We start from the raw sequence: 141,829 nt of genomic DNA on the forward strand, positions 1-141,829 counted from the left end.
AAGAATGTTGTCTAAGTGGAGCTTGTATGATCCAGTCAAAAGGCAACCATGTCAAACTCAGCACCCAAATAATGAGGCCTCTCTCCACTACAGACTGGATCCTTACCTTGGGGCATCTCTCCCTCAAGCCAAAGGACCTTTGAGAATTTACACTAGCTGAGGATCTGACTCATAACACTTGATCAAAGGTCAAATGATCAGTGTCACCATCTGCTTTAAACAGGATTTATGGACATCACCATGCCACAGACTGCCGAGCACGGGACATCTCTGCTGAACATAACCCAAAATGAGGGCTTACCCACTCTGCTTGAAATTTCTGTCTTTTCAGAGCACACCTGTCCTGTGTGCTCTGCCTTTTGTTGCTGTCCTCTTTTCCTCTTTCTGTTTCTTTGTAGTCTCTTCAGGTAAACCGAAAGCAGGCAGACGTGGGTGGGGTAGTATAATTTGGGAGCTCCTCCCAGTTACTGGAAATGCAACTTCAGTTCTAGCAAGGAACATTTCCAAATCAATTTTCATCTCAGTTGAAAAACAAATGAGGATACCTGATCTCTTTTTTTTTTAATTTTTTTTTCCCTTCAGCTGATCATTTCAAGAAGAGTGTAACTTTGGTCTAATTATTGCAGTGTCATGATGGGATGAAAAGTCCCCATTGCAAAGCCATACAATGTTCACTCTCTCTCTCCTGTTTCTTAAAAACCTTAAGGTATAGGGTCTGACAGAAAATAGAGATGTACCTTGCATGTAATATACACATTTCATACCTTATGCTCACTCTTAGCTTTGGTTTTTTATGAAGTTGTCAAACACACAGGTGATAATTAGGAAACCAGAATCCAGTCCCTACACAGAGATTTAGCAATTAAGCAGTGTCTCTGCAGTGTGTCTGCAAGCTGTAATTAAAAGCTTCATTAGAAGGAGAGCAAAAGTAAAGAGGCAGAGGCCTGGTTTTGGTATCGTTTTCCTATAAAATACACTGTTTGCTACAAGTGACCCATTCAGCACTCTCCAGCTGTATTTGGTTAAAATAAACACAACAGACCAAATCTCAGCATTGAGACTAGCAAAGCAGAGAAAACACAAGGTTCAGGAATTCTTAGAACCTGAAGTGTTACCCTCTACAGTGTTACCTGAGTGTCTAATTAATCAATTCATTTCAAACTATTGCTGCCCAATTTCAAATTGCTATTAAGAACACTAACAAGGCTGGGTGTGCTGATGATACGGCCAAACAAAGAGGAACCTTGGTTTTTCAGGTTCCTCACATATGTATGTGCAGAGCAGTGCATGTTCCTCCCCTGAAAGAACTCAAAGTTTAAATATCCCTGCATAGGATGGAGACAAAGGTGTTAAGCACAATGTGAGGGTAAAACTGGGTTTAGAGTGACCTTAAAATCTTGATTATCTCTAAGTATTTGCACTAGTAACAACTGTGGGCTGTAAGAATAAAAAAATCCAGCTACCAGCCCCAGACTTGCTCAGAGATTGAAATCCAGGCATTCCCTGTGAGACAATAAGAATATTAAACAATAGCTATTGCATTCATACAATGTATAAGTAATATTTCTATTTCTCCCCCACCTGCTCCCATCCCAGTATCAGGTATCTTAATTCCCTGTCTCTCCCCATTGTGTCAACGGCACAGAAACTGAAGCAACTGGCTATTGACATTTGGCAGGAAACTGCTCTTGCAAATATCAGCTCAGATTCATTACAGTTAATTACATTTTTGTCAAACAGTATGATATGTCAAACAGTATCATATTGTCTGAACTAAAAAAGTGTTCCCTCATGTTATACAGTCTCTTAGTTATTGTCCTAAGAACACACACAGGTTTCCTTTCATCCCTTATCCTCCATTGAAAAATAATATGAAAGCATGCAACACATTTAATTGCAAATACATGATGTGGAATTTACCCTTCGGGATACCATTAAAATGTAAAAGAAAATATATCCAGATGATCCAGTTCCATATATTTATGATAGTACATGACTGACTTCCTTGCAGACAAAACCCCCCACTCTTAAAGGACATGTTTTCAAATTTTGGAAGTGACCTCAGTGGACAAAATTCACCTGTGTTAATATCTCTGCACACTTAGAATACTCTAAAAGGAACACAAGCATCTGTTTCATACTTTTAGTGAGGTATTCCATCCTTTCTCTTACCTGTGTCTAGGAGCATTTTTAGAAGTGAAGAACACTGAATTCTTACCAGAACAGCTCTTGACCCACCCTTGCTAATCTGGGCCCCTGGTGAACAATTGGTTTTGTGTTCTTCACTCCCACAAGCATCCTTCAGGTGCAGATTAGAAGACAGGGACCAGCAAGTACCTTACTGTGATCCTGGTCTTGACAAACCCTTAAAAAACACTGGAAAGCATTGATGTCACCATTAAAATGGAACACACAGGAGGAAACAACGAGGGTGAATGAACGAACAAGCGAATGAATTGCAGTGTTATGACAGTAACACGTCTGATGGTTCCAGACAGACTGAAAAATCTGTGTTCCATGTCAAATCAAGGAATAGCAGATCACAGCCTGGTCTCCCACACTGCATCCTGCAGGCCACAAAACCCCGCCCGCTATCTCCATCACATGTGGATATCAGGATGAAATACAAAAAGGATGGGTGGTCTCACCTCCTAAATTATGTCAAGATAGCAGAAAGTTTTAAATGCTAGACTTGATCCTTTGACTGATTTGATAAGGTAAAATAACCAGTTTGCCTGAGTGTCACCACTGAAATAGTCAGAGTACTTACTTATCCCACAAGGATACTGTCAGGTTTAATTAATTATGTCTGTGAAATCCTTTCTAAATGAAAAGTGGCAAGCATGATTTATTAACTAAGTCCAAAGCACCACTGCAGAATCAGAGAGTGTTCATTGTTTTACCAAGAGAATAACACTTCTCATAAAATACATTTCAAATGGGAAATTATAATAACAGCCCTTTTGACTTATTTAGACTTTTCTGTGAGGAGCAAGGCAATAGACTTTTGATGAGTTCTAGGAATAGAAGCATAATGAAGAACAAGAGACACAGGAACACTCGCCCACTGACATGAACCAGCTAAATGGTGTTGCATAAATCCTGAGAGCAGGGTCTGCTGTAGGACTGAGCTGAGAGAAAACCACTCCTCTGCTTATTAAATGCTGCTTGCTTGTAGTCTGACTATGTGCAGGGATCTGGGCAAGTCTCACAGACACAATCACCCAACCACAAACCCCAGCACTGGACAGAGAATGGCATTAGTAGCCCAAAACAACCTGTAAGGTGGTGATGTAGGACCTGCAAAGGGCCTGATCTGTGTCAGCAGCACTGCACTGCTGTCAGCTCTCCTGCTCTCAGGGTATCACAGCTCTAACCTGCAGCCAGAATCCGCGTGTCACAGTTAGGAATGACAGGTTGCTGTCATGGATGGACACCTCTCAGGATGGGGTCTCAGGACCTTCTTTTTAGGTCCACTTTTCACTGAGACGATACAAAATCCCAGAGATAAAAGAGCAGACTGAAACAATCAGAGAAGACACAGCTCAAACAACCTGTGGATTACACTGATTCAGAACATCCACAGGGCAGTTCTGTGGCCCAACTCTTTCCTGGACAACTCCACCTATTTGGCCTGTACTGGCAAGTTCCACGCCCTCCATGCCAAGAACAGGAGTTTCAGAGGAGGAAATGATTCATGCCCTCAGAATGCAAGTGAAATCCCACAGATCAGAAGAAAATACTTATTCATCTGCATAAGTATATATGCATACCTCACATTCATCAATTACATTTCAATCAGATACTGCAAATTAATAAAAACACCCCAAATCTGGTGGGATTTAACATCAGGTGGCATGCCACAGATATGGCATGAAACAAGCACTACCACATGACTTAAAATACAATGGCAACTGAATTTGGGCCTGATCCAGCAAAAAATAACCATAGCTTTTGCAGGCTACAGACACATAGGGTTTGAATGGCTCCACTGTGTCAACATAATTCAGAAATATCAACCTGTTGTAGCAAATAAAGACAGTAAGGGATTGTCTGGACTGGGTCAGAATCCTTTACCAAAATATTTTAGCTACAATTATAGTGTAAGAAATGGTGGGTGATGTTTGATTTGTGAGTTGGCCAAGACAAACCCATCGGGAGAGTCCCCTTAATTAAGTTATTACTCATTTGTTTACATTTTGAAGTCTCCACTTCAAGTCATCCCTCTGCCTCTTTGTTTCCCTGCTTCCTCCTTCTTGATCACATCAGTTTAAGACAGCCAGGCATGAGAACCCCTAATCCATGCTGGCACGGGCCTGGCCAGGCAGCAGGGCTCTTCAGCAGGCTGAAAGGGTGGGACAGCCACATCACCAAACTTTTGGGAACAGCCAAGCAGCTCAGACACAAGCCCCATCTTTCTAAACCAGCACCGTGCTTAAGAGCTGAATTCCCCTGCAGGCTCCAGCACTGGAGCCTATCTCTCTTGCTAACAGGGATTTTCAGGGTTCCAGGTGCCACCCTGCCAGGGAAGCTCCCACCTGGGCTGGGGACACACCTGAAGTGGGCAGATGACACCGTGAGCCATAGTGCTTGCCCATGCTGCTATTAAACAAAAAGGCACTGCAGGAACCATTGTTATTTGGAGATGAAGTGACAGGTGTATCACACTGCAGGTCTCAGGGCAGTCCAACCACATCTTTGCTAGTGTTTGAAACAATTCCCACCAGAGACATCCGGGAGCAACCTGCCTCCAAACATCCTCTATGTGGATGGTTATATTGAAGATGAAGACATGGAGGAGATCTGAAACCATCAACGAGTACAATGGTTGCACTGCCTGGATCATACCTCTGTACACATCCTTTCCTGAACAGGTAGAGGTGAGATTTTTTTTTTCCTAACTAATTCTTCAGTCTCCTGCTTACAGGTAGTTCCTGAGCAGCTGATTGTGGACTCCTCCTCCAGATCAACTTTCACTCTGATTTAAATACATCACATGTGACTACATAATTGAATCATGGAATCACAGAATGGCCTAAGTTGGAAGGGATCTTAAAGATCATCCTGTTCCAAGCCCCTGCCACGGGCAGGGATGCCACCCACCAGACCAGGTTACTCAAAGCCCCATCCAACCAGGCCTCGAATACTTCCAGGGATGGGGCAGCCACAGCTTCTCTGGGCAACCTGTGCCACCACCCTCAGTGCAAAGAACTCCTTCCTAACATCTAATCTAAATCTCTGCTCTGTTAGTTTAAACCCACTCCCCGTTGCCCTATCACTATCTGTCCCTGCCTCTTTTCTATAAGCTTCTTTTAAGTACTGGAAGGCTGCAACAAGGCCCCCCCAGAGCCTGCTCTTCTGCAGGCTGAACTACCCCAGCCTGTCCTCATAGCTGAGGTGTTCCAGCTCCACTGAGCCCTCCTCTGGATCTGCTCCAACAGGCTGCCTTTCTTGTGCCGAGGGTGAGCCAGCCACAGCCCTCCAGGTGGGGTGTCATGAGGGGAAAGGGGGTGAAACACCTCCCTTGAGCTGCCAGCTGTGCTTCTTCAGATGCAGCTCCGGATGTGTTTGGCTTTCTGGACTGGAAGTACACACTGCTGGCTCCTCTCCAGATTTTCACCCACAAGAATCCCTGATCCTTCTCTGCAGGGCAGTTCCCAATGAATTTATCTCCCAGTCTGTCCTCATGTCTGGGATCACCCCGACCCAGGCGCATCGCCCCCATATATCAGAGTTCTGGGCCTGTTCCCATCCCTATGAAAAACTGTGTGTGGGAGTAAACAAGGCGAAGAATCCACAGGGACGCGCTGCAAATCCTCGCGTGAAATTCGTACCATGTTTGGCCATGTGAAAAACGCCAATCACTTGTTTTTAAAATTTTAAAAGTTTAATCGTAATAAAATGGTTATAAAAATAGTAATGTAACTAAAGTAATGAAAATTTGAACAATTGAGATTAAGACAATACGAGACAACAAAAAGAGTTATGGACAGTCCGGGTACCTCCTTCTGGGCAAAAGAAGCCCGAAAAAGAACACAGGTTAACAGAGGATTAACTCATAAAAACAATACCTTGTTGCATATTCATACACCTCATACATGATGCATAAATTCCATTCAAACACAGGATTCTGTCTGATCAGTGTCAGCTTCTTCCTCTGAATCCTGACGGCATCCTCAGGGCTGAGCAAGGTGGGAAGAAATTCGTTTCTTCTGACAATGGAGCAATAAATTCTTTTTCTCTGAAAGATTCAGGTGTCCTGTGGCCGCTATCTGGTGCGAGCACCTCATTCCTTTCTTTAAAAAAATATCCCACGTACATAGTTTCTATTTTAACATTATGTTATAACCTAAAACTATGTTGAACACACTACTTAAAAAAATTAATCGATTAAGAAAATAGAAAGCCTAACTTTCTAACATAACACACATAATATTCATTTAAATATTTGCAAAAAACCAATCATAAACCCCGCGTTTTTCGCAGCCGGGCCATGCAGGGCTGCCCATCCCCGCTGCATTCCCTGCACCGGCGGTGCCACCGCGGCGGCCCCGGCCCTGAGGGGGCACGAGCGCCCCCCCCCACCCCGCTCCTCCGCTGCCGCCGCCAGCGGGAGCCACGGCGCGGCTCCGCCCGTGACGGGCTCCGGAAAGGCTGCACAACGCGGCGAGCTGCTCGAATTGCTCGAATTAGAACGGCGGGGCTCCTTGGACTCGCCTTGAACCCTTTACATAAGGAACGGCGAGCGACCAGACGCGATAAAAACGGGCCGCGGGGCGCCGGGCGGGGCTGAGGGGCGCTGGGGCCGAGGCCCCGCCCGGCTCCGCGTCACGTGGCCGCAGCGATGGCGGCGCCGGGGCCGGACGCGCTGTGGGTGCGGGACCCGCTGGGGCCGCGGGCGCGGCCGCTGCCGCTGCCCCCCGGGGGCGGCTCCGTGCTCTGCCTCCGCCGCCACCGCGCCCGGGAGCTGGTGAGTGCCGGGGCAGCGGGCGTTGGGCCCTCCGGCCTGGCGGGGCGCTGCGCTTCCGGTGTCGGCGGCGCTGCGCAGGCCGCCCGCGGCCGGGGCGGCCGCGATCCGCACCTGTGCGCACCTTGCTTTCGTCGCTGTCGCTTAGCTGAGCAGCAGGGGTTGCTGTAAGAGAGCCCTGTAGCCTTTTCTCTGCGTTATATATATATATATATATATATGTACATATATATATATATGTATATACATATATATATACACATATATATACACCTATATATATGTATATACATATATATACACCTATATATATGTATATACATACATATATATACATATATATATATATATATATATATGTGTGTGTGTGTGTGTGTGTTTGTGTTTATATATATACACAGGTGGGTTGACTCCAGGCGCTCTCTCCTCCTGCTTCTCAGCTGGGCAGGGGGAGAGAAAATGCTACAAAATGTAACAAAAAGGGGTCCAAGGTGGAGATAAGGACAGGTAGATCTCTCAGCAGTCACCATCACGGGCAAAACAGACTTGGGGAAATGAACTTCATATGTTACCAGTCAAAATCAGGGTAGGATTATGAGAGGTAAAAGAAATCCTAAAAACACCTTCCCTCCTCCCCTCACTCTTTCTTTCTCTCCCCTTATTGCCTTCCCGCTAGTGGCACTGGAGGACAGGGAATGAAGGTTATGGTCAGAGCAGCACAGGTTGTTTCTGAATTTTTCCCATAGTGTAGTTTTTCCCTGTTCATGTTTGCAAGCTGATTTAGACTTTATTACGTCCTTTGGTAACCAGGAATTAAAGCAAGCACCATTAGCAAATGTTCATGCTTTTCTAATTGTCTGATTTTTTTTTGCTCATCTCTGGAAGGAAGAAAACATGACTGCTTAAAGATTTTCTTTGTCAGAATGTTTCGTTTTTTCTGGCTCACATGATCTGACTCAATTTTGCTGCGTTTTTAGAACATCCCAGAAGAAAGCTTGTATGTGAAGTGTAATGGGCGACTGGTCAGCGATGAAGATGAGTTGCAGAGTGGAGTCGTTTATAGCCTGGAGCCGAGGCTTTGTGCTGGAAAAGGAGGTTTGTTGTTTATTCTGCTTCTTAGTGATTAGATTCTTAGGTTAAAAAACTGCTGTTGTGCCACAGTCTATGCTGACTGCAGGAGTCTTCAGATACTGGCAGGTTGCTTGTTGTCTGTATGACTGATACAGAGTCTCTGAGCTAAAACTGAAGTGTTTGTGCAAAGCTGAGGATTGACCAGGGAAGCTGAAGTCCAGATCTTCCTCACATCCCTTTTCAGCTTATCTCTGTTAGTAGAAGTCTGTAGCATGCACCAAAGTGACTTCAGAGTTGAAATTGTGTTGAAAAGGACCTGTCATCTTAGGCTGCAGAGTTTCATTCAGTGGTCACTTATGACAAATAATTCAGGTACAAGTAGTCTGTGATTTGAGTGTGTTATGTGACCTAATTGACTTTATCTTCTATTATTAAAAAAAATAAATATATAAATACCAAGATCTCGGTAACCAAAGAGCTAAAGAATTCAACCAAAATTCAACCTAAGCCGTACTCCTTATATTGACAAGATGCTTGTGTTTAGCTAATTCCTGTTTGCTTTTTTCCTCTGGAAGGGTTTGGGTCGATGCTGCGAGCCCTGGGTGCTCAGATTGAGAAGACAACAAACAGAGAGGCGTGTCGCGATCTCAGCGGAAGGAGACTGCGCGACGTCAATCACGAGAAAGCGTAAGGCATTTTCTCCGAGGCTGAAATGGTGAAATCACCTGATCCTGTAGCTCACTGCTAGCAAAAGAGGTCAAGTGACTGCCTGTTGTAGCAATGACATGCCTGTTGTAGCAATGACATGGTGTTTTGAGTACTAAAAAGAACAAAATCTTAAGTGCAGATGGACTGGAAGCCGACTGGACTTTCCTGACTTTCAAGTGACTGCCTGTTGTAGCAATGACATGGTGTTTTGAGTGCTAAAAAGAGTAAAAGTGAAATCTTAAGTGCAGATGGACTGGAAGCCAACAGGGCTTTCCTGTATTACTGCAAAAATAGATGTGATTTTACTGCAGCCTGGGTCTGAGAGACTGTTCTGCACCTCTTGGTGCAAAATTCACAATTCCTTGTGTGGAATTCTCACAAGTTCTCTCTGAAGCTGCAAGACCACAGTCCTGGGGATGTGTGAGCTCAACTGCTGTTTCTGGCTTTCCCAATAAACCCCACTCTCCTCTCTGTAGCCGCGTCCCCGTCTGTTTCCTCAGTCATTCCGCTGGGTGCTGTTGCCTTTTCCCATCGCCTGCCAGCCTGGCAGGGGTGGGAGCGTAGTGCAGAGCGGGGAGCTGCTGTCACAGCCGTGAGCGCTGATGTGGGGCGGTGTCGCTGCAGGATGGCCGAGTGGGTGAAGAAGCAGGCGGAGCGGGAGGCGGAGAAGGAGCAGCGGCGGCTGGAGAGGCTGCAGCGGAAGCTGGCGGAGCCACGGCACACGTTCACCGACCCCGAGTACGAGCGGCAGTACCGCGAGATGGCCGAGCGCCAGGAGGAGTCGCTGCGCATCGGTACGGCAGCCTGGCCTCCCCTCCTCGGAGCAGTTGGAAAATCTAAAAAAGAATTGATTCTTTTCGGTTAAATGAAATCTTGAATTTTTGTCTGCGGTGCCTGTTAAATTCCACTGAACTGCGTGACACCATACAAGTGATGCTTCACCTTGCTTAGCTAGGTCACCTCGTAATAATTCTGTGAAGGTGATGTTGCTAGTTGAGCTGTGAGAATTACCCAGTGAAACTATAAAGGGGTTGTACATAAAAACTAGCTACTGGATCCAGCTGCAGAATACCTTGTTTCACTTCCTGGTCTTTGTAGTTACTTTGTTTATCCCTATATTGTTCTCTTGCTGTCAGCTAGGTAGTGAAACTTGAGGCTGAATGGGATGAAGAACCTGATAGTTCAGTTCAGGAATCCAATTTTAATTGACTCCGTGCCTTAGTAAATCCACGTAGGAAAGCTTTTGCTGCTACTCAGTTTATGTTCAAGCTTTGAGTCTATATCACCAATAGTGATTCTTTCCACTAGTGTTTTAAATTGCATCTGAAGTGAAAAGAGAAGTAGAATTTACACCAGACGTTAAGTGTGTCCTGATGAAGTTCACTTTCAAATTTGTTTTGAAGGCTTGCAGGTTATTGCCAGCAAAGCAGTGTCGTCAGAAAGTGGCAAGAGTCGGAAGCGTCCAGGTGAGCCTGGGAAGAGCGAAACAAAATCTGAAAAAAGAAAATGTCCTTGGTAAGAGTTATACCTTGTTTCTATACTCCAGGCTTAAGCCTTAAAAAGGATGTAAAGTTAGATACATACAAGTAAGCAGAGTCTAGTCGGAGATGTAGACTGAAATAGAAATAAGAAAACTGGACTGATTAAATCAAAGAACTGAAAGTAAACATTTCTTCATTCCTCTAATTCTGTCCCAGATGGAGGGGACAAACTTCATTTGCAAAAATAGATACTTTTTTCCCCCCCTACCCCTTCTAAATTATTATGTTCTACTCCTTCTTATTATCCTTTTCTTCATAAATTAATTATAATTTACAGTGAACTTAAAAAGATTGGTTTTCTCCCCTGGTATCTTTCATCTAATGTAACATGGAAGAGAAGTCGAAGATTCCTGTCATTTCTGTTTTGGGAATGCTGTAATACCTGTTTTGGGCATTTGTAGGTTGTTTTCAATATCAACAGTTCTTGCACTAACTAAACTAACATAAATACCTGTTAGAGTAGCTCCTTATATCTCTCTGAAGAGGGTTTTGGAAAGAAACGTGGCAATTAAAAAAATTATTTAAAAGAAAAAAAGTGAAGATAGATGCATGCTAATTTGTAACATATTCCCTGTGCCAGGCCAGGATTGGATGAGGCCACAGGCTCAGGCTGTGAGGATGACAACAAGGATGCCTCCCCTTGTGCATCTGACAGAAGTTGTCCATCAGGCAGCAGTGCTAATGGAAGCGTTGGGAATTCAGATGAGTGTTCAAGCAGCTCTGTGGCTTCAGCAGAGGACAGTCCATCTACCAGTGCAAGTGAGAAACCACTGGAGCAGCCAGAAGGTCCTGGAAGAGATCTGCAAGGAGAGGTGGGCACAGGTGGGCAGGCTGAAATTCTGTCTGAAGAAAACAGCAAAATGACAGAGGCCCCAAAGGAAGACACCCAAGGGAAGAATGGAGTGACACAAGCTCAGAAAGAAGAGCAAGAAAACGTTCCTGCCAAGGCAGAGGAAACAAACCAGTCACAGAGCACGGTAAGTATGAAGCAGGACAAAATGTGGCGTGTCTTCAGCTGCTTTTAGGGCTGAAAAAGCAAACAAGCTCCAGCAATGTAGCTTTTTCCATTGGATTGATGAAAGTCCAACTGATACTTGGCAGCAAAAGGTGCCAATACTTCTGATTTGTGGGTCCTTGCAGAATATTACTGTCAAAGATTGTGGGGATAGTGAATCTAGGCTTACTCTAGCAATAATAAAAAGTGTAGCCCTTTTTTTCAGGCTAGGGAGTTACTGGCATTTTCTGCCTTTTTTCACCTTGGGTGTAAAGTCTGCCACTGGCAACAACTGAAGTCTGATGTGTGAAAGTTCATTGCAGTTCCGTGGGGAAAAGACCAAGGATGTAATCTGATCAATTAGAACTTTGTCATCTACTGTACTATTAGAGCTGGCAAGTTTTAAACAGGATGTTTACTATTCTTCACTGTTTACCTTTTGCTCAGTATTTGTGAGACTTTCTATTCCTAGAACAGGAAACTCCACCAATGCTGTGGCAGATTGCTATTGCAGGTGGAAATCTTTTTATAGTAGTCCTTGATGAATTTTTTTTTTTTTAAGAAGCAGGGTGAGAATAATGAGGTAACCATTTGGGTTTTTATATGCTTAGCAGGACAAAGGTTCTGATTTTGCTGGCAAGGATTGTTTTTGCCAAGTGCATGAGGGGAGTTCTGTCATTCCCACTGCTGTTATTCCTTGCTCTGAAGTCTCTTAGGTACAGACTGTAAGAGCAGTATTTGCATTTAAATATTGAAAAAAGTGGGTAGATTTGGATGTCCTTTGTAGTGTGTTAGTAAATTCCAGCATTTGAATTATCCCATCTATTCCATGTTTTTTTGTAGACAAGGCCCTGGTTTGGACTAGACTATCTGTAGGGGTCCTTTTTACCTTCAGTCAATTTGCAAATACACCACTTTCCTTTGAGGATGAATTTTAATCCACATTTTCTTTTAGTGGCAGGATGAGATGTGAACTTCACAACTTGTTTTTTGGGGGTTAATCTTACTGAAAAGAGATGCTTCTTAATAAATTTCTTTAATTACAGCATAACTGCATTAGAAATCACTTCTATCCTCTTTCCTGCTCCTGCTGGAGGTACATTGGTTGTATTCTGCATCGGGCTAAAAAGGGGCTGTCAGCTTTGCTGTGCCTCTGGAAGCCAAGGTGAAGCTGCTGAACTGCTGGGCAGGATGGCAAACTGATGTTTGTCATTCAGTTTTCTTGGGAGTATTGAACTTTCCTGGGATAATCACAGAATCTTCTGAGGCCTAAGGGACCCACGAGTCAAAAGTCCAGCTCCTGGCCCTGCACAGGACAGCCCCAAGAATCACACCATGTGCCTGAGAGCATTGTCCAAATGCTTCTTGAACTCCTGTTTTTCTCAAATGTTTTTCTCCAACGTTTTTCTCTTTTCAGGAGGTAGAACCAATAGACCTGCTGGCCTTCAACTCTGCTGCTGAGCTGGAAGCCCTGGGTTTAGAGAAGCTGAAGATGGGATTGATGTCTTTGGGACTGAAATGTGGAGGCACTTTGAAGGAAAGAGCAGCAAGGCTTTTTTCAGTGAGAGGTCTGTCTAGAGACCAGATCAAGCCATCCCTATTTGCAAAGCCCCCTAAAGGGAAAACCTCTGGTTAGATTTGGGAATATTTACCTTTTTTTGCATGTGTATTTGATGTCATTAAATAAAAGCTCTTGGTATCCTTTCAACTGAGTATCCCCAGCTTCTGAACTCAGATTCACAAGTTTGATTAGCATCCTAAGGGGTTATGGAAAGGATGGACAGGTGGGGAGGATATCATTATAGACACGGTGCTTGGGGATCTGTTCCACAGTGTGTTGGAGGGAGAGGAGAAACCCTGAGGCTCTGCAAATCACATCTCATGGAGGTTGTGACAGGACAAGGGGACTCTGTGTGGGAAGGAAATGGGTGTGTTTACTGACTTTCATTAGGAAGCTGGGATGCAGGGTGCTTGGGAGATCACCTTAGCACGTTGAAGTTTTGCTGGTGCAAATCCAGTGGGTGGGGATGTTAAATCTGGCAGTCCCTGCCCGGGTGACAAACCTTTGATGTCACCAGCTCTCTAAAAGGCAGAGACAGTGTGTGGGACACTGCATCTTCAGTAGTGCCAGAATGAAAAGAAATGCCCTACATCTATTTCAGAGGGCAACAGCTGTACCTTGAAACAGCTCCACACTTTGGCAAGTTTATTTGGGAATTGTTTAGCTCCTGCTGAGTTAAAAAAGGAACAAGCACTTGCTCTAAGGTCTTCCCACACTGAGGATTAGCCTAGAGCATGATTGTGTCTGGAGAGCCAGAGGGGTGCCCACTGGCAGTTCAGGACTTTCACATGCTCAAAGGGTATCCTTTTGAAAACAGCTGGGTAACAACAGGACTTGGACTGATCCTTCTACAGAAGAGAAACAAGTAGGTGAAGTGCTTGAAGCTTTTTAAGAATTTGGACAAGAACAGAAAAGTCAGCAGTCGGGGAAAAAAAAAGTATAAATGGAACCAGTTCCAGTGTTATATGGGCTATTTCTGTAGGAGAGAATGGCATCAGAGCAGAGGGGATCTTTCTAGTCCAGGGCAAGAGGATAATGCAGTTTGCAGCCTGTGTCTGTCTTATTCCTAAGTATTTATGTAGCTTTAGATTTCAAAGATGTTTCTGGTTGTAAATGCACCAAAACTGTGAATATCTTCCCAGAGAAAAGGTTCATTCTCCTACGGAATCGCTTCCCCAAAAAGCAAGTGGTGCGACTTACAGAAGTCACACTTCAGAAGTGTCATTTTAAATGCGTTTATTTCAAGCACCTAAGCACTGCCTCGTGTTTCACCAGCATTTCAGAGTTACTGACTGAAAAAAAGTAAGGAGTGAAAACACTGGCACAAGCCTGAGAGAGGGCTTTTCCTCACTTCACACGGATCCATCTCTTCCCTGGAAATAAAGATGAGTACATCTAATACATAAAGCAGGGAACAGGACAGATCATGGAGGGAAGGAACTGCTGGAAGTTTAGAAATATTACCAGCAGCAGACACAACACCAGCTGCCAAAAGGCTGCATTCCATTGTCCTCACCTGCACGGTGCTAAGGAACAAGTTCCTCCAAGGCCACTCAGTGATGTGAACACGCCTTTGGCTGGAGCGTGCTGGAATTGCTTCCATCGGGTTCCCGGCTGCTGCAGCTTCTGCTCTGGCTGCTGTAGGTGGCACTGGACTGACGCGGAGGATGGGTCTGCTCCCAGCAGCGCTGGCAAAGCCTCGTCCCTCCGCACAGGACGCCTGACCCGAGTCCCGCGGGTGCTGCTGAGGAGCGGGGGGACATGGGGACAACTTTACACCGTCCTGCCTGCTCCTGAAACAGCCGCAGTCAATCCCTCTGATCCCCCCGCAACTCGCTCTTAGCCAACATTTTGCTTTCTGGACAATGTTGGTGTGAGAAACGCCAATCACTTGTTTTTAAAATTGTAAAAATTTAATCGTAATAAAATGGTTATAAAATAGTAATATAATTAGAGTAATGAAAATTTGGACAATTAGGATTTAGGACAATACGAGACAATGAAAACAAAGAGTTATGGACAGTCCAGGTACCTTTTTTGGGCAAAATAAGCCCGAAAAAGGACACAGGTTAACAGAGGATTAACCCTTAAAAGCAACAGCCTGTTGCATGTTCATACACCTCATACATGATGCATAAATTCCATTCAAACACAGGGTTCTGTCTGGTCACTGTCAACTTCTTCCTCTGAATCTTGACTGCATCTTCAGAGCTGAGCGAGGCAGGAAGAAGTTTGTTTCTTCTGATGAATGAGCAATAAATTCTCTTTCTCTGAAAGATTCAGGTGTCCTGTGGCCGCTATCTAGTGTGAGTTCCTCACTCCTTTCTTTAAAAAAATACCCCACGTACATAGTTTCTATTTTAACATTATGTTATAACCTAAAACTATATTGAACACACTACTTAAGAAAATAACACAGCATAACTTTCTAACATAACACATATAATATTCATTTAAATATTTGCGAAAAGCCAATCATAAAGTACACATTTTTCAGAGTTGGCTTTTGAAAGCTTGGTTCGTAGCGATGCCTATTCTCGGGAAGTTGCTGTTTTAAATCCTAAAGCTTTCTCCAAGACATCTCTCTGGAGATGGTAATGCCTGCACCCCTGTTAGCACTGCCACCTCAGCTGGCTTGGCTTTGGTGATAGCGGTGCACTTGGGGTGGCTTTGCAGATCAACATGCCTAATAACACCTGAAGGAAGGGAGGTGACAGCTCTGAGCTCACCCAGCCGTGGAGGAGGGGCTGGCCAGGCACCACTGCTTTCCAGCTCTGCTAGAGGCTGGGCTGAGCCTGGGGAGTTAGTCTGGGTTTAGAGCCAGCAGGAGCTGAATGCAGGAGCTGCCCGGCCTGCTTCTCTAACCTGGCACAAGGAATCAGGCATTTGCACAAAACTTCCAGGGCAGAAAGGAGCAAGGAGCTCTTGAAAGACCTGTCTGGGCTCTATGGAGACGAGAGGAGTGTTTATAAGGAGCCAGCCAGCTTGTGAAACATCTGCTGGGAGCATTACACACCTCAGTGGAAACACAAACAGGCTGCCCAGGGAGGTGAGTGAATCACCATCCCTGGAGGTACCTGTGGGCCGTGGTTTAGTGGTGGGCTTGGCAGTGCTGGGTTAATGGCTGGATTCGATGATCCTGGAGGTTTTTTCCAACCTAAACAATTCTCTGAGGTCTGGTGGGTATAGATGGCACCTTATGGCCAGTGTGATGCTGTACCCAGCATCCAGCAACTACCTGGCACCTCCCAAGGGTGACAGGGCTACTGACCCCTGGGCTGGAAGTTGGCAGTCACCTGGGAAGTAATGATCATGAACTGATTGCATTTATTTTCAGCAAACAGAAAACACACCTTCAAAAGGAATACAGGCATCCCGGGCTTCCAATGAGGCAGACTTTTTCATAACTAAAATCAGAAGGAAAACTGTAAACAGAAAACCCATAAATAAACTTTAGGATCAGCTTTAAGACAAAATTAATAAATAGCTTAGAAAAAGACCCCAAACAAAACAAACAAACAAACAAACAAAATTATTCAACTTGATTCAACAATTATCAAAAATAGAATACTGAGAGCTGTGGATTGTTACCATGACTTTCCAGTGCCCAACATCCCCAGATAACCTATTATCTCCTGCCATGGTTAAAACCTCTTTCTTGGCCATTCTGCACCTGCTGCTTTTACCACGGGAAACCGAGGCACCCCAGCAGTTCTGGAGTGCCCGAGCATGTCCAGAGCACAGGCCAGAGGCAGCAGTCACGATGAGCTCTTTATTCTGTTTCATTCTGAGTTGTGCTGATGTTGTTCATGCTGTTCTCCTACACCTGCTCCATGAGTGGACTGAGGAGCCCAAGTCCTCTAAAAACATCAAAGTCCTGCAGGATCTCTGTCATATTCCCTGCCACTCTCATCACCTCCCCACCCCTGTTTGCCCTCGGTTCCCCTTTCCCAGACTCCAGCTGTTGCCAGCCAAAGCCAGAGGAGCTCCCTGATTATCACCTTTGCTGGGATGTGGATTGGGCATCCTACACAGGCAATTAGAAGGCTGCCCTGAAAGGCAAAGTGTCAGACACCCTTGGTAGGAGTCTGTGAAGTGCAAAAGGGAAAAAAAAAACAAGAGAGGGAGAGGAAATAAGGCCTCACCAGCTGGGAAAAGCTGCAACTTCTCACAGATTTTGAAAGAAAATGGGAAAGCAGCTTTGATTTAAATGAAACCATGGAAAGATCACACAGGGCAACGTAATCCAGCTAGCAGTTTAACGTGGCTTGAAACTTTTGTTCTCTCTCCTAGAATAAATAAAGGGTAGAGATAATGGAGAGGGAAAGTGCTGCTGGCATGGCCAAGCCTCTCTCCTAAGGAAAGCTTTCCTGAGACCGATAGGACCAGCTCCAGCCCCCATGTCCAGCTCCGTTAACCACTGCAGGCCCTTAAAGGTCACCCTGTGAGCACTGCCATGAGGGCCAGCCAGAGCTGGCACTCACGATAAGCTCGTGCTTCTGATAAGGTTTAGCTGCCACGCGAGCACTCACACAAGAACCGAACCTGGAGTGGGGGACTAACAGGGCTCTTGAAGTCCTCCAGGTGAAGAACACACACCTCCTGCTCCTTGAGCAGCACCTGGGTGCTCTGTGCTTTCAGCAGTGCAGGAGTGTGAAAAATGCATGTTTTATGATTGGCTTTTCGCAAATATTTAAATGAATATTATATGTGTTATGTTAGAAAGTTATGCTGTGTGAATTTTCTTAAGTCGTGTGTTCAATATAGTTTTAGGCTATAACATAATGTTAGGATAGAAGCTATGCTATGTAAGATATTTTTTTAAAGAGAGAAATGAGGTACTCCCACTGAGATAGCAACCACAGGACAGCTGAATCTTTCAGAGAAAGAGGATTTATTGTTCCATTATCAGAAGAAACGAACTTCTTCCTGCTTCACTCAGCCCTGAAGATGCTGTCAAGATTCAGAGGAAGAAGCTGACACTGACCAGAATCCTGTGTTTGAATGGAATTTATGCATCATGTATGAGGTGTATGAATATGCAACAGGCTGTTGCTTTTAAGGGTTAATCCTCTGTTAACCTGTGTCCTTTTTCGGGCTTATTTTGCCCAGAAAGAGGTACCCAGACTGTCCGTAACTCTTTGTTTTCATTGTCTGGTATTGTCCTAAATCCTAATTGTCCAAATTTATATTACTCTAATTATATAACTATTTTTATAACCATTTTATTACAATTAAACTTTTAAAATTCTAAAAACAAGTGATTGGTGTTTTTCACAAGGAGGATGCCTGATGGTTTAACACTGGCTTGCCTTAAAAAACCTTTCCATTTTTTAAATAATTTCTGGCTATATGGGGGTTCATTATGCCCCTGCACTGCTCTTCCTTTTTATTGTGTTACAGCACAGCGTCAATGACAATGCTGAAGCACGCTGCTCCCGGGTATGCGAGACGTTCTTCCTTTCCTCAGAGACTGTGGTGCTGCTCAGATGGAAAGGAGAACACGACAGCTTGGCAGCCTTCGTGTGCTTTACAAGTTGTACCCATGCAAGTAGCACGCAGAAGGTGTCACAGCAAATGCAGCCTGGATTGAAGATGACAGGCTGGGAGACAATTACCTGCAGCACGGGCTGATGTCTGAAAAAGTCCCAGGTGTGGCAGGATTTCATCCACAGCCTTCTACCCAGGAGTTTGCAGTGCAGAAGTCTCTGGAGCCCTCTCCACATCAGCCCAGCCTCCAATATTTTCATTGCAAAGCCATCTGGAGTTTAGAGGAGTAGCGTCCTGTCTCCCCAAAAGTGGGGAGCTTCAATCCCAGTGTAAGTCCTGAACCAGCCCCAGCAGAGATGCTGTGACATCTGTGCAGCTGCCCTAGTGATAAATCCAAGTGTCCACGCAGGCACAGGGCAGGCAGGGCTTTATCTCTCACAGAGATGCTATACCCTGCAATACCCACAGTTCTCCCTGCTAAAAACGAGAGCAGGCTCTTGGTGCTGAAGTGATTTCAGCATTTATTATAATAAAAAGGAAGGCCTAAAGCATGGGGGCTTGCGGGCCGAGCAGGAGCATTCCTCTCGAGGATGCTGCAACGCCGGCGCTGGGTCTGCTTCAGGAGCAATGTCCCCAATGTCCCAGATGGAGCGGCACTGATTCAGTGGTTCAGAAACCACTTTTCATCCTGTTTTTTGTCCCTTTGGATGGTTTTCTTTTTGGATCTTTCATTTGCATGAAGGTTTAAGGCGCTTGATTGGCCCATTACAGTTCTGTCCAGGCAGGCTCGTTTTGCCTGGGAGGTGGTGCACTTTACTGAGGTGTGTTATGGTACCTTGAGTACCATATTTCTTATAGCTACCCTTTAACCCCTTTTACAATATAATCACCAAACTAACAGTGCACGCTTAACCATCTAGCAACCATTTTACAACAGTTTCTAACCAATTTTTAACACTCCCCACAGTAATACCAGCTCTCCATGGCCACCGCCTCCCCTTCCCCACCCTCCGGGTGGCACAGACGTACTCACAGACCCACTGCTCCCTTCTGTGTCCCTCCTGTCTGCAGGACACCCAGCAAAGGCAGCCAGACTCAAGGCAAGGGGCGCCGGACACAGCGCAGGGTCCAGGAGGAGGGAGGAACCTCATCCACGCCGCTGCTCCTGGGATGCTCTGCTCCCCATTTCCCTCAAAATGCACTGCACGGAATTCCCCTGGGATGGAGGATGAACGATGGCAGAAGTCCAAGTGCTGGAGGTTGGAGGGAAGCCAGGGTTGATGCTCTTCACTCTCAGGCAGCAGCCAGCTCAAACGCTTTCTTGCCCAGCTCAAACACTCTCTTGCCCAGGCTCGGTGCGTGGCTGGACCATCGGCTGTGCTCCTGGTGGTGATAGCTGAGCTCCTGGCCTTCAGGCTAGGCCCTGCCCCAGCTGCATGGAGAGGACCTGGGGCTGAATGCCAATGCCATTAGGTAGATACATAGTCATGAGGAGGGAATGCCAGATTCTGACTCCAGCGACCCATGGTGCTGTAGCCCAGCGCTGGTGAATGGTGAGTCTGTGCTTTTGCCCTTGTTCCTCCCCCTAAAGCTCTTTTGCCAGAAGGTATTTACACGAGTGAGAGGTGCCAGCCTACCCATGAGGTGATGGCAGAGATGCTGCGGTGACCTCAGATGTGGGGTCCTGCAGAGCAGCAGGAACACTCACATCTTCCCGGTGGATAACACATAGCCACTGCAGTCAAACAGGTCCCTCTTCTCCCCTCATCCATGGTCACCCTGTCTAGCCAGACAAGCACATTTCAGAGTCCTTGCACCAGCAGCAGGTTCAACCAGAGCCTCAGGGACCACATCCCACTGTGCAAGAGATGGTCAGCAGCAAATGCTTCATCCCCAGAGCCACTGCCATCTCAGTGGGTTATGAACTGAGGAGAGGAGTCTGACACAAGGGTGGTAATAATTAGCATGCGTGACACCGTGGCCAGCAGCTCAGAACAGTCCATAAAGGGATTAAACCACATGATCACAGCGTTTCTCCAGGGTATGTCAAACAGGAAGGGTCAGGGTTGAAATGCTTCCCATGGGCAGGAAGGGGATGGGAGGCAGCTCATCCCTTCCTGCACTGCAGCTCCAGCTGACCCCTGCAGGCTCTGTCACCGCTGCGGCTCACGAGGAGAGAGAGCATCACCTCCTGCTGGCGGATAAGATTCCAGGATTTCTCTTTAAGAAAGTGTTGGCTTAAACTCCGCCGCAGCTCAGGATGAAGCGCTGGCAGTGTGGGCTCTGCTCTGCCGGCCGATTCAGCCCAGCCCCTGGGGGAGCAGATAAAATCACACAGGTAGCTCAGAAGAGCTGTTACACTGTGTATGCTTATAGGAGCTGGGCACTGGACACTCACAGATACAGACCTTTCCCCCTCCACTTTTAGATCTAGGAATAAATGTAAGCAAACACATGGCAACTTTAATACTTGTATTTTATTGTTTCCTTGATTTTGAAAGCGCACACAACTTGAAAAACATCCCTAAATTGAAATAACTGTGATACAGAATCAGAAAAAACAAACTGTTACTCACACAAGCAAGTCCTAATGTTCCTGTTGATTCCAGGACTCTAAACTCTCCCTAAAACTGTGTGAAGACCGTGGTGCAGGGACCAAAATTACAAGCCTTTGAGTTGCAGATAATATTTTATGTACACGTAGATACGTATATGTACATGCAATACATATGCACATAAATATGCTCCTTTGAGCTCTAGGCAATATTTTGTGTACATATATATATATGTCAGTAATCAATATGTAGCTATCCAGTATGTAGACCATACACACATTTATTCATACACTCTGTACATGTGTGCATGTGTGTGTGTGTACAGTTTATATACATGTAAGTGCTTCTGCTCTCCAGCTCACCAAAAAACACAGTTTGGGCAGACAAGAACCAAACCCAGCAGCCTAAGAATGAAAAGCTCAGCCCACGAATATGTTCTTCACCTGGTGATGGGCACTCTTCTTTTACCTGGAGCTGTTTGCAGTACTCCAGGGTGGGGGCTGAAATGAATTCAGTGAAGTTTAGCTGGCACCAAGGAGGCCCTGAGAAGCACTAGGCTCCTAAGATACCCCTCACGTAGGTGAAATGCACGCTCCTCTGAGCCCATCTACGGACAGTGCCTCCGAGTGCACTCTCTCTGCGGGGCAGCAGGGCCCCAGTGCAGGCAGGAACTCCCCAGGACCTTCATCGATGGCTCTTGGCAGGGCTGCCGGGAATGGATGACACCCCAGGCCACCCCCTCATCATCACACCAGCGCCACGCCGTCCGCCACGCAGCTGCACCTCTCCACGATCATGTTGGGGAACTCGGCCGCCTCAATCTCGGTGTGGTTGCCCCTCTTGACGAGGTAGATGATGGGCAGCGCCGAGCTGCCGGCCACGGCGCAGGAGCGCTGCCCGGAGCCGGGGCGGCGCAGGGCGCGGGGCGGCTGCAGGCAGCTCCCGGAGCAGCGGTACGCCTGGAATCCCGCCGGCTCCAGGATCCAGTGCTGCGCCCACGGCAGCTCGCGGAAGCTGATGTAGTGCTTCTGCCGGCAGCAGGTGGATTTCCCCGGCATCGCCTCCTCCCTGCAGTCCCCAAGGCTCCTGGACACCAAGGGAGAAACGGGAATGGGTGCTGCAACTGGGAACTGGGGAGGGGGAGAAATCGTCCCTGCTGCTGATAGAATAGGTGGGCTCTGAGACATGAAACGTGGGCCGTGCTCAGGGTTTGTTTGAGTATTCGGACAACAGATACAGGAAGAGGAGAGGTGAGATTCCGCAGTAGCTTCCTAACTACTCCATTCGCAGCTGGTGAACACTGGTGAGAGCTGCCTACCCTGGGTTTGCCCACCAGACATCACCACCAAACCACCTCTAGTTTGCCCGCCAGAGCTGCCTACCCTGGGTTTGCCCACCAGAGATCACCACCAAACGACCTCTAGTTTGCCTGCCAGAGCTGCCTACCCTGGGTTTGCGCACCAGACATCACCACCAAACCACCTCTAGTTTGCCCACCAGAGCTGCCTACCCTGGGTTTGCGCACCAGACATCACCACCAAACCACCTCTAGTTTGCCCATCAGAGCTGCCTACCCTGGGTTTGCCCTCTCCCCCCCAGTAACTCAGGGACAAAATTACACCAGAGGCAGTACAGATTGAGGTTTCATACGTACCCGTAGTCATCCAAGTTGAGGGTGTAAAGCACCAGCTCAGGCTTGCCTAGGGCTTTGTCCTTGGGGTCCTGCGAGGTGAAGCGCACGGCTTTGGCCATTTCCGAGGCGTAGCTGCCCAGCCTCTCCCCCTCGATCCACACCTCCAGGAACATCGGCTCCCGCCTCTTGTTTCGCAGCCAGTAATGCACGGCCTGGGTCACATCAAAGCTCTTCCAGCCCGACTCACGAATAGGAACCAGCCTGCATGACAAGGGCTTGGCATTAGAAAAGCCCATCAGATAAATCCCGGGCTCGCAGCGCTGTTATTGCAGCAGAATAATTTGCTTCTTGTAGATTGTCACATGCCTTGATTACATGATCATTTTTGCTCTGGGCAAGCACCCGCAGCAGTTAATTGCCTCAAAAGGAAGAATGCAGATCTAACAGACACTGAAGGGCCAGAAAAAACCCTCTCTACAAGCTCATACAAAAAATTAGGTGACGCAGGATCATGTGCAGCCTCACTATTGGTGACAACAGCCTGGTAAACACCAGGCTCCCACCTGCCCCTGTCTGAGCTGCACTAGGGCCATAAGTTTCCAGTCCAGTCTAGTTCAGCCTTCAAGTGTTGCAAAACTTCCACAGAGCTCACCATTATAGAATCTGATGATTTTGCATAATTTACTTGTTTAAAACAGCTAATAAAATGGCCAATGGAAAGAAGACCAGCAGCCAGTAACCCACTTGAATCAGTGATGCAGAATTGAACCAGGCGGGGGATTTTAGAGAGGAAGATGTAGCAGTACATGACATCATTTCACAGATTATTTCAAAGAATCATCATACATTGCCATCTCGGCATAATACCTGCTCTTGAAAGCTCATTCTGGGTTTAGAGGCCATATAACGTCTTGTACAGATGCAAACCCCATCAGACTGAGCTGAGGCACAACCACATGATACCCAAAAGCACCCTGGAGGACCCCAACTCTGTAAGTCCAGCAGAGGCCCCTTTCTTACCTGGAATCTATCAGGGAGGTCCTGTTGGTACCATCGTGCTGCTGCTGCACCCAGTACACGCTGACTCTGGCGTTGGAGACTGGCCTGTGGGACTGCCTGGCAGGCAGGTTTGCTCTGTCCAGAGGCTTTTTGAAGAGTTTCAGTTCAGCCATTGTGACTTCGCTGTTTTTAGGTATTCTGCCTTCCATGTCAAACATCAGCCTCTGGCGCGTGGTAGTGTCAGAGTAGAGGACTTCCCCTGTCATACCTGTGCAGTTGGGGACAAAAAGGATGGCCTGTCACTGCCACACTGCTGAGAAAATCTACCCCATTTCATGCACAATTATCATCACAACATGCTCCTTCCATGCTCCCAGTGGCAGAGACAGCCACTAAACACACCTTTTCTAATGCATACTTGAATCAATGTCTTGCAAATACCCTTATTATTCTCCTATGTCCGAGCCTCTGCAGCCTGGAAGAACTAAATCTCTGGCATAATCTGACCCCAAATTGAGCAGACTTCAAGAATTGTGCACCCCTGTGCCAGTGCTGAGCATGAAAGCAGGAAATTGCACCACTCGGAATAAAAAAGTATTTTCATTTGCTGCCCAGGGTGCTGTGTATGTCCTTTGAAAGCACAATAAGCTCTAAGTGCCCTTGTACAGCCACTATTGTGTCTGTATGGCTATTTTTCTCCTTGGTAATTTTTCCTGTAAAAAAAAAAAGAAACCTAAACAAAAAAAGAGATGAGCGAGAGTGAAACATTCTCCAAGAGGTGTGATTCCTATTAGAGGACTTGCTGTAGATTTCACCCAAAACCTACATGGCCTGCACTTCCCCTCCTACCCCCCACCTGCCCAGACTGTTCCCAGGGTACCAAGGCTTCTATCAAGCTGCAGCAGCATCCTGTCCTTTGGAAGGACTGCAGGACTCCCTCTCCAAGTGCAAAGGGTGCTTGTTAATCCTTTCGATGCTGTTGCATGCCCCTCCTCTGCCCAGCTGAGCTCTGGAGCCAAACCCGACCCTCATTCCCCTTTCCCCTCGGGGGTTTGCCTCTGCCCATCCCGCGGCCAGCCGGGAGAGCCCGGGCAGAGGGCTGTGACGGCAGCAGGATGCTCGGGATGCTCGGGATGCTCCCAGCAGCAGAAACCTTACCTGTGTGTCCCGGGATGCCCCTGAGGATGCCGGCCAGGCTCGGCAGAGCTCGGCGCTTCACCCTCTGGCGCTTCAGCATGGACATGTACTTGTTCTTGACGTGGTCTGGGATAACCAGGTCCACCAAGTCTCTGGAATGAAGTTTTGGGACCTCAGACAGCCCCAGCTGCTTCAGCACCACCTCCTTGAAGCGTTCCTGGGTAAAGGCTTGGACCGTGAGGACGAGGCAGAGCACGCAGAGCATCCAGGCACACCTCAGGTCCATCCTCCTCCGTCAGCGAAGCAGCTCCCTGCCCGGCAGAGATGAAGGGGGGGGATCTCCCTGGGGCTGCTCTCGGCAGAGATGTGCTGGCAGGCTGCCCGAGCTGGATGGAGGTCCCCGGTGCTGGGGTTTTATAGCCAGCCTCGTCCCACTGGCACAACAAATTTCACAAGTGGGGATGAAGCAAAGGACTTAAAAGGATCACTCCCCTGTTGGTAGACACATGCCAGTTTAACACCTTCATCCACTGCAAAGTTAATACAAGAAGGTTTAGGGGGCTCCTAGATTCCATCACGGGGAAGAAATTTCCTTTTTTCTTTTTTAATCCCCTGTAAATATTTGCCCAGAAGCCCCCTGAGCAATGGGTGTCCCCTGCTCAGCCTTGCTGGGGAGGAAGCACGACTGCAGAGTACATGGCTTTATGTACTACACCGTATGATTCCTGCAGGCAGCATCAATCCTTACTGCAGAGAACTTGCCAATAACAATCAGGAGAAGCTTTAGCTTTAGCTGTAAGTCCAATTTTATGGCAAGCATTGAAAAATCATTTTAATCTTTGGGGCGGGAGGGTTAGGTTCCACTTTGATCTCTGAATATTTGTATCAAGTATATGAATCAGGGCAGTGAGTCACAGCAGTTGAATGATTTATGGGCTTTTCTGCTGCTTCTGAATCACAGAAGGTGGAAGATGTACGGGTGTGACATTTTAGAAAAACACCCCATCACTCTTTATGGATTCCTGTGGGTTTCATAATCATGCTTAGAAAAAGAGGGCTTTATGTAAAGGCAAATCACTTCTCAGTGAACATGAGAAACCACCACACTATTCCCCAGCATGGATGAAGAACACCAGTATTTTGAATGCTGTTAACAGCCACAATAGAGCACTGGCTCTGGAGAGTGAAGCTGATCTGAAGGCTGGGGTGAGGAGGCTGAATGTTTACCTTGTAACATTTAAACTGGAAACTTACACCCTTTTCTTCCCCAGCCTTTGCTGGCATAAGGTGTGGAAATCTATTTTTGGCACCAATCCCAAGAGAATTGAATGGAAGAAGTAAAATGTGATTGATAAAAGCATGAAGGAGCATGGCACCGAGGGCAGATTCTCATCCTCTCCAGCAGCCACATACCTGAACCTACATACAAATGCCTTCAGCATCAAAGGCCCTTTGGATTTTATATACCTTTGTAAATGATTTAAAATTGGGCCAGTTTCACCCAGTGCCCAGGCTGAATGGTGTGTCCTGAGGACAGTCTGGCTGGAGGATGCAATGTAATGAACTTGTACAAAATCACCCCGTTGTGGCTCATCCCTCATTAAAACAAGTGTCAGCTGAGGGAGGCAGCCTGTTTTGTACTCAGGGCAAGGCAATAAAGCGTCTGAAAGAGCCCCACTCAACACTTCTGTTACTGCTCACTTTGTCTTTACAGCCTTTTAAGAAACTTGCCTTCTTAATCATGATAAAGCCTCTGTTAGATGTTAAAAGGGCACCTTATTTAGCTAAATTGAGTTCTAAGATGAAAATGGAACAGACTACAAAGTAACAGCCTGTGCGTGGCCCAAGGCAGTGCATTCTTTAATCCTGCACTTTGTGTAGCATCTTTCTCCGGAGATGAATTTTAGACATGCGTTTGTATATTACTTCAAAATACATCCATTCCCAGGACACAAACAGCAGTGAAAAATATCCACTTCATTTGTCTGGCTTCAAGTTCAGCTCATGTCAAATACTCCTGTGCTTGCGAATAAAAGGGAAGTTTTTTTTCCTGAAATCTTTGTGACTTCCCTCATCCCTTTAGGGAAGCTCTATACACCCAGCTCTTACCTCAGGACTGTCTCTCCAGCCAAACGGCACATTACTGATTCCTAGAGGCTGGGGCAAAAGAGCTGGTCACACAATGGGCTGTGTCAGAGGCTTGGAAACCACCTGAGCAATGTTCAGGTGGCTGGCAAAGCTTTCTGCACATGGGCCCTCTAAATATTGGCCAGCTCAGTTCCAGCAGGGAATTTGTTAGGTTTATATGGTCACCTGTAAAAAACTGCAGTCCATGGGTTTGTAATGGTCTCTCTCTTATGTCAGAAGACACGATCTCATGATTATTTATCCATCCCATCAGTCTGTGCCCCAGAGAGTCCTACTCTGTTTGGTCCTACTCTGCAGTGAGTGTTCTTCAAAAGACCATGACACCATGAAATGAAAATGTCTGATTGCTACAGCAGCACCCAGCTTTCCTGTATCCGGATGTGATTTCTCCTGTGGCTGATGCCAAATCCACCAGGACTCTCCACTGTCCAATGTGTATTGGAAGGTGATTTATGGGCTTCGCACCCAAAATAAAATTATTGACCAAACACACTTGAAGCTCGGCTAAGAAGAAAACAGAGGATGTATATTGGAGGCTTTTCACAGGAGAGTGATTATCTGGTACAATTGGAGGATTTGCCATTCCCCCTTTGTCGTGCAAACAAGAAAAAGTCAGGAATTTTATAATAGCTCTTTCTGTGTAATGTGTATTAGAACCTGCATGGCACTTTGAAATGTCAAACAGAGGATTCAAAGAGGCTGCAAGGGGTGAAGTATGAGCAACTCCCAGTTGTAATAAAGCCAGTACTTAGTGGAGAGAGAATCTCTATATTTAAGCTTTTAATTTTGTTACAAGCACTTCTGTAAGATATTTGCTGGGCACATCTGTGCAATGACTTTTGGTAAATAAATCCAGTGGGATCAAAGAGAAAGTGTGAAAGGCTTGCCCTAATTATGCAGGTATTATCCTGGGAAACAAGAATGTTTGAAATGTATTTGCAGTATTGAGGGTCTGAATATGAAACTTTTGAAGATTTCAATTTCCATGGACATAACCCTTTTATATTACAGCTGGGCCCATATTAAAACAGCCCTTGCTTGAGTGATGTGAAAGGCAACTTCTGTGGGCCAGTACAGCTCCCTGGAGTTTGTTCCCTACGGCCTCAGCTTGCTCTGCGAGTATCCAGCATGGAAAGTTTCCAGAAGGTAAGGTCTGATAACACAAGACATCTGGGTGTCTCCCAGGGCTAGACTGAAAACAGCAGAGCCACTCAATGCAGTTGTGTTGATCTTTCAACTCAATGCAGTTGTGTTGATCTTGCTGATGGTTGGGATTTGTTGCAAAAATTTGGCCTTGTTAATTTTTCTGCCAAAAGGCTTTGTGCTCAATCAGGTATCACCTGACTTTACCCACCTCTCATGCATTCCCTTCCTCCTTCCACTGGGTATAAAGTCATAAAAGGGACTTTGGATCAGTGTTGTGAGCTCTGGCTAACTTGACTCTGGGAAATAGAACTTCACGTGCCATGTCTGAGATGAATTGTGGCTGCTCTGAGAGCACAGATCTCATCCCAAAGATGCTGCAACCTCAGCCTCGGTCCTTAGTGTTAACTCTCCTGCTGAGGAGCCAGCTGCAGTAGCAACTTTTGTGGTCCAAACTATCACTTGCTTGAGCTATGCAGAAATTGTCCAGCTCATTTAATCTAGGCAAGGGCATGAGACTGTTTTTCCTCATCACCAGTACAGGCCAGACTGAACTGGCCATCTCCACTGGAAATATCTGAAAGATCACATCCTATTGGGTCCTTCCCTCCTGGTGCTGTGTATCTCTGATTGCACTGACATAAGCACATCTTCCATAGGCAGCTTCTGCTCTTACACATGAGCTTGTTTTGGTCAGATGGCCAGGACAAAAGGCTGTCTGTCTGAGGAGGAGGAATGGATAAAATGTCCAAAGTCCCCCCATGTCCTTGGTCAGCTGATGTCAGCTGGCTCGCTCGCAGGGGTTTGTGTTGGCAGTGTTTGCAAAGTGCCTGTGTTCTGGCAGAAAGGAGATCGTCAAGATTTTTTTTTTTTTTTAAACAGAAAAGCAAACACAACTGTTTAAATACAGCATTTTCTATGCCTTCAGCAGTCTCCTCCCCACTGCTCCAGTCTGTTCCTTGTTTGTTAGCTGGGGAAGCAGGACTTGTCACCGCTCTGATGGCTGCAGCACGGGCTGCTGGCAAAAACACTGACATTTAGCTAATGCAGTTGAATCAGATAAATAAGCATACAGCCCTGAATTGCTTGCTTTACACCACAGTCCACTTCATTAAGGAATGTCCTAATCATTGAGAAATAGCTGAGTTCTGTAGGAGCGCCACTTAATTTCTAATCAGAGCCCATTTATCAGTCTAGTTAAAATGCTGCTTTTCCCTTGCAACTGTATTTATAGTGTAGAAGTTGATCAACTTTCTTTTAAAAGTATGTTTCTTCTGCCTTATTGTGCAGATTCAATGTCCCATAGCCTTTACTGATTCTGTGCCAAGTTGGTGTGGCAATTGGCACTCCAAAACCTGAGTGATGTCCCTATTTTCCTGTCATGTTAATAAAGTTGGAATACTCTTCACACTGCATCTGTGGCACTAAGTAACCTGGCTTAATTATGGATTGTATTTCCTCCAGTTAATTTTAGCTCTAATAAGTTTTGCTTCACTGAACAGACTGTCCTCTTTTGCTAAGAAAGAGAGAAAATGAATCACTTTTCCCCAACTCAGATAGAGGAAGAATAACACTATATTCTAGCAGCTGTAATTTATTTCCATTGCCAGGAGAAACTGTAAAGGCAGAAAGATTATGAAGTATGTGTTAATGCAAGTTGAATAATTTACATCACTAACTTTGCTGGAATTTTTTTTTTTTTCTGCAGGCCAAAAATAAATATGAAAGGCCAAAATGAGTGAGACCTAAAAAGCAACTTCTGCTAAAAATGATGAGCTGTTGTGCAAAATAGTAATTTGTTAGTGGAGTGCAAGAAAACTCTAAAAAAGCCTGTTACTTGCACAGAAAATTACAAAACCTAATGAAAGATTGTAGAAGGCAAAATTAAGTGATAACACACACACAGAGGACAAGACATAATTGATAGTTTAGACTTCTCTAGTCTGGTACATCAGATAGAATGAGGAGCAGCTGCCCAAAGGCTTCTGCTAGTCCTCACTGAGCTGTTCAAAATTAGCTTGGGCAGGGCCTTAGCAAATCTACTGATTGGCAAAAAGATACCTGCAACAACAGGAAAATGAGCTAAACTACTCACATGGCTGTTTTCCATCTGTAACATCTGCTGCTGAAGTGACTCTGGGGCTATTGCATGTCAGCGGGTTTTATACCATAGAACCTAGATGTATTCAGTTTCAAAAATAACTACTTGCACACAAGGCTTTTGTCCTTGATGGCAACAGCACACTGGGGCTGTGATCAAAAGGATGGTGAGGTAGAATTCTGAATGGGCCCAGCAACATCACCAGGCCTGCCTGTCTGAGCTCTGGGTGAGCTGGCCTCATCCAGGGAGAACATGTGTGAGAGGCTTCCAGGAAGCTGGGAGTTTCAAGAGGTACAAAACCACCTTGGAAATGATGATCCGGATCAGACTATACTCCCTCATCCTGATGCTCGATGCTCATTCTTTTTAAACAGAAAGAGGCTCTAAGCATGGCACTGAATTTTTGCAGGAAGCTTTTTTTTTTTGTCTTCAGGGTGCTGATGCCTGTTCAGAGAATGGTCTTAAAGGCCTGTAGATTATTTGAAATGCATTTTAAAATATTTTAGATCTGTTAATAAAATTTCAAATCATTAATTCATTTTTAAAATCTACTGAGCCGGTAACTGTTAGTGGTGATTTATTATTTGTCCTCTTCATTCCATTCCCCTTCTGTCTAGATTGAGTAGTTTGTTACATCTTTGAGAATTGCACAGTAACAAATACCAAAATAGCCCCCTCGTTTTCTTTTGTTTTCAAATAATGCTACAATGTTCAGAACGGAGGCTGTGTGGATGGACTGCTCCTACTCAAGCAGTTACTACAAAGCTGTTTTCACTTAAATATTTATATCGTCATGGTATTGATTTCTAACATTTTTGAATGTTATGACTATTTAATTTAAAAGAATTCAGAAGAAAAGAACTGAAAAAAATGACAGTTTTTTTGTGTATTTGACTCCAAAACAGAACAGAAAAGCGTATTTTACTTCATGGCACAGGAAATTATGTAATTTCCTGCCATGCACTCATATCTATGTAAAGAAGGAATATAAGGCCTCGGATATAACATGGCCTTAAAAGAGCAAAAAATAAAGCTCTGTGACCTGACCAGTTTTAATCCTTTTAGCATTCATACTGCAGCACCATGGGAGATGCATCATGGTCATTTGATTTTAAAAGGGAATTTAGCCACACTTGGTCAGGTCACTTGAAGCGTGAAACACAAGCTTCAGTTGTTTGGGTTTTTTTCTTTTTTTCCTTTTCTTACCTTACCATTTGCTTATTCAAAACCATTAATCCAGGGATGGCCAACATTTCCACAGAGCAACACAATGCATTTCTGAACCTTAATTTTGGCTTTGACATGTGATTCTGCAGGAAGTGCCATGCATTTGAAGCTGGCATCTGTCAGCTTGCCAGGCTGAATAACTAAAGATATGGCGACTAAAATTTATTTTATCTATGCAGCATGGCTCTTAGCTTTAGCAGTTGCCAGTGTAGAATTCAGCATCTTTTGACAAATCATACACAAGGAGAAGATTTTTCAAAAGTACAAGAAGGAATTTAGAGTCTATTTCTCATTGAGCGAAACTTGGGTGCTTAGTCCCTTTTCTCTGCTTTGATTCTAAAATAGAGCAAGGAATATTTTACCTTGTGACAGCAAAACTAAAAAATAATTACTGCAATTTGAGCAGAGACATAGATGACCTGAGAATTCATTTGAAATGCTTGATCATTTTGACCAGATTTGTTGGAAAACTTCTAAGGCAGACTACAGGAAAACAATGTTCTCAAGGAAGTTCAGTTTCTGTAAATCCAATGGGAGGAATCTGAAAATCATTTTGTGAAGCAGACTTGGAAAATTGGCTCTTAAAACTCCTTGAAAACTTCACTGTTTGATTTGTTTTCAGTCCCTTGTGGTACAAAAGCTTACCTTTGGCCTTCACCGTGTTCCCAGGCTGGTAAACTGTTGAACACTTGCTGTCCCAAATGAGAAAATGCTGTGATTCATAATAGGACATGAAAATATGCTGTTGCTTGGGTTGCCTTGAAACTGATCTAGAAACCACAGCAATAACAGAACACAGTTGTCTCTTTTCCTGAGTGGATGGTTCCTCAACACAATTTCATGTCCACTGAGGAATGCTCTCACTATGATCATTTGAATAATGAGTTCAAGTTCTTACATTGATGTATGGAGCTCTTCTAATCTTCACAGGAACTATGGTTCCAAAGGAATCACAATCACCCTGGCTCACTGTTGTCCAGGGCAGTTGGCAATTTGGGGCCTTAAACCTCAGCTCTGTTCGTGCCAGGGCTCTGCATGCAGCACCTGCTCTCTCAGCTGTGCCTGTACAGCCCCAGGAACTGACCCAGACAGGGTGTAAAAGAAAAGGTGCACCATTTTGTGAAGGCAGAAATAGTTTGTCTAGGTGTTCCCATGTAACACTGATCCTTTCTTCCATCCTGGAGTTCATCTCATCCCAGAAACCATGCCACTTTACAGGACCTGCTCTTAACTTCTCCCAGATTAATTCTGACCACTCACTCTATCATTAACTGATATATAACCTGAATATATAAACATCTACTTCAGTGACTCTAAATATAAACATCTGCTTTACTGAAACTGTACACAACATCAGTAGGAAAGGAGAGCTGAAAACATCTGGGCTCTTTTCCCAGTTCTGTCCCTGAGTCAGGATTACGACCTTGAGCAAATTGCCTCGGCCAAAATTTTCAAGTCTGTATTTAGACACCAAAATAAATAAACTGATTTTTAAAGGCACCACAGCTTCTGCCAACAAAACTCTAATCAGCAATAGACTCTAACGATTACTGTACTCAAAGCACCTTAGTAAAACAAGCCATCTGTTACAGGGAAGAAAGTTCTCCATTGATCCAAAGATCACCTGTGTGTCTAAGGTGCTCAGCTTGCAGTGACTACATTACTTTCCCTTGTTACACAGATTAGGCCACACTCCCACTCGTGAGGCAATGTCAAACATGCCAAGTCCAGCTGGAAGGGATGTGAGGAAATACCTTTATATCCTTTGCATACATTTGAAAGGAGAAAGATGAAGCAGAAAGAAAAGAAAGTGATTTAGAGAGAGTAAAAGAATCACAGGAAAGGAAATATGAGAAAGGATGAATGGGGGAAGAAATAAAATACTACCTAAAGAGGAAGGAAAGAGTGGACAGGGAGGGACAAGAATGGGAAAATCAGAAAGTATGGTGGTAATATGTCCAACAGGAAATCACACACTAAGGAATGGAAAGGTTTAGGCAACTCTGCTTCCCTAAAGTGGAGGTGCAGAAAGCACACAGTGAGGATCCACGTGCCTGTGGTGCACCTCAGGCAGCAGTCATGCACTTAGAACTGGCTGGATGCTGCTCCCCATCACTTCCAGTCATGCTCCCCCAGGTTCAGGAGCTTCCTTGCTGGAAAAGGCCTCACTGCCCTCGGTCGTGGCTGTTTGCCATGGCCACAGCTCTTCACATCTTCCTGCTTAAGCCACTTTGCATCCTGACACCAAGTCACCCCAGCCACTTGCCCCTTGCATCCCTGGCACCTGACCCCCTGCTTGGGCTCACCAGGATCATCCTGCTGTCATTAGTGGCCCCCCGTGCTCGCCTGCTCTGTCTGCAAAGGGGCCGAGGCGCTGCTGCTGTGGAAATTGGAACTCAGACCTTGCCAGCTCTTTGAAATCCTCACAGTTTGGACACTGAATTCTTTTCATCTGTAAATCCAGAAGTGGGAAGGGGGAATTCTTGCCCAACAGGGAAAAAAACCCAAAAAAACCAACAAAACTGCTTATTATAGAAGTCCTTTAAAAAACTATTTAATCTATAAATTTATAAATGATCAAGCAGTGTGTTTGATGCTGACATTTTAAGGGAAATCAAGCCAGTAAACCAGGAAGTGTTGTGCCAAGGCCTTGGAACAGGGTTCTTATGTCTAAAAGCTGGGAATCTCACTGGACTCTCTGCAGATAGAGCGTGGATACAGCAAATCAACCATGAGTGGTTTCTTCAAAGCTGTCAAACTGAGTGGTGTTTGGAAAGAAAAAAATAATAAGGAAAAACTATTGTTCCTCTTCTGACCTATCTGGATTAAAATCAGGATTTCAGAGCTTGCTTCACAAAAATTTACTCTCAATCCGAGGCTGCAGCAAGCCCAGCTGAATTGACCCACCAATGGTTTAGACTGCAAGATCTCCTAGAGCATTTTCTGGCTCCTGCACAAACAACCACTCATCTCTGTGCTCCAGGGAAAGCAAAACCTGAGGCAAGGATGCTAAAATCTGTCCAGGGCTCGTCTCAGTACTGTCACAACAGGACACTGTGTACAGTGAAGACACCTATGGAGCACAGAGGATCTCGAGGACACTGGAGTTGTTCAGGAAAACTAATGTGTGCCGTACCTGGGAATGGGAAAACTTTACAAGCTCGGAGTGGTTTGATATTTCATACTGCTAACAAGCACACCTGGTGCCTGATAAATCCAATGCCTCATGTGGCCAGGTGCTCTCCTCTTCAGTGGGACAAACCAGACTGTGCCAGATGGTTTCTCCATCTCCCTCTCCCTCTCAGGGAGCTGCCCTAATTATAGGTAGTGCTGTGCCACCTATGCATTAAGTCCCTTCAGGTTGCATACACACGGGGTTAATGCATGGATAAGCATTAAGATAATGCGTACATTCAGGAAACAATGAAGTCACACACGTTGCAGGCCACCTTGCCCTAGTTTTGTACCAAGGTGCGTCACACCAACAGTGGTTGCATTGTCACAGGCTAACAATAAACCTAACAATCCTATATATCAGCAAGGGATTGTCCAAACCTGCGACTGCTCCAAAGAAACCAAGGTTTGAAACCTCACCCTGCCCAGAGGTGAGTGATGAGAAAGATCATGGATTCACCACTTCATAAATCAAGTTTATGCCAAGTATGTTGCAATAAGCCTATTTTTTCCTCCCATACTTTTCAGCATTGCTATTTTAGATTGCAGCTTCCTGTGTGTTTTAAGAAAATTCCAGTTTTCATCAAAGTGTAGCTTGATGAAGATGACAAGAAAAATGAATCATGCTCAAGCATCAATACCAATGCCACATTCACCATTTCCTCTCTGGAATAAAATGTAAAAGAAAAGAAAAGCAAATTTCTATCATATATTGCTAGATATATTTGGTTAAATACATTGTACAATAATCTGTTGTATTGATTAATAAAAATACATTCCAACTTTAATGCAAGACAATTTCTACTTTGAAAGTCAACATATTACCTATGAATTTGAAGCAACATGTCAAAAACAATTAAAAAGAATGGAGAGAAAAGAAGGGTAAATTGTCAATTAAAATCAAGACTTGCTGCTGGCTGATTTGTATTATGATATTAAAATCCCTGTATCTGTCTAGATTTTTCTGCTCGTTTGTCTACCTCATAAACATTTTAATGCTCAGACCTTTCAAAGGAAAATCCCATAATGCCCACACTGTGCCCTGTGGTGTATTGAGGCTCATAAAGAGATTGCCAGATGAAGGCAAAGATTAAAAGATAGCAAAGGGCTGCCAGGCTGGAAGGCTGAATTAAATCCATTAAGGTATATTTGAATAGGCAGATAAGTAGGGAACAGCAAGCTGGGCTGATGAGTTTCTTCAGAGAGAAGAAACCACGGGGAGAGTTGCCATGCATGGCAAAGCCCAGGCCACCTGCTACTCACCTCCAGAGACTATTGAAGTCCTCTTGGGAATTCACCCATCAAGGGACATCCTGCTGTGATAAATCAAACTAAAGTGACAAGGGAATTCTCCAGCCATAAGGTCATTTAATAAAGTAAGGGAAGAGTCACACGTGGAAGTGTAAATACCCTGCACACTTGTTCAACCTGGTGCTAAAGAACTGTTGAAGTGGATATGGAGGATGCAAAATAAAAGAAAGATGGAAGGATTTCAGAGTCTCTTGACCTGCTCCCTAGGTCCTGAGGGTGGTTTTCCATCTGCTCTAACAACATAATTAAACGTTTGTGAACTAATGACAGTATGTGGCTTTTGTCACCAAAAGAACAGACAGTGGTAAACAAAACCCTATTTACAAGAGGTAGGGAGGAGGGAAATGTGACTCTGCTGTTGAAATTAGAGATAAACAAAATCACACCACTTAGCTAAAGAGCCTGTCTAGACAGAGGAAGAACAAAAACAAATGACAAAAGCTTGATGTTATTCTTGTGAGAGAGAGGGAAAAATTATTTTGTAGCTAGGCAAAAGTCATCACACTAAAGAATGTCAAGATGTTGACATCACTGAATATTACCTATTTTACACTACAGAGTAAGATAATCTAACCAGAGCAAGGCCTTCCTAATTTTGAAAAACCTGGCAAGAATCAAGAGTATGAACAGCTTAGGAAATCAGTGAGAAAACCACCCAAGCAGATTTTGGTCCTAGAAGTGGAAGAGCTGCAAGCATACACTGAGGCTTCACCTACATGGTAGATCTACTTAATTTAAAAGAAAGTAATTACAATTATTCCACTGTGAAATCCTCTTTTGAAAAAAGTTGTCCACAGGAAGAATTGTTTCAGAAAAGTGAGGATGGAACAATAACTCTACAACACTCATGCCAAACAATTTTCCTACCAACACGGCCCTAGAGAGGAGAGTGTTTAAAGATAAAACTAACATCCTTCAACAACAGTGGAATTTCTTTATTCCAGCAGTGAATCTGAACCACTCTGAGCTGAAAACTTTATTGTCATTTTCCAACTAGCATAATTATTACAGCCAATTTAAAATCACAGATTATCTACAATGCGTCTGCTAGGTAAGTGATGAAATTCTGTCTTGAAATGTCTCTCAGTGACTGCAGATAAGCAGGACTTTGCCCTTTTTGTGGGAACTGGGAGAAGACAGATAGCACACGTACAGCCAGATGCTGCTCTCCACTGAGCAGGCACTCCTGCAAAGGGAAACAAGGATTTGGCAATTGTGGATGAGCAAAGCGGCAGGGAGCAGGACAGCAGCCACGCATGCAGGGCCCTAAGTCATCCATGAAATCTGAATACTTGGGAATACAAGGAGTTAAAGATGGAGAGGCAGGATCAGGACTGTCAGATGGAGCAGATACTGGCTTCTTGGCAGCTGGGACATTAATTCCTTTTAAACATAAAAAATCAGCAGATAACCAAGGTTTTGATCAATGTAACATCAGATTAAACTTTGCAATGCCCTAATCATTTTTGGTTGGTTTCAGAGTGGGTTGCTGTTCTAAGACATCACCGCTGCTTCATCCATGAGACTGCAGGTAGGGGTGCTAACCTTTGAAGGCAAGTGGTGCCTGGTTCCCTCTGAACAGTCACATTTTCATCATTACCACAATCTTCTTCTTCCTCTTATGCCTGCTGCTCACTGAGGTCAGTGCTGCCAGTCAGGAGCAAAGGATGAAGGCACAGGAGGATGAGGATGGTTGGCAATGCTGCGTCTCAAATGGCTGTGGAGGGAACACGACAGTAAAGTGTAGAGAAGAGGTGGAAGGCAGGGACCTGCTGTACAGTGTTTCTGGCCTGTTGTCTGGAAGCAATTGAACCCATTAAAGGATAGGATGTCCTTGTGGATATCTGGGAATTGGTCTTATCCCAGCTCTGTCATTAACCTCAACTTCCTAGGTCTTGGGGTTTTTTTTTCCAATTCACAGCATACGAGTTGTGTGTGGAGACAAGGGGCTGTGCATATTTCATGGAATGTTCATGCTACTACCTTAATTTATTTCAGAGCTACCTTTCGAAAGAGGTTTGGCCAGCAGGTCAGTGAAGGTGATTCTCCCCCACTACTCTGCCCTTGTGACACCCCACCCAGAGTGGCTCTGGGGCCCCCAGCACAAGAAAGATGTGGACCTGTTGATGTAAGCCCAGAGGAGACCATGAAGATGCTCAAAGGGCTGGAGCGCCTTTCCTACAAAGACAGGCTAAGAGGGCTGGGGTTGTTCAGCCTGGAGAAAAGCTCCTGGGAGACCTTAGAGCACCTTCCAGTACCTGAAGGGAGCTACAGGAGAGCTGGAGACTTTCTACATGGGCATAGAGGGACTTTTACAAGGACATGTAGTGATAGGACAAGGGGGAATGGATTCAAATGAAAGAGGGTAGGTTCAGATTGGGTAACAGGAAAAAAATTCTTCACTCTGAGGGTGGTGAGGCACTGGCAGAGCTTGCCCAGAGAAGCTGTGGATGCCCCATCCCTGGAAGTGCTCAAGATCAGGTTGGATGGAGCTCTGAACCGCCTGCTATCGTGGAAGATGTCCCTGCCCATAGTGGGAGGGTGGAAATGGATGGTATTTCAGGTCCCTCCCAAACCACTCTATTCCATGATTCTATTATCTCAGTGTATGGCCTGCTCCACTTCCACCTGCGTGCTTGCCCACTTCACCAGACCCGAAATTGTGAAGTCTCTCTGGAAATCCTATCTCACATTTCTTGGGGATCGGTTTGGGTTTTTTTTCCCCTGTGCTATAAAACGCTCTGTTCGCTTCTGCTTTTAGACACCGGTGGGCGCTAGAAAGTCTCCCCGGAGCCTTCTCTTCTCCAGGCTGGACAATAGCAGCAGCTTTCCCTCGCTTATCTGAGGGTCCGCTCCCTGAGGGAGGCGCCGGGAGCCGCACTCTCCCGGCGGGGGTGGCACTATCCCGGCCGGAGCGGCCCTGTCCCGGCCGGGGGTGGCACTGTCCCGTTGGAGGTGGCCCTGTCCCGGCGGGGGGTGGCACTGTCCCGTTGGAGGTGGCCCTGTCCCGGCCGGGGGCGGCACTGTCCCGGCCGGGGGTGGCCTGTGTGGGGAGCGCGTCCCGGGGGCGGGGGAGCGCTGACAGCGGGCCGCGCGCGCATGCGCAGACGCCGGGACTTGTTGCCGCCGCTCCTAACTCCGGGGCCGGGCCGGGCACCTCGGGACCGCCCGTGAGGTGACGGGGCGGGAGGGCCGGGAAGGGAAAGGCAGAGAAAGGAAGGGCGGGGGTAGGAGAGGCCACCCCGGAGCAGGTAAGGGAGGGCGGGAGCGGCGCCGTGCGGGGAGGGGAGTGGGCGAGGTGAGCGCGGCCCCTCCTCAGCGGGACCCCCGCCTCAGCGGGGTCGGGGCGGGCAGCGCCGGGAGCTGAGCCCCATCCCCGCGGGGAGCTGAGCCAGCCCACCCCGCTCTGGAGCGGAGGGACCCGCTCCCTCCTCCAGGGGCGAGCCTGGCGTTTTCCCATGTGCTCCTGCCGAAGCCGGTGCCGCCCGCCGCGGCTCCAGGTCCCTGGCGGAGCCGGGAGCTCACACGGGACCCGGCTCCCGTTCCTGGAGCCCGGCCGGTGCTCCCTGGGTTCCTGCGGCGCAGCCCCACCCGTGGGAGGGCTTCCCCTGCCCTTTATCTGCCTGGCAGCTGGCTTGTTTAAAAAGAGCAGCTCTCGAGAATTGGAAGCCGTGTCTGATAAAGTCCAGCGTGTTGCTTAGAGTTTAGCGCGCAGGCTTGTGCTAAAGATTCCCCAAGGCTCTTCAAAAATGCTTTCTTTTCCGGCAGCCCTAAATTTCAGTCCGTAGAAAGCAAGGATAGAGTCACGGCACAACTTTAGTGGGCGTTGTTGGGGTTTTTTCCTTCTCTTTTTTATTTTTTTTTTCCCCGTGATGAAACACATCAGCTGAGACAAAATTTCTTCCTCACCGTGTCGCGCTGCCCAACACTTAGCAAATGGCATTTTGGGAGGAGTATTCTCCATGCTGTTTTCCCGCTGTTTAAAAGGAGAATATTTAGTTATTTGTATTTTTTTGTTGTTTGTTTCCTTTTCAGCATCCAGAATAGTGCTGTCGTCAGAGACATGTGCATTCCTGTTAGAGGCAAAACACCCCAAAAGTAGTGTCCCTGGACCTGTGTGATGAGGATCTGGAATATTTGCTTTTGAAGGATTGAGTTTTTTCGAGGAGTGGTTTCTGTGTGAATTTATCAGTCAGAAGTGTGTTCTGCATGAAGCTGTACTTGGGAATCAGCAAGTAAATAAGATCCAAGAAAGGAAATGTTTGAAGTGGAAAGCCCCAAAATAAACGAGCAATTGCCTGCCTTGATAAAAAGAACTTTGTATCAATAGGCAAATCTCGTGCATTCTTGTATGGTACTACGTTATCTGATCAGGTCAGTTGACTAAAATGAGGTAGATGTCTGTTCTCTGAGAAATACCCTTTGTTCTTTCTTGTTTGTGACATATGAGAACTGACCAGCTGTGCTGGCCTCCCAGTTGAATTGTTTTGAAAAAGGAAAATCGCCCAATATTCCAAGAACAGAAAGCCACACGTGTGTTTGTGTAGTGGTTCTTTTCTGTGGAATTAGTGGTGAATTTGTTAATGATCTCAGGGTTTTGACAGTTAAATACAAAGTTCACAAGCTGGTGCATTCACACATGCTCATCAACTAGGAACAAAATTTTCAAACTGCTGTTGTTGGAATATGTAATGCCTTTTGTGATTCCTAGAATCACAGTCCAAGCTGGAATATGTAGTTACTTGTTATACGTTAAATGACAGGGAAGTTTTTTTGGGGAGGGATCTTCTGCAGTTTTCCTCAGATCTCTGTAGAAAATGTGGTTCACTAAATGTCTGGAATTCTTGTCTGGGCTGCTGAACCTGCCAGTAATTCACTGCTGGTAGCTGAACCTGCCAGTTATTGCAAAATATTTCACGTGTGAATGGAAGAGATTGCCAAAGGCACCTTCTTTTCAAAAGTAGTTTTCTGGTCGCATCTTCCTGCACTTTTTATACTCATGATATTAATATATCTCACAAATACCAACCAGGCTTTTCACAAGTGTGTTTCACCTTTTCTTATCTTTCTTTTTTTTTTTTTTTTCTTTTTTTCTTTTTTTTCTTTTAAAGGGATAGACAAAATGAACCCTTTCTATTTTCTGGGTTTTGGACATTCTCATCTAGGCTTCTTCGGGAACAGGAGTGATCCTTTCAACAGAACAAATGAGACTTACTGCTACAGCACTGCCCAGGGCAGCACAGTGCTCCAAGGAGTAACTTTTGGTGGAATCCCAACTGTCCTGCTGCTTGATGTAACCTTCTTTTTTGTAAGCCCAGTTTTCTGTTTCTTGTATTGAAAGTACTTCTGACCTTCTCAAACGTGAGATTTTTTTTTCAGAATTCTCTCATTTATTGGCTTGGAATTTGGTTTCTGAGAATGTTCAGAATAAGAAATGAGTTTGAGGCCATCCTGGGAACATCAAAGCACTTTTCAAGTCTTGATAAATGTTTGCATACAGATGGGATGGTGGTGTTCAGTTGGTACACATCCAACTGTATGTTGGATGGTGGGATGGTGGTGGATGGTTGGATGATGGGATGGTGGTGTACAGTTGGTACACATCCAACTGTATGTTGGATGTGTAGATGTAGGGAGAGTGCAGTTTTACAGGATCTGTTTGTGGGGGCAGTGAATTTTGTGGTTGCAGCTGAAATTTTCATGTTTTATCTTAACTGCAAGAGCATTTGGGTTTAAGTACTGGGTGCGTTTTCAGGGAGGGGACACCATTACGAACTCAGCTGTGAAATTTTCCCATGCTGTATTGCCTTTTGAAAAACCAGCTTTTTAAAATTAGATTTTCTGAAGCTGTAGATGAGGATGGAAATAATGTACTGACCAGCTCAGTCCTGAGAAAAGATGGAATATGACTAGTTGCTATCTGAGAGCTCCAGGACAGGCCTGAAACTGCACTAAAACTTGTGCTTATTTTTGTAAGCTTGGTCTAGGTGGCCTTCAGCCACCAGGAACAGGGCTGCAGACCTGCAAATTGGCCTGAGAAGAGGGTCTGTGGTAGTAAAATAGACAAAAAGGATAACAGTTTCTGAGTTCTAGAAATCTGCTGGAAAGAAACTTAAAGGACCTGTGCTCTGAGCTGGTCATTCTGTAGGAATGAAGAGGATATTCCTCACAGTTATGCAGTGGCATTCTTTGCTGCTGATTCGGTGTATGCTACCATAAATCCATTTGCTGAGGATGTACAGTATTTACAGCTCTGTGTCACCAATAGCACAGCATTTAATAAGATTCAGTTGAAGGGTTTGCCTTTTTTTTTTAAAGCTGTGGCTCAGTTTTAAGACACTGAGCCTGCTTTTGAGTTCCTTGCTGTTGAACTCTGCACTCAAGCAGGGTTAAGTAGAGAGTTGGGTGCAGTGCAGAAGGCTCCTCTCTTCTTCAAGTGCCAAGTGCTGAAAGTTATCTATCAACTCCTGTATTCTTATTTTCATGACAGTTTTACTGCATATCCTTTTAGTAACTGTCAGTTGATGGGTTTCTGATATGTTATTTCTAGGCTGGTTTCCAAAGGAAGTGAGGTTTATACATTTCATTGTCTTCCCATTTTTTGTGTGGCAGTCCTGCCTAATAACTGTAGAATACTACAGCCAATTTCAACCAGAGTTGTGAAGAATCTTGAGAACTCTCCTGCTTGCACCAAGTTTAATGACCAGATGAAGGAGGAAGATCTAAATTAATCCTCCCTGTTAGGAGGAAGCTTCTCATAAGAAGGTTATATTAATTGTGAAATGTGGAAATGAGCTGTGTAATCTTGACACAGAGATAATCTGGACATGTATCCTGGCTGGCCAGGCAGTATTTGATCCCAGTAGGTTACATCACTAACACCACTTTCCAGCCAAACAGGTAAGGGATGGAGGAGGAACCAGAAGGTGAGGGTGTATGCTACATATGCATAGAAAACAGGCCTTGTCACTTCATTGCTTTCTGTAGAGCAACTTGTTTAAAAAAAAAAAAAAAAAGAAATGAAGCTATGAAATACTCAGTGATGGAGCTTTTTGCTTTCTTTGTCTCTTTCAAAAAGGGAAAATACAAGGGGCAAATTAAAAATACATTGCAGAAAATGAAAAATAAATTGCAGAGATCAGAGATAGGTAATTTTGGTCCCAGACAGGTTGGTCTGTAGCATGGCCACCACTGAGTTGCCTGGCACATGATAATTGATTTAGGAGCTAGGACAGCATTTTTTGTCACTTCTTACACACCTAAGAATGATTATTTTGAAATGGGAAAAATAAATATTTTAATATCTTCCTTTTTATTTTCTAGATTTTAATATTACTGTTTTCCATTATAAGAAAGAGATTCTGGGACTATGGTCGTGTCGCTCTGGTGTCAGAAGTTGAAAGGTAAAAAATATATGTAATCAGACTGACTTGTTGAATCATCTGGGGAGTGGGGAGGAAAGTACAGAATTATGCATGCATATAACATAACATAAGCTGTATATGTTATATATTATGTATATGCACATTTATATCAATTAGTTATGTTTGTAATCACCTGCACATGTTTGTTAAAAATGCCCTCACACTGCTTCGTGTGAAATACATCCCCCTCAGAGAGTTACTGTCCAGGGTTTCAGCCATAAGTCCTGTGTTTCCATCGCCGTGAATTCCATCCCACAGCTGTGAGTTAAGGAAGTGGAGGGAAGGAAATAGGCTGCTTGTCTGCTGACATGCTGCACGTTGATGTTTGCAGTGTGCTTCTGTACAAAGGGATATTAACCATTTTGTTTATCTTGGCTCAAGCCCAGCGTATCCCCAGAGCTCCCTGCACAGCCTGTGCCACAAAATCTCCCAAGGGTTCAAAAAGAAAAATCTGCTTTTGCAGGTTTCTGAAAGTCTTCACTGATTTGTAGTAATATTTCAAATGAGCATTTGATTATATTTTTTTTTTAATGTAGGATGATGTGTTGGGATGTTTAAAATCTAAGCTGTCTGTGTGTGAAGTGGGGAAACTTTAACAGTGAGCCTCTTCCTGGTGCAATCGAATTGTGGTAAATTCACAACTGGGCAACTGGAAAGGACTCAAACCCTGTTTTTAGGTGTAATCTATGGACAGTTGTGAAAGATAGGTGATGTAAAATAAAATGGGCAATAACTGAGAAGGCTATAATCCAGCTGTAGTCATGAAGGTGCTCTGGTACTGGGCTGTGGAGGCATGGGACCAACAGGCTGGAGCAGTCAGACACCCAGGAGCCTCTGTTTTTGTCCTGCTGGAGTGAGCTGAGCCTGCTGGCCAAAATTACAGACACCCAGGAACACACTCCATTCTAACAGGCGTCTGCCTGTAATTACCATTGCAACATTTCTTTTTAGCAACAAACTGAAAACGGGCACTCTGCTGCTCTTGAGGGCTACAGAGTTTCTAAATGTTTCTAGCCTTGCTACAGGACTGTTTGTGTGAGGATGTGGCTTTGCAGGGATTTAGTTGTGAAGAGAAATTGCAAGCAGTGGCTGTACCATAAAGGAAGAAAAGTGGAGGGAAAAGAAGTGATGTCTTGTAGTAAGGAACATCCAAACAGGAAGCCAGCTTCCAAATCTGATCCTGACTAAGCTCCCAAACCTGTGTTTCATTCTGTTACATCACTGTGGCTTTAATATCCTGAAAAAATGTTATTTTCTTTCAAGTTCAGTTACGGGCTCTCATGTTGGGAGCTCGTGTGTCCCCTCTGTTCAACAGGAGACATACACAAGTTACTATAATCAGGCATGTGCTACAGGGTGAAAACCACATCTTTCATTAGTGAAAGAGTGTGTTTGAACTACATCCCTTGGTCAGAATTGTTAAAGTTGAAATAATTCTGTAAAACTCCATCATCTGTTGTTAAAGATACTAAAATGCATCAATTAATGTGTTTTAGTGAATCAAGATATAACCGGTTGTCAACATCATCGTCAGTACCTGAAGATCTTGAATATGATAAGGTAAGTATTCTAGAGCTCTGATAATACTTTCTGAATGGAATCTGCTGTAATTTGCCATTCCATCCAGTTCAATGAACCATCATTAAACTGGAAGTCCATCTCTATACAAAAATTAATAATGCAGTGCTAACTGTTTTTGTAGAACCATGCATAATCTCTGCTTCTTGACAAACTATTGCCATACCATAAAACCAGTATCTTGTGTCATTGTTTCTAAGTCTGGTTTGTTGGTTTGTTTGTTTTTGTTTTTTGGTTTTTTTTGTTTTGTTGTTGTTGTTGTTGTTGTTGTTTTAATTTAGAGACTAGTTTTAGTGTTTCAAAGGGGGAGGGGAGAGTGACAAAAAGACTAGTAGATAATTTGTACTGGGATAACAAAAAGTTCCATTGAGTTCACATTGCAAATAATACCTAGTTGTTTTTTACAGTACATTGTTTTCCTCACAGTGTTGAGAAAACTGGATGCAAGTGTGAGGCTAATAATAATGTTATGCACTCTCAGTAATCAAAATGGTTCGAAGTGGAGGGTAATATTTTGGCCAATAACTGGCTCCCTCCGTGGTCTTTCTGAAGTTGTTGAATTTGTACACCCCTGTAATTTTGTGTTGCAACTTCAGAATGAGCCATGCAAGAGTTGTCCAGTGGTGGCATCCTAAATTTTCAACATTTTACATATAAATGCATCAACTTAATATCTAGCCTTGCAATTAATTATTTGTGTGAGCATCAAAAGCATACTAGTGGTTGTACAGGATTGCTCTGCTATTTGTGTGCTTTACTTCATCTTTTGAAAACCGTAAAGCACCTTTAGCTGTTGAGTAACACGTGTCTATTTAGTTGGATAATGTTCACTTGAAAGAGGAGCCTTTTGAAAGAGAAGGGTTTTTTTTTGAACCACAGTGGGATGCTCAGTGAGATGTGAATTCTGCTATCCAGTTTAACTGGGGGATTTGTAAACCTATATAAGAAGCCTTTCTTTTAGTGTAATCACAGCACTGTTTTTAACAAGCACTAACTGATTAACTTGTATTAGTCCCTTGTATTTCAGAGCAACAAGCTACCAGCTTTTTAGCTAAGAGATTGTCTTAATAGAAAGACTTGTCTTTATTGGATGGATTAGACTCTATTTTTTGTATGTCAGTTCCTAAAAACTTCTTTTTTAAAAATTTTATTTTATTTATAGGGGTTTTGCTCTTGGATTACTGCTGCTTTTCGGATGCAGTAAGTATATTAAGCAGAAATAGTGAGCTGTGGTTTGCTTTGATCTCTTTTAATTTAGAAAGGTGGTTTTCATTCCAAAATTTTGGGGATTATTTTCCCATTTGAGTAGATAGAGTTTTAATACAAGCACTGATACAGGTGCCTCTGGTTGTTTGAAAAAAAGGAAGTGAAAACAAGGTCAACTTATGGGAACACTTTTTCAGGATACAGTTGTCCTGCTAGAAACCCAGGGACATCCCAATCTTGGGACAGTGTGTGAATCTGAGAGAATATATAGCATTTATATGGATTCAGAGCTAATAATTACACACTAGGAATTTTATTCTTCAAAGAGTACCACGTGGGTGTTCCCCTGTTTGAAGCCAGCAGGGCCCCAGGCAGGCAACGGGATTTTCCTGCAAGGGTTTCTGTGGAGAACTGGTGGTTTGGTTGGGGCTGGAATTAACTAACTAGGGAAAGTCCATCCCAGTGTTTCCCAGAAACTGAATGTTAGACGTGTGATGTGTGTTCTTTATGTCTCCTGGGGCTTAATAGATCATGACTTTAAAATCAATTTCTAGCTTGGATACACTGAAATATGAAAGGGGTGGGGGTTAAGCCTGTCCTTCTCCATTTTTGCTAGTTCAGTTCCTTCCTTTTCTAAGTTCTCCTATTCTAATGATCTAATCTGCTGACAGTGGAGAGATGGTGAGAGTTCATTCCAAAGCCTTTTATATCTCCTGTTAGCTGGGTGTCATAAGAGTGAGGTGGTTATGCTGTAATTTGCTTCCCAGGGGGCCTTTATGGAGATGAGTGGATACTGTCACTGAACTTAAATTTGGAGAGCTAGGCTTGTGACTGGCATAAAGCAGGAGGTCACAGCAAAAGACTTTGTCCTCTCTTAGTCCAAAAGAACTTGGATTCAGATTTGCTTTTCAGAGTATTGTTTCAATCTTAAATTCCCTGGTGTTAAGTTTTGTATAGTGGCATTGCATAAGAAAAACACACTTTTGGGAACCTGAATTTACATGTGAAAGAACACAGCAATTTTGAGAGCCAATAGGGATTGATGGGAATGGGGATGTCACTGAGTAGACTGAGGATTTAATGTGTGCTCATAAACCACTCCCAAGAAGACTAAGTAAGCTGACCATGTGCTTTTCTGGCTGATGCAGTGATGATGAGATTCATGAGAGGTGTGGGGAAGATGCCATCCATTACCTCGCCTTCCAGCGTCACATCATCTGCTTGCTGATTGCTATCAGCATTTTGTCTGTGTGTGTGATATTGCCTGTCAATCTCTCAGGTGATCTGCTTGGTAAGAATTTTTCATTTTGTATTCTTAGAACAGTTCTTTATGTAATAGCAAAAAAACTCTTTGGGTTTTTTTTTTTTTTTTTGGTTAAGTTTATAAGGTGGTGTTTTAACCTCTCTAGTGGGTTGACTCTGGCTGGATGCCATCTTCACAAACTGCTGCACCATAAGTCACTCTTCTACAGGGTGCAGTTCCTTCATGCACAGGTGAGTCCTCCACAGGATCACAAGTCCCACCAGGAAACCTGCTCCAGCAGGGGTTCCTCTCTCCATGGGTCCACAGGTCTCTGCCAGGACCCTCCTCCGGCATGGGCCTCCCACAGGATTGCAGCCTCCTCTCAGGCATCCACCTTCTCCAGCGTGGGTCTTCTCCATGGGCTGCAGGTGGATCTCTGCATCCTCATGGTTCTCCACCATGGGCTGCAGGGAAACTTCAGCTCTGGTGCCTGAAGCACCTCCTGCCCTTCCTTCTGCACTGACCTTGGTGTCTGCAGAGTTGTTCCCCTCACATATTCTCACTCTGCTCTTCTCTGTCTGCAGTTAGATCTGCACAACAACATTTTGTCCTTCTGAAATATGTTATCATGGCGGTGTTACTATCATTTCTAATTGGCTTGGCCTCAGCCAGCAGTGGGTCTGTCCTGGAGGTGGCTGGAATTGGCTCTTTTGGACATGGGGGAAGCTTCTGGCAGCTTCTCACAGAATCCACCCCTGTAGCCCCCCTGTTACCTAAATCTGGCCACACAAACCCAGCATACCCCCTCAGTCTGATGTGAAATTTGTGTGACTGTAGGGGGCTCTTTAAACAGTTGTCAGAAACAAGATTGCAGACCTCCTGCAGACAAGACTTAGATGACAAGACTTAAAAAGGCTCAAGGCAGGATTAACTTTACCCATGCCCTCTTAATTGGGGTTGATCATTATGGTTTTTATTGCTGGTGGTTGTCAATGGAAAACATCTTCACAGCTGAGAAATCTTTTTCTAGTGTCCAGTCTGAATCTCTTTTGAGTCAATCAATTTAAAATCAATTTTTTTATCTGTCACTGGAGATAATAGATTATTCTTTTCCTCTTTACAAAATCGTTGTAGCTGCTTGAGAATTATAAACATTTTTATCTGCTTTTTCCTCTTTCTCATAAACAAACCAGTTAATTTGGTCTTTAATGAGAAATGTTTTCCATTTGGCTGATCATAAAGTCTTCAGCCATGCCTTGAATTTTTCTTTTAATCAAGCTACACTGTCTGCCATTGTTCCTTTATGTCTTGGTTTGTGTCTCAAAATTGGACAAATCTTGCAGAGGCTTTGTCAATGATGGCTAGATAAAGTTCATTTCATGTTTCTTGCAGTCTAGTCCTCATTATGTCTTCCAGTGTGGCACCTACAATGTCCTCTAATCTGCCATTCAGTTTGCTGGTGGGAAACCTGAGTTCTTTGAGTGAGATCTCTGTTAAACCCTGTTTATACATGCTTCCATTTTTGATTATGAGCCCTTACAATCCCATTTCATACCTGGTTTTGTATCAGTGTACTCAAGATCATGTTTAAAGTGTTGTTCGTGGTTTTTGAGAACCTTGTGACATAGCTCTTGTCTGCAATAGGATACATTGTACCTTTTCCTTTTTGTATTGTTTACCTTTGGAACTTCCATCTTTGACCTCCTTTTTATGAGCTCTTTCTTAGCAATTCTCTTGTTATATTAAAATGAGCTTTTTATTAAAGCAGGACAATATAGCTTCTGTTTTTCTGCATTAACCTTTGTAAGTTTAGGAAATGCAGGAGAAACCAAAGCTTTAATATCTCTCCTTTTCTTCCTCCTCTTCCACTGTAAGCTGATTTGTGTATCTGCAGTTCTTTCAGTTGTGATGACTTAACTTGCAGTGTGGTTTAACAGTCTGGGCTGGAAGGATTGTTTAGCTTTCTAGATACACTAAACTCCTTTTCCTTTGTGATCATTTGCTCTATTTTCCCTCACTTGCATTATAATTTTTTTAAAATACTTGACAGTCTATTGAAATAATGTCATGTAAACCCATTTTTGACCTTACCAAGGTTGTCAGCACTGGTTTGTCAACACTGAATTAATGCACCTTAAAAGCCTGAGATAAGAAATCAGTTAAGATGAAAGAAAAATGTGAAGGAAATATGTTCAGTCACTAAACAATATTGTTAATGGGCATGAAGGGAGATTGGAGGGAGAAAGAGAACTGCTTCAAAGATCTGGTGTATAGATTTTCAAAACACTCTACTGTTTTTCTTGATGACTTGAACGTGGTATTATCTAGGAGTGTCTTTTCCAACTTTAAAACACAGGACAGAGTAAACCAGCATTGATTATGATTCTAAATCTTTTTATCAATGAACGTGCTCAGCATCAAAAAGAAATATATCAACTTCTTTAAAAAACAGAATAAAAGATGACTTTCTGACAGTAAGTGTTGCACCAGTTAATTTTCCTACTTGTTCTTGTTCTTCTTAGATAAAGATCCCTATAGTTTTGGAAGAACAACTATAGTAAATTTACAAACCAGGTGAGTCTTGCAGAGTCCCTCTATGCTGATGTCTGTTTCCTGCCATGGTCTCTAAACACAAGAATTGATACTTGCAGCATGGCTCGTGGGATTGGAATCACTTAATCCCTGTCTGTCAGCTGAAACTGGGATAGGTTCTGCTTCAGGCTGTGCACTTGCAGTGCTGATAAGAAATCCTGAGACTGGGCTTCTGGTCTCTCAGCTCTCACTTCTTACACCACGTGTTTCTCTTGGCTAATGACTGCACACCCAGTGATATTCTTTTCAGAAATTTCCCCATTAAAGGAAACCGTGCTTCAGAAGGAATGTAAAGCTGATAGCTTTACTGGAATGTGCAGCTGGGATGATTTAAATTCCCTTACATTAGATTTATGTGTGTGCATATCTCTCCCATCTGAGATTACAATTAAAATTACTTCAATGTGTTTTAAAAAGTCTGTAAAATAGTTGAAGTACAAAGCTGCACAAATCTTCTGATTTATTCTTGATTAATCTATATCCATCCCTGGCACTATGTCCAGTAGAATTTCTGTTTTGTTTAACCATGTTATGAAACCAAGTAACTAATGGGGATTTTTTTACTTTGCTGGATTTTTTTTATTTGTAAAATAGATTCCTGTATTTTAGTTTAATTACAATTATTAATGCTCTTCACAAAACTGAAGACCTGTTCACAGAACAGAACTTCTGTTAGCTTTGAAGAAGCAGCTATCAGAAGAGCAGAATTTACTCCCTATATGAGGCTGTTTTCAGTTTGAGTAAGGATTGTGTTCAAGGAGAGCCTAATTATGCACTCAGCACAGTAAATAATAAAGTAAATAACAAATATTTTGGCAAATGGCATCATATATCATATAGGTCATCTGAATGAGAAAGTAAAAGCCCAACACTGCCTAAATATGTCCATGTCCTAGAACATCTGGTTTTTTGGTTTTTTTTTATCTCCATGACCCACAGAATTTTATGAGAAGCAAATAATCCTGTTGGCTGTCCAAGGCATCTTCATAGGTGTGGCTGACTACCAGGAGCTGCCTTTTTTCCTTGTTTTGTGTTCAGTGAGAGGTTTTGACCTGGTTATCATTCTGATGGCTGCTTGTATCAGCTGGACAGTTGGTTCTTCCTGTTTCTCATATTTCTGTTTTGTCTGACAGCAATAATCTTCTTTGGCTGCACACAGTTTTTGCTGTGGTTTACCTGATTCTGACTGTTGTCTTCATGAGACATCACATGAAGTATGTCACATATAAAGAAGAAAACATAGTAAGTGTCTGTATTGGAGTGAAAAAAGTCTATTTGCCAATGGATAATGCTAAAAAAGCAAATTGCTAAGGTGCCTCCTGCATGCTAGAATGTGACATAAAAGTGAGGGAATTAACTGAAAGCAATGCTCTACTGAGTGAATTGTGAAAAGGGATGGAGAGAAGGGGGTTGGGGAGGGATTTGTGAAATTTTGCTGTAACCTATTACCAGTGTAGAAGGTGCTATGTGAAATAGATGTGCTCCCACCAAAATCAGAATTACCTACCTTTTCTCCCGCTCTACTACACAGCTAATTGTGCTGTGTCTTGGCCTTCTTTATAGTCTTGTTTTCTCTTTTGTAATGTATTTTATCAAAACGTAACTTGCATTTTCTCTCCCAGGTTAAGTGCACATTGTTCATAACTGGTCTTCCAAAAAACGCGAGTGAAGAGACAGTGCAAAACCATTTCACGTAAGTTCCACGCTTGAGTGATAACATTAGAGTCATTGAATGGTTTGGCTTGGAAGGGACCTTAAAGGTCATCAAGTTCCAATTCCCTGCCATGGGCAGAGACACCTTCCACTAGACCATGTTGCTCAGAGCCCCATCCAACATGACCCTGAACATTTTCAGGTGTGGGGCATCCACAACTTCTCTGAGCAACCTGTTCCAGCATCTCGCTACCCTCACAGTGAAGAAGTTCCTCCTAACATCTAATCTAAACTTATTCTCTTTTTGTTTGAAGTCATTCTCCCTTATCCTGTCTCTACATGCCTTTGTAAAAAGTTTCTTTCCATCTTCGTTTAGGAATAGGAGATGTAAAATTGTCCTGGTAGTTTTCCCTGCCCAAGCAGATAAGTTTTTTGAATTTTGCACTGTTAAAAATTCAGAAAAGACTATATTACAATCAAGTTAGTTAACTGATCTTAAAATCAGGATTTAAGAAAGTGTCTGTGTATCCACACTTACCACTCATGCCCCTACACAACTTTTACTTGGAATAAAGCTGTGCGTCTCATGTTAAGTAACTTCCAGTGACTGTCTGTGGAGAGTCTCTGCTCTCTGACACCTCATTCAGAAATTAAATGAGTGATGAGATGTCAGTTAGATACCAGTACTGCTATTTGAAACAGTTTCTTCACTGTACTTTCTGTTCTCATTGTTCTCATGTGCTGCTTCCTTGCAGGGATGCCTACCCAACTTGCACTGTGCTGGAGGTCCAGCTGTGTTACGATGTGGCCAAGCTTATTAACCTTTTCAAAAAAAGGTACTTGTTTTTGTAACCTACACAAATGTAGCATAATTCTGTGAATGTTTTGCTAGTCCTTAATCAACATGTACCAGCAGTACTAACCTGGTGCATCCTAAAGATGGATTCTGCTCTTCAAGTTCTAGTCTGGACTTCAGTTAGAGTCAGCTGTGTTTTAAAGGGGTTGATGGGGCTCAGCCCATCTCTTGTTGGTGTGATATGTTGTGTGTTGCCTAAGTTAAGTTTTGACTTGCTGATTATTTGTGTATGTACTTAGTTATTTACAGACAGGCAGTGCAAAATGAACAACTGAACTATTGAATTAATAACTGTTAGCCCTGCTTCTTTGGCCAGATGTGCTGATCACTGGAGAGACAAGTGTTATCTTCTGGGCTCTCAAGAAAAACATTGGGTTGTTATTTTTTCTGGAATCTCACTACAAGTGTAGGCTGTATAATGATATTACAGACTTGCAAATAAATTCTATAAGTAACCAAAATAAACTGCATGTAAATATCTTTGGTGACTGATTCATTTGCTAGCAGTCCTTGGCATTATTTTTTCCTCTCAGGGGTTATAATCTTTTTAAGCTTGATGTTGATTCTGTTTTCTTGCAAAATATTATGGATTTTTTTTTTTTTTTTTTTTGTGCAGAAAACAGGCAGAAAAAAGCCTGATTTACTATGAACACCTGCATCAGAAGTATGGCAAGAGGGTCCAAATCAACCCTAAGCCATGTGGTCAATTCTGCTGCTGTGAAGTGAGAGGATGTGAAAGGGTAAGAGATTCTGTTCTTTTCTAGTTATAGCTAACTAGGTTATTAGAGGAGTAGAAAATAGTGTTTGTGTCATGTTTCACTGACCTTCAGAAAATTCTTTAATTAAGAATTAATAATCCTTTTGTACTGCATAGAAAAGGAATTCCCTGAAACTTTTGAAATGTAATCTTAGTGTACAAGCTGAAGTACAGTAAAATCTTCCTGTTGTCTTTGCCTTGTGTCACGATTTGTAATTTGTGGTAGTGGCATGAGGAAGGGTGACCATGGTTTGTGTAAGCTGTGTGTTAACGAGGATATTGGCCATCTGGTACTTGCATGTAACACCCATCAATTTCCCCACAGGAGGATGCTGTAGATTATTATACCAAAGTTAGAAATGAACTTGAGGAAGAATATTCAAAAGAGGAACAAGCTGTTCATAATAACCCACTGGGAATGGCCTTTGTCACATTTCAAGAGAAGTCCATGGCAACCTAGTAAGTTTTGTCCGTTGTCTTGCTTGCTCTCTTTTTACTAAAATAGTACAATTGATCTCTTGTTTATGTCCCTTGTTTGCTTATGTTGGTTCTTCCTTTCTTCTTTTTCACCATTCTGTGGATTTGCTCTGCTTTGCTTTCTGGTAAGTTTTTTCCATAAATGTGTTTTAGCCTCTATGCTTTGAATGAAGAAATTATCTAAGGGACTAAAAGGCTTGGGACATTTAATGGGATAAAGAGCCTTTCTCTTCTGTGTGGAATCCAGTCCATCAGGGTAGGTTTATAGGAGGCCAGACTAATTGGTTCTTGAATATGAGTTACTGACAACTCCATTTCCTACTGTGCAAATGGTGCAATTACCAGACTATCAGAGTGGGTACAAATTACACTGCCAGTTAAGTCATCTCAGCAGGGTAGGCTCAGTGAGGGACCTGGCCACAGGTGATAGATACACATATTCTGTATATCTCTTACCTGTTGTTATAGATATATGTTTAGACCTAATAGCAGAAGTTGTTTTGTGCTTTTATTCAGTCATTTGCAGAGAAAAATGTGTGTAGCCTCTCATGTTCTGTTGGCACTTCGTAAACTCTTTTGCTAACACAAAGTGGGTAAAGGGAAGCAGAATAATATTTGTATTGCAACATAACACACCATGCTTTTTTCTGTTCTTAGCCTCTGTACTTTAAATTGTCTGCATTCTTTTGGCCTTTGAGTCATGTTAGAGACACAGTTTTTGAGGCCATTTTTCAAGGAAGACCAGGATGTAGAATTTCTTGCAAGAATTTGGTATATTGGAGAAAGTTTTGCTTGCTACTCTTTCATTGAGTAGTGATTGTGTGATGAAATCTGCCTCCTCTCCTAATTTTGTAATGAAATAACATTTTGAGATGAAAATGAAGGAAGAAATGAGCTCTCAAGTACCTTCTCTAGCTCCTGATGTGTTGTGTACAATTTTGGTGGGATAGTCCCTCCTTGAGCAAGTGTTCTGAGTTGCACTGCAGGCATCTCTGAGTTCAGTCATCAAGACCTGAAAATATTTTAGCTTGTTTAGCTTAGAACTAATGTGGTGGACTCCATTCCCTGGGAAATTAGATTACATTTTTAAGCTGAGGCTCCCATCAAATTAGAAAGTTACTTGGTGCCCTTAGGGTGCTCTGCTCTGCAAGGCCCTGAAATAGGATGAGAAAAACAGGACACTAGAAGTGAGGTTCTAGGGGCTCAGGTGATTGTAGAAGCTTTTTGATGATAGCTAAAACTTGCTCTGTATGTATTTTTAAAAATAAAATATCAAAGAATAATCAACTGTCTTAAATACTTGCTGCTGCAAGATGCTGGCAATCTGACACCACTGCTTGAATTCTGGTAAGGAAAAGGTCTGGGGGGTTGAGGGTCATGTTTGTTAGTTTGGTGTTTGTGTGTGTGGTTCTCTGTCTCCTTTATGTTAAGACCACAACTGAGAAAAAAAAAGCATGTTCACAGATTTTGGAATCACCCCATCTAAATATAATATATATTGTTTCTATGCTGCTGTAATAAAATAGTTTCTGACTGTGTCCCTCACCCTTCTACTGCTGTCCTTTGAGAGATTTTTGATAGCATTTATTCTGGGCATGTTTAAATTTTCTTTAAATATTTTGAGTGCCAGTCAACTCATAATATTGGAAGATAGAGTTAAGCACTGTGATTATTTTAGGAGTGGGTGAAAGAGGCTAATATTTTGAATTGTGAGAACACTAGCATGCTAAAAATTCTTCTGAGAATTGGTACTCAAGGCAAAATTGGCTGGTTTTGGTACTAGTGTAAAGGATTAGTCTGCAGTCTCATTTCATTAGTCTACTTTGATTTGAAGACAGCTGTATTATGTAAAGATGTATTTAGGAAACTGTCTTTTATTTTTTTCCAATGCTCTCAGGCTTTGATTATTTTTTTTAATATGACTCATTGCTGTTGTTCATGTTGGTAGAAGCAGTAAACAGTTTAAACCAAGACTGCTTTACTTTTTCTAACAAAACAGATCTCAAACCTGTGGTAGCAACTGTTTAAATAATGGTCATCAATTCATAATGTGTTACAGTGTTGTTTAAGCTCTATCTTGATCACAGGTGATTAAAATTCTAAAAAATAAAAAAACCCAAACTTTTATCACTATTCCCAGACTTTCTCATTACATATTTAGCATTTTCAGGTGTAAAAAATTTGAAAAATCTTTCTCTTCTTCCTTGCAGCATCCTTAAGGACTTCAATGCCTGCAAATGTCAGAGCATTAAGTGTAAAGGAGAACCCCAGCCATCACCCTACAGCAGGGAGCTGTGTGTGTCCAGCTGGGAGGTTACATATGCTCCTTACCCTGAGAATATTTGTTGGTAAGGGTCCTGTCTTACATCCATTTGTTGGTGATAGTGTAGAATTAGAATGGGCACAGGACAAACAGAGATGAGTGGGTTTCTTTTAACCCTAAACTAAAACTTTGTGTGTGTTGGAATGTGGCTGATCTGCCTCTTTATTTTCATTTCTGATGTTCTTCATTGACCTTGGGGTCTGTGGATGTTATTGAGGTAACGGACTAGAGTTTTTCCACCCCAGAATTTAAAAAAAAATCCAATCCTGTTTATATCTGTCCCTCAGTATTTCTTTTTTTTTTTTTTTTGAGGCTACTGCATATCTACTGTTAAGATCTGAAGGAAGCAACTTGGTTTTAGTGCTGGGTATCCTCAAAATATGTATATATTTTCTGAGTTGCCATGTGATGAGTGTAACTTGGTCCACTCTATAAACTCTGTTCTGTCTTCTTCCTGTTCTTTTCCTTTTCTCCCCGCTACCTTGAAGGAGAGGGACCCAGGGATATGCCAAGTACACAAGAAGAGTTGTCATAATCAAGGATGTTATTGAACCTCTGTATCCCTGTTTGGTTTGTTCTGAATATTTGGCTTTGCCTGGTGCTCAAATCATTCCAGTCCTTCTGGCAACCATCTCAAATAACATTTAAGAACTTTACTTGTTTAAAATCTATAGTTGCTGTTTTAATATGGCAGGAAGGGATGCAGTGTTTGCAAATTTGAAATTTTATTTCAAATCACAGTTTTTTGTAGATTCTGCCTCTGATAGGTATTCTCCTTGCAGAAGTTCTGTGTTCTCTGTCTCTTCTTGTTCCATTTCTGTTTAGTACTTCTGTATTATTGAACAATGGAAGTGTTTCATCCCAAACCTTAACTAGGTTAAATATTGTGTTTGTGTAATGAAAGATTAGATATGTTCTTCTGCAAGCACAATTTATGGCATCATTCAAGAGAGGTTGCACAGTTCTCTTTATTTCTAATAGCAACTGGAACTTGTGTTGTGCTTTGTTATATAACTTTGAAAGCTCAGTTTAGAAAAAGCAGTGCCACCTGTTACTTGACAGATAGTGTATGTATCTTTTTTTAACAGCAAATGCTTGCTGCTTGTTTTAATGCCTTTTTTATTTTGTCTTCTTTCTCCAGGAAAAATCTTTCAGTGCACGGATTCAAATGGTGGTTTAGATGGGCTTGCATTAATTTGCTTCTTTTTATTGTGCTGTTTTTTCTTACTACTCCTTCCATAATCATCTCAACCATGGACAAGTTCAATGTCACTAAACCTATTCACTACCTTAATGTGAGTATTGCCATATGTTTGGATATAGCTGCAGATCAGACCAAAATTTTGGTAAATTGACAGGGTTTCATTGTTTTACCTTCAGCTGAAATTCCTACCTCACAGCTTCAGTTGAAATTCTCAGGACTGTTTTATGTAGCTGCTGATTAAAACCATAAGTCCAGAATCAGGTCTTTAGCCCTCTTTTGTTCCTGGATGATAGTCTGAAGTGATTTTTATCTGAAGTTTTATATTATTATAACATGTTTATGTGTTTGTGGTAAAAATTTGCAGTCCAAACTTAAATAATTCTGAATGTTGTAATCAAAAAATCTTTGCAAAAATTGGAATTTCAAATCCAACTTGTATTTTGATTTTTGTGATAAGAAGGGGGAAAGTCAGATTTTTAACTCTGAGGTAAATTTTTTTTTATTTTGCTTACAGGATTCAAAGCAAGATGACATATATATCTGATCCTAGTTTGACTACAGCTAAAGCAACTTGCAAGCTGTTCTTTTTAAATATTTCCCCAAGCTACTGTAAGCTACATAAAAACTACTTGTGAGACAGCAATTTCATGGAATTTAATTCCGAATCTCACTTTGGTTTTTTGTCTTGCATGCCAGTGCTAAGCACTCACTACACAATTTAAGACTATTTGAATATAATTTTTCCACTTCATCCTGCTATAATTTACAAAAAGAAAAATATTAGCATCTCTGTTCTACCACAACTGCATTAAAATGTTTTTAATACTAGCTCTTATTTTCTCCCTCACTAGAATCCTGTCATCAGTCAGTTTTTCCCAACTCTCTTGCTCTGGTCCTTCTCAGCTTTGTTACCAACAATTGTCTATTACTCAACTTTGCTGGAGTCCCACTGGACAAAGTAAGCAACCTTTTCCTCTGTTTTTACCTTATCAGTTGAACTACTAAGATAAATGAAGTGCTGATCTTTCAAAATCTCAAAATCTTTGAGATTTTGCTGTCTCAAATCCACAGACCTCTCCTAGCAGGGAAGGTTCTTGTCTCTTTCTAGTGTTATAACCACACTTCAGGGTTTGGGTAATTTGTAACCCACGCAGCAAGTCTAATATGACCACATGATTTGCTTATGCTTTCCCCTGCTCCCCACCTCACTCCTCTTTGTGTTTAATCAGAAAAATAAATTGTATGAGCAGGCTCAGGACGTGTAGCTTCAACAGAAGCATGGGAAGTGCCTATAATCCCATCACTAACTTGCTCTCTGGGAAGAGACAGGCCATGTGGTTTGGATCCCCTCCAGGCTGACAACTTATAAAAAGGGCATGCATCTTTTTGTTGTCTGGCATGACAAAATGGTCTGGATGTAACTCCTGGTCCACAGCTCAGATCTGTTGGCTATCAGTGGTGATCTGAGAAGGCTTATATGGCCAAAGGCCCAGCAGATGTGTTGATGCAAGCTTTTCACACTGAGCTGGTGCACCCCAGAGGTGTCAAGCCCACTAATGAGCTGCTGACTTGCAGAACTCAGCACAGCTTGGTTTGGAGTACCAGATTTGATGCCCTGTTTACTTACACACAGATAAAAGCATGGTACTTCAGTATCAACTTCACTCAGTCTTTATCCATAAAGCTTGTAGTCATTGTTTGTTTTTATATTCTAAGCTAAATTTGGTGGTTTTGCTTTTGAATTTTTATACAATGCTTTTCTAAGACATCGTGTCTAGAGTCCATTGTTTATTTGTCACAGTTGTATGCTTTTCATCAGCTTTGTTTTGGTAGCTCTGCTGCACACATGAACTTTGAGTCCTTCTCTATCAGTTAAAATAATTTTGTGAAGTCACTAGAGATCACAGGTCTGATTTCAAGCCTCAGTGTAGTTACACTGATAGGTCTCACAGTGCCCAAGGGTTCCTATAATAAAACCCCTATGGTTTTAAAGCCCTATCAGATACCACCTCTAGGAGTCTGAAGTATTCACAGTGCTGCACTTTTCTGGCAACAGCCTGTCACTGGATCCATGTTCCTGCTGCTGTAGTGGGGGGTATAGCATTTGTAGTGTCATGTTGTTCCCCAAGACTTGACACCTGACAAAGGAGGTTGTCTAAGTGTCTGGTTTCTTGGCAGCGGTGCCCTTTTCTGAACTGCTTAATCCCTGCTGGCATGGCACTTGAAGAGCTGTTTGCTTCCAAGCTGTTGCAAGATTGAGTGTCTTTGGGTGAGAGAGCAGCTGTGCTTGTTGCACATCCCCGTGCAGACCTGTAGTGGTGCTCAGCCAGAGGCTGGATTAACATTCAGCAAGATTTTTGTTGCCCAAGAAGCTACTGAAAGTCTGCTCGGTCCATATTAGTGAATATCTCAAAGATGTTTGGTTTTTATCTGGTAGCAATGTGACATGGTAGGGGAAGCTGGGAGTCTGACAAGTGCTGGCATTGTCCAGGAAAGATCCTTCATATGTTGCAGCTTTATGTATGAGTTTCTCACTCGGTGCCTTTTTTTGTTGATAGATCTGCAGAGAACAGAATAATGATGCATAAAGTCTACATATTTTTGATCTTCATGGTATTGATTCTGCCTTCCCTTGGTCTGACCAGGTAAAGAATCATAGTTTAATGAGATAATGGCTGAGTACTTTTATAATGAGATATCTTACTTGTGTTTCCCAGTTGTGAGGTACCCCCATTCCCTTCAGTGTGTGTGGTTATGTTATCATTACACATTAGGTTTCAATATTCATCTTACATCTGGGATCCTCAGAGCCCTTAAAAGTTTCCAAAGCCTGGCTTTTCTTTTAACAAAGAGATTTAAGACCTTGTAAGATCAATGGCTAATTAAAAGTTGCTCGCCATTATAGCTGAGAACCAAGTTTCCTGACTGTGTCTTATACTCCACTTGGAGTTGTCCATTTTTTCCCATGTTCACAGGTTTTGACTGTTTCCCTGGACGATGTGTATTTGTCCTATCTGTATGATAATTGCTAAAAAAATAAATAATAAAACATTAATATGAAGTAGATAGTTTCGTCCTGTTTAATTTTTGTACCTTTTTTCTTATTTCTAGCTATCAGTAACTGTGATAAAGCTGAAGTAGTGTTTAGATTATTTGCTTAAATTCTTTCTATGCACTATCTTGACTCAAGCTGCTTAAAAAGAGAAGCATTTTTAAACAGTACTAAGGTGTGGGAGACTGAATTGCATTCACCATTTTTCTTTCAGCCTTGATTTTTTTTTCCGCTGGCTGTTTGACAGAGAATCCTCTGATTCTGCAGTTAGGCTGGAGTAAGTATCAGCTAAATAATATTCTCTCTTTGCTATTCCTTTGTAAAGAAGTACTTAGGACTTAAGATTTTTTTGGCTCTTTACTGTCCTTGGTTAGTGTTTATTAGAATTTGCTCAGAGTTGCTGCTTTGGGAGGATGTTGAGCTTCTGAATAAGGGGAGAAGACAATAAGATTGGACATTAGCAAGGATTTCTTCACAGAAAGGATGATGAGATATTGGAATTGGATGAGGATTGTTGCATAGCATTGGCAGGGGATCTTCTCAAGGATTACAGTGAGACCAAAGAGCTGCAACAGTTCTCTTTCTGAAAAATGTATGTTTTTGCACACATTACATTGCAAATTTGCAGTTGTTGGTTATTTTAAGTTCCTGTGCCTGGAGGAAAAGAATAGAATGCAATTATTAGGGCATAGATTTCCAAATGCAGTTTCAAAATTGGTAATAACAGGAAGACAATTAGGAGTTACTAAGTCAGGAGAGATGATTATTCTATTGCAGTCTTATCTCATCTCGTGTCAGGTTGCTGTTGCAGACATCAGATGATGCTCTTGTCTGCTGTCAGCCACCCATCAGGCTGCTGCATCTTTTTGTGAACAGTTCATTCTTCATCTGAACTGCAACTCAGGCAGGCTCTTACATACTACCCTGACTGCATTTGTAGCTGTGCAGAATTCTTTTTCAACAAGGTTCTCAGAAGTTCTGCTGGCCACTTCCTAACCTATATAGTGCTTATTCTTACCATAAGAGATTTCCAAAGGCAATAGGGATACATTGCATACCTCCAGTGTTTGCTTGCCTTCCTCCCAGTCAGCGTCTGGTGTCTTTCCTGGCAGATGTGTCTTCCTGCCTGACCAGGGAGCCTTCTTTGTGAACTATGTGATTGCCTCAGCCTTCGTGGGCAATGGGATGGAGCTGCTGCGCCTGCCGGGCCTCATCCTCTACACCATTCGCATGATCATGGCCAAGTCCACAGCAGAGAGGAAAAACATCAAACAGGTATTGGAGCCCCTCCTGAGCAGGAGGCATTTCAATGGCTGATCCTTGTCAGAAACAGTGGCAGCACCCATCCTTCATACCATTAACTGTCGTCTCCTGACTTTTTTTTTTCTTTAGCCTTTGTTTCGCCTGTCCACGACAGGTTCATATTCCCTTCATTCACAGCACAGATAACAGGGAGGGATTTATTCCAGTCAGAGGTGGTCAAAAATCAAAACCCAAGTTCTGAATTTCAGGTATCAATCTCTTCATAGCTCTAAGTCAGAGTTTTATGATTTGGATTTTATAGAACAGTTCTGATTTTATCTTATAGTCTGAACTTCAGGGGTTTTTTAATTCAAATATGTCTAGAGTTAGTTTCTTCTAAGTGTGTACAACTTGTTTTAAACTGAGCATACACCTAGCAAATTTTTTTTTTTGCCTATATTGCATTTTAAGAGGTGGACTTTCACTTCCAGGTGAAGTGTCATCCTATAGCTTGAAATTCCAGGTGTTACAGTGGGAACTTAAGCCTGCATGTAGCTACCACAGAGAAGTGAAGGTTCTGAGTCTGGCACAATTATTTCCTGCCTTGTGATTTTAAGGAGATGCTTCTTGTAGATGCAGATTCTCTGAGAAATCACTTTAAGGCTAAGAAAGAAACAGCATCTTTTCTGTATGTCCAGGCAATAAAACCACAAAATACTTCATCTAATTACATCATTTCTGCCTCTTAGGGAAATAACTGATCTCTCAGGGGGAGCGAATAAGATAAGGTGAATTGTTGCTTTAGGGAATCTATTCTTAACTGCTGACACATTGATGGATGACTTGAGAGTCTTGGGTGTTTTGTTTTTGTTCCTAGCAACAGGCATTTGAATATGAATTTGGAGCAATGTATGCCTGGATGCTGTGTGTGTTCACTGTCATCATGGCCTACAGCATCACATGTCCCATCATTGTCCCTTTTGGTAAGTTTTCCAGTGGGCACTGTGGGAGTGAGATGGGGCATGTGGGAAGTTTGAAAGGCTCAGCTCTGCATTCTTATTCCCATTCAAATGCTGATAATCCTTAGGACTTGGATCCAAGTTTCCTTCCCTTCCCCTGGAAGAACAGTGAAAAAGATGATGAATTGCTTAGCTCTTGTACTGCCTTTAGAAGTTGAAAATACATTTAATGTCTGTTAGATGTTTATTTTATTTCTCAAATTTGAGTGTACCGGCTTTGGTAGTGAGGTGTTTAGATCAGACTTGAGTAGTACTAAATAATTTTATATAGTTGGTATTTTCATTTTCCAATCCAAAATTTTACAGAGCTGGATACAAGATAATTATCCAAATTAGATATTGTTCAGAACTGGTTTAATCAACAACCTTATTATTGGGAGAATGTGGCCAATTTTTATGTAACAATGTAATTGATATTTACTTACATTCTGTTTTGTATGCAGTTGTAAATATCTGAATGTGCCACTGCATCACAGAGCAGTTGCAATTCATAGTTGCCACAGCAGTTGCTGGCTGTTTGTTTGGATAAGGAATAGCTGACTTGAAATCCAGTCATGAATCTGGTGAAGGCTGAGAGGGAGATGTTAAGGAGGTTGCTGTCATGCCTTCCTTACCAGCAACAGTGGAAGGGGAGTCAGAAAGTCTTCCCTACTGGCTTGGCCTCATGTGCCAGCACCTGGAAGGAGCTCTGGGCTCTCCCTGGGAACACAAGAGGCACCACAGAGAAGTGTGTGGAGAGGGAAGGGATGGAGATGCAACAAGCTCAGCTCCTAAGCTTTAGGAGCAGGTGCTGTCTTGCAGCTATACCCATCTCATGTCTGGGCTGCATCCACTCACTCGGTTAGTGCAGATCCCCTCACAGAGTTGCTGCTTTTTATCAAACCTCCAACAGCCTCTGCTTGACTCTCCTGTTTTCCCTGCCAGGTTTGATCTACATCCTCCTGAAGCACATGGTGGACCGGCACAACCTCTACTATGCCTATCTCCCTGCCAAGCTGGAGAAGAAGATGCACTTTGCAGCTGTCAATCAGGCCCTGGCAGCTCCCATCCTCTGCCTTTTCTGGCTCTATTTTTACTCATTCGTGAGGCTGGGTAAGTATGACCTGTTTCCTCCTGGAAGCTGCTCCCAGCTCTCTTGCCAGCATCCCTGAATTAGATGTGAGCTCTCATAAAGCTTTCATAAGCTTTGTGGACTTTTTCATTTCCTTCCCTAAAGGGGGAGTCATGGTGGTTTTCTGTGGCACTGAGCTACACAAGATTTGCCTTTGATGGAGATGGCTGATCTATTAAACTGTTAGCATGGGGCTCCATGTTCCTTCATTTCAGAGGTGATCATGAATTCCTTAAATCAGTACAAGTGGAATTGGCCAGTTGGGCTGTGAAGTGACAGACAGTAAAAATCATTACATAGAACAAAAATCTGCTCAGAATTAGCTCTTTATAGTAAGATGATCACTGGCTTCACTACCTGCATTTGTGCAGCCTGGACATAAGTTTAATTTGCCTGGCTGGATTGGCTGCTGCCTTGCTTGTACAGCCATCACTTAGGAAAAAATGCTAAAATGTTGGCTAATGCTAGTCCTTGTGTGTTCTACATCATCCATCAAATTTTACATGGAAGACTGCAGTGAGATGGTGACTCTCTTCCCCACACTGGAGTTTAAAACCTCATGTTTTGTATGCAATTTATCTTTAAAACACAAACATTCTGTGTTTTGCAAATAGTTGGCATTGATTGTATTGGCTGTGCTGTCCCAACAGCTTTGATATCAGAAAAAGGTAGGCAACAGCTTGTGGGTTTTTATCCATGATACAGGAGAAAGCATTTGGCATGGGATGAGGATGTCAGTGGTGCTGGAAGGGTTGGGTTCCCCTTCTTTAGAAGGAAGCTCCTGGTGGCTAACTGTATTGTGCCCTCATGACAAATGATTGCATCTGCATTGTGGTTTTTAGCATAGCAGCAGTCAGAAAGGTATTGTTGGCAGGCTGTCATCCAACTTTAGGGAGAGGGAAAGCTAGAGGGAAAGCTCTCTGTGGATGCAAGAGGCACTTGGAACTATTGCTTCAGGCTGTCCTTGGATTTGAATAGATGTTCCTGCATTACTTTTATGTTTGAGAGCTTGTTTTCTTCCCTTGTTTTGAGAGCTGCTTTTGCAACCAGGAAGACCAACAAATCTGGTCCTCTAAATTAACAGGAGAATTTCTAGAGCATGCTTTAGAAAAATCAACTCCAAGCACTCAGCATCTGATGCACCTCTTTAATTGTTAGGAAGGAAATCCTGGTGAAGTAAAAATTAAATCTTTATTGTAATATTTTCTAGTTCTGCATGGTAAAACCATCATTTGTCAGGGACCTTAATAATGGAAAACATAGGCTGGATTACCATGTTTGGCTTGGTCAGTGTAGAGGATCCTGTTTACAGGATGTTGTTCAGTGGTTTGTCAGTGCACAGGGCAGTCTGATAGGTAGGAATTTGATACTTTGATTTCTTTGCCATTGATTTCACTGCTGCTTCTTGTGCCAAAGAGAAGGAAAGAAGGATGGATAAGAGAGCTCTGCTTCCTTATCTGGAAAATAGATCAGTTTATGGTGTAAAGCTTAATTGCTTGGTCATTGACTTGTGTGGTTGGCTTGATATGGGTCTTTCAGTCTGGTTGCAGAGTCCAGTGACAATACTCTGGTTTCTCACTCCTCATATATCAATGTAAGGCTGAAAAGACCTCTCCCCCAGTCCTCAGTCAGGATCAAAACCCACCTGACTGCATACAGAAGGTGAGAGGCTGTCCTCATTTTTTCCTTCTCAGTGCCTGTATTCTTTCTCAACTCTTATGCCTGCCATCCATCCATCCATCCATCCATCCATCCATCCATCCATCCATCCATCCATCCATCCACCCATCCTACACCACTGGGCCTCTCACCACAGGGGAGGTGAGGTCCTATCTGCAGTTCAAGCCCCATCTCCTGGCACAGTCACTTGAATCCCATGTTCTCCAGGGCTGTTGGCAGGCCAGAGTTCTGAGGACACAGTGCAGGGGAAACTGATGTGGGAGACTTTTCCTTCCCTAATCTCTGCTGTTTGCCTTGTGGTTTGCACCATACATTTGCTTTGGTATAGACACACCTCACCACCTGGTAAATACTCATGTAACCTGTGCTTATAAAAACAACCTCCTCTGAAGGACGTTCCAGAATACCCCTAGGGAGGTTTTTTCACTTCCTTTTTTTTTTGGTTTGAATAATGATGTGTTCATAGGGCTTTTTTGGTTTTGTTTTTTGCATGTGTGTGGTGGTTTTCCCCTTGTGAACAGACCTGTGCAGGGCTTCTATAACCTGCTAAAGTGTAAAACTTGTCTATTCTGTGCCACTGCATATGCTGGGGTTACCACAAAAATGTCTGAGAGACGATGTTGCCTCTTTTGTCTGAAGAAGCTTGGAAACAGCTAGGGCTTGCAGTGATGTTTACTTTTTCCTAATGTTCTATTCAAGTCATCTTTACTGCGAAATGAGATTAATTTCTTTAGAATATTTCCCTAGTGGATCTGGAAAATAAGAAGTCACTGTAATCTTTAATACTTTTTCCATGCTAGGCAACCATGTCCTTTCCTATAGTTTATTACACTTTCTCTGAATTAAAACTTACCTATCAGCCTAGTTCATATTTATTGTTCCTTCTCTTGATCTTTTTCCTTGGATTCTTCCCAGTTCTGTCCATATTTTATTGTAGACAAGGCTACCCAGCTGAAGGCTTAGTAGCACTGAATTATTTTGTATAGGTGCCAGAGACTTGTCTTTTTTTTTCATTTTCCTCTCTTCCCATGTTCTTTGATACCATCCCACTATTGACTGCTTTCCAGCAGTTTTATGCTGCAGTGCTATTGTTATCCCTCACGTCTACATTTATTTTTCCTTCCAAATTTTACTTATTTGCTGCTTTCTACATACAGTTTTATCTTGCTGTTGGTTTTTTTTGTTTTGATCCTTTAAAAGCAGATGGGATTGTTTTATCTACTAAGACCATTTTGATTCTCTTCTTGCCCCACCCCCATCTCTTTGAGCTGATGGCAAACCATCCAATTTGGTGCCATCATCATAATTAATCAATGCAATTAGTATTATATTTCACAGATCATTAATGAAAGTACTTAAGAAGTGAGTCCAGAATGGATGAATGAGGGAGGAGCAGAATCATTCTGAGTCTTGTCTATCATTTAAGCATTACAGCAACATTTCTTGGCCTCTAGGAAAAGCGGGAGAACTTAGTGTATAATGACATTCTCTTGTTTGTGGCTGGAAGTGGGCTGCCCACTCCTCTAAAGAAAAAAAAAATCCATGAGGCTTCTGAAAATCAGGAGGATAAATAAAGGCTTCTTTTGGTTTTGTTGGATTTTTCTGCTATGTGTTTTCTTATTGTATTCTTTGGATATTTTTCTAGGTTTTAAAGCACCTACAACGATGTTTACCTTGCTGGTTGTCAACATCACTATTGTTATTTGCTTGGCTTACACTTGTTTTGGCTGTTTCAAGTACCTGAGCCCACTGAATTATAGGGTAAGTGCTGGATACCTGACCTTTCAGCACCTGCCTGTGTGCTTGATGGAGCACCAGCTATTCCTGGTGTGTTGTCCCTTCCTTCCTGCTGGCAGTGTCTGTTCGTGGTGAGATGGCTGAAGAGAGCCTGTAGTACAGGTAGGCTGCTTGGCAGAGTGGAAAGTCTTTGTGTCTGCAGGAACTGAGCTTGAGAGAAAAGAGCAGCATGGAAAGAGTATCCTGGGCTGCATCCCCAGCAGTGTGGCCAGCAGGCTGAGGGAGGGGATTCTGCCCCTCTGCTCTGGAGAGACCTCACCTGCAGGGCTGCATCCAGCTGTGGGGTTCCAGCACAAGGAAGGACATGGACCTCTTGGAGCGAATCCGGAGAATACAACTCAGATGATCAGAGGGATTGAGCACCTCTGCTATGAGGCCAGGCTGAGAGAATTGGAGGTGGAATTCAGCCTGGAGAAGAGAAAGCTCTGGGCTGGCCTAATTGCAACCTTGCAAAAAAAGGCTTCCCTTCCAGGGAGTCTACAAAAAAAGGTGGAGAGAGGCTTTTTACAAGCACATGTAATGAGAGGACAAGGGGGAATAGCTTTAAACTGGCAGTAGGTTTAGATTAGGTAATAGTAAGAAATTCTTTGCTGTGAGGTTGCTTTGGCACTAGCACAGGTTGCTCAGTGATGTTGTAGATGCCCATCTCTGAAAGTGTTCCAGGCCAGGGTGGATGGAACTTGGAGCAACCTGGTCTAGTAGAAGGTGCCCATGGCAGGGGCTTGGATCTTGATGATCTCTAAGGTACTTTCTAAGCCAAACCTTTCTATGATTCTGTGTAGAAGGGCTGCTGGAGAGAGTGCCAGAACTGCACTGAGATCTGTCTGTGCAGTTTTTCGGTGCTCATGATTTATGTGTATTTTTTTCACTCATCAGTTTGATGTTGTCTCTCTCTCTTTCCCTACCTATTGCTGGTTACAGATTGAAGACACACAAGGTGAAAGAGGAAAAGACACAGATGTACCAACAGTCCCAACATCTTCTGTAAGAAGCTAAGAGTTACTAATATTCCTTTACATTTCCTAGAAAAACCTGATTTCTCACCCTGCTTACCAAAGAGCTTGTGTAGCCCATATTAGTCTGCATGGATTGTGGGATTTCCCATGTGCATGTGGGACCAGAGAGCTCTGCAGCTGGGCTCCTTGATGCTCTCAGGTGATGTTCCAGAAGTACCTGTGGCTGCATTTTAGGAATAGCTGAGACACCCTGCTTCCAGCAGCTCTGTGTGCTGTGTTCTGTGCCCTGCCCCAGACAGAGCCTCACATCTGGACAGCTGCCAAATGCAGCCGGTTGCCACTGCTTTGATTCTCAATGTTGTGACACGTAGCAGGTCTTGCTTGCCATGTCCCTGAGAAGGATGTAGGACTGAGGCAGGAGGAAAGGCCTTGGTGCCACAGTCAAGAGGTGCAGGCGAGTGTTGCACCAGGAAGCCTCCAGCAGGGTGCAAAAGGTCTGAGGTGTTAAGGTGAAGAATGGGAAAAGGATAAAAAGAAGAGTAACAAGGGGAAAATTCTCCTGGGTGAATTATCCCAGCGCTATGCTTTGAGAGACCACTAAAAGCCTTCACTTGTGATTTCAGATGTACGTCCCCCAGGTTCTGCGTCCCCATCCCACCGAAAGGACGGTGCTGGCCTCCACGGAGCAGCAGTCCTACGGCACCATGGACAACACTTGTTCCCAGGCAGAAGGAATCAGAAGCTATGCCACAGGACCTGCAGGTGTGGAGCAGGCTTCGGGAGCTTCGCTCTGAGCTGTGTTGTGAGCACGAACACAAGGTGGAGCACTTGGCCCAGGTTTAGCAGAACTAATTCCCTGCCTCCTCCTCCTCCTAAGTATTCGGTGTTATTTATGTATTCCTGCCTGCAGAAAAGGTACAGAAATAATTCATTGTGTGGTCTGCAGCTGTGCTGGGAGATTAAAAAGCAGATGCCTTGGGACTGATTGTTTTCCAGGCTGTCTACACACGTTGTGAAACAAATAAGTTGAACGTGGAGATGCTGATCCTCAGGGACTTCACTTCTGCTAGCTCATCACTTGCCTTATGAAGAGAACTTATGCTGCATCTAGATAACTGGTCACCAAAGCCAATGCAGCTATTAGAGCTGTCATTTATTTATTCAAATAATTCTTCCCTTTTTAAAAACCCCCAATGTTTATTATTTATAAACCTCTTGGGATGTGTTAAATCCTGAGACAATGCCACTTTTGATGAAAATGCTGTTTGTGTGGGTGCTGAGAATGGTGTGTGGGAGTCTCTCCTCTTTTCACCCAAAGTAGTCAGCATAGTTTTGATCATGTTACTTATTTTTTTCCTTGAAAGAGATGAGGGAAAAACTGTGCACTTGGGTACTAAAAGTACCAAAGCAAAAAAGACTGGTGTTAAGAAGGGAGCGATTTATCTGATACTGTTTTTATATGTTTTGGAGGGCATTTAGGTTCTTAGTTTCTGTTCACTATTTTTAAGGGCCTTCCACAATGAAAGCTCACCTGCCAACAATAAAGGATGTAAACATTTTATCTCTTTTAGTCTTGGGTTAAAATGACAGATCTCTGGGTTTTCTCTACAGTGCCAATTATATGAGTTGTAATATACTAAGTTTTTAAATTATGTAGTAGGTGCTAATCTATTCCGAAGTGCAATGTGTCAAAGTGTAACTAATAATCACGGAGCAATAAAAAGCTGAGTTTAGAAAAATTTCAGGCTGTCTTGATTTATTTATTCTTTTCTCTGTGTATTGAAACGGTCCTTTTGCTGGCTGCCTCACAGCATGGTCATGAACTCTTCATAAGAGCACTGCCACAAGCCTTAGAATGACACTATGTCCCATGAGGAATTTGAATACTTTGGGATTTCTCTAGGGGATGAATCTTGGTGACCTATGGGTAGTAGAAGCTTTTGGCCCTCTGTTTCCTTGCTTGTTGTTAAACTGTTATTTCCTGACTTTGACCTTTTCCAGCATGTCTGTAAAGCAGCAACATTTTGAGATTGAAGGAGATTTTGTGCCATAAATGTGTGCAGATGTTCAGTGTCTTGCAGGGCTGCCTCCAGCTTCCCAAGAACAGCACTCAGACAAGTGCTGAGCATGAGACCTGCCTGCTGCAAGAAGGATCCTGTGGAGCTCTGAGCCCTCTGATTACAAACCCATCCTGTAAGCTGAAGATGCGCCTCCTGGTTCTTAAAAGGCAGGTGAGGAGCCTTGGCTAGTGAGGAAGCATGAATTTGTCAGACTATTTTATACTCTCACTTCAGTGGTGCAGTTTAGTCAGGGGTGTGTGTGTGTGTGTGTGCATTTTGATTTTTAGCAATCATGGCATTATGAGGTGCTGTGTACCTCAGGCACACACCGCCGTTCCAGGTTGGTGTTCAAACCAAGAAGGAAAAAAACCCAACAGACTCCAATTTTTTACTCATCTGTGATTGTCTCACACAGATATGAGGTCACAGAGAGGAGGCAGCTTGTTGTGTTAATTAGATCAGAAGCCTGTGATTGTTCTGACTAGTTTCTAGCTGCACTACCCCATCTCATCCAGGTGTCTGCAGCAGCAGTGGATGCTGATGTGTGTGCTTATTGAAGAATCAAATAAATCATTCAGCTGCCACACTTGACCTGTTTACTGTGCAGGTGCTGTGGGGGTTTTATACTCTGTGATATAACTCACTTTTTTAAACAGATGACTTTTGATACTCACTGTGAGGTTCTATGTGTCATAGTGAGGACAAAAACTCCTTTAATTAATTGATTTCCTTTTTGTGCCTGGGAAGTTGCTGAACCTTGGTGGTGACGCTCCTTTTGGCTGGCACAAGTTCAGCACAGGCAGGGCCATCTCTCCTGTGAACTTGAATAAACCCCCCTCCAGTCATGCTAAGGTGCTTCAGATACAGAATATGGAAAACCTCTGAGGTAATGGAAAGTTACATCTTGCTAAAAAGTCATTGTTGGCATTTGAGGAACCAGTTCATGTGTCAAGGGTTCTATCTTGTTATTGCAGTGGTAAAACACTGCTCCTACCAAGACAAATCTATACCTGGAGCCCCACTTTATTGTATTCCAGAGATGTGAAAGACAAGGACTCCAATCACTACAAAAACTTGTCCATGTAGAGGGGGTGTTGATCAGAGGTTTGTGCCTAGCTGAAGGACTACAGAGCCTGAGAAGAAGAGTTGGAAAGAAAACAGCCCCTACCCTAGGACTTCAGATTCTCAGCTGCTTAGTTTTTCTGGGTAATCCTTCCCTTCTCTGCTGTCTGTCACTGACAGAACAGGAAAAAGTGGTCCAGAAGAGATTCCTAGCTTCTTCTACAGGTTTTAGAACACATCATTTTTCATAGGGAAAACTGCAGTAGTATTTGAAAAATATTTGAAATTTGCAGTAGTATTTTCTGATGGGGAGATCACCTGCATATTTCACTTATTGTGTAGCAGTCATTCCTGTTTGCCACTGTGCTCTGTTGCAGTTAAACTCATTGAAATGTCTATGGTATTAGGACAGGCACCAGTTGGAGAAAAGGCTGGGGTCACCTATTAGTAAATTATCACGAGCTGTGTACAGCGACACACAGATTATAGGTTGGTTTAGCATCTTTGCTGTGTTGTGCTTGCTTTACTGTTATCTTTTGGGTCCCTCTCTGAGAGCTGGAAGTAATTAGGAAACTGCCCTGGCTCTGCTTCATTCCTTCATGCTGGTGGATATCTGCGAGGGGATAAAATTAGATCAGCAGGAGAAACTCCTTGCATTCCTGACTGAGCCTTAGAGAAAAGCTGAGGGATGGAAGCCTCAACAAATGTGGATATTGGCTGCACTGTATTTGAAATTCGTATTTAAAGCCATGGCACATTCTTTACTGTTCTTTTTATAAACCTTTTGGCAGGCAGCCTAAGCAAATGGCCCAGCTGGAGTTGCTGACTGTGGCTCCCAGAAGCTCCCATATTTGTTGGGATCCAGCTCCTGCTGCTTGCCTCGCATTGCTCAGTTGGAGCAGCGCCTCCCCCACGCCGAGTCCTTCCCGACATTCCAGCAGCCACCTCCAGCAGCGCTCCCGGGGGCCGGAATCCCGGGCAATCTGACACTCTCCCTCCACAGGAGGAATCCTAGACAAGCTGACACTCTCCCTCCGCAGGAGGAAGCCCCAGAGCGTTGTGTGTGATGGGATTCTCTGTGACACAACTGACGCGGCAGCCTCTGACACTTTGAAGGATGGAGCTCATTTGATACTGTACAACAGGGTACACTTCTGTAAAGACTTCAGGGCAGATGAATTTCTTCCAGAGTGAGGAAAATGCTACATGGTTTGCTGAGGCTCAGAAGCCTTGGCTTGCTTGGATACACGGAGCTCTGTGCCAGGATTCTGTGTGCCAGGCCCATCTGGCTCACCTCCAGCCCTCTTACAACACATCCTCAACACCCAAATTATTGCAATTCTCATTTGCATGAGGTGCACACGTTTGTGCTTTGTTTTCCTCTGGGCTTTTCCCATATCCTGAGCCAAAAGCAGATCTTTGTGCTGGCTAAGTTTCCAAGTGCTCCAGTGTAGCAGTAGGCCATGTTCTTTCTGTCTTTTTACAGGGGTCCAGTTCCCAGCTCTGCTTGCCCACACATGCTGGCAGCACAACTGAAGCTTTTTTGTGTCTGTTCTACAGATTATCTGGTTATGAGTGTTTGGAAGCCTTTTGCTTTTGGAAGCCTTCTCTTCTTCAAGGCTGCTGCTTCTTCATGCCAGAAGCAGCAGACCACAGAGTTTTCACCTGGCTTTTAGAAAAAGCGACGTGTGAGGCAGAAGATCTGGGGAGAACGGAGCTTTATCCCAAGTCTATTGACTACAAAGAAAAGACACCCTTTATTGTCTCAAGACTGCAACAATGTAAGGAAATGCACACTTTTAATTCCAAATGATGGCCAGGGTCGTGTGTCTTATCTGAAAGTGGTCTCTCAAATTCCTTCTCTGTCATATCTAGGCAAGACTTCTTGAAGGATTCTGCTTGTCACCTGTCTGTAACAGCTGCACATGTCTGTTCCAGATATTTCAGAAGTACAGAAGTTGTTTTTTTTTCTTTCTGAGGACAGCTGTCTGAAGGATAAAAACAGAAAGGAAGCAACTAAAAGTGGAGAGACTGAAGATTGGGTCATTATAATGGAACATTCTTCCCTATAATTTTTTGGTTCTTGGGCGAAGTCCTGGCATTTGCTCTGTATCCCACATCCTGTTGGTTAGAATGGAGCATCTCAGCTGCAGCCAATACAATTTCAAGTGGAAATAGGTGGGGCTGTAAATAGCCAAGAAGGAGAGAGGGAAATTTTTGTATCTGCTCCCAGACTCAGTGGTTAACTAAGTGCTGGTTAATAATTAATGAAAGCACTCTTCTTGAAAGTCTTGTCGAAGATGCAATTCTAGGAGTCCGATGTATGGTATGTCATAAGATGCTCCTAAATAAAACAGGAGCCACATTTTGTTGCTGTCTCATCATTGCTGCTGTGTGGTTGTGAGCCTCCCAAAAGGGTGAAAGTTTGTGATAGAAGCTAAGGACTGGTTTTGAAAGGTACCTATCTGTTGTGCTTCTTAGATGTTCATTGAAATTAAGGGAAAAAAAAAAAAAAAAAAGAAGTTGCAGTACAGGAGGAAGACTAAGAGCTGAGGAAATGTAAGAGATATGTATTTTTGTACACAGCTGGCCTTCCTTCTGTAAGAAAACCTTTCATGCATTTGGTGCTGGCTTATGCTTGGATTTTCAGACTGATTGGCTTTTTTATAGCCTGCTCTCCTGAAATGTAAAGCACTAAGTTGCTTCTTTCAAGTGAAGATGTTCCATGTCAAAACTTATCTGGAATTCTAAATAGGTTTCTTTCCCTAAGGCAAATTATCAGTATTTTTTCCCCTCCATCTACAGAGACAGAGAAATAAAACCAGCAGCTCTCCCCACAGATGAAGAGGGAAAAAACAAGCGATTTAAAGAATTACTAAGTACCATAATTTGGTTGCAGGCATTGAAATTCTTTATGATAGGATTCTAGATTTAGAGAATTAAGTAGGGTTTTCTTGTTCTTTTATATTTTAAATCTGTAACTTCAAAAATATTCCCGGAATAGGAAAAATTAATTCCCTTTTGAGATGGGGAATCAGAATCTGCTGGGAAGAAAAGGGCAAAAATTGAGAAATAAATCAATTGAGCACCTTTAAGAGGAATCATTTAAGTTATCTATCTTTAGAAAGAAAAAGAGTGGAGAAATTGGGAGAATGACATCATCTATGTTCTGCACTGGTATTCTGCTCAGTTTGTGTGAGATATTGCTTAAACCCTCTTTGCCTCTGGATTCCCTGAAATATTAAGAACTGCCTTCTGATCACGGCAAAAAAGCTTTATGAGCCACAGAACACTTGGGGTGATAAAAAAACTTCCACTGAGACAAAAACCTGAAGCCTGTACAAGAATTCCTAGAACTCATGAGGTACAAAACCACTCAACAATGCAGCCTTGGCTGAAAAAGAGCTGAAGAACTCTTGGTTCTTTGGGTGCTTGACTGGAGTTTGTCCCTTGGTGTTTCTGCTCACCTCTTCCCTGTGCTGCACTCCCTCTGATCACCTGCAGTGGTTTGAACTACTGCTGCAGAGGATTATCCTTCATTTAAGAAGGTGATGAAACTCATCATTTCCATCTCTTTTATTGTTCATCATCTCCTCAAAACCGCAGACATTCACTTATTAAACATGGGGAGGGCACCATCATCTCTCAGCATCTTTCAACCCAGTCAGGAAGGGATTTGGAAGCCTGAGCTTTGGACCACACCTAGCCAGGGGAAGGAGCTGTCACCACTCAGCACAGACCTGTTTATAAATATCTGCTCTCCAGAAGACAGCTGACACTTGTAATGGGGCTAATTCTTCTAACAGCACTGGCATAACACCATCAGGGCTGTCTGGCACTGCACAGGGTGTTTCTTCCATGAAACAAAACTAATCCTGAGCAAGACAGTTTTAGTGTGACTTATGTTCCTTGAAGCGCTATTACAGCAAGTAAAACAAGCAGCATCATTTCTCAGTGGTTTAAAATAAGCTACACTGAAATCAATATGGATTTATTCCTTGTCTCTTTCCAAGGCACCAGGAGGAGCTTTCCGCTGCTCTTGCAGACAAAAATGGATCTTCATTTAGTGCATATTCTATATTGCACTTGCTGTAAAACAGAATTGTGCATTTGATGGACTGCCTTGAACCTCAGTCCTGCCCCTGAGCAATTGCAGCTGACTCAGTGGTGATGACTGATACCCTTCATGGATGTAGAGCTAACTCTGATGCTAGGCTTAACACATCCTATTTTCCATCAAATGATGGTTTCACTTCCTTTTTCTTATGAAAGTGTGATTTCTATTCATTTTTTTTTCCATTCACGATCTGAGTAATGCTTGACACTTTTGTTTAATGTATATGAAGTCCTGTCTTGCTGTGTGAGATGTCCAAAGGCTGCATATGGTGACTTGGATTTTTCAGGACGTTATGGTTTGCAGTTTAAAAATCAGAAGTCAAATTTGGTTGTAGTGGGAGTTTGTTTATCTGAAGCTGTACGAGAAGATTATGACCTTACTTGTATTTTTCCATACCAGAAGCAGACACTTTTCAAAGCACTTCAGCTGGGGAGGAAGAGTACAAGTTGTTTATTTTCAGTGGCATCTCCATGGTTCCAAACCCCTTATCGAGACTCTTAATGAGCTATGACTGGATAATTAAAAAGCAGGGTTTAGGTCAGCTGCTTCTGGTTTCAGCGTGGGATAAATGCATGTTTTGGAGCAATTTAATGTGGCAGGGCTTTTAGGACAGCAGTTTCTTTGAGCAGAGACTCTGGGGCAACTTTGGGCCAGAAATTGGAGCTTCATTAAGAAATGGCACTGGAACAAAACATAATATTTTGAGCATCAAAGTGTCACCATATTCTGTGTTGTGCTGAAGGCTGTAGCTACTCTTTCAGAGCCTTATTCCCAAGAAACAGCTCAGCCAGCCCAAGAGCGTCACACTTATCCTTTTTAGAGAAAATTCCCTGGCTGAATGGCAGGTCTTCAGCTGGCTGACATAAATAAGAACAATTGTAACAGAGCAGGGACTCATTTTGTACTACTTATTATTATTATTGCAATAGTCTGATATGCAGCTACTTGCTAAGAGAAATGTTAAAACTATTAAATGTTAAAACTGTTAAACTATTTCTGGTTGTCTGTACCAAATAATTGCCTGTAGCCAGTGCCAGAGAGTATCAGAAGTGAATCTGGATTCACTCAAGGTGCTTGTCAAATCCAGATTTCAGGCTCCTGGGGGAGTTGCTTGCTGCAGAATGAGATGCAGATGCTACCACTGGCTTACAGACAGTTCATTACTGTTAAACCTTGCACTAGAGGTGGTGGAATTGGCTGTGTTTTGCTAAAACCAGAGGGTTATTTTGAAAAGGGAAGAGGAACTGAGGGCAGGTTTTACAGCTACTGTATAGCTGATTTCATACTTTTTCACTTTGTCAAGTATTTCACTGCATTTTTATCTAACTGTAGGTGAGTAGGTGATGAGTAACAGCTGCTGATAGCTGTGGGCTTAAGGTTTGAGAAGTGTGACATCCAAATTCAGAGCAAACTCTGCTATGTATCAGGTATTTAATTATCGTTTTTAAGCTTCTAAAATCTAGACCTTTTAGGTTCAGATTTGTCTCTCTTTCAGACAGTAGCTTATCAAACCCTGAAGAAAATTACCTGGTGTGCAGAGCAAGGCAGGACAGACGTGTGCAGGAGGGTGTGCAGTGGTGCCTGTAGCAGCTGTTCTTGTCAGAGGTGAGTCAATTCCTCCTGAGTAAGGATCTCTCTTTCACCATATTGCTCCTGAAACAAGTTTGGGGAGGGTCTTCTCCACGCAGAGTCTATTTCAAAGGGAATTATCTGTGTTTTCTTCCAGAGTGTTCAAAACAGACCAGCCTGTATCGCACACCGTTTTGCAAATGTGAAGACAAATTTTGACTGAATGAAAGCATTTAGAAGGAAGCATGGGATTAGTGCTCGCTACTGTTCTGGAAGCAAGTAGCTGTCTTAACTGGAGAACAGCTTGAGGATCAAATCTAGCACGGAGACCTGAGAGCTCCTCTGCCTATCTCTACTGGCACCCAGGTGCAGCAGGCAGAGGAAAGGGAGCAAGAGGTCTCATCTCTGCTCAGAAAACTGATCCAGGCTGGTACACAGCCCATCTGCCCTAATGATTTTCTGTCAGGGTTGGTGGCGGCTCTCGGCACTAGGATTTGAATGTGCCCAGCAGGAGAGTCCACTTGCCTCCTGTGAAACAAACGGCATGGTATGCTTGAGTCAAAAGCCTTGTGGGATGGAGCATGGATCTGCTGAGCTTCTGATCTTAGCTTCCATTTCAATTAATATTGTGAAATAATACTAATCCATGCAGGTGTTATTGATAGATTGTATTTCCCTGTGCTTTCAGAAGTAGAGAAGGACATCAGAAGTGACTGGAGAACAAAACCACACTGAAATCAGTCATCTGGAGATGGTTTAAGACCTGTTTGAAGCTCAGCTGCACACACTAGGGACAGGAGCTGGTAAAGCCTATAGCCCTTCAATTTTCTTTGAGCAGTTTGCCTTCAACCTGACCTCTGTGACAGATGGAATACAGAATTGATCGGTTCTGAGCTGATGATTCTCCTAGCTGGTACCAAGCAAAATCTCAGTAAAAAGAACTGAAAGAATCACACAGGAGTTATTCAAAAATTAAATTCACTTTTCTTTTACTTTTGAATTAATAATATTTTTATTCTTTTGCAAGAGGTATTTATAACACCCTGCCAAAGCAGTGCAAAGCCACAGTGTGTTGAGCCTACCTAGGGCTGTGATTTAAGAGTACAAATTCAGTGCAGAGGTAGCTGGGGCTGTAATTACTCCTGCCCAGCCTCACCTCTTGGGCTGAGCTACAGGCACCTGTGTCTTTCAGCTGCTCCTCACATATCCCAGGAGCCTGGCACAGGGCAGTCCAGCTTCTTCACAGCCAGGAAGCTGCTTTAGAGCCCAGGCTGGAAGAGAAAGGCAGCCAGCAGAAGGCAGTTTAAAGATAACTCTATCTCATCAATGCTGATTGATTGATGCACTCATGCAAGTTAGGTCCTGCCAGGCTGCTCCCTACTCTTTATGTGAGGAACATACTCACAGCTACTCAAATTTTACTGCTGCCACGAAAAGAAAAGCCTTTCATAACAATTTTATTGTTACTAGGTACGTTAGTAGTTGTGAGGTCTATTTTTCAATCTCAAAGCAAGAGTCAAAAATACTATAGAACGTGTTTCAGAAGACATTCAAGCACTCTTCATGCTACTTTCTTAGCCTAGCTGAAAAAAAAAATCTGTTGGTCCCCATGGCAGTATCTCATGGAGATACAGTGTCTTTTTCTTTCTGTCCTTGCTCACATCTGGTCAACGATAAAATCTAATTACATGGATTACAGATTTAGTAAGCCCTGTACATGTGCTTAGCTAGAAGTAATTACTCTGCTGTTTCTTAAGGAAGTTATTCCCCTTTCTTTTTCCAGAGCTGCCCTTTCTCTACTTTGTCAACAAACTGCAGAATATCTTTAGCAAGAAGTTCAGGTTCCTCCAAAGCTGCGAAGTGGCCACCCCGAGGCATAAAGTGGAAGGAGACAATGTTGGTGTATTTCTTCTTGGCCCAAGCCTGGGGTATGTGCAGGATTTCATTAGGGAAGGCAGCAATGCCAGTGGGTACCTGTACTGTGAGCCTGAGAGAAGAGAGAGAATCACTGTAATCTTCCAAACACTTAAATCTGCAACAAATCAAAAGTCCCAAGGAAATGTTCCTCAACAGTTGGGCACGCTCTTGTTAGGCATTAAAAACTGGACTTCCAGATCCTAAAACTGAAGACAACACTATAAATCCTGAGGGAAAAAACCTCTCTTTTATTTCTGCATACAGTGATTTTAAGGCAATTTTGCAGGTGATCCAGGGTATGAGGTTCAGACGCAGGGAAAGGGGGAGGAGAGCCCTAGGAGGTGGTGGGCAGCAAATTTCCTCTTGCTGCACACAGGGCTCAAATTGATGGGCAAGCACATAATTTGATAAGAGCTGGAGAGAGATTTACAGAGAAGATCACCACTCAAATATGCTAAGGCTGGTAGGACAACTGGAGGGTAGGCAGGAGAATAATTACTTAATGGGGGGAGAAGAGAGGAATACTGATAATCTAGACTAGTTCAGAAGCAACATTTCTATATGTGGGACTATATCTTGTAAAATAGCTCTTGCTTTTAACTGGCATAAATGCACACTCCAAAACATTCTTCACATTGGGAAGTGTAAGGAAGTAACTGGATTTGAGGGGTGTGAATGGTCTGTGCTTGTTCTAAGAGCCACATTTTCTAGGTTTGCATATCCCATACACATAAGCTGCATTGTCAGAAGCGACAGACTTTAAAATGTAGATACAAAAAGTGTTGGGCATGTAGCCACTGGAAGGCTGAGGTCAGAAGACTCAAGAAGACACAAGACTCTGAGACTCTGTCCTCTAGGCACTTAGAAGCTCACACAGCTCATCTAGTGCAGGCAGAACCAGAGCAACATACTGCCCACGGCATAGCCACAACGGCTTCAGGAACTGAGTCAGCTTCCTGGGAGCATCATTTCACTGCTAAATAAATACCGTGGCACTAAGCTGTGGGTGCAGATACCTCAGGGCAGGTTTAAGCCTTCATTCTTCTCATGCTGACACAAGTACATGCAACCAAGCTGCTGTCTGAAAAGTCTGAGCAGCAGCAGGCACATCAGCCTCACTGACTTCTCAAGGATGCAGTTTGTCAGCAGGCTGAAGTTGCTTCCAAAGGAAGGACTTAAGCCTTTTGCAGAAACAGGCAAAGGGTGTCCAGAAAAGTACTAAAACTACAACCAACTAAACTAAACAAAACTGACTGTGTGAGTCAGTCGCAGACTGATTTAGTAACTGAAATAAAATCGGGAAACACATGGCTACGCCATGAATGGGAGGCCCTCAAGCAGTGCCTCCGGTCAGATCCCCTCACTGAAGGCTCAGGATTCCTGCCTAAGCACCTTGTTTTCCAAGCACAGCACACTACATCAACTACCTGCTCTGTCTTGCAGAGGAATACTGAGAGAGAGTGGAGGTTTTCCTCAGCATTCAGGAATCTATAAGGCATGCAACTCTAAAACGAAAATCAGGGCAAAATATTTAAAGAGAAGAAGCCACACTTACTTTTCGTGTTTCTGTGTGCCTATCCCCTTCTGCAAGTTTTCTTTGTAGAAACGCATGGAGGAGACAATGCAGCCTGACACCCAGTAGATCATGATATTGGTGAGCAGGTCATCCAGGCTGAACTTCCTGAAAAGACAAGCCCAAGAGATTGCTTAATTAGAACTGCAAACTGATTTGCATCACTTTAGCAGGGACTTGCCTTTGGTTTGGTTTGTAAGGGGCAAAAAAAAAATTATAGGAAATACATAGTGGTTAAGAGTGGAGAGGTGAAGTTATTACTACCCCTCTGTCTGCCAGTGACCAATTAAGGATGCTAAAGGCTTTCAAACACAAACTGAAACTTGTGTTTCAGACACAAACACACAGTTAAAACTGTCACATTTTAACTCCTACGTGGAAGGCAGATTCCAACAAGCACCTTATGCTCCAGCATGGCTGTCTCTCCTGTCCACAGACTGGGAGGGTGGGAGCAGAACAGCACATGCAGCAGCTTGTGCCATTTATTAATGATAATCTGAAATGCTACTGTGAGCCCTCAACAGAGCCCTCACACACCAACATGTGCTGTAAACAGTGCGTGTTTCATATAAAATTATTAGCTGTAGGCATGGCTAGCATCCCATGCAAACCTGCTACAGCTTGGCCTTTCCACAGCATGTCCCCTCTCTCCGTGCCTGCCAGGTAGTTCTCAAAGGGGATTTCAGTTCTGGTTTCTGCTGCACACTAAACATAATCCTTTATTAGCAAATGGTAGGTAGATGAAGCTGTAACAATCAAGCCAGAGCAAATCCACAGGGAGTTAATTGTTGGTATTACAATGAATCGTGAGTTGCCAGCATCTTAATGTGGGTTAAACTTATGGATTTTGTGTCCTAATGAGATTCTTCCCCATAAGTCAGTTTTTAATATGCAGGAGTTGCAGGGTGCATTTCTTTTCTAGGAGATGGAAGTGGGAAGGGATTCCACCAGCCTCCATGGCCTGTTTGCCTCTCTCTGTGCTGGAGGGCAGCACCAGCTGTGGTCACTACAGGCTCCCTGAGGTGAGAGGTGACCACTTCAGACAAACCTCTTCAGCTGTGACTCTGGGCTTAGTCACCTCATGCAAAATGGCAGGGGAGAAAGGGCTTACCTCTCTAGTCCTCCATCCTCTAGATTCTGGAATTCCATGTCAGTCCACGAAGAAAACTTCTCCAAGATGTATGCAGCCAGTCCCACAGGAGAGTCATTCAAACCACAGCCTGTAAAGGAGGAGGAAAATTTACCTATAACTGATATCCAACTACAGAACTCAGTGTGTTAGAGAAGCTGCCTGTTGTAATACAGGGGATGTAACTTTACAAAGCTGTTCCATCAGCTGCTTTCTTATATAACTAAAATAGTACAAAGAGTTGGAGCCATTTAATGCCAAATCATAAACTGGAAGTGTCTGCAAACGAGCAGGCTCCACATTAGCTCACACTGAACATTTTTTGAACTGATGTAACAGTATTGGATTTCTGCTGGCTTTTCTTTTTTTCTGGTAAGCTAATAAGATTAAGCTCTATGTGCCAAGGAGGGTTTGCTTCCATTAATCTGGAAGTTGTCATGTATTAAACAGCATTACAGAGCCAAACCCCACATGCCTACACATGACCAGGAGGATTTGCAGCATTATCTAACAGCAAAAACATTTTAAGGATTATTAGAAAGTCATTAAGGAACAGCAAGACTCTGCTAAATGGTCCATCTTCTGAATTAGCAATAGCAAACTGCCTTCATGTGGAACAAGCCTTCATATAGATTTTGTAGTTTGCTTTTCTTGGACAGAAGGAACACACCTGCACTTGGAACTTTGATCACACACCCCAGTGCTGTGAAATACAGGGGTTGTAAACTGCCCCAGGTTCTCAGTAAAGCCTGAGAAAAAGCTCAAGGAACAGCAAGTTCCTTGGGAACAGCTTTGAAGTTGAATTTGGGAATTTGGTGGAATTTGAAGTTCTACCCTTGCAACTCAGCCTTCCAGGAACGTGCCTAACACTGCAGCTGGTACAAGTTCACCAGTAATTGCTATTTAAACATGACAGTGGGGTTTCAATTATTAAGCAACCACTATTGATAACTGAAATAGCAAGTGTTTAAAAAAGTTTTGTTGAGCACTTTCCAGATGTGCTGGACATGACAAGCACTAGCCTGTTCTCAGCTACTCACTGTGAGTAGAGCGCATCTGTTTACATAGAGAAAAACTGACATTGATCCTCAGAGCACTTGGAATGTAGGCATTTCTGCCAGAAATTTCTTCAGAGTGTTTTTCCCCTGTCAGGAACCTGCCACTGCCCTGATCGTCTCTTCTTTGTCCTTTGGAGAACTGCAGAAATGCTCCAGCTCCCAAAGCATGAACTGGCTGCTGGTTCCCAGTCTGCTCTGACAGACCACACAAGACTGGTAAGGACAAGAATCAGCCAGAATTCTGATTGAGAAGGAGCATGGCTTAGGCATCTTTCAGATATCAGCTTCCCTCTCTTTCCTAAAGCACAAAAGACTGGCAATTTTTAGAAACCAAAACTCAACAGAAGCAAATTTTTGTAAATCCATACAATCATCCTTTTGCCTACACATTTTAAGAACATACCTGCCTCTGTAGGTAAGCTTATGGAAAACCATTAAGAAATATTTCCCTTAGCTATATTTTTAACAAAATCCATCAGTGAATTGCTGCTGCACCAAACCAAAATGTAGTCAGTACTCTTGACTCAGTGGTCCAATTCAGTCACAAAAGATGTTTTTAAAATAGAAACGCTTAATACTTAAAGCAGTTAAACCATCTGAGTGACTAGCTCATGTACAAAGAACATTCACAGCTACAATTCTTTTTTTCCTTGAAAGTCTGCAAGTGATTCAGAACAATGAGTGAAAGTGAAATTTGATTTTACTTCTCAGGTATTACTTATCACTATAATAAATAAGCTACATTGTGTGCTGAGACAGCTAAAAGCTTTTTGTAGTTAACATTACTTGAATGTGATCCATTCTCAGAGAAGAAAGTATCTTTTGCTCTCAGCAGAGCTGCATTTGAAATGGAATTACAGTCCCCAGTGATGGCAGAAGTGGAAAAATATTAAACAATCTATTTTATTTAGGCAAACTGGAAAATGAGGTCAGTGGCACTTGGAGCATGCTCAGTTTGGATGTGCAGATACACTGCAAAAAAACCCCTCTTTCTGCATATTTTAAGCAGTACATTTTGTTTCCATGAAAGTACAACTAAAGTGAAGAGACTTAGGTATGCCGAGCTCAAAAAAGGTTGTGGGGTATTTTTTTGTTTGTTTTACCGACAGTATCTGGTTTTGTAGCCTGTATGTGAGCATAGCCAGACTCAGACAGGATCCTGTAGAGCCATTTCTTCAAGAAGGGGAACATCTTCCTGACATCTTCATGGTGGAATCCAAAGAGCCCTGGGAAGTACCGGCCCAGCAGGACGGAGAGCAGGTCAGAGAGTCCCAGCTTTGAAACGCTGACCATGTTTAAATGGAGACCTTTCACATGGCTAAAGACAAAAAAAACCCCCACAAGTTAACAAAAAAAGTTCAAAGTTGGTGTATTTAGAATCATAGAATATCCTGAGTTGGAAGGGATCATCAAAGTCCAGCTCCTGGCCCTTCACAGGGCAGCCCCAAAATCACACCATGTGCCTGAGAGCATTGCCCAAATGCTCCTTGAACTCTGCCAGGCATGGCACTGTGACCTGTAGCATTCAAAATGTTACTAACAGGAATGGACATACTTGAATTCCAGCCTGTTAATTACATCATGGCCTCAGCTGCCCTTTGTAGTGTGGCTTTTCACACAAAAAATGACGAGTCAAAGGGACAACTGTCAGTAATCAGCACACACTCCAGGGCACTAAGCCACAAATACTCCCTTTTTTTTCCTTTACAACTACTTGTCCCATTCCAGACCTCAGTGAGGCCACTACAAAATTGCTGCACAGCTGTTTGAAAGAAAAAAACATTGAATATAAACTAGAGTATGTAATTTTGGAGCTTTGCTCAACACTGAGCACCAAAGGGAGAACCTTCATATTGTATTTGCGGGGTGCCCTGTGGCAGGAAGGAATGATGAATCTGCCTCCATGCTCTCAGAAGGCTCATTTATTATTTTATGATACTGTATTATATTAAAGAATACCATACTAAAGAATACAGAGAGGATACTTACAGAAGGCTAAAAAGATAATAAAGAAAACTCATGACTTTCTCCAGAGCCCTGACACAGCTTGGCCACTGAGTGAAAACAACTCACACCAGAATCCAATGAAACCATCACCTGTGGGTAAACAATCTCTAAACACATTCCACATGTGAGCACAACACAGGAGATGCAAATGAGATAAGAATTGTTTTCCTTGTTCTCAGAGGCTTCTCAGCTTCCCAGGAGAAAAATCCTGGGCGAAGGAATTTTTCAGAGAATGTGAATGCCACACCTACACAGCGAGGACTTGGGCAGGAACTCCCAAGTGCGCAGGAAATAACTATTCAGAGTAAAAGAGCTGCACCAAGGGGGTACTCACCTGGGAGCTATCTGGGCCAGGTTGGTGCAGATGAGTGAGCCCCAGTCACCACCCTGGGTGTAGAACTCGTTGAACCCCAGTCTGAGCATCAATTCATAAAAAACAGAAGCAGCACTCACGGAATTGAAGCCTGCATTTAAAGAAAAGAACACTTTTGCTGCATTAATTCCACCCACAACTTCTGACCCTGCAGCACTGACTCTCCACATCAGGGCAACATTCCAGCTCCTCAAAAGCTACAAGTCCCTTCCCTCCTTGCCTGACTGTATGCAAGCCCTTGCTCAGCATCCAAGCACAGACAGCAAGCAGAAACCATGAGGAGGACAAGCTCCAGCCTTTGTTGCAGACCTCTCCACTGCTCTGAATGCTGGCCACGAAAATTGTAGCCAGGGAAGCAGAGAAAAGCAAACCCAACCTTCTCCACATCTGCACGTGCAATTAAATACTAAACTCAGTGTCACTTTAAACACTACCTCCTCAATTTGCTGCAGTTTGTGTTTGTAGAACTCAGAGCACAAGCTGAGCAAGCAGGTATTGGGCTGTAACCTGCCAAGTGGACACATGAACTGCTCTGTTTCAGCTCTTCCTTCTCATCCACCTGTACAATGCTCTCAAATATGGATGCAAGACACCAAAAAGGAACAGTAATAAATTAAATTTACCCTGCCTGCTTACTCGCAGACAATTCGTGGACGCAATTACGACTCTTGAGTTTTCACTTCATAGCTTTTTATGGTTCTTTTTAGATTATCTACTCACTGCTCCAGAAACTAGCCAGTGATGTCACCTGAAGTCACCCCCTTATGTCCCTCAAGGACTCACAGGATCTCTGTTTCCTCACTGGGGAAGCAAGAAGTGTGTAACAGGAGTTGCTGTTCTCACTGTGAGACTGGGCTTGCGGGGGTTCAGTTTCTTCTCCTGTGTCATACCTTGCTTGTGGGGTGCTTCTGAGAAACCATAACCAGGGATAGATGGGCAAATGACTTCAAAAATGTGCTTATCCCCGAGGCCGTGGCTTGCAGGATCCGTCAGGAGAGGGATAATTTTGTAAAACTCGTAGAATGAGCCAGGCCAACCATGAACCATTAACAGTGGCTTTGCAGCCTGGCCTTCAGGCAAACGAGGAGGCTTTACATGAACAAAATGGATATCAATGCCTGTAAAAATAAAATCATTAATTAGCACGCCCAAATTTACCGTGACACTGAAACTAATCACAGAACAGATAAGGAATAAAGCTTTTTTTCCAGTCCTTGCTTTTGGTGAGCATGCAAACACACTGCACCTCTCTGGATAGATTTATCCAAGGACCTTAAAGTACTTTATAATGAGCAATTAAGCATCACAGCAGCCAAATGAGGTTGGCTATTCCTGTTTTAAAATAAATTGGCAAATTAAGACATAGGAGTGAAGCAACCTACCGACAGTAACACAGTGACTCACACAGACAATTACATCATTTAGTCCAAGTGCCCTTAAATTTTACCCAAATGTCCCCTACATGGCACAGGATGGGCTTCAGTCAGCCAGAGATTTTTCTTCCTGAAAGGGCTACAATTGCAGCTTGAAGGCACCGAGAGATAGGGAATCCATCACAAGGTGCAGCTGTTTGTCTGGGGGCATGAATCGCTTTCCTCATTTTGTGCATGCTTTACTTTCCATTTGAATATGTCTGGCTTCTGTCCCCAGCCACGGACTCTAAATGCTGCACAAAAGGAATTTTAAAAGCCTTCACTAAATATTCTTTGTCTGTGGGAGCCTCCTGTAATCAGGCCACACATCTTAACTGCTGATAAACCAATCATGCCAAATTGAGGATTTTATGCCTGGCTAAGAGAGAGTTAAAGTGTTCATTTTTGTAGTTCTTTCCTACCCTTTGTCCAGAGTTGCAGTATCTCTTTAAGTGAATAAACCAAAACAGGAATCTGTGTTCTAGTACCAGTCTCCAGTTCGATCAGTAAAAGGTAAAATCAGCAGTGTGATTCCCATTTTGACTCTTTCCAGCAGGAAAGCTTCACACAGCGTTGCACTACCTGCTCCAGGTGAGCTGCTCTTCCTCAGACTAACTCAGGGCTTTGTTTTCCAGGAATTTGTTCCCAGCAGAGCCTGGAGGCCTCGTTTCTTGGTGTATTTAAGCATGTTTTACTCACATCAACTCCAGTTCACCAGCAACCCCACAGTCTTACACTGACTCGAGATTTCCCCATCCTTGACACTTCTGTGAATCTCTGCATTCTCTGAAAAGCTTTCAAGTGATGACAGAAGGTAGGAATCTGATACGCAGCATGTTTGACCTTGTCTTTTCATATCTGCTCTCTGTAATCTTTCCCAACACTGAAATTTCCCTTCCCATTGCTATACAGAGTGCATTGCCCTCAGCTGCTTCTCCCTTTCTTGTCTCAGATGGTGCCTTTTTCTTCTTTTTTAAGGGAAGACTTCCTGGTTTTATCTTTTTTCAGCACTAACCATCATTTAAATAAGTGCTTTAAGCTCTAACCACTATGTAGCACCATTCATTGTCCCAGATCCATTTAAAATACTGTGGCAAACTGCACCTTTAGAAATAACACACAAATATGGGTGCAAGTAAAAACAGAACTAAATACCCTGTTAAGGTTTAATTTTGCCATCATGGGAGGCAATTGTCTGCTGTGCTCTAGACCTACAACTGGACCCAAGCACCACCCTAAATCAGGCATTTTAAAAAGCCCAGTCTGACCAAGCTCCAGCACCAGCAGACCTTGGCTGAATGACCTCTTTGGAAAGAATGAATGAAGAGAAACCATTCCCTCACACCTGGCAGCACATCAACCCCAGGGGACAGGCACTGTGCGCTCCTAGGCCTGGGAATGCTTGAAGAGGTGCAGCAGAGCACATCTGCCCTGCCAGGCTGATGGCTGCACGGTGACAGCAGCAGCTGGGCAGCTCCACGGAGCGTGAGGAGACATCTGTGGCAATTTTTGCATGACTGCATGCAAGGCAGGGAACATGTGTACATCTTAAGATCCACTTCTGCTTCCAAACACTCGTGCTTGGCTCCTGCTAACACCAGCTGACAGGCTGCTCATGCACAGGGAATTCCATTTGTCATTCCTTGTCCTGAAGGCTTCGGTTACAACCAAGGAGTTCCCCGCTCCTTCAGCAGTGATGCCAACGAGCCAGACTGTGGCAGCCAGGGAGGGAAGGCCCTGTGACACAACCAGAGCCTCCTTCCCACCAAGCTCCCTTGCAGACAAATTTATCTATTGCTGGTTATATTTTAAGGGGAAAAGCAACACACCTTGAATCTTTGTTTTGAATTGTGGGTACTTGTTGAGGACTTCAACTTGTTTCTTCCAATTGAACTGGTTTTTCCAGTAGGACACAACCTTCCTGAGATGCACCAAGTTGGTTCCATAATGGAAGCAGCTGTTCTCCAGTGGCTCAGTGAATCGAGCCTGGTCCAGTCTCCTAAATAAATCCTACAGGGAAAAAGAGAGAAGAGACATTAAAAGCCCTTCTGCCTGCCGTCTTGGGCTGCGTGTGGTTTCTAGTTATCCACACGTGAAACGAGAACAATGGAAATAACATCTCTAGTTAGACCCCTGTGCCTTTTGCTGATGCTCCATCAGCTGTTCCAATTCTTTTCCTCCTGCAGGTGGCCTCCTTCCCCTTCCATTCACAGCTGTTCTCAGCCTTTGTTCTGCAGGGCTGCCTCACCTGGCTGCCAGGCTGAGAACACAGAAGGCAAGCTGCTCTGCTGCCACCGCGATGCCCTCAAGGGGTAACTCTTGCTGCCTTTCCTGGGTACTTTCCTCAACGCATGGATCTGGCCCAAACCTTTTGCTTTCCTTCCCAAACCCAAGGGTGGGAGGTCTTTCACCAGGAATGTTCAGAAGGATTTCGCATAGACAGAAAGTTGGTGAAACCACACTGAAATTGAAGTTTGCCAATCTGGAATAACAATGACAGTCACCTTCCCACTGCACTTCAGGGGTACAGGGGGTGTTGGTGACACTGCAAGATCATTCCAAGAGATCACTCCAAGATCGCTCAGCAGGGAAGGAGAGCCAAGAGCCCCTTCCTACTGCAAACAGAACCACAGCATAGCTGAAAGGCAGGTCTGGAAATCTAATCCTGCTCAATCATTTTAAAGTTAGAAATTATCCATCTTAGTGTCTGCAGTGTAAGGGGAAAACAGAACGGAGACCAATGTCTTTTGATATCACTGAGAAAGGTAAGCAAAGAGTTAAAAAACCCAGGCCTTGCTGAGAAATTAAGGATCCATTATAAATTAATAATATGAGCAATCCCATGAGTATTGTTTGAACCATGACTCCACAAAGATCTATGAAATCGTTCAATCCCTGCCTTAAACACACACAATCAAAATCTTTCTACCCAACAAATTCTGCAACGTATGTGTTTACTGTAATTACCACAATAATTTAGTGTTGACCAAAGTAGACTATTAATTACAGAAGAATCAGCATCCAACACAGCTGCAAACATAAAGCAGTCAAGAAAATGAGGTATTTGTAATTGCTTCAGAAATAAAGGGGGGGAAAAAAAGACTTTGTCCTTATTCTGGTCTACACAAACTGAGGAAAATGCACAAACAGAAAAACAGAGTTGAGTAATCCCTAATACGATTTTTATGTTTATTAGGCTTTGCAAAGTAGATTTATTTACCAGCAATCATGCAAGAGCCAGCTGAGAACAAAATTACACAGTGAGATCTGCCTATTCATACCTATCTTCCAAAGTACTGAAAAATCCCTTCCCCCAAGAGCTGGCCACCACTGGCACTCTGTTGGTTCCATTTAAAAATTACTTCCAAACACGTTCTACATGATTTGGCCATTTCTTCCTTCCCTTCCCCTTCCCTTCCCCCAGCACAGAGATTTGCTTACACTCAGCTCTTCCTCTGCAGTCTCCACCTTAAATGGCCTAACACTCGAGTCTTCTTTGGTCACAGGCTTTTGTCCCCTGCCCCACCACCCATCTTTGAAGGGCAGTGTCTCTTCATTCTTCTTGGAAAAGAAGAAGTAGATGAGGAGTGTCCCCAGCACCAGGAACACCTCAAGCAGCATAGTGCCTGCAAGAGAAGAACAGAACTGGTGAGCCCAGTCAGCTCAGAGAGACACGCATTATTTGTGAAGACTTTTCCCTTTTCAGACAGGATTCCAGCTACAGGATGTCCTGGCACCCACAGGATATCGATACCTCTGTGAAATTCCTGAAATAGAATGTTTCAACCTACCCACATGAGGAAGAATTGTTTTAAATAGAAGACACGTGATAAAAACAGAGCTCAAAGTAAGTTAATGCGGCAATTAAATAGTCATTATAATGTAAATATGACCTAAATATAACATAACTTAATAATTACAATTACACAATTCACATTTAATGCTTTCTCTTCCTCTGAAGTTCTGAATTCCCCACAAATCCCAGGGCAGAGCATCTCTTCAGCAAGGCTTACATGTCTACTGCTGTAGATTCAGAGGGAAAGAAAAGCAAGACAGATTATATATACAGAATAAAAAGTGAACAGCATGAGGGCAGCCACCTTGTACCTCCCAGCCAGCCAGGAAGTGGAGCAGGGATATATTTGCACAACCCTTGAACAGCAGTGTAAAGGGCAGTCAGACATTCCCTTTCCTTCTCCCTGCGAGCTGTTTTAAAGAGACAACAAAAGCCCACGCTCCGAAATGTGATCACATTGCCAAGTGACAAAATTCTGTCAAGGTGCAGAGCAACCTGATTTCACAGCACATCTGCATAACCCAGCTGCAGGGCTGCTGTGCTTCAGTCAAACAGAACACCCCAACAAAACAGAACAAAACAAAACAACAACAAAAAACCCCATCTTGAATATATTTGGACTGTTTCGTGCTGCAAGTAGAAAAAATACTTAGCCTTATCTTTAATAATTAATGTTTTCAAGCATGCCTTTAAGTGTAAGAAACCTTAGTAAGGTGGTTTGGGGAGCAGTACTGTCATCATTTTAATGCATAATTTTAAAGATTGTCATCCTTCAAACACTCATTTGCTGGGGAATTACTAAGACATCAAGTATTTCAAAACTTCTCTAGGGCAAGGATTGTTTATGACCCAGAACATCTTCATTCCCTCTAGAGCCAGAAGGTTCTGTTGGTTTTGCTGCTGCAGAGTAATTTGATGCTCTGGAACGGCTCAAAGAGTCATCAGAATGCACCAAATTTACTCCTGGATCAAACCAGGAATTTTAGCCCAAGTTAACAGGAATTCACAGGATTAGAGCAGGAATGAAACTGAATGGAATAGTTTAAGTGCCTTTATGTGACAGGACATGTTTTAGTCAACTTCTTTTCATTTTCTAATGGCTGACAATAAATAAATAGATAAATAAACACACAAGTCAAGAGAAGCACCCATAAAACATCTGTGCAGATTGAACATTTGTCCAGGCACTGTGCAGGTTGAACAAGCTTAAAAAAAAAGAAAAAAAGAAAGAAAAAATTCTATTTTTAATGCATACAAGTGCTAGAGCCTTGAAAGTGCCTGAATCCTCAGAGGCTGGAGCTATTGGATGATAGACACTGAAAAAACTTGATTTGTTTATTTGTTTCACTGGTGCTTCCATAATTTCTGCCACTTGTTTTTCTTCACGATGTTATCTGGAGCACAAGACAACACTCTTTTCCCACTTTTACAACACTCAAACCATAACTCTCCCCAGAATTAAAAAGTTTATCCAATTTCAGCTTGCCTCAGCACACAAACCAATGCAGTTTAGGAGCATCCTGAGCACAATTAAATTTTACTGCAAAGCACAACTGGAGGGGCTTCTAGAAACCTCAGAGCACTTTACATAGAAATGGCACCTACCACAGCATTTTATAACATTTCTACTGCTAAGCCTTTGTGGAGAAAACCAGCAGCTTCCCCAAAATCACAGCACAACTGGGGCCATGTCTGGACAGGAAAGGTTCTCCACCATAACTGTGTGAACACCACACAGAAAATCCCAACTCCTGGCAAGTCTGATCTGTTTACAGAGCCCCCCAGCAAACAGAAGAGCTGCTGTCAGTGCCAGCCCCATTGTTCAGGCTAGGCCACCTCCAAAACCAGAGCTCTCTTTGCCCTGGCTCCTGCTGCATCAGCACCACGGCCCCTGCCTGTGGCATTCACATTCTCTGAAAAATCCCTTCGCCCAGGATTTTTCTCCTGGGAAGCTGAGAAGCCTCAGAGAAAAAGGAAAACAAATTCTTATCTCATTTGCTTCTCCTGTGTTGTGCTCACATGTGGAATGTGTTTGGAGATTGTTTACCCACAGGTGATTGTTTCACTGGATTCTGGTGTGAGTTGTTTTGACTCTTTGGCCAATTGGGGCCAAGCTGTGTCAGGACTCTGGAAAGAGTCACAAGTTTCCATTATTAGCTTTTTAACCTTCTGTAAGTATCCTTTCTGTATTCTTTAATATAATATAGTATCATAAAAAAATAAATTAGCCTTCTGAGAGCATGGAGTCAGATTCATCATTCCTTCCTGACACGGAGCACCCCACAAATACAAAACCTGCCAGCACAGAGACAGGAGCACAGCTCCCAACACAGAGCTGCTCTGCCCAGGAACTGAACCTCAGCCAGAAACCCTCGTGTCCACACCCTGAGCTACAGAACCATGTCTGCTCCCCCCCCATTCTCCTCTCAAGGACACTTGAGAAAGCAGAATTTCTGCAGCAGAAGTCCTGGGGAGGGATTGTGTGCAAGTGTGTGCATTTTGCATTCACCCTGGACCGCGGGTGGAAAGAACTGGCTGTGTGAACAGACACCCACTTTTTGCAGTGAATTCCAAACAGACTGGAGGATGAGCTTGTTTACCATCCAGCAGTAAGTGCCAAAACCAGCTTCAGGTCTCACAAGAATCCTGACTTCCACTGCAGATGGCTGGGGCTGGTGACGAATTGATTTGCATGAGATGTCATCCTGACTTGGAAGAAGACACCTCTGATATTGGCTGGGTTATTTTTTGCTAACAGGGAGACTCTCCATGTTCAATCTTTCCCAGTTGCCTTGAAAGTGCCTGTAAAATTCCTGATGATAATGAACAGGGGCCCCAGAGCTGCAAGAGCATCACATTTTCCTGTGAGTGCCCAGGAAGGGAAGGACCGAGCGCGTCAGCAGCGTTTGAGCTCCACCAGCTCACCCAAGGGGATTGTTTGGTGAGGGATGAGCTGCTGGGAGGCAGCATGTTCCTGCCAGCAGCCCCAGCCTGGGCCCAGAGGAGGCATCCAACACTGAGGAGGCCACTCAGAGCAGTGATTTCCCAAGTTCACTATTCAAGCTGCTTCTCTGGAGCTCTCGTGTGTTGTTTGAGCAGCACAAAGCAGCCTCAGTTGTGAAGCACCTGCACCAGAATTTCCTGCACTAATCACTGCTGGGATCTGTGGTGAAGTGGTGTCCTGGTTCAGGGCAAATTTGGGAGAGAACCCCCAAAGGGGCTCCTCTAGAAAAGCAGATTCAATTGGCCCCTCCCCACAACTGGTTCAGGAGAAAACACCTCCTTGGAGAAAAGAGAGAAAAACCTGTTTGTTAAACAATAAAACCTAAACAATATTAAGCAACAAACCCTCTTGCTGCTCCAAAAGAGACGGCAAACTCAGAAAAGTCCCCTCTGGGCTGCAGCTCAGCTCACTCAGTCTCCTATCAGTGCCTCTGGTGCTGGAAATGCTGGTGGGTCACAGGTGCGAGCTGCTGGTGCTCTGCTGGGTGTTCAGGCCAGAGCAGGTTTAAACAGGCCCAAAGAAAAGGGGAAAAAAACACAGTCCAGGAAACTTTTTTGCCTCAGCTAGGTAAAACTAACTAAAACAAAGGAGAGCTCTGTCCTGCTGTCTGTCCATCCACAGACAACACAGTCCAGGAGCAGGAATGTGGAAGAGTGAGAGCGGAGTCTGAAAACAAAACTCTGTGCTTCTTCTCTCCCCCCTTCACTCTCTGGAACGAGTCTTAAAGGTGCAAAATTTATTATTCAGCATCAACAGAACAAGACAATTTGGGATAAAATCATCATATAGTCAAGCTAGGACAAGTGGAGGGTATCAGCTCCTTAACACTTGTTCCACGGTGCAGTAACACAGCACCATGAACATGGAAGGACAAACAGGTATGATAACACTTTTCTACCCTCATTTTTCAGAGTGTCGACAGCAAAGTGCTGGTGGTTTTATTGTCTGAAGTCTCTTGATGCAATCACACTGGCACGATGCCTTTATAAATGAGTGCTTCAAAGGGAGTTCATGTTTTGGTTTGGCTTTTTCCTCTTTTTATGTGACCAAAGGCAAGACCTTAGAAGGAAATATTTCCATTTATTCCACAGTCCTTAGGCTCCGAGACTTTGCTGTACCCCAGGGTGGATATTGTTTACAGACAGTACTTAAATACCTTAGACAGTACTTTTATCCTAAAGAGTTCAAGGAGGAATGCTTTTGGTTTGCTGCTTTAAAAACATGTTTTCAAAGAAAAATGTTGAAATGCAATGGGCCCAGTAAATAGCCCAAAACCAAGCTCCTCTTGAAGAAGGCCAAGCACATCTCATGAAATACTTTTGCAAGAAAACCCCAGAACTTCCTTACAGTATCTTACAGCTCCCCGTTGGAAACAGTCCTGGTTTTCAGCACCTTTCTGCATTTTGGTTTGTCCCCTATCTGTGCATTAACATCAGAGCTAAGGGGTCCACAGGAACAGAGCAATTATTATTTACATTAAAGCTATGTCCTGTCTCTTGCTTTGTCTTCATCAATCACAGGAAGAGATGCCCCAGAGAACAGAGCTCTTCATTCTCAGAGAGGTCATCTATGAAACAGCTTCATGGTAAAATCCCCCTCTCCTTCTGTGAGTAACCATCCATCTTAGCCTTGCAGCATTAGAATCCATGTGAAACATGGTTTTGGAGAAATAAGCAACTGTTCAGACCTTCACCTTAATGCTGGAAATGCCTTCTGGCCCAAACACCACCCAGCTGCAATGAATGATGCACAGCACCCACAGCTTTGAGGGTGCTACCAAACCCTGCCAGTGCAAAACTGCTGCTGCACGGCTGAGGCAGGGGTTGAGAGACTCTGCTGCTTGCAGAGCTAATCGTGGTTCAGGGTTAATAACATTTTCTCTCCAGGACTCCTTTACCAGCACGCTGCGAGGCAGCTCAGAGCACTTGGCACACTCTGAGAGATACAAGGCTTATTGATTAATAATTACCCTGCAGGAGAAATAACAGCTCCATTTGGAAGTGATTTTTCTGTGTATTTTTGTTCCCTTACATCAAGTCCCACATCAGGCTTTACCAAAAAGGCACCTCCCTGCTGCAGCACCTTTGTTTCCATGCTGCTTTGCCCAGAGAGCAGCAATTGCAGGTTACTCTTCCCAAGAGACCTGAAGGAAAAACAACGCCACTGAAGGACTGTCACCCTGATTTTCTAAGACTTTGCTAAGCCTTCTGATGTTTGTGTTCTTGTAACAAACTTTCTCACACACAGTTCTGTAAACAACTTCTGTTTTGCATTCTTTCATGGAGGAGGAGAGAATTGATGGACTCTTGGTCTGTCCAGTGTCATTGGAGAGGTGGCACTGTCACCCTCCAATCCACTGTCACTTTTGGAAAACTATAAATGTTGGAGTCAGAAAATAAAGGTCCCTCTTTTTTGTTCACCTGGAGAGCAGCAGTGTCCGTGTCGTCTTTTCGTGTCGTATTACGACAAAGGATTTTAAAAACTCATGGCACCTTGAACAGAGACCCTGAGCACTGCCACAGCCTAAAAGGAACTAAGGCATGGCACAGTCCCCACAGCTTCACCCTCAGCCTGTCCCCTACCCTCTCCAGGCATCACACTTTTGCCGTCATGTTGCACCAGAAACAGACAGAAAACCATCAAGTCACTCTTAGAAGAAAATCTTCCTATTTCTGCAGTTTATGGAGCATCATGACAAGCTTGGAAATAGCTTAGCAGCGCAGAAATTGCTTTGCCTACAAGTGATAACATCTCCCAGGTGAGCATGGAACGCTGCATTAACACTGTAGGGGAGGAGGAGAGGCAGGCATGGGATGAAATAAAGCATCCTACACAGCAAAGCAAATCAAAGACAGGAAATACAAATCCAACAGAGTTTCTGGCTTGTCTCGATAAGAAATTCAGCATTTACATTTTTTATTGCCACAGGGAGGTGGCACACAATGCTATCTCCAAAACAGCAGGAAGAGATGATATCATCCTATTTTACTTTTTTTTTTTCCCTAGACTGTTCACAATCAGAAATTAACCAGTACAGAAGGAATTTAATTAGAAGGCTGTGAGCAAGGAGTGAGGTCACGTCCCCAAAGCAGTGAAACCACGCTCTCTCAGGCCTCCCCCAGGAGCGGGGCATGCTGCTCCCAAGCTGGGTTGGGGGTTCCCTGCTGAGGGGCACCCCACAGCTCTGGCACCGAGGCACTGCTCCCGTGCAGCTCTTCACCTGCTTCGTCCCCTGGCCAGCAGGAACAAGCAACAGGGCCAGTTTAGGCTCTGGGGGTGCCCCCCTGCATCACCCAGAACTTCACTTACAGCACGTGTCCTTCGAGGAATGTAATTCCAGAGCAGTGCTCGGGCACCTTACACAACACATTCCCACCTCATTTTTCCTCCAGTTACAATCTGTTAACTCTCCAGTACCACACTGAAAGTCCACAGGCACTGAGACCCAAGTCTAACTAAGCACAAAAGAAAAGTAGTGTGGGACTGAGTTCACATTTATGTGCTTTGCCTCACCCAGGAGCAGAATGTGTGTAAGCACTGGCCAGTCAAAGCTCATATCCCAATCATTATTTAAAATACTGCATACTGCTTTCCTAAGAGGAAGAAACTCATTTTACAAGAACACCTATCTAAGCAACATTACTTGTTCTTTCAAAGCCATGCCCTACACATCATTCCGTGCTGCTTAAAAACATGATTTGTTTATCTCAATTTTCCTTATTTTGCTTCTATTATGTTTGAACAAACCCACTCTCTTTCAGGAGTCTAAAAAAAAGCCTTTGGGCTACACAAACTGACAGAATCCAGCTTGGGATCTGTGTGATGCCCATTAATGTGATCTAATGACTGTGTGCATGATTCAGGAGAAAGGAGATGCACTCTCCATCTGCAATAATTTCTGTTTAAGACTCTGCAGACAGAAAAGCCACGAAAGAACTCTTAAATCAGCCCTGTTCAGCCACAATAATTAAGGGTGAAAGAGCTGTTCAAACTACCATAATAATGCATTAAGGTGAGATCATGCAAAGGTTTTATCCCATTTATCCTATCCAGCCTTTACTCTATTTAATGACCCCCAAATCCCAGCAAGAACAGGTTTTTTGCACAGGTGCAGAGAAGAAAGTGACAACAGCCTGGCATAAAACTGAGGGTGAAGAGACAGCTGAAAGCTCTCTCACATCCCATCTTCCAGTTAAAAGAGGGAGGATACCATGCCAGCAACAAGTTTTTTAAACAATTCTTAGCCACAACATCTTGAGCTTTACTTCAACATTTCATTCCTAGCATCTGAAAAGAAATTCTGAGCAGCACATGGTTCTGTTTTGCCTTCCACTGGAGTTTCTAGCAATAATGAGGTTCAACTCCTCATCCTGTGCCAGCATCTGCATTTTACAGAGGAGGTGGAAACGAAAAGAGTGAGATATTACAGATAAGGAAATGAGATCGAGGTAATTGTTCCTCAGGCCTTAAGGCAAATTTGGGCTCTAATTTTAGCTTCACCAAATCCTCCAGCAGTGAAGAGTAAAAGGTTGCCCTCCTGCCCTGCTGTGGTGTTATTGCCAATGCTTTGCCCTCCCTGATCTCCAGATAAGACTTGTTTCCATCTCAGATTTCCTGGTGGTACAGCACAGCATGTCCCCTTCTGCTTACTGCAGGATCTCCCATCAGTCTGAGCCTCTTCAGATTCTTCCATGGAATCAGGGAGGGAAAGATCTTTCCAGCTAGCAGATTTACAAGCTTTTTGTATTAGCACTGTTAGAAAACTGTGTTACTGAAACCTTTAATTATTAAAACATGCAGAATTGACGTATATGTGGTGCTTTAGAGGGGAAAAAAAAAAGAGTGCAAGCAGTTTGAGGTACGCAAGAACAAAGTACATGACAACCCTTCAGTTAAAAGAAGGTGTGGAGATAGAAACGATGAATATAAAGACTGCCGAGGAATTTTCTGGCAAACTGCAAGACAGGTGAGGTGCACACTGTGAATTTAAATCAGGATCACGACTCCAGGTAGTAAGGGCAGCATGAATGAGAATGTGCTCCTTGCCCCATGATGCGAGACTCCCTCTAACCTCTGTGATGCCAAACTCCCTCTCCCTTTGTGATGCAAGAGGACCTCTGTCTTCTGTGATGCCAGACTTCCTCTTCCCCCTGTCACACCAGTCTCCCTCTTACCTTTAGGATGAGACTCCATCCTCCAGTAGTGAAGAGTTCCTGCTTTTTTCTGTGATATCACTTTAATTATTTCTTTTCTCTGAGATGTCAGACTCTCTCTTATCTCTATGATGATTTCTTCCTTTCTCAGTGATGCCAGACCCCCTCCTTCCTTCAGGACACCACATTCCCTCTTACTTCTATGATATCCAGCCCTGTGATGTCAGACCCCTCTCTTCCTTCCTCAGTGATGCCACTCTCTTCTTCCTTCCTGATGCCAGACTTGCTCTTACCTCTGTGCAACACTCTCTCCTTCCTCTATGATGGCAGATTCCCTCTCACCTCTATGATTCCTTCCTTCCTTCCTTCCTATTTCCATGTGTGATGCCACACTCCCTCCGAGATGCCCAAATCCATCGTACCTGCCAGAGTCTGCCAGACTCCTTCCTTCCTCACTGATGCCAGACTCTCTTCTTGATTCATGGTACCAGAGTCGCTCTTCCCTGTGTGTGAGACTTTCTCCTTCCTGAGTGTGAGATTATTGTTTTTGCAGGGATGCCCTGAGGAAGGCAGGAATGATGCATCTGACTCCATGCTCTCAGAAGGCTGATTTATTACTTTATGATACTATATTATAATCAAGAATGCTATACTATACTAAAGAATACAGAAAGGATGCTTACAGAATGCTAAAAAGATAATAATGAACACTCGTGACTCTTTCCAGAGTCCTGAGCTTGGCCCTGGTTGGCCCAAGAGTGAAAACAACTCACACCAAAATCCAATGGAACAATCACCTGTGGGTAAACAAGCTCCAAACACAGGATTCCACACAGGAGAAGCAAATGAGATCAGAATTTGTTTTCCTTTTTCTCGGAGGCTTCTCAGCTTCCCAGGAGAAAAATCCTGGGTGAAGGGATTTTTCAGAGAGTGTGAATGCCACATGAGATGACCTCAATCCTCTGTGATGTCCAACTTTTCCACATTTCCTCCTTTTTCTATGATGCCACGATTCCTCCTTCCTCGATGATGTCTGACTCCCTCTTACCTCCATGAGAGACTCCTTACTTCATCAATTATTTCAGAATTCCTTCTTTTCCTGGGACACCAGACTCCCTGGCCACAAAACTCGCACACTCCGAGTGTAATGCAAGAAATGTGCAAAATAATATATAAGACAATCGACTCATTTTGCCTAGAGCTGTAAATGTAAAAGGAAAAAAAGAATAATAAATGTGACTATGGAAACAGGAAGAGATCAAAACTTGTTGTCTCTCTACAAAGACTTCATTCCCAACGAGGAAAGGAACTTTGAATGATGCCAGAGGAGGGGAACAGATGGTAGCCATCATTTTCTGTCAAATAACTGCAACACCGAAAGGATGTGCCAGAGTAAACATGTAACAAGAACAATTCTTGCTACTTTATCTCTCCCTTAATAACAATATTTAAATTCTGTTTGGATTCATGGCCTTCATCTAGAAAAATGCACCTGTACCCACCAGATGAGAGCAATTAACACTCTTGATGAAGCACCCAAGAGGGCTTGGTCCTCCACCAGAGCTTGGGTTTTGATTCATCATTTGTGGGGGTTTTACCTGAGAGGGAGACACGTCTTCTGTCAGACAGCAAAGCCCACCCAGGCTGCAGATACAGAACAAACAGGGAGAGGCAAGAGTTGTGTGTCCTAACTACAGAACTCACAAGATGAACAAGATTTGACTGCTGGGTGCAATAAATGTGAGGAGAATTGCTTGAGACAGAAAGAATGACAAAACCCAAAAGTTTGCTGAGCCCTTTCTTGTCCCATGGATTACACCTAATAATCTCCTGCACAGATGTTAAAAAAAAAAAAAAAAAAGGCTGGTGGAATGTTAGGTGACAGCTCACTTTTCAGAGAGGAAACCTAGCAAACAGCTCCTGTTCTTTAATCCAGCAGGATCCCTCCATAAACACGAGCACAGGTCGTTTCTTCATCCTGGCAAATGCACTATCAGAGAGAGCAACGGAGCATGGCTACCACAATTCCCACAGAAATATTCCCAGCCCCGCCAATCAGAAAGCATTTCATCAATAACAACATGCTTAAATAGGTATAAAAAACTCAGAATGCTGCTTAAAAGAACGAACCATAAAGCCCAGGGTGTATTCAAATCACTGTCAGCCATCCTGCCCTGTCTAGCATGACCAAGATATTAAAGCAAATGCCAGTCCAGAAGATGATGTTTGGTGCTTTACTATTTGTGTAAACACCCATTTACACACACAATGATGCTTTTAATTAAAAATAATGTGTGCAGAGGAAGAATCCAGGACTTTTTCAGCAGTGGTATTCAGAAGGGAAAAAAGTATTTTCGACATTAATTACAAGCAGACCGAAGCTCTTCAGAGAGAAGCAAGATGCTCTACTTTCCAAGTGACTTTTCTTCAGGGACTTAGACAGTAATTAGAGATCTATTTGCCACATTTGGAACTGGCACTTTACAGAAGTCTGCCCTGGTTCTGGGATTGTGCATGGCATGAAGAAAATACTCTTGCAGGCTCAATGAAACAGTGCTCACTCTACCACAAAGGTAAGGCTTTACCTCTGCTCATCTGGCCACAGAATTTGAATACTGCAACAAGAAATGTGCATGGGAACACGTAAGGTAATCGATTTACTTTGCCTAGAGCTATAAGCTGTGCTTCACCTACCACCCCCAGCTCTGCTTTGCCTCTTCTCCACTGACAAATTACTTGACAAACTATTACTGAAGCAACAAGAATTTCTGGGAGTATTACCATTCCAGAATTATTACCCCTAACAGTTTCATTTACCTGTTGTAATTACTCTGAACAAATTGGTCCTTCCACTAAGGAGCCTGAGCTTGTTTCACAGTGCTTACAAGATTAAAACATTGCCATTTGATGCCTAAAAGTCCTGAAGTAGGTCTGAAAGCTTTGTTGAAACCCTGGATAAACAAACAAGCTGAAAGGAATGGTATTACCCTACAGACTGACCAAATACTTAAAGTACAGTAAATCAACAGGGGGCAAAAAAGCCTTTTAAAACACCCAGTAATCCAAAGCCTATTTTGGGCAATTCATGCAGACAAATTGCATGTGGATTCTGGCTGCACTGGTTATTACCCACCGTGCTCTATTTCAAATTATTTACTTCAACTCTATGATCACACAAAATAAAACAACAAACTCTGGGAAAAATAATGAGCCAGCAGAGTTTAGCAAATCACACACAAGTTTGAATGATTTTTTTTAAAAAAAATTTTGACTAGAAATGAATTCAGACTGGAAAAGATGTAGAACAAAGAGCCATGAACTTGACACTGTGCCAGGACCTTCCCCACAAAGACTTCAACTCTGACAAAGATCTAATCCCTGTCCTTGGACAACTTCAACTGTGGATTGATTTTCAAAGCTGCTTAATTGCTTTTGGGGACTATCTTCCATCGATTTCAGTAAGCATTAGCAATCTGTGCACTCAAGCCTCAGCTTTAGCTTACTTCAAACAGGAGCAATATCTGCTTCAGGGGAGAAGCACAGCATCTCCAAAGAGTAGGGCCAATCAACATATGAACCCTGCTTTTGTGGCTCTCTGAGCAGCTCTGAGACACTGGCTTCTGAGATTGATCCTATCTCATAGGTTCACCTAAAATTACTAGGCAATTTCTCTTATTTTAGATAAAGCAAGGCTAGGAAAAGAAGGGAAGAGAAAGAAGCCTAATTCAATAGGGTTGGAAAATTAAGCAATGCATCTGGAAATGGTACGTTTTAAGTCCTGGGCAATCAAAATCCCAACTGAATTCTGACAAACTAAACCCAGCTTGGGCAGAGTACATAATTTGCTTAGTCTTTGCAGACTGCTCAGTTATGCAACAAAATACAGGCAATAAACTTACAAGGTTTTCTTCTCATGCCTAAAACACTTGTTTAGCAAAGGGAATTATGCATAAAGCACTCAGTCAAATAATTCTCAGGTCAGGCAAAATTGCCCATAAATAAATAAAACTTCGATTTCATATCCCCATTTAGAAATGAGCAGATAAACCAAACCGAAGCCATTTACATGCCAATAGTTAAAGCCACTTTAACTAAAAAAGGGAAACCTGGCCACACTCCCGAGGAACCTCAAATAAAATTGTTGTTTCCATAAGCACTGGTAAGTCCCGCTTAGCAGGGACCTGTGGGGGTACCAGTTGTTGGTTTCTCTGGGTCTGGATTGAAGGCACTGCAGACAATAGTTCATGTTTGGACTCAGGTGTTTATTATTTCTTATCAGTAAAACAGTCTCACAACCATGAGTTCAGCAGCTTTTCATTAGAAGGCACAGAATGGCTAACTGTCTCTTGTTACAAGGTCTTTTAAGACTAAACTATCCAATTAAGAAAGGACAGCTAGATTATTTAACCCAATAACTGATCCCAAAGAGCCCGCAATGGGGACTTTTCTGCCCAATTACAAAAGATCACCCAAACCCATGAAGAAGAAGGAAGAAGAAGCATGAAGAAGAAACCCAGGATGACACCCTGTGCCCTCCATCTTGCTTCCATCCACAACATACTAAAAATCCCAAAACCTAAATTTCTCACCCAAGTGATACATCTACACTACTCTATAACCTATTTCACACTTCTGTGGATTCTAGTCTATCTTGAAGTCTAGGAAACTTTCTTCATGAGTGAGGGTCAAAGTCAGTGCTGCCCTGGAGGTCAGGACACCCCAGAGCAGACAGAGAAATATTCCTGGTGTCCTGGGTTTCCATAGGGACCTTACCCTGGAGAAGCACCTCTGGCTCTAGCTGTTGGGGATGCCACACACGCTCCCCTACCAGGAATGCAGATCAGGGTCTTCCTGTTCCCAAAATCAGCAAGAAGTCCCCAGCGCGTTATCCACACTTGGACAATTCCCATTGCTGGGAATCGCGGAGCAGCAGCTGCGGAGCCCCGCGCACTCTTTAAATCCCCGGCATTTACGGACCTTCGGCGCAGCGCCCGCGGGCTTGGACACACGGACTGCCTTGGAAAAGCCCTTTCTCCTTTACTGCACGGGGAGCCAAAGCTCCTCTCCCCACCGGGGCACCGCTCGCATCCCGCCGGGAAACTTCCCAAGCCCAGCCCGTCCCGCCGCATCCCGGGACCGCGCCCGCCGCTCGCTCCCACCTGCCGGCTCCCGGGGCGGCCGCGGCGCTTCCCGAGCCTCCCGAGCCTCCGGGGCCGTGTCCCCGCTCCGCAGCCGGCCCGGAGATGTAGTTCTGCCCGGGGACAGAGGGTCCGGAGCGGCGCAGGTTTGTCCCCGCAGTGTCCCGGGTGGAACGCCGCCTGGAGCTGCCCGGCGGGGATGGGGCTCGGCCGGGCAGCCGCGGGTGCCACCGCCTGGAGCTGCCCTGCGCCTTCCAGCCGGGCTCAGCAGCGCTCGCTGCGCGCTGGAAGAACTCGAGAGAAACACGGGCCGTGCCCGACGGAAGGAAAAAGCCGAGAACGCATCTAACAGGGCTGCTTGTTCTGCGAATCCGTGTTCTCCAAAGCCTGTCTTGCAAACTTGGGCAGAGAGAGCTAAACAAGCTTCAGAAGGTCAAGCTGCAGCAACTCACCCCACCAGGAAAAACAAAACAAGCGAATATTGAACTCTTCATCATCTCTGAGGTTTTACCATTCAACCTCAGTTTTCGCCTCTTACTTCACTCCTAAGATCCAATCTTCTTTTTTCATCACCTCCACCACACCATCTCAGCTCCTGTTGGGATTGTTGGGCTCTGGACAGACAGACAGACAGACCTGTGATCACAGATAACCATTCCTTTCACATCTTTCAACCTCTTCAGCCCAATCACCACAGTCTGCTCAAGCAGTCCTTTGCCCAGAGCCTTTAGTGTAGTTCTCACTCTCTTTTGTTATGAGCACAATAGTATCTAAATTACAAACTAGTCTTCTTTAAAGCAACACATCCCTAAACTGTTCTGTAAGTAAGTTTTGTCCTTTTTTGTAGTTTTCTTCTTCCACACCAAATGTTCTGGCTGAGTTCTACCCCTTTTAGGACATCCATCTCCACAAACTGCTCTGTACTATTTTTCTGGAGACACCAAAACCATTAGTAGCAGTCCATCTTTCTTCTGATTTCACTTATACAAATAAGACTGTGCTGAATTTCCTAGTAAACATAACTTCTACAAGATGAAAGTTAAAAATGCAACTGTGTTGTGTGCCAGGGTCATAACCCTTTATTGCAGCTACCACACAGACACTTGGCACTGCTTAACCCCAGCTGGCAGCCAAGCACCACACAGTCAGCCACTCACTCCCCCACCAGCAGGATCAGGGTGAGAATCAGAGGAGTAGAAGTCAGAAAAATCATGGGTAGAAATAAAGACACTTTAAGAGGTAAAGCAAATGATGCACATGCAAGGAAAGCAGAACAAGGGATTAATTCCCTGCTTCCCAAGGGCAGGCAGGTGTTCAGCCATCTCCTGGAAAGAGAGGCTCCATCAGACAGAGCAGTTTCCTGGGGAAATCAGTAACTCAAACATCGCCCCTTCCTCCTTCTTTCCCAGCTTCACCTGCTGAACACGGTGCCCTGGGGTGTGGGATGTCCCTTTGGTCAGTGGGCTCAGCTGGCCTGGCTCTGACCCCTCCCAGCTCCTTGTGCCCCCCAGCCCGCTCACTGCTGGGTGGGGTGAGGAGCAGAAAGGCCTCGATGTGTGCAAGCACTGCCAAACAACAGCAAAAACATCTCTCTGTTATCAGCACTGCTTTCAGCACAAATCCTAACTACAGCCCCACACCAGCCACTGTAAAGATAATTACCCCAGCCAAAGCCAGCACAATACTCTACTTGACTATTTTAACTAATGAAAATTTGCATTTTTTCTGGCCTCCATTTGTTATAAGGATGTCAATTCCCATCTCTGGTTAGCAACTCCGGCCTCTGCAACTTGCTGAAGATGTAGTGTCAAAGTAGGTAGATGTACTTTATCCAGGCTGTCCCATGTTCTGGAAACAGGTGTGCTCAGCCACCCAGGAAAGCCCTGCTACCACTGAGGGCTATCACCGTGGGTCTTCTGGGCAATTAGGACTTGATGAAGGGAAGGAGAGATCTTGACTCCATTTCAGAAGGCTGGTTTATTATATTATGATATATATTACATTAAAAAGACCACATTATAACTATACTACAAAGAACAGAGAGAAAAGATTCATCAGAAGGCGAGACAGGAATAGAAAGGAATGAATAACAAAGTTCTGTGACTCCCAGAGAGTCCGAGAGCTGCTGCCTCCTCGATTGGCCACCAAGTAGAAACATCCCACATTGACCAATGGAGAAAGCACCTGCTGCATTCCACAGCAGCAGATAACAAATTGTTTACACTTGAAGCTGAGGCCTTCAGCTTCTCAGGAGAAGAAAATCCTAGCAAAGGGATTTTCACAAAATATCACAACCACAGAGGGCCTCCCAGTCCTTCCTTTTTTGAAGTGGACAGGGTAGTTCAAAGTCCCTGTCGTGGAGATATCCCTCTGGCATAGATGTTTTCCTGTGGGTGTCTGTGACTGCGTTTGAAGGGTCCCAGGACGAGGGAAGAGATGAGAATCTTGACTCCATTTTTCAGAGAGGCTGATTTATTATTTTATGATATATATTATATTAAAAATGCTGTACTAAAAGAATAGAGAGAAAGGATTCATCAGAAGGCTGAAAAAGAATCGAATGGAATGATAACAAAAGCTTGTGACTCTCAAAGAGTCTGACACAGTTGGATCTTTGATCAGTCATTAAGTAAGAACAATTCATGTGAGACCAATCAAAGATGCTCCTGTTGGTAAACAACCTCCAGACTACCTTCTACAGCTATCAAATAGTTATTGTTTACATTTCCTTTCTGAAGCTTCTCAGCTGAAATAGGAGAAAAATCCTAGCAAAGGATTTTCATAAAGACATCACGGTGACGTGCGTCCACCTTCTCAAATTGACAAATCGCTTAAGAGCAGTTTTTCTCTGTGCTCTAGCAGCACTGAACCCTTAGGAGACACAGTTGGGAGGTGGGGTTGGCAGTGCTGGGTTAATGGTTGGGCTTGAAGATCTTAGAGGCTCCTTTCCAACCTGAGCAATTCCATGATTCCTTACAGCAGTAGCAGCAGCAAAGAGCAATGGGCAAAGCAGGTACCTGACTGTTGAGTCAAGGACGGAAAGAAAGACCCCAGTCTTCAGGTGGATCAAAAGGCTGAGAATAATTTTATTAGCAAGAAGTTGTGAGCTTTATAGTCTCACTCGCTAAGCAGGACCTGATTGGTCTCAAAGTAGAAACATCTCCCATTATTGGTGGCTGTGAATAGCACACTGTGGAGAACCATAGCTATAAACAATGGTTTATAGCTAAGAGAGATAATAATTGCTTTGATTCTTTTGTCTAAGATTCCCAGGCTCAGCCTGGGAGAAATTATCTCTGTTCTTTCTTCGACTGAACTGAGAAAATCCACAGGTACCTCACAGAGACGCAGGACAGAGAAATTTTACAGCAGGGTTAGAGCTTCACATGGAGCCCTCCTCACTGGAGCAGCTTTGGCTGTTTCTTGTGAAATCACACAACTCCCACAGCCTAGCAGAGGACAACACAGAGATGCAAACACCACCAAAGGCAGAGGCCAGCCATGCCCTGAGGTGCACCAGGCACAGCACGATGAGGGAGGTGACGGCCAGATTCAGCCTCACCTCGAGTCCTGTTGGCAATTTTGGGCACCACAACCTAAGAAGGACAATAAACCATTGAAGTGTGTTCAGAGAGAAGGGTGACCAGCCCGGTGAAGGCTTCCTCAGGGGGAAGACTCAGTAGGAGCAGCTCTGGTCACTTGGTTTGTTGAACTTGGAGAAGTCTGAGGGGTGAACTCATCACAGCCCAGCAGCTTCCTCACAGAGGAGCTGCTGATCTCCTCTCTCTGGTGATCAGCAGCAGGACACAGGAAAACGGAATGAAGCTGCATCAGAGGAAATTCAGATTAGACATTAGGAAAAGGTTCTTCACAGAGTGGTCAGTCACTGGACCAGGCTGCAGGGAAATGCTCGTGGCATCCAGCCTGTCAGATTTCAAGGAGCATCTGCACACTGCTCTTAATCGTATGGATTAGCTTTAGGTAGTGCTGTGGGGAGCAGAGAGTTGGAATTGATGATCCTTGAGGATTCCTTCCAGCTTGAGATATTCTGTGATTCTAAGCAAGGCAAATGGAAAACATTAGCAACCCGATGGTCTGGCATTCCTCTAAGTAATTTTTGCTTTAGCTGAGGTAGAGGAACAATACACAGCACGGAGGAGCAATACACACAATATCCACCTTCAAAGCAGCTGGAGTTTGTTACAGAAATTAAGGGGAGGATGTGGCCATGATGGAAACTTACGGGACTACTGGCGGGAGGGCAACTGCAGAGGGTTCAAACAAAGATTCATATAAGCACAGAGAAACTGACAACCACAGACGAAACAATGATTTTTATCTTTAAAAATCACTCTTTCTATTGTAAGACAGGTATTGATCAATATTATTATGGAGAATTGCTGATATCTCATCTTTTACAAGTTGTAGACTGGCAGACAGTCATCAGCCAAATAAAATAAGGCCAAGAAGATTGCAATTTGTACTATAGGAAAGCAAATTGATTGCTACAATCTATGTAGGTACTCTAACACAGAGTATGAGCTGAAGGATCTTTTTATTTGCTGAAGTCCAAGCGTAATTTGTTCATGTTCAGTAAAACCATTTTCTTATACTATTATTGGCTGAGGGAGGTGGCCATGCAGTTTAATATTAATGCTTCAGTGACACCTACACCTGTGCTCTTCCCAAGTGTGACAACGCAGAATGTCCCCCTTCTGAAGCTCACCTTTGAGAACAAAATCCTTTACCGACACAAGTAGAAGGTAAAGCTACAACTGTGTAACAATCCTCTTCCCCTAAGCCAATTATAACATCATCATGATCAGCTGTAAAGCAGAAAACAAGGGGAGCATGAAAGATCTGAAGAGAAAGAATAAGTTTAAAACAAATGAAAAGGAAGAAATGTCAGAAAAGAAGGAATCTTAATACAGGAGCCAAAGAAATGAGGAAAGAAAACTCTTCTCTGCAAAATCCAAATAATCCATTCTCAGCACCAGCAAAATCACACAGAGGTGTTTCAGGATTTGTGTTTCGAGGATGGGCCACCTGGATACATTCTGGAGGCATTTAAGAATGTACTGGTTTGGAGCAGCTACAGCTCACTGAACCATTACTGCTGGAGTGAGCCCTTATCCTGCTGATCCCTGTTTGAATCCCTGCCCCAACACTGGCACTGCAGGAACGTTAGGAATTACAACACAGTTTTACAAATCCGTGGTATAATCTACACCTGGTACCACCATCCCAGACTGCAAGGCAAAATGTATTCTATCTGCCATCTGTATGGTAAGTGGGCAGTTTTCCTTATCTCTTCCACAACCAATCCTCTCACAGGGGAGACATCTGCTGATAACAGGCCATTGAATGTCACTGCACCGCTGATAAGAACTGCAGCATCCCATTGGGAGATGCTCTGCCAAGAGGGAGGAGCCAAGCATTCCCACCTGGATATAATCTTGAGTTTCTGGAACACCAGCACGGCTTTCTCCACTGGATTTCCCAGAGGAACAGCTGCCTCTTCCACTGGATCTTCAGAGGAAGACTACACCTTTCTACAGGATCCCTGCTCCAACAGAACCACATCTGCCACTCCAGGAGGACTGCAGCCACAATTCCAATTGGACTGCTACCAACACCCTGACCAACAGGGTGTCAGGCTGTGCTCTGACTCTGTCACTGTTGTTTTAGTTTACTGCATTGATTGTTTTGGCTTTTAATTGTTTTTCCCTAATAAAGAACTCCCTGCTCCTGTATTTTTGCCTGGGAGCCCCTTAATTTCAAATTTATAACAATTTGGAGGGAGGGGTTTACATTTTTCCATTTCAGGGGAGGTTCCTGCCTTCCTTAGCAGACACCTGTCTTTCCAAACCAAGACAACCATATATTCTGGTCTTGCTACTCTGAGAGGCTACCAGAGTGTTACAGGTTTCTAGGAAGAATATAATTTACAGGTTTTGGTTCCAACCTTTCTTTATCATCCACAGGAACTAGAACAATGGAGAAAGAAATTCAGATATACCCAGTTTTTAGGTAAATATTGTACAGCATGCATATTATAGAGTATATAAAGCGACAGACAGGAGGTTTTTACAAGCAAGTCAGGGAAATTCCAAGATAAGAGTTTTTTAGGCTGTGATTCCATGGCAAGCCAAGCCAATCTAACTGGTTCTTTCTAACTCCCATAGTTTTCCTCACCCCTCTTGGGAGCTCCCAACCCTTCCATTTCACACCTGTAGCCCACTGAAGAAACCCAGGACACCAGGAATATTTCCCTGTCTGTTCTGGGGTGTCCTGACCTCCAGGGGAGCACTGACTTTGACCCTCACTGATGGAGAAAGTTTCCTCAACTTCAAGATAGACTGGAATCCACAAAAGCGTGAAATAGATTATAGAGAGTAGTGTAGATGTATCACTTGGGTGAGAAATTTAGGTTTTGGGATGTTTAGTACGTCATGGATGGAAGCAAGATGGAGGGCACAGGGTGTCATCCTGGGTTTCTTCTTCATGCTTCTTCTTCCTTCTTCTTCATGGGTTTGGGTGATCTTTTGTAATTGGGAAGAAAAGGACAATAATCTAGGTGTCCTTTCTTAATTGGATAGTTTAGTCTTAAAAGACCTTGTAACAAGAGACAGTTAGCCATTTTGTGCCTTGCTGCTGAACTCATGGTTGTGAGACTGTTTTACTGATAAGAAATAATAAACACCTGAGTCCAGACATGAAACTACCATCTCAAATGCCTTCAATCCAGAGCCAGATAAACCAATAGCCCCCAGGTGACCTTTTGTGACCATCTCAGCACACTAACCAGGTGGAACACCGCACCAGCAGCTATCCAGACCATCAAGGGATTTTCTGATGTGCTGGTGAGTGGGAACAGCTCAGCTGAGGCTCAGACCCACTGGAACCGGTGCTAGAGGCAAGGGGGACCAGCAGCAAGCTGCTCTATGGACCAAGGCTGCTGTGGAATCCCAGCCTGCACATTCATGGCACCACCAACATCTGGGGCGGGTCAGGAGCTATTTGCAAAGCAGCTGTTTGCTCTGCTAAAACCACGGCTGCTTTTTTCCAGGGTTTTACTCACGGGTCACCCGGCTCTGCTGTGTGAGCAAGCACAGAAGGTTTGCCTCTGGGCACAAACCAACAATCCCTGATGAAATTTGTTTATTCCTTTGGTTCCTGACCTCAGCTATACGGGAGCACTGCCGCAGAAAATGTGTTTTTAAAAACACCTATAGTAATGTCAGGTGCTCCTGACATAGGGAATGATCGGTATCTGACTCCATTGATTCAGAATGTTGAATAATTGCTTTATTAAACTGTACTATATTACATTATACTATACTATATTAAAGAGATGCTAAATTACAAAGAATACCAAAGAATATTACTAAAGAAAACTCGTGACTATCTCCAGACAGCCAGGACACAATTTTTGTCCAATTGGTTAAGGAAACAAAAAAACCCTCAGCAGAATCCAATTGACAAATCACTTCAGGTAAACAATCTTCTTAACACATTCCACATGTGCAAAAACAACACGAGCAGCAAATAAAGATAAGAATTGTTTTCTTCTCTCTGTGCTTCTCCAGGAAAAAACCCAGAGAGAGAGAATGTGAATGGCACACTGAAAGGTCGGTATGCCTCCTGCCCCTAAATTTAAAAAGCTATCCTTTAAGGCAATTTAAAGCAAGACACCGAATTTCACAGGACATGTCTGAGGCATTAGTTCATCCCCTGCCTTGCTGACTCCTTACCGGAGCAGATGCCTTTGCAAAGTAACATTTGGAGCCGCACTCAGTTTGCCAGAGCTCATTTGTCAGCGCCCCGAGGCGAGCCTTTCATCTCCCAGGCACACAATGCTAGCAGAGCTGCAGTGGAGGTGGCTGTATTTACATGCATGAGCAACCCAGTTAAAATGCATATTTCAGCTGCCTGAACTCTCCTTTGCTCACTACCAGCCTGCACAGCCATTCAGGAGGTGTCCAGAAAACTCAAGCCCCTCTCCAAGGAGCCAGTCTTTGGAATCTTGCTGGAAGCACACGCCTGTAGATCGGGAAGGCTCTCAGTAAAGGCAGGACAAGGCAGACCAGTCCTTTCATGAACAGAAGAACATGTCTCCTTCTAGACAGAAAAAGAAGCCAACATGCACACACAGCTCCAAAGGAAATTTAAGAAAACCCAAACAATCTATCCCAGACCTCACTGTATGACTGATGTTTTAAGTTTAAAAAAAAAATACCAAGAATTGCTATCAAAAAGAATATGAGCACAAAAGCAAAACTTGCTAAACAAAGCAAAATATCCTCAGAGCTGGTCTTGATTTAAATGGACAATGCTTTCATAAATACTAGCATTACAGTTTAAGAGAAACTCTATACTCTTGGTTTTGTAATCCAAATATTCACAACAGCCAGGAACTGTCTGTTTGAGGAATCATAATGGGTCGAGCACACTGGCTCCTGCCAGAAGACCAGGCACTTCCACACCAGAGCACTCAGAGATGGCACTCAGGGCTTAAGATGCTTTTAGAATGGCAGAAAGTAATTGCTTTCCCATCACAGGACTCCATGAACACACCCCTGCAATCACCTCGGCACAGTGTGAGAACATAAGGACTTACCTTCACCAGAAACAAAAGATCATGTTCAACAGCATGGGCCTGGACTTGCAGAAGGCAGTTAACTCTGCTATCATGCCATGACCACGTTTTTATTTGCTCAGTTCCCACAGACCTCAGTGTTACATGGTCCAGTTTAAGGCCACCTTCTCCCAGGAGCATTTATTCTGGTGGAGCTGGTACTGGGCACACGTTCTTGCATAATGAGCAGGGGTTAACAAACTACCACGCTTTGCATTCTGCTGAGTAACTCATCTGCTGCTAAAATACATGTAAGCATCATTCTCATCTCAAAAATAACATTTCTACAGACTGAAAAGCCCACATCTGTCTCCAGTCTGTAGTGACTCAAACACTTCAGCCCAGCATCAGGGTGGGGAGGTTTATCTGAAAGCCAGCCTGAAGAGTCTACTTAGACTAAAGACCTGCTTATGTGAAAGTAATAAGAGATGAAAGGCATGTTTTCATGTCATCCCCAGCAATAAAGACAATCCAACCGTTGCTTGTATTTAAATATCAGTCCTTGAACTCTCAAAGCTCTTTTTAACAGATAATATCTTTATAAACAAAAGTTGTGTTGAGTCACAGAGCATCTACCCTTAAAGCAGTATCAGCATTTCAGAAGAGACACCCCCATGTCTTGAAAAGCAAATCACTATTAACATAAGCAAGGAATTAGATGTAGTTCTTCACAACTAGTTTCTCCTAAAAAAAAATAATAAAAATAAGTGAAGATCCTTTAAGACAGTTATCTAACAAAAGGACTCCTTGGATTTATTTGATCAAAACAGCTTTGCTTCAGTCAATTGGAAGGTCCCTCAGCACACAGCACTGTACAAAGAAAACCAGTTTTCAACTAAGCTCCTGCTCCCTAAGGACACCCACTAATGCTCAGAGAGTCTTCAAGGATCTGGATTTGTGCATAATCTGCAGCCCAGGTAAGTTTACAGAAAAGAAACCCACTTATTCTCTATGTACACCCACTTCAGATCCAAACTTCATTGAAGAGGGGGTCACAGTGTGATTCCTGCAGGAGGTTTGTGCTCCCCCAGGCCCGAAGTGAGAAAGCACAGGTGGGTAAGGTAACTGTGTTTCTATCCTTCTTCCAGGTGATCAAAGGGAGGGATTCATCCTACCTAGAGCAGGATGGACATCTAAGAACATCTAAAATGACTTAATCCTTTAAGATCAGCCTACAGTAACAAGTGATCACTCCAGTCCTACTGACAGAAAACAGTTTCCTCACATTTGTTCCAGCAAAATACTGAGTATTACCCACATTTATACGGTGTGAAGAAACTTACCGAGATGAAACATAATTCTTTTGACAAGTTAAAACATTTTTAAAAGCACCTGCTTGGCTTTGGCTCCATTTCCCGTTTTGACAGACTCCAGCACCAAAGCATCCAGTTTTCCAGAATAAACCTGTCACTCCTAGAAGTTAGGTCAGGACTTTAATAGGAAGGCCTCTTTCAAAAGGCTCTCTAAAACAAAGACCTGTGACCAAACTTCTCACTTCTCCAGATAATTTAAAAATCTTCCTGCACTCCAGAATACGATTCCACAATGGATTACATATGGAGCAGCTCAAGGTTCAAACCCCTAAAATTGGAAACAGAAGTGGTTGCTTGTAAGTAGTTACATATAAGAGAGAGCTCAAATGTGAAATCAGCCTAAGTGCCTTGCACAAAGAATTGAAATCAAGACGCTCAGGGAACCCCAGCAGGTGAGAACCCCAGAGAAACAGAATAAATTCCATGGGTAAAGTTCTTGGAACAATAAGAAGGCCCCTATCTTTTTATTAAACGACTCTCACCAAACAGAACAATTACTGAAGATAACTAAGAGGCAGCAACAAAATTAGCTGTAGCAGGGAAAAGCATCCTGTTTTTTTCAATCATTCCACTTCTGCAAAGGTCACCTGTCTGTCACTGCACAGGCTGCCCATGTGCTCCTGCCTGATTGCAGCCTGTAATTGGCACAGCTCCTGGCTGGAGAGCAGCAGGCTCTGGCAAGATGGGCTGCCCAATGCAGAGGTTCAGGTACTGTGAGCACCCCTTCGCTGCAGCAGCCACAATAAACTGATAAATTTCTTAACCACAAACCAGAGGACACACTCAAGTAGCTGGCAACATGATGGACCAACTCAGGGGATGGTTATTAGGGAAGTGATCAGTGTACATAAGCACACATACTCTCAGCAAGAGGACAGGCATGAAAGAGAGCTTGGAATTCAGAGGTTCTCTATTGCCCCACGGACACAGTATGGAAATGGCTGAAAATTCCAGGACAAAGTTATGAAGCACCTATATTTTTCTGAACAAGTTTCCATACCATTCAATTTTCTTAAGCAGCAGCTTTGCAATATTTTCTTTTGCATTCTGACTGCACAGAACCACTCTAGCTTTTTCTGAGTATAAGGAGAACAAGCTTAACAACACATCACTCTTACAAAAGTGGCAATAGTATTTCCCCAGGGTTTTAGGGAAATAATTTCTGAATTTAGAAAAGGAGAAATCTATTCCCTTGCCTGTTTTGCCTGAAAAATGCTGCTCTAATATACAGCGCTGTAATTGCTCCTCCTCTAAAACCTACTGGGGTATAAAGCTGAAGCCTTTCAGCCACTTGGTACACCCAGTCTCTCTACGACTTTATTGCAAATATTAGGAAAGTTATTTGAAGCACCAAGGAAAAAATTCAGCATTACAGTATCTCATGAAAGTTTAACAATGAACAATGAATGAGTCCAGCCTCCTCTCTGGCTTTATTTATATTTCAAAAGCCAATACAAAAATGTTACACACATACCAGTCACTGTTGCAGAACAGAATTTTGAGCAGTCACCAGGAATTTAGTGCTGCAGTATTTTCCAACAACGTGCAACATTCTGTGTTCAGCTGAAAGGGTACTCTAATGCAATATTCAAGCCTTGTGGGTTTTTTCCCAAGCTTTTGGCAAATGTGGAAAGTCCACTGCTTCCCAGTAGCTCCATTATTTTTATGTAAGTGACAGCAGGTAGCTACCTAAATAGATTGTTTTGTTATATAAAAATGCCACTACAAGTATGGTCCTGCTTTACTTTTGTGGCTTGGCTTAACCCAAAAAAATCAGTTCTGAAAGCACCTAGCTATACCAATAGCCTAATTACATGAAAATGTTCCTCTGTTTTCAAGAATGCAAGTCCTAGTCAAAGCAAGTATCAATTTTAGCTACTGAGTTTTCAAACAAAAAGCTTTTTTACGAGACAATTAAAGCTTCCATCAGCCTACCAGAGGTTACTGTGGGAAACATATCCAAGCTACAGGAGCACTGGTCTATTTCTGACAGTGGTATTTAAGTACTTATTAAGGTGTTTTCATCCATTTATTCATTTGGCTGACATCCACCTGCCACATGCAACATTTGAAATTGCAGTTAACAAGCTGCTGGAGTAAAGAATCCAGGCAGTGTTCAGTTGGATATTTTCTATTAGCATAATAGGAAAGAGCTTCTAGAATTTGTCTTGCTGATATACTTCAACTCTGCCTGAAGCAAGGATGGGAAAAGAAACCCCTGCTAGTACAAAATAGTTCAAGTATGTAAAAAAGCCACTGACTGGTTTTTAGCAACAGTATTTGCACAAGCAGAAAAAAGCCTCCCAGTTTCTCAGAGACCTCCAGGAATCTTCAAGTGAAGTTCTGTTTTAATTTTGAAAATACAGAAGTTAAATCACTTAGCCAATATAAGAGCTCTACAAACTGCATTATGGATAATGTTGCACATCTTACTGAGTGCAATACCAAAAGCTAGAGTGCTGCCAGCCACAGTGGTAATACAGACTGGCTATTTCAACATTTCAGTTCAGAAAACATCTGTTATTCTAAACCCAACAGATTTATAGAATGTATGTAAGTATTTATTAAACCCAGTCACCATGCTACAGTATTGGATTAATAAACCCTCTCATTTTGAGAATACACCAGCATAAGGTATGAACACAATGAAATCTATATGAAATTTTACAGTAACTGTCCAGAAGTATGCCTGTGGCCTAACAAATTTGCATTAACATACTGTAGATTTAAAATATTTACTTGTCTTCTTCGCATACCTAACGTGTAAGAATAGTTGCTTAATACCCAAAAATAAATATAAGCTTTCAACTGAAAGCACTTATTTTTCTAGATTTCCAAAGTGGAGTCTGAGGGGTGAAAATGCTTCAGACTTGTCATCGGTCCACTTCAGTGGATAAAAGCATCTCCTGCCCCAGTTTTTCGTTGAAATCCCAAAGATTTGCTTCCAGTGAAATATGACCAGAGCAGTGATTTTCTTGGCAGCCCTTCAGTCTGTTTCCATGGCAGCACTGCGGGATTCCTTGGCCACCATGAGCCGCATGAGCTGACTGTGGAATTTCTCAATCTTCTTCACGTCTTGTGCCTGGTCTGTTCTGTACAGCAAACACTGCAAGACAAAGTTCCTGATATCAGATCTCACTTCAGCTGCTTTTATCTTGTTTGTAGCTGCTATTCATTTGTGCTTGGAACACACAAAACAAGGAGAGCACTGAAATGTTCGTTGGTTACCAGGAGGCAGCACCAACACATCTACCCTGTTTCAGAGCACAAACATATCTGTGTTTGCTTTTTAGCTTCTCCTCAATGCTCATGCCTCCCATATTGAAAACAGGGAAACTCATAATTTATCCTCCCTTCTTCTGGCTCCAAAAAGCTGTTAAAAACTTGAGTTTAAAGCTGCCCTTTTTTTCTGTTGTCTAAACACAGAAACAGATTTTAAACCTGAAGTTACTTGCCAATTCTTTATATTCTGAAAGCAAGCTTATTTTGCCTTTCACAGTCCTTAATGTTACACTGGCAGGGACATAAAATTCAGCATTTCCCATTGAAGGGGATCCCCTACCCCAAGCAAAACCTGTTTTTCTATGACAGCCCTAAACAGGGAACACAGAATCTGATTAAAATAAAAAAACACCCAAACAAACAAAATCCCCAAATATTAACACAACCCAACCAAAATCCTGAAACCAGTCTCCATTTTTCCCCACCGGGTGTAACATCCTTCTCTGACTGAAAGCAGATAAGGTAGCCTATGCCCCACCTGACCCCAATTTTGCCTAGAGGAGATCTGGACAAAATTACCCTTTAATTCCCCATTATCAGTGCCCCACACTCAACAGCTCACCCATGTTAAGCCCTACTGCCCTATCAAGAAGTGCCTTAACTGGAGTTTCACCTCCATTCCAGGCACTTGAAATTCCAACGCCAGACCACTTTTCCTGGAAAGAAGAAATTTGACTCTTTTCCAAGTCTGAAGGCAAGAGCAGGGCAGAATACTGTGTCTGGACTGCAGAATGCCAGAATACCTTGGACTGCAGAAAAACAACTCCTTAGCTGTAACATTGCTGTCACTCAGTCTCATAATCACAAAGAAGGAACTTCACCTATGGCTGGAAGTTTTCACCACCCTGAGTAGATAAAAATGTAAACACCTGTTTGAAAATGCTCCTGAACTGGTCAGTGTCAATGCAGACACAGCAACAGGGAAAGGCTGAGTACAAGTTTTTAGAAAACTGCCAGGCACTCTCCTGTGCCTGTGTCCAAGAGCTCCCAAGCTGCCTGACAGCAAAACACAAGTCTGTGAGTGGTACAAGAAGCTCTGAAAGGGGAATGTGCTCTGTACTTACAGCCACATCATCTGTTACTTTGATACAGAGGTTCCCATCACAGTGTCGGTATTTGAGGACAACACGGACCTGAAATGAAAAATATTTTAGGAATTAGCAATGACAGATAACAATTCTCAGCATATACTGAAGGGAATCTGCCCACATTCAGACTACCCTTAACCATAATTATGTAGTGCTCAGTGCTCCATGTTTTCAGCACCTCTGTGGCAGTCCTCAGCTCTGGTGCTGAGGGAGCTGCATATCATCCCACAGCCAAGGGGGTATGGAAGTTGACCCACCACATTTCCCTGCCTTGCAATGTAGGCTGGTTTTCTAGCAGCATCAGCAAGGTTAACAGTGGGCATGTTCAAAAACCCTGCAAATACAGCAGCAACAGCTGCAGAGCCCTTGGAGACAGGCAGGACAAAGCATGAGAGTCACGTCGAGATGAGACAGCCCCTCGCTGTGTATCACAGCCCAGAAAAACCAACTGGAAGCCTGTGCTTGTAGGCTTGAAACACTTCAAAAAAGAGGAGCTCTACATGAAGACTTGAAAGGGATCAGCTGAGTGGGGCAGGCTCAACATCACCACTTTTTCTTCTATGGCACCTGAACTGTTACCACAGCTTCTCCTGCAGTCACCTGCCCTGAGCTCTAACCCACCCAGTCCCTCTGCACCCTCAAACCACCAAAGTTCTCAAAGCCACACTGACAAAAATCCACATCCTCAGTGGCTGAGCAGCAAGTGCTTCCTCCTCCTGAGCACGGTCTGCAGCCTCAGCTAACATCAGGAACTAGAAGCAAAGCAAAGGCTGCCTTTGAGAGCGTTCTGAACTCACACTGCAAACAGTTTTTACTGTACAGTGATTTGTGCTAATGGTCAACAACCTCCCTCGCTACAAATACATTTTGAAATTTATGTTCCAGAGGGGATCTCATCACAGACTGACCCTTTCTGTTTAACAAACTGCCCCCTTCTGAGCACAGCAGCAGTGTACCAGCACACCTCCCTGCTGAGCAGCCCCAAAGGCACAGAGAGGCTGCCACAGGCAGCAGGAACACGCTCAGTGTGTCAATAACCTGCTCCAGGCTAAGGCAAGACCACTCAGCACCTGGCTGGAGAACACACACCCACCTCCCACAGCTCCTGCTCTTCCTTCAGCCTCCCAGCAAGCCCAATTGCAAAACTGCTGGGGCTAATTCTCTGCCAAATTAACAGGAGGGTACTTGTGCTGTGACAACAGGGCCTATGTAAACCCCTCTGTAACCAGACAAATTTACTGCCCTGGATGGGAAGAGATGACCTGTAGAGGCCCTTTAAGGAAAGGGGAAGAGCAACTCCTGGCTGCAGTGACATCCCTTCTTCCATTTAACTGAATGTCACAGGGCCTAGGAAGGCAAAACTGGGCAATTTTATTATCAGCAGCAATCACATATGGTGTCTCTGTGCTAATTAAAAGGCAGAGCTAATCTGCTTTAAATAATCAGGTATTAATTTAATCTTCTGGAGGTTTCTCTAGTTCCCCTATTTTTGGTCAAGAACATTAGGCCTTTTTTAATGATGTTTTCTCAGGTGTGAGTTTCACATCACGTTTTTGTGCTGCTTTTTAGGCGAACTATGATGCTTTTTCTGAAGACTGAGGTTAATTTTAATATCTGCATAACCCACACTCCCAAAAAAGTGACCAGAAACAAGAAACAGTCATAAACCAAGAAGATAAGTCCTTGAGGAATTAACTCTTTAGGATGCAAACACCTTCCAGTCCGAAAGACTGCTGCAGGCAAAAATGAAACGTATTGAGCTAATGAAAAGACAAATTCAAGTAATACAGACCTTAAATGCTATAAACTCATAAACTAATTATTGATACTTCAGCAGAACTCTTAACTTTGGTTCACAAGGCATAGGTATACCGTGAATGAGCTCAACGTCTTTGAAGTTCAGCTCTCGAGGTTCATCCCAGCTGCCAATAATACCCCCTGAAACACCATCCCCTAGAGATGCTCTTGGGGTTGTAAATCCAATAACACCCCCTGAAACACCAATCCCTAGGGATGCTCTTGGGGTTGTAAATCCCATAACACCCCCTCAAACACCGTTCCCTAGGGATGTTCTCGGGGTTGTAAATCCAATAACACCCTCTGAATCACCGTTCCCTAGGGATGCTCTCAGGGTTGTAAATCCAATAAGACCCCCTGAAACACCATTCCCTAGGGATGCTCTTGGGGTTGTAAATCCAATAAGACCCCCTGAAACACCGTTCCCTAGGGATGTTCTTGGGGTGGTAAATCAAATAACACCCTCTGAAACACCAATCCCTAGGGATGCTCTCGGGGTTGTAAATCCAATAACACCCCCTGAAACACCGTTCCCTAGGGATGCTCTCAGGGTTGTAAATCCAATAACACCCTCTGAATCACCAATCCCTAGGGATGCTCTCGGGTTGTAAATCCAAGAACATCCCCTCAAACACCATCCCCTAGGGATGCTCTCGGGGTTGTAAATCCAATAACACCCCCTCAAACACCGTTCCCTAGGGATGTTCTCGGGGTTGTAAATCCAAGAACACCCCCTGAAACACCGTTCCCTAGGGATGCTCTTGGGGTTGTAAATCCAATAACACCCTCTGAAACACCGTTCCCTAGGGATGTTCTTGGGGTTGTAAATACAATAACACCCCCTGAAACACTGTTCCCTAGGGATGCTCTTGGGGTCAATGAGAGCTTCCTCCCGTTCCACAGACAAGGATGCTCAGCTGCAACACCTGTCCCGAGTAATCCCCTTCCTCGCAGATTCTTTTCCCCCGTACTCGACACTGGTGAGGCCACACTTCAAGTGCAGTGTCCCGTTCTGTGCCTGTCACTTCAGGAAGGACACGGAGGTGCTGGAGGGAGTCCAGAGGAGGGCAATGGAGCTGGGGATGCTCAGCTGGAGAAGAGGAGGCTCAGGAGTGACCTTATCGCTCCCTACAGCTCCCTGACAGGTGGGTGCAACCTCCACACAGGCTTAAGCTGTGCTTAGGGGGGTTTAGGGCGGACATTAAGAGAAATTTCTTCATAGAAAGGGTGATTATGCATTGGAAAGGGCTGCCCAGAGAGGCGGTGGAGTCACCATCCCTGGAGGCGTTCAAAAAATAAGCAGACGTGGCACTTAGGGTTACCTCTGGTCTACTCAATATGGCTGATTCGGTCATAGGCTGGACTCGACGATCTCGGAGGTCTTTTCCAACCTAATATGTGATTCTGCGATTCTCGGCTCCCCCGTGCAGCCACCAGCGAACCCCCCCAGCCCGACACCGCCCGCCGCCCCCGCCGGGCTGCGCGCAGCCGGAGCCGCCTCCAGACCGCCGCTCCCGCGGCCGGGCCCCGCGCACCCTCCCCTCCCGGCCGGGGCTGTCCCACCTTCATGGGGTCGGCGAGGTAAAGCTTCTCGGCGGCGCGGGTGAACTCCTCCCAGGCCTGGAAGTGCGGCATGGCCGGCTCCGCTCGGCTCCCCGCGGCCGCGGCAAGATGGCACCGGGGGGCGGGCGCGCGGGCGGGCGCGCGGCCGAGACGCCGCCTGCCATTGGCCCGCGGCACGGCGCCGCCCAATCGCGGCGCAGCGCGGAACGCGGCGCCCCCGCCACAGCGACCCCTGCAGGCGCGGCGGGGTGGAGGCAGGCGCTCCCCGCCCGCCGCGCAGGGAGAGGCGCCCGGTGGCGGCCCGGGCTGGGGGGCCGGGGGTGGCGGGTTCGAGCCCCGCCGCCGGCGGAGCGCCCACCCGCCCGGGGCCGGCAGCTGCGGGGCTCTGCCAGGCCAGGTACGGGCTGTCTCCGCGGTGACTTCACGTTCTGAGGCCACGGGGGACGCTGGGGAGGCGGGTGGGCCAGCGGGGATCTTGGGGGTCCGGCGGGAGGTGAGGGCCGTGCAGCTGAGGGGTTCTGTTTGCTCGGCCGGCCCTCCCGGCCGGAGCGATTCCCAGGATTTCCCAGGCTGGAAAACCTGCGTGAAGCCGGAGGTTTGGCTTCGTGTGGAACAAAAAGGGTGTGTGGGAGCCCCTCGCTGCCTTCCTTGGTCTGCCTTGCTGAGGGGGGGCTGAGGCAGTGCTAAACTAAAGCTGCTCTCTGGGGAAGAGGCTGAATGGCATAGAATAAAATGATGGAATGTTGGGGAAGTCTGCTTTTCAGTCGTGTGTGTGTGTGTGTGTGTGTGTGTGTGTGTGTGTGTGTGTGTGTAAAGCTTTTACGTAAAGCTGACTTAAAAATCCCCTTCGAAAAGGAAATGAGGAGGAAAGAAAAGGTCTGAGGTTTCTCCTGGTGTGTTTTAAAATCCCATTGCCTGCGATGATTTTTGTGCCTTTATAGAACAAAGGCTGTAGCCAGACGCAGAGCTGAGCTCTGCTCGTGTCGCACGGCTTGTGCTGCTGCTGCAGTGACAACGAGCACGGAAAACTTGCAGTCTCTGTTCTCTATTCCACAGGGATTCACTGAAAAACCCAAAAGATCCTGATAATGATTCGCAGCTCCAAGTTTTACTGAGCAACCCGAAGCTCACCAGTGTGGCCGAACAAATAAACCGGAAGGTTTAGGGCAGATCTGCATTGGAGGGGACAAATTATGCAGGCTGTTGCAGTCTCCACTAGCAACATGGGGAAATACTATAGCTGCAGGCTTTTTTTGGCCACAAAAGGCACAATACGTGCAAGAGAGAATGAAGAAATGTGGCCTAGAAATAAAAGGGTGGATGGGAGGTAAGGGGAGAAAAACTAGAATGAAATTCCCTGAGTCAGTAAAGCAGAAAATAATTGTTACTGTGGGGATCTACTCTGAAAAAGTCTGCAGTGATTAGGCTGACAAACTTCATAAATTGTGACTTGTAGGTGTTACGTGGTCTAAACAATTCTGGTAAAGGGCTTTGCACCAATGAATGGGGACTATGGAGGGTGGAAAGATTTAAGGATTTTTTTTTTCTTTCTTTTCAGAGCTGCTCACAGGGTTTAGGCACTGATGTGTCACAGAACCCAGCTTCAGATCTACAAGAGTTGTCTTTCAGAGATGCTGAGAATCAACAGATTATCAGGTGATAGGAGTATGGACAGAGCCTAAAGCAGTCATCCCAGACACAGAACCTAACCTGGACAGAATGGTTCTCTTCTCTCCTTAAGTTTGGGTAGCTATTTATAACAGCAGAATAGGAATTGCTTCTGGTAGTGTTGTACATACATGCAGGGGATGTAAACACGTCAAAAGGAAAGGTGTGGGGAGCACAAACCCTGTAACACACATTTTGCAAAGCCATCGTTCACCAAATTTGGGTCCAGGTCTTCAAGTGGGACACGGGTGCACCTTCTGAAAGAGCCTCAGTTTTGGGCTGTCCAGTCATAAGCACTTTGGAGAGGATTTTAGTTTTGACTCAAATGTTCAGGATCTTTTGTGTGTGTTTCAGGAGCTTGCCAATGCCCAGTCATTAGCCCTGCAGTTGAGCTAAAGCAAGAGAGCAAGATCAGAAAAAAACCCCATTGTAGTATTTTTTTTTCCCATAACCTAGATGATTTCCACGATCCATTTTAGGATGCAGCTTCTAAAACTGTTCTATAGGCACAATTTTGGAGGTGACAAATTGCAGCAGCCAGGGCAAAGAACAGAGAGGGATTTCATAACTGGCCTTGCCTCTGAGGGAAATGGGATGTGTCACAATGACAGTTCTGTACAGCCTGGGACACAGCTCTGCATAACCTGTTCCTGGCTGCAGATCTTAAGGATTTTGTCATCCCTGCCACTGCCACCACCACCTATGGCCCCATGGCCCCACGTTGTGCTGCCACAGCTGTTTGTGACTCTGCACTGGGGATGGAACCAATGCTGGGATTAAAAGCAACACCATTTTTAGCAACACTTTTTTTTTTTTTTAACTGAGATGAGCTTGGTTTTCTAGTTTAATGCGTGCCCTTATGTACTGTTGTGCTGCCACAGCTGTTGAAAATGTACCTTTTTTTGGTGGCAAGACACAATATGGGAATTCCTACTGGTTTTGCTGGATTGCCACCAAAAATGAGGGGCTGGATATGAAACCACCCCCACCCCCAGTTGCCCTGAAAGCAGGGCCAGTTGCTGAACTCTCCACAATTAAGAAGAGAAGCTATTTCTGAGCCCCAGGGAATGTCTGATACCTGTAGCTAGTGCACTGCTGTGCTCTGTTGTTCTCCTTTTGCCTGGAGAACAGAACATTTTCTTGACATGTTTGGAAAGTTAAGTCAGACCACTGCAGCTATTCAGCTGTAAGTTGTATTTGATGTATGTCCAAAACTGTATTTTTCAAGTGAGTTCCAGTGAGCGCAGTAATAGTAGAAATCCTTCAATGGGCTTTTTGTTTAGTGAAATAAAATGAACAGTTGTTTATCACTGTGTGGAGTGTTTGGTATGCAGCCAATAATAATTTAGTAGTTAGTAAGAATTCTGCTAAAACATACATACTTATCTTGCTTTCTTTTCTTGAGTTTCTGCTTTCTGCCATGCAAGAAATCATTCCAACGGTCTTAACGGCCCATTCCATCACTTGCAAATGAAATCTGGAATGCTGTAAAACCTCATTTACCCTTTCCTCAGTCTGTCTCTGTGTATCCTTGCTGTATTCCCTAGACCACCTTAGATAATGTCTTTTTTTACTTGGATTTAAGGCCATAAAAAGCTATGAAGCAATAATGTAAGTACTCGTGTGATGAAGACTTTTCATGTGGGTTTTCCTCAGGCCATTTCCCCTCATCCAACCTGTATGTACATGATTAATTATCTCTCTTTGATCAAGCTCCTACATGCATTGCCACTGCAAGTTCTGCTTCATAAAGTTGTGTTCAGGCATCTGGATTGTGCTTGGTGATCTCTTCAGGTGTTTTATCTAGTGTCTTCCTTTGCATTAATGACAAACTGAAATAAAATAGTAGAGAAAGCATTGCATTAGATCTTAAAATATCATCCACGGAGATCTTACAACTCCTGCAAAGTTCATGGAAGCTGCAGCTGCTTAGCATCACTCAGGGTCAGACATTTGGTTTCCTGTTCTTCACATTAACACTTTTATTCTATCAAAAGCAGGTGCTATATTCTTTGGGTTTTTTGTTTTTGGTTTTGGTTTTTTTTTTTTTAGTAAAACTATTTTTCTCTCCTCGATAAGGAATTCAGATAAGAGTATTAAATTCTTTAAAATAGTTATCTGTCACCATGACATACTAGTGGTGGGTAAAACAAGCTGGTCTTCCCAGCTAAAGGAAGCTTTGTGTGGAGCACTGTGCTTTATCATGCTAAATTGTGGATTAGATGGGAAACAATGGGACAAACCGATCTCAGTGATGCTGCTCTAAATCCAGAGTCATTCCATTTATTTCACTGGATTTTTTTTTTAATTTTTTTTTTTTTTTTTTTGTATCTATAACAGTATAATTAAGAGCAGACTTTGGTGCCGGGATGATAATCCTGTTCTTGGACCGGGAGCAACATAAAGTCAGCACAGTAATTCAGGTCTGAGAGAGTGCTAATGAGGAGTTAGTTACAAGGCAATTATTACTGCCAAGAGTGCTTAATGCTTAAGGGAGATATAGTTGCTTCTTTCAAAATAGCTTCAACCCAGCCCTTAGCAAAGTTGAGGAGAATCCCCGGCATTGTGATTATACATTCCATTCTTGTGTGTGTATGGTCTAAACCAGCCTGGGATTTGTACTGATGCGGACTTTAGTCACACGGGGCTATTTTTTCCCTTTGAAAGGGCATTTATGTGCATAGGGATGCAGAAAAATCTGGAATACACTGAGATTCGAGGTCTTGACTTCTCACTGGCTTTTGAGTCTCCGTGCCCATGAGAACGGAGCCTGCAGTGAGAAGCAGTCTGTGCTCCTGGATGGGTTCTAACACGCCAGTCTGAGCCACAGGTTTCACTCCAGAGCTCCTGAAGGAGCACGAAGCACGCGGCTCCTTTTTAGGGGTTTTATGTTTTACGCAGCCTGGCTGAAGGTTTTGCCAGGTTGAGCCATACACAGTTAATTACATCAATGCCAGTTTTTTGGACACAAGCATCTTACAGAGTGATTCAGGCTCGTATTGTCCTAACAGGATAATCAAACGTTGGTGACACTTTGTTGTTAAAAGACAGTTCACGGCAGTTAAGGCTGTATGTGGGCAGCAGGATTCCAGGGCCCTGTCCTGGTGCCTGTCACAGCCGAGTCGTAGCTTCAGGGCAGGGTAAAACCTGGATGCCCGTCGCTATCCTCATTCCTTTTCCCCAGTGCCCCTGCTCCTGTGGAAGGAGCACACTCCGAACATGGCCCTGATCAGGGCACACCCCGTGACCTAGACTTGCCGGACACTTGAGCAATGACCTTGCCCAAGGCAGCATTGTTTCCCAATTTGCTTTAACGTCAGAAAAGACAATGTCATTTAAAATGGTCTAATCTCACTTTGTTAGTGTATGGATGTGGATGGCGACAGCCATCACTCTGGCAAGAGAGTCATCCCTGCTTATGGCTGTGCTCTATCCTGAACAGAAACTGCCCTTTCATTTTTGGATGCTGTTCTGACAGTGTTCTTGTTAAGCTGCTCAGTTTTGATAGCTGGAAAGATTCATCCCTTCCTGTTAAGTGGTCACTTGAGTTCCTTCAGCATAACAAGGTATTCAGATGGATGTGCTGTCATGCAGGAGACATATGTTAGAGAGCAGCCTCACTGCTGTCACCACGCTGGCTGTTGAGATTTGAGAATGAAATAGCAGTCCTCGTGATGGCCTTCAGGGAAAAGAGGAGCACATCTGGTAGCCAGCTCATGAACCAGCATTTGAAGCACTCTGGAAGCAGACAGACAGTCTCAGCATTAACTGCTCATAGATTTTGTATCACCATTACGTGAAGTTTCTGAGCCTGCTTAAGATGGGCTTAGATCATCTGCTGGCACATGCTGCAAGCACATTGATTTCTTACATTAATCTTTAAGCAGCAAAGCTTTTTATTTGATAGGCATGACTTAAGGCTGGTTTACCTGTGCTGTTCATGCTGCCGTGGCTGACGTAATTGAGTACAAAGCACCAGAAGAGGCAAGAGAGATTAGATGCTTACAGTGATACCTTCCCAAATCCTCTGGAGCTGTGTAACTGCAGCTGGGGTGGAAGGGCTTTCTGAGTTTTTTAACTTAAGTTGACTTCTAATTCTGAGCTGCATGTCTGAGCCTGGATCAGATGGAAATTGCCTCCTCCTCAGTTCAGCCTACAGAAAGGGAGACAGAGCAGCTGTAATGCTAAGGCCTGAACTTTCCTGGCAGGTGAACCCTGCCAACTTCTTGCTCAAGTGAGAGTAACAGGCTTTCCCTTCCCCCTGTGCTGCTGTGAGAGCAGCAACCTGCAGCTGGTGGGAAATATTAGCTTTCACTGTTAGCAAAGAAAATTCATGCCTGTCCCTGAATCCACAGAGCCTCATTTGAGTGGACTCTTGATTTAGCTGTGGCAGTACAAGAGCTGGTAGTCCCTGCTACTTGTTCATTGCCTTTTCCCAGGAATTAATGCCCTTTCAGGATGTGTTTGCAGAAATGCATGTGTAAGTACCCCTCAACCCACTTCAATCAAACTGGGCTAGCAAAAACCTCCTACTTAATCCATTTAAGTCTGGCCCAGGTTGACCGAAGTAGCTGAGGGGGTGTCCACAGGAGCCTACTCTGCAGGCAGATCTCAAGAGGTGGTAATTTCCACAAGAAGTAGGACGGGCTGAGCAGGGGGAGTGGATCTGAATCAGCAGCTTCTCCCATCCCCTGGGCTGCAGGCAGAGGAGGACTCCAGCACATGGGCCTGCTGGGCAGCCTGGCTGGCATAGCTTGGGAAGCTGCAGCAGAGGAGCAGTTTCCCCATATATCCCTTCCCAGACTCACAGCAGCAGCTGTGGCCACGAATGCACAGCAGAATACAGACCCTGCAAGCTCCTCAAGCTCCCCTGTTCAAGTCTTTGTCCTCGGTCAAGCGCTGGTGAGGGTGGAGGTCCAAATTATGGTCAAATTAGCATCAAAATGGATGCTTGACATTTGTGATGCCTGTTCCTGGAACAACTGCAAGAACACACATTCCTTGGATGTCTGCAGTATGGCAGCTTCTTCTAAGAGGTGTTTGATCCAGAGCTTGTGTAGTACTGGGCTCATAGACCCACATAAAGCATACACAAGAGCTGGGATCAGTGCTGGGAAGGGATTCCTTACTGCTGCTGTTAAGACCCTTGTCATGGGGGTTGCAAGGATTTACCTGGCTCTTTAGTTGGCTTGGGTCTGCAGAGGAATTTTAACCTCAAATCTCTAAGGTTGGTGTTTTCAAAAGATTTGGATTAGATTAAAAATATGAAAGGAGACCTAGGTGGTGTTTAAGAGTGGGGGCAGGGAGAATATCTGCATAAATTCCATGCCATTGCTGTAATTTCATGTTGAAGGGATAGCTCCTAACAAGATTTACAATGAGCCCTAACCATTGCATTCGTGCTGAGGTGTTTTTCTCTTTCCATTAGCAACTTTTACTGATCTCATTTTTTTTTAATGAGCAGTAAGTAAGTCAAAGGTTGAAGTGATCCTCCTCCTTCAGGAATTCCTGACAAAGTTTCCCTTTCTTGTGGATGAGGCAGAAGTATAGAGGTCACACAGATACCAGAAACACTTATGCAAGGGATGTGAATGAGGAAGAAATACTCACTGCTCTCACTCTTTTAGGGCCTGGAGAAAGATGATGAGCCTTCAGGCAATTCCCAGCCTGCTACTGATCCTCCTGCTTTGTCTCGCTGCCTCTTACCCCCTCCTGGCTGGGAGGGACAGGAACTGGGAATGGTAGCTGCATGCTTTCTGATGAATCTGTGGCCAGATCTCTCTGTATAAAAGATTCAGCCAATCTGTGTCCCCTTTATGCAGCACAAAGAGATGAGGCAGGGCAGTGCAGTTGCTCATACATATTTCAAATATTTTCCTTTTTGTTTTCCTAAGGGTTGTTTTTCACTTTTAGTTTAAAACAGGGCAAAACTGGCTGTCCTAGAGCAAGCTCCTCTTCCATATAGTTTATTCTTGTTGATTTAAAAACAAGAATCATGAGAAAGATTTGCCAGTGTAGCATTTGCTATGCAACATTTACATGCAGCTGCTTTGAACTAAATTCCCAGCAGAAGTCAAAGGATTTTGAGGCTTCCAGATCTTAGCAGACTACTGTTTTTTTGCAGACAGAAATCTGTATCACATGTACCTCTCCAGAGATCCCTCCCAGCCAGCTAGGACTGTACTATCCTTTTTCTACCTCACTGAGACATATTACCAGCTTTTGGGAGGGGATCCTTCTGGACCTAGAAAGTTAATTAATTTTGGTTGCAAATGTCTGCCACTGAAGTGACTGATTGCTTTTTGGAGGGAAGGAAAACTCTTGTCTCTAGAGTTGAAAACAGCAAAAGCCTGCAAATTTGTATATATTTTGGTGCTTATTTCTCTTCTGTGGGGCAACACTCTTCTCCATACGAGGGGAAAACTTTTTGACGGCTCTATTTCAGTTCTGAAATTGTAAGTTAAGTGATAAATCTAATCTTACATAACAAGAATATGATCAGGAGTATTTGAAGGCCATTTGCAAATCAAATGCTGGTAATTTCAGGTAAGATAGTCTTGCCCTACTTTCCTCCAGCCTGGCCAGTTTCGAAGAAGCTGAGAATCTGTTTTCTCTGATAGATTTTTTTTTTTTTAAGGAAATGAAACCATGATCTAATCCAGGGCCAGAGCAGTAAACAAGTGGTTTGCTGTTTGGACATGTAAGGTAACTAACTCAATTAAGGAAATGCAGGTTGCCTTTAGGTGAGGTGAGGATGTCTCCTGTGTCCACTCAGGAACCTCCTCACTCCTTGGTGGCGATGACAACTTCAGCGAGCGGATGCTTTTCTCCTTAGGAGCAGCATCGGTTTGATGTCCCATAAATCTTATTAGGTATTCTGTTCATTCTTCAGAGAAGTATCATGAGGGTTAATTATTTCTCTGCTCTGACTCAGACAGTGATTTTGTGCCAGAGGATTCTGGCAGTAAGCATAATCCTAGTGATACCCTCAGTGAAGAAACCATTGTTAGCGATGTTGATGAGGAAGCGCTAATGGAAGCTGAACCAGAGCCTGATATAGAAACTGAGAGACCTAAGGCAAACAAAGGAAAGAGGTTGGAAACCTGGCTGTTTTCAGCCTTCCACAGCAGATCTGACAAAAAATAACCCTTTGTCTTCTTCCCCCTTCCAAACTCAGGCTGCAGAGTGGCTCTCCTGGGGGTGAGCTGTGCTGGAGGGAGGGAGGAGCTGTGCTGCTCAAGTCCCGGTGCCTGGCATTCCCCAGGGAAGATGTGCAGCAAAGAGCAGGTTTCAAACAGAGTGTCTCCTCTGTAAAACGGGGTTGCCAGATGGGGGCTGGGGGCCTCGCTCTGCCCAGGCTCCAGCGAGGCAGTGCTCCAGAGCCAGTTGGCACTGTGAATTATAAATACATTGGCCGTGGTACTCTATTTAGGACCAGTGCTCTGGAGTTAGATGAATGCATGAATAAAACATCTTTTCCACGCTGCTTTTCTCTCTCTCAGTATTTTATAAACTCATGATAAAGACTGGGAATATTTACCTGCTTGTAACTGTGCTGAGGAGGGCAGAAGAGCTCCTTGCACCAGCACACAGACCTAAGCACAACTTAGTCCTTTAAGATTTTCTCTTGTCCCAAAGAGATTATTTTCCTCTCCTGGCCTCGTGTGGTTTCCAAGGCCCAGTTTAAACACATACAATGACATAGGATAGATAGCTATTTTCCATACATGGCCTTGTATGGTGGTTCAGCAGGAAGCATTCATTGCTTTAAAACAGTACTGAAAGGGGTTCTGTTCTGCTCTCTGAAAGAGAAGCAGGCAGGATTATCTTGGGTCACATCTCTCTTCTATTAGTCAAACGGTGAAACCAGACATCTGAGTTAAGTCTGTGACCTTACCCTGTGGTTCCTGACAATCTCACAGCTTTCAGTTGTCCCTAGTTCATATGCAGGATTCTTCAATCCCCCTGGCAATCTGCATTTTCCTGGTATCCTGGGCCCCTGGGAGATCACAGCCTTGCTTGGTTTTTATGTGATCACTCCAATAATTCACTGCCTTAGTCTGGATCCCTCTGCTGAACAGTCTCAAAGGTGTTTGTGGTCTTATCTGCCATTTCTTGATGCTATTTAACCTATACAGTGTTCTTTCAACTTGCATCCTTCCTGGATGCAAGCACAGCGGGCTCCAACATTTCCTGACACTGCAGCCCCTTATAGCAACCAGCAACTTACACATTTGTCATTCAGCTCACAATCTGCTTCACTGTTTCTGGCACCTTGCAGTTGCTCTCTCATTCCCTAACATGCTATAGCCTTCTTCAGGCTTAGCAGCTGCTCTAAGAAGGTTCCTAAGGCTGAGGAGCTTTTTGCTAAAAGCATTTTCCAGATTCTCCCTTATGCTCTCTAGCAATGTTTTTTTTTTCCTCTATTTTGTGATATGATGTGTTTTCCTTGACATATTTCTAATTGTTCTTCATTTGACTTTATTGGGCACTGATGTCCAGCATCATTAGTTATTCACCATAAAATAGGGACACTCTGTGTTATTTCAAACATCCCTGTAGCTCTACCCAGCAGCTGTAGCCCTTCTAGATGTGATTGCATTCAGGAACATTCCTTCCTGTTAGCTGACTGTCTTGTGTCCCCAGCCATTCTCAAGCTTCTCTGGTTTTCCTCATCATCCTGAGGCTTGCATCTCACACCACTGCGAGGCCTTCTCAGCCAACTGTGCCATGAAGATGTGTCCTCTGGTTTTCTGTATCACCCTGGGATGTTTCTTGACACACATATCTAATTCAGTTTCCCTTATGTCCCACAGCACTACACAGGCTTTTCCTACATCCTCAGCAACTTTCATGGTACTCTGATGTCCCCTGGCTGTTATCTGGCTCTCTTTGATCTTTCCCAGCTGAATCTCAGCACTCCCTTAATATCCCTCAATATATCCTCTATGATCTTCACAGACACCTCTGGCTTGCTAATGGTTATTTCCGCATTCTTTTTTAAGTTTGACTCAAAACAGTTTCACTCATCTACAAACGTTTGCAATCCTACAGCCAAAAAGGACTTTCTGGTAAAGTCGTGGTTCAAGCATTCCTTTAGTTTCTCTGACAGCATTTTCTTTAGGAAAATACATAGCTGCCCTAACGAATTTTGGGAACAGGAGATTGTCACTGCATTTGCAGAAATGTACAGGAGCAGTCTGAGGCTCTTTTACTAAAGGACTAAAATAAGGTGAGGATTATACCATGGTGAGCTTGCCCTGTGTGTAAAGACCCTGCAGCAGTCTTGAAAATTTGATCCATAGCTTCCATAAAGAGAAGGAGTGCCTTTGCTTCTCTTTGATAAAATCCATATCACTGTTCGATGCAAATTCACCTGGTAATATTACCAATGTACTTGAAATATTTGGGTTCTGTGGAGGATTAAACTGTTGCTATTCTTACATTAGACATCTTTACTGATAATGACTAACAAGAAAATCCTGGGTTGGACATGAGGAAGCAATTTTTACTTGCTTGCTTGCAGGTCCCAAAACCTGCTTGATGTTTCAAGTTTTCAAACAGAAAGAAGAAACAGATGCTGAAATTTATGAAGCTGTAGAATTTGCTTTATTCTTGTATCACCTCTTGAAAATAAACAAGCATGAAAAAATACAGATTACATTGCTTATTAGCTATTTATGTTGCACCATCATCAATCATCTGGCATCATGTAAGCCAAGAACATACGTTCTACCTGGATGCCATTATAGAGTAAAAAAAGATTCCAATGCTCAAGTATGTTTGTATACTTTCACTCTTTCCTTGTCCCCAGTGCTATGATTGCAGTAAGAATCCTAAAATATGTTTGTTCTTGTCGTCCTGCACCTATTCCTGGTTTCCACTTACAAAAATTACAGAAAAACCCATGTGATATAAATCATACTGTAGTGCCTTCCAGTTTTATTTAGTTCCTTAGTCAACTATGCTTTTAGTTATCCCCAGCGCTAGATGCCATGTTTAACAGTGCAAGGGCTACATGCTTATGTGCTTACTTTATTTCCTTTACTGCCCAAGTTCTAAAGCAGTCAACAGCACTTTAAATATGGATTTATGACTGCTCACGTACCCCCGAACTGCAGGGGAGGGAGGATAAAAATGTTACTGAGTACAGTGGGGTCAATTTCTTTTTGCATGAAAGGGCTGTTCAGCAGAGGGGGAGGAAGATGAACCTGGTGCCAGCTGTTTTTGCACTGGCCAAGTCCTGCCATCAAAACTGCACAGAGGCTGTGCTAACTTAACTCTGCAGCAGGGTCAAGTTAAACTTCCAGATGTACAGAGCCTGTACAGAGCCCTGCCCCTTCCCTTCCCCTCTATTCACTTCTGGGACAAGTGCAGGAACCATCTCAGCTAGTTGGATATTGTCACATGAAGGCTGTGATGGTTGTGACTTCTCTGGAGAGCCTAATTCAGCAAGTGATCCAAGTTCAGTCATGGCCTCACTGGGTAAAAATGGTATTTTTTTAACATGAAAGCTGAGCTGGACCTGGCAGCTTTTAAAACTTGTAGGTTTGGGAGGAAAAGAAAACAAAAATATATTGAATATAGTATATATTACTTTTTCATCTGATGGATGCTTTTAAAATTGTTTTTCCTTGGTAGGAATTTCTGTGGTGTGGAGGATTTCCCTGTGGGTACAGAGTTGGCATGAAGGGTCCTCTGGAGCTCATTTGGTCCAATCTCCATTTCAAGTGAGGCCACTCCAAGATGAGGCTGCTCTCTGATGATCCTCCCCTGAGAGATGGCCCATGGTGAAAGTAAAACCTTCAAGTTTAGATTAGGAAAACATTTCTTAAGCTTCTCATGAGCACAGATTGACCTCTCCTGAATAATTTTTCTTCCCAAGATTTTTCTGAGAGCAGCAGTTCTGCCCAGACTAGGGAACAGCTTAAAATTCTGCTGATAGCAACAACTCAAATTCCTCCAAGGTGAGGCAGTGAGAATTGATCAGTTTACTTGTTTGATGTGTGAAGATCCTTTTCCTTGCCTTGGAAGAACTGCACTGCAGTGAGCAGTTACATGAGCTTGCATAAGTACTTGCAGCCAGTTCCCATGCCCACATCCTGCAGGAAATGAGCAGTGTCTAGTAAGGAGATCATTTACAATTCTTTATTTTGGTTGTTTTTTTGTTTTTTTTTTTACTATATATCTCTTTTCCTTTCTGAAATTTGCCTACCTTTACGGTTCATGCTTCTTAGTTAAGAAGGAAAATATTTTTTCTCTCTTAATGTTTTAGACTCCTGGTGATTCTATATGAATCCTTTTCATTGCAAAGGATAGCCTGAGCTGTCTTTGCCCTAGCAGTGGATAAATACGAGAAAGAACTGCTGGATTGAACAGAGGCATTGCAAGATTAAGTTTTCTACTGCTTTTGCTTTGTAATTTGCCTCCTGGTTGATGTAGCAGCATTACCTCTAGCAGTACTTGCTCTCTCTTTAGCCTCTGTATTGATATTTCTCCCAATAAGTGAGGAATCTATTTTTGTGAGCATCTTGTGACAACCGGCTCAAGTGACATAAGCCACTGAACAGCTATTGAGCAAATCCAGGCTAGATTCAGAATAGGAAATTAGAGGGTGAAGTCTCCACATCCGAACAGCAACAACAGATTCATCTGGACCAAATCTTTGTCCTTCAGCTTCTGCTTGGTATGACAACTGCCCACTTAAAATAGCATTGGAATGAAAAAGAAAGGAAGCTGTGTCAGTACTTTCAGTCCTGCTGAGGAAGGTGTTGGTTCACCCCTAATGCATAATGCACAGCCTCTCCAAAAAACACATCCCATCAGTTCCCAGGACCTGCAATGTTATAAAGTAGCTTGCAAAAGAAAAGGAAGAATAACTTCTCCAAAGGCAGCTAGAGAGAGAAGTCTGGGAGGAGAGCTCTGGATATAATTACCTGAGCTGGAGTCCAGCCAGGAGAATGCTGAGCTAAGGAACAGTAAAGTCCTGACTCTGCACAAGGGATCCAGACAAATTTAAAAGAAACTGCAATAACAGAAGTGGGATTTGAGCATCTGGGAAGACGTTTGAGAGAGTGAATGAATACAAACTAAGGCCTCCAGGGAGTCTGATAGGAAACAAAGAAGCAAAATGAAATACAGTGTATAATGGTAATATATGTGGCACTGACTGTCTTACACTCAGGGCTACCTGATAAAACTTTCTTCAGCATGATCTGAGATCTAACTTCTCTGAGTTCATTTACCTCTCTGTACAAGCCAGGCTACATGAACATGGATGGAAATGAGACACTGTTGTGTTCCTAAATAGTGATGAATAAGAGCTGAGTCAGACCTGACAAATATGTTAAATTTTTAACCAAATACCAGGTTAATTAGCCACCCTCAGTGGAAAGTTTATGCAGGAAGAAGGATTTCTGTTTGTTGGGCTGCTCCCCAGCTAAGGAGGCCTGGTCTCTAGCCAGAAGTACTTTGCCTTTAATCCCCAATTTCTTAAAGGTTAGTTATTCTAACACTTGGCCACTGTTTCTTGACAGGACTGGTATCATACAAACATTTCCATTTTCCTTCACTTTTTCCTCTTTATATAAACTTTCCTCTTCTACAAAGTCTTCACAGCTCCACAATCAGCAAACCAATGTACTTGACAGAAGGATGATAAGGGTCTGCTATTAACTGCTTTTCATTTTAAGATCCTGTTCTTGGGGTGATTGGTTTTGTATTTGTTGGGAGCTCGAAGCATACCCAGGCAGCTACCATTGCTCAGAGCATGCCCAAAGCTCTTTGGTCCTTCCAAACTGTTCTCATTCAGGCACTCCAAATGGTTTCTAAGGTTTGTTAAAGAGATGTGGTTTTAAAAGGAATGCAAATGCAAAACTGGAGAGCTGATGGATGTGAGCAGGGGAGGTGGTCCAGAAGGCAATGGTAAAAAAAGGAAAAAGAATAAAAATAAAAAAGGAAGGGCCGGAGGGAAGGTAGAGCATGAGGAAATCCAAGTGGGGTAGTGTCTGGAATCTGAAACTCTGCATACTTCCCACTGGCAGGTTTTTTCTTACTTTCTCTAAGCTGTTCCTTTTTTCACATTTCTTCCCCCCCCCCCGCCCCGGCTCATTTGTTTTATGCCAAGAGGCTTATTTGTCTTTCCTGGCTTATTTGTAGTGCATCTGGATTTAGGCATCCTGATAAATCAGTTCCTCTGAAGACTGTGATCTAAAAATGAATGTTGAGTTGGATTTTGAGCTAATTTAAACTGATATACATCTGATTAAGTGAAGTTTAGCCATGCAAAATTCCACTGCTTGAGCAAATGCATAAACAATGAACATTATTCCCCTTCAGTGTGTCAGAAAAAAGATACTGTCTACTCCTTCCAAAAAGATTATTTTACATTTGAGACACGTATCTATAAATGTCTGTATTTTGCTGTTTTGAAAATCTAAGCATGGAAATGTATTATGTTAAGACATTCCCCGTGCTTCAAGAGATTGTCTTCCACTGAGCACATTATTTTTGAGAAGAGCTAAACCTTTCATTAGTTTTATCTGCCTGAATGTGTTGGCTTAATTGTGTGTTTTATTTGCTCTATAATATCATACGTGCTTGCTGTGCTTCAGCAGACAAACATGAGCTGGGGTCAGAGTGCAAGCTCAGACAATAGTCTGCAATTTTCAATACCCTGCAGGATTTGGGATTTCATTAGTAATTTTTGGTTTTGTTTTATTATTAAACACAGAATGAGAGCACCATTGAACTGATTCATCTTAGGCACTGTACTTATACGACTGGCTTGGAATTGAAAAAATATATTTTAGTGACAACTTTCTTCTGATCTTAGGGAAAGCACTGATGGGAATTAGTTAGCTGCTGTGCCTTAAAAAAAAGGCACATAATTAGAATTCAAATTTTAATCTTGCTGCCTTTGAAAGTGAAACAAAATCAGTAACAATCTAAAATCATGTCCCTTGCTACTTTTCCCTTCAGTCAGAGGAAGCCTGGTTCCCACTGATGCCAAGAACATGACTCCATGTTGAGAGATGAGCTCTGGTAAATTTTGCTGCAGCAGCTACAGAAGTGTCTGCCTTGGCTTCCCACCTGCTGCTTGGCTGGAGGTCATTGCCACCCAGGCAGCCTTGGGTGTAAAGAGCTGTCTCACCTCAGTTTCCTCGTGGAAAGCCTGATTGTCCACTTCCATTCGCCTTAGCTGGATTTTCGACTGGGTTTGCACTGATGTCTCTGCAGGGGTGGAAGCAAAGACTTCTGCTGCATCAGTGGAAGCCTTCTTCAGGAGGACGGGTTAGCTGAGGGTGGCAGCTCTTGACTGAACCACAGCAATGCTCATCTGGCAGAGTCAGCTCGTGGGGTATGACAGCTGTGTGTCAACAACTGTTGTACAAAAAAAAAAAAGATTGAGGACTTCAATGGCAAAATAAACAAAAATGTACCTGTGTGGAAATAAGAGAAAGGCAAAATGCTTTAAGGTCCAAATGAGATACACATGGTGAGTAAAATGAGTATCTGCTTTTCCAGCATTATTTTTGTTGTCATATGCACAAAGGCCAAGTGCCACCACACCAGTGGTGCTTAGTCCTTTGGTTATCTCTGAAGACATGAAAATTACACTTGGAAAGAAAGTGTAAGAACACTGTGGCCTGCACTGGATCTACCACCTGCCATTAGAGAAAAGAGCTACCAGCAACTTTCAACATTTGGAGTGGCATCCAGGCATGCCAGCCCTAACTAACTGTTCTTGCTCTGTAGACCTACTGGAGACATGTTTGAACATCTAACTTCCTAATTAATTATTCACCCAAGTCCTGACCAGGAGCAAAACACATTTGTCCAACAAACTGTGCAATCGCTCTGGGAACTGCTGAGCTCCTGCCTTTTTGGTGTGCTGTTGAAAATCAAATTATATAGCTTGAGCAACAGAACTGTAATTAGGGTCAATAGAAAACTGTGGGTAGGATAATATTGTGGAGTCTGCAATTTTTTGTCATGTTGCTCCAAAATATGCCAGAAACCAGAAGTTTTATTGCTCGACAGTGCATTAACACTGTCAGTGAAACATCCTCTGCTTCCTGATGTGGAACTGGCCCTTCTGTGAGCCTGTTGCCAAGGCTGGCCTCAATTTACAATAATTCACAACTGTGCCCCTCCTGGAGTTGATGGCAAAGTTCTTTGTTAACTCCTGTAGGAGCTGGACAGGTCTAGGCAGGGAAAATAGGGATGGATAAGGAAGATGATAGAGCAGAGCTGAGGAGGAAAGAAAGCAGGCTATGGTGTTTCATTATAATCTCCCCAGTTATCACTGGCTCTCATACTGATACCACCAGGAGGCTTTTTCATGGATTAAAATTGCATTATAACTAGAAGTTAATCAGTTCTTATTTTCCTGTTCTCCATCACACAGAAAATCTCTGCTCTAGGCTACTGCTGCTTCTGCCTCTGGGCTCTTAAGCTCCTCCTTTTTCTCCTTAGATTTTCTTTTCCTAACCCCTCATCCTTCCTGCACATCTTTATTCCAGCTGTTTCCAGACCTTGCCTCTTGGGGGGCTCCATTCTCTCCACTTGCACCATTCCAACCCCCAAAATAATCAGCTGTGGGCAGGCTAACACTGCCTGATGTGTCATTGCTGGCCCTTTCAGCCAGGAGAATACACCTCTTGAGATCATCCCGTCAGGATGTCAGCAAATTCAGGCAAACGTTACAAGACTGATATCATAATTGGAAGGCTGCCGAGGATCAGTTTTTATAGAAAAAAAAATATTTAAAAAAATTTCTATGTTTTAACTCTTGTGACTGTAGTGGTGGTCTGAAGACGTAATACAGGTTCAAATAATTATTAAGATAATGCAAGATCCAGGCTCAAGCTTCATTCCTTGTGACAGGAGAGGGAAATAAAAATGAAGAAGGAAAAAAAAAAAGAGCTAATTGTGGAAAAGAAGCACAGAAACAGAAGAGGTGGAAAGGAAAAGAGCGATGAAGAAATATAGAATGCTTTCATTTTTTGTTGAAAAAGTGTGAAAAAAAAAATAAAACCCCAAGAAGTAAAGAAAAAATAAAAGGAAGAAGAGTAGGAAGAACAGCAAGATAAGCTGGGGGTTGGTTGAATTCTATTTGAGCACTGCAGTGAAAAGTTCCAGCTATGGAATTACAGTCCAGATTCTTTAGATGGTGAAGCAGTCCACGAACAGACTGGATCTCTGACTTAGGGACTACCACTACCCAAACACTTCCCAAGAATAAAAGGCTGAAGTAACTGGAGCACCAGAGGACTTGGAGAAACCTCTGCATGAGGGGTAAGAAATAGACTGGATAAAAATGGAAGAGCTCAGAGCAGATGAGCAATGGTTGAGCTCCAATTGTTGTATTCCTGTACTTCCTGCTTTCTGAAGGCAGTGACAAGTTCCCTTCACACTACTTTGTGTGTGTGTGCATATATATATACAAACACATGCATATCGAAGAATTTCTTAGCTTTTTAAGGAAGGAAAGTTGGTTTCCTTTCAAATGTTACTACATCAGTTCCATTTGTTTCATTGGAAGGGATTCCACAGATTGAAGCAGAGGTTCATGGACAACTCTCACCATGCAATAATGTATCATCCCTGTGCAGGCTGCAAGGAGAAAAGGCATCCTTTTTTTTTTTTTTTTTTTTTTTCAGTAGATCTCAGTAGGAAAAATAGAAAAATATGCAAGTTAGAAATGTTGGGCTCTATTCTAGATCCTGGGAGGAACCCATCTAGGCACAGTGTCAGCTCTTAACACAACTCCGAAGTGTTCAACTCCTACTTACTCTAGCTTTTCCTTCTTACACTCCCAATTTAGCCCTTTTAGCCTTACATCTCCTTGTCTGCATCCCCGTTTCTCAGTCTCCTTTCAGCTTCAAGTTTTTGTCCCCACCATTGCCATATTCCACCTTCCTGGAGCTCCTTCTTCTAGACCTCATCCTGGGCTCCCTTGCTTCCAAGCTGTGTGGTACTCCAGGTACCCCAAATATCTTGTCACAGGGCTGCTCCCCCTGCATTTCCACCCTGCTCTGTGTCACAGCACACAAGTTTAATGACTGAAAAGCAGTTGGCAGAGCTTTGGTCTAACTGAGAGGCTTCTGAAAGGAGCAGTAAAAGTTGCCTCCTTGACATCAGCATTTGTGATCTGCCCCTCCTTCAGGGTAAGGATGGCCTAGGATTGCTACAGGAAAGGATGTGAATGTTTTTAAGAAAATACAATAGCCTTCATTTTTGCTTGGGTTACTTGGGTTAGATTTATTCCAAAGTATTGAGATGAGTTGGATACCAGCAGTGTAACTTTCAGCTGTCATCATTAGGACTTGCTAATGTTGGAATACTGTAATTCACCCGAAAACTGAATTAAATGGAGAGTGTAAAAACCTCAGCTATGGGAAGCCTTATCTTTATTATCCATAATGTCACAATCTCCTGTATGAAATAGCTACATCTGCTTTGAAAATTGCAACCAACGACCTCAGTTCACATTAAACACATTTACAGGCTCCCAGACTTCCTGGGATGGGGACATTATCACCATCAAGGCAGAAATGGAGACACAAAGACATCACGGGGTGATTTCAGAGTGCCACAAGGGACAGGAGGGAAAAACAGATCCCACATTAATTTCAATTCCTGTTGTATCCTAAATATCATTCTCTCCCCATGGTGTCAATGGATTCAAGGAATTCCCAGTGACTGAAGCACAGTGAGTGCACTCCAAGTGTGCCAGGAAAGGCAGGAATCAGTGAGATGGTCTTGTGCTCTATGCCAGAGAGACACAAGCAGTTCTTTTCCCAAAGCTGTTTGCTGTTCTATCAGTTATGCCAACAGTTAATTCATGACAAGGCCAAACCCACTCAAAAATCCTTATGACTTGCAGGATCATAGCTTGAGAAATGATGTTAAAAATTAAAGCATGAACGTTTTTTGCTGACTCCACCATGCCAGCTTATTTATCATTTAGCACATGACCACGGCTGTCACTGATTTACATATGAAACATGAGAGGTTTTTCTCCTCAGATCCTGATGTCCCAAGGCTATGCATGTGTACATAAACCACATGTAAAAGAGAGGAGCTCTGTTTTCCAAGTGTGAGAAGGAAATTGTTCTGCTGTGAGACATAGGTCATCCCTTTGCCTTTGTTCCCAAACATGGTAAAGAGCAATAAAGCTCTTTGTGGACTATAATGTGACGTCGTGGTCGAGTAAGAACAGCACAGTTCCCATTTTTTCCTGCCTGTATGTATATAACAATGTCAGTGTGGGCATCCAAAGAATGAATGGTTATGAAATACTGCTCAGCAGCAATGTATAAAAGGTAAATGACACACAGCAAAGGAATCTCCCTTCAAATCACATAGCACATGAAACCATTTTGGTCTGTGACAACTACACCACTAGATTTTTTCCATGTTTATCCAAAGTAGCTTAGTAAGCATAACATGCATGCCATTCACTAAGTCTGTGCACCAAAATACAGAGTATGATGACCCCAAGCAATGTCTCCAGTGCTTGTAAGCTTGTCAGAAAGGAGGACTGGCTGCTGCTACCTCTGTAAAGTATCTATTTCAATTAATTTTTGTGAGAGAAGTGACAAAAATAGCTCTCATTCTACTACAGCTATTCAACTGTTATTTCGGTGGAATTACACCTGTGTAAATTTCTTAGAGGTAGGAGTTGTGCACATGTTCTGCGAGCTAATGAGACTTCAGAAAAGGCTGTCAAGAGTGGCACAAGACATATCTATTATTTTTGATTCAGAATGAACCCATTTATCTTTCCTCTTTGCTAAAAAGGGCAATTTCAGGGTTTTTCTGGTGACTGAAAGAAAAAAGCAATGCTAGATGCAGGCTTCCTTCTGTCCCATATGTCTTTCTTTCAGGGCAAACCAGTTCTTACTAAAAATAATTCTTATGAGATCAGATAAAATGAGAGGAATGTTGTTGGCAGATCCTGATGCCTTATTTACAAAAAAAAAAAAAAAAAAAAAAAAAAAAAAAAAAAGGCTAAATCAGCCTAATCCAGGCCTATAATACAAGGAGAGAGCTGAAGAACCTTCCTTGTTCCCCAGGGCTGTGGTTGACAGCTCGAGAGAGTTATTTTGGTGGCTGTGGTCAGAGGATGCAAAGTGCTGGGACAGTCCTCTCCACCAGTCTACCTTAACCCCTGGG

General features: G+C 43.6%; 5 protein-coding genes and 1 long non-coding RNA gene across 11 annotated transcripts; 3 read left to right on the forward strand and 3 right to left on the reverse strand.

The window, feature by feature from the left end:
- The first annotated feature begins 6,652 nt into the window (after window positions 1-6,652).
- Window positions 6,653-12,989, forward strand: SDE2 (SDE2 telomere maintenance homolog). Its single transcript, XM_038133685.1, has 7 exons — window positions 6,653-6,970; window positions 7,945-8,062; window positions 8,614-8,725; window positions 9,371-9,540; window positions 10,150-10,261; window positions 10,868-11,264; window positions 12,699-12,989. Exons 1-7 carry the CDS (start codon window positions 6,845-6,847, stop codon window positions 12,915-12,917), a joined length of 1,254 nt encoding a protein of 417 aa, XP_037989613.1. The 5' UTR covers window positions 6,653-6,844; the 3' UTR covers window positions 12,918-12,989.
- Window positions 12,990-21,011: 8,022 nt separating this feature from the next.
- Window positions 21,012-24,921, reverse strand: LOC119699457 (left-right determination factor 2-like). Its single transcript, XM_038133015.1, has 4 exons — window positions 24,678-24,921; window positions 23,541-23,778; window positions 22,542-22,781; window positions 21,012-21,973 (listed from the first exon to the last, which is right to left on the reverse strand). Exons 1-4 carry the CDS (start codon window positions 24,919-24,921, stop codon window positions 21,634-21,636), a joined length of 1,062 nt encoding a protein of 353 aa, XP_037988943.1. The 3' UTR covers window positions 21,012-21,633.
- Window positions 24,922-38,850: 13,929 nt separating this feature from the next.
- TMEM63A (transmembrane protein 63A) lies at window positions 38,851-69,672 on the forward strand. 2 transcript variants are annotated; one of them, XM_038133228.1, is made up of 24 exons: window positions 38,851-38,935; window positions 39,796-40,134; window positions 40,872-41,068; window positions 43,084-43,163; window positions 44,681-44,744; window positions 45,925-45,962; window positions 47,117-47,259; window positions 49,734-49,785; window positions 50,937-51,045; window positions 51,426-51,496; window positions 52,212-52,292; window positions 52,929-53,052; window positions 53,395-53,528; window positions 55,757-55,894; window positions 57,011-57,164; window positions 57,925-58,031; window positions 59,632-59,718; window positions 60,340-60,402; window positions 61,238-61,400; window positions 62,245-62,350; window positions 63,311-63,478; window positions 66,823-66,938; window positions 67,896-67,958; window positions 68,554-69,672. In XM_038133228.1, the coding sequence occupies exons 3-24, from the start codon at window positions 40,883-40,885 to the stop codon at window positions 68,722-68,724; spliced, it is 2,418 nt and encodes an 805-aa protein (XP_037989156.1). In that variant the 5' UTR covers window positions 38,851-38,935; window positions 39,796-40,134; window positions 40,872-40,882; the 3' UTR covers window positions 68,725-69,672. The 2 variants fall into 2 exon arrangements, with proteins under 2 accessions (XP_037989156.1, XP_037989155.1); XM_038133227.1 differs by having other exon boundaries at window positions 38,890-39,011.
- A 121-nt stretch (window positions 69,673-69,793) lies between these two features.
- LOC119699339 lies at window positions 69,794-78,365 on the forward strand. The gene is made up of 2 exons (XR_005256395.1): window positions 69,794-76,774; window positions 76,896-78,365. It is a non-coding gene; the product is annotated as an uncharacterized LOC119699339 (long non-coding RNA).
- EPHX1 (epoxide hydrolase 1) lies at window positions 77,711-103,526 on the reverse strand. 5 transcript variants are annotated; one of them, XM_038132664.1, is made up of 9 exons: window positions 103,320-103,526; window positions 89,649-89,833; window positions 88,037-88,217; window positions 85,686-85,913; window positions 84,757-84,886; window positions 83,519-83,733; window positions 81,340-81,448; window positions 80,211-80,336; window positions 77,711-78,725 (listed from the first exon to the last, which is right to left on the reverse strand). In XM_038132664.1, exons 2-9 carry the CDS (start codon window positions 89,826-89,828, stop codon window positions 78,500-78,502), a joined length of 1,395 nt encoding a protein of 464 aa, XP_037988592.1. In that variant the 5' UTR covers window positions 89,829-89,833; window positions 103,320-103,526; the 3' UTR covers window positions 77,711-78,499. The 5 variants fall into 5 exon arrangements, with proteins under 5 accessions (XP_037988592.1, XP_037988593.1, XP_037988591.1 ...); XM_038132665.1 differs by lacking the exon at window positions 103,320-103,526 and adding an exon at window positions 90,308-90,360; XM_038132663.1 differs by lacking the exon at window positions 103,320-103,526 and adding an exon at window positions 90,221-90,321.
- A 10,526-nt stretch (window positions 103,527-114,052) lies between these two features.
- Window positions 114,053-121,123, reverse strand: SRP9 (signal recognition particle 9). Its single transcript, XM_038132669.1, has 3 exons — window positions 120,980-121,123; window positions 117,596-117,664; window positions 114,053-116,355 (listed from the first exon to the last, which is right to left on the reverse strand). Exons 1-3 carry the CDS (start codon window positions 121,049-121,051, stop codon window positions 116,236-116,238), a joined length of 261 nt encoding a protein of 86 aa, XP_037988597.1. The 5' UTR covers window positions 121,052-121,123; the 3' UTR covers window positions 114,053-116,235.
- Window positions 121,124-141,829: the final 20,706 nt, after the last annotated feature.

The sequence above is a fragment of the Motacilla alba genome, chromosome 3 (assembly GCF_015832195.1).
Source record: "Motacilla alba alba isolate MOTALB_02 chromosome 3, Motacilla_alba_V1.0_pri, whole genome shotgun sequence".
NCBI classification, from domain to species: domain Eukaryota; kingdom Metazoa; phylum Chordata; class Aves; order Passeriformes; family Motacillidae; genus Motacilla; species Motacilla alba.

What these genes read in the sequence shown, in the direction of transcription:
- SDE2 (XM_038133685.1), top strand. Translation starts at nt 6,845, where the DNA reads ATGGCGGCGCCGGGGCCGGACGCGCTGTGGGTGCGGGACCCGCTGGGG. An exon ending in GCCACCGCGCCCGGGAGCTG is followed by an intron (nt 6,971 to 7,944) that starts GTGAGTGCCGGG and finishes CTGCGTTTTTAG; the next exon opens with AACATCCCAGAAGAAAGCTT. An exon ending in GGAGGAGTCGCTGCGCATCG is followed by an intron (nt 9,541 to 10,149) that starts GTACGGCAGCCT and finishes TTTGTTTTGAAG; the next exon opens with GCTTGCAGGTTATTGCCAGC.
- LOC119699457 (XM_038133015.1), bottom strand. Translation starts at nt 24,921, where the DNA reads ATGCTCTGCGTGCTCTGCCTCGTCCTCACGGTCCAAGCCTTTACCCAG. An exon ending in GGGCATCCCGGGACACACAG is followed by an intron (nt 23,779 to 24,677) that starts GTAAGGTTTCTG and finishes CAGGTATGACAG; the next exon opens with GGGAAGTCCTCTACTCTGAC. An exon ending in ACCTCCCTGATAGATTCCAG is followed by an intron (nt 22,782 to 23,540) that starts GTAAGAAAGGGG and finishes CTTGTCATGCAG; the next exon opens with GCTGGTTCCTATTCGTGAGT.
- TMEM63A (XM_038133228.1), top strand. Translation starts at nt 40,883, where the DNA reads ATGAACCCTTTCTATTTTCTGGGTTTTGGACATTCTCATCTAGGCTTC. An exon ending in ACTGCTGCTTTTCGGATGCA is followed by an intron (nt 45,963 to 47,116) that starts GTAAGTATATTA and finishes TGGCTGATGCAG; the next exon opens with TGATGATGAGATTCATGAGA. An exon ending in AACCTATTCACTACCTTAAT is followed by an intron (nt 57,165 to 57,924) that starts GTGAGTATTGCC and finishes CTCCCTCACTAG; the next exon opens with AATCCTGTCATCAGTCAGTT.
- EPHX1 (XM_038132664.1), bottom strand. Translation starts at nt 89,828, where the DNA reads ATGCTGCTTGAGGTGTTCCTGGTGCTGGGGACACTCCTCATCTACTTC. An exon ending in CTGGCCCAGATAGCTCCCAG is followed by an intron (nt 83,734 to 84,756) that starts GTGAGTACCCCC and finishes TTTTGTCTTTAG; the next exon opens with CCATGTGAAAGGTCTCCATT. An exon ending in TACAAAACCAGATACTGTCG is followed by an intron (nt 81,449 to 83,518) that starts GTAAAACAAACA and finishes CCTCCTTTACAG; the next exon opens with GCTGTGGTTTGAATGACTCT.
- SRP9 (XM_038132669.1), bottom strand. Translation starts at nt 121,051, where the DNA reads ATGCCGCACTTCCAGGCCTGGGAGGAGTTCACCCGCGCCGCCGAGAAG. An exon ending in ACCTCGCCGACCCCATGAAG is followed by an intron (nt 117,665 to 120,979) that starts GTGGGACAGCCC and finishes TTTTCATTTCAG; the next exon opens with GTCCGTGTTGTCCTCAAATA. An exon ending in AAGTAACAGATGATGTGGCT is followed by an intron (nt 116,356 to 117,595) that starts GTAAGTACAGAG and finishes TTTGTCTTGCAG; the next exon opens with TGTTTGCTGTACAGAACAGA.